The sequence below is a fragment of the Camarhynchus parvulus genome, chromosome 13 (genome assembly GCF_901933205.1).
Source record: "Camarhynchus parvulus chromosome 13, STF_HiC, whole genome shotgun sequence".
Classification (NCBI taxonomy): domain Eukaryota; kingdom Metazoa; phylum Chordata; class Aves; order Passeriformes; family Thraupidae; genus Camarhynchus; species Camarhynchus parvulus.
In genome coordinates, this window is record NC_044583.1 from 12,885,706 (window position 1) to 13,027,273 (window position 141,568).

Sequence of the window (141,568 nt, forward strand, 5' to 3'; positions counted from 1 at the left end):
AAGGATAGAAATCTAATTAATGCCAGTGCACATGGTTTATGGAAAACAATGTCTTGTCAAACAAAGCTGGTTCATTCTGTGGTGGGGTGGTGTTGGGTGAACAGAGGTGACTGCACCAACCCACAGTTCCTGGGGAATTCAGTTCCTCTGAAATGGAGGGGGCCTGGTCCCCCAAAACTGAGGCTGGCAGACTGTCAGCAAAGGGTGAGCATTGGGGTGAAATGTGGGGCTCACAGCTCACAGCATTGCAGGGACACTACACAGGCACAAGGACCCTGCTGCCACCCCCTCAGCTCCTATGGCTGGAGTGTCCTGTGTTAACTGAGGCAGAAGAAGACCTTTGGTGGCTGCCTCTCCTGCAGGAGGGACTCTGCCTGTCCCCCTTGACAATGTGAAACTACCTCACCTGCACTCCTGCTCTTTGCACAGTCATCCCACCAGCTGGTTTCCCCGTTTTTCCTTTTTTATTTTTTCATGATTCTCTTGTTGCTTTTATGCTGATTTCTTTCTTCCCCTTTGTTTTAATCAGGGATAAGATTTTGGAGGCAAAATAGACCCACAAACAAGGCACAAGGAAGGGGACAGGCACCTGTGTCACATCCAACAGTGCCCTGCACATCTGTCACCCCCAGCACAATGCCAAGGCACACGGGGCTCGGATGGGCACTGGGCAGGCATCCCCCACATGCCAGGACAGAGGGTTATCATTCATATTTCTCCCATGCTGCACATCACCCTGCTCTCACTCCTGAGGAGGAATTATCCATGGAAGAAATGCAAAGATGTCCTACCAAGGCAGGTCCCCAAGTCCCTGTCACCTCACCTCGAGGTGCAGCACCAGAGGGGGACTGCGAGAGCTGCTCGCAGGGAGGGCTTGAAAATTCCCTTTATCAATGGGAAGGAAATGGAGACAACAGCTTCTGTTCCAGGCAGGTGAGCAGAGGGAAGAGGGGAACATCGTGGATATCCCAGCCACAGGGAAACATCGTGAGCATCCCAGCCATGAGTATTGGAATATTACCAATATAGCCGGATTGGACATGCCTGGGCTTGTCTGGCCCTTGCGGCTTGTCCAAAGGTGGCAACTGTGTGATTTCACCTCAGAGACACCTTTGTGTGGCTGGATGCTGCAGCTGGATGCTAGAGACAAGTCCAGGCATGCAGGAGCTCAGGTTTACCCCTGGCAGAGAAGCTTTAAGGCGAGGATGAAGGAGTCGGTTCTGATGGAGGGTTTGGATGCAGAGCTTTATTCTGTCCCACAGGCCTGTGAATGCAACAACAGCTCCAACAGAACCTCTCAAACTGCGTGGTTGCTGTTCCTTTTAACCCCGGGGAGAGGGGCAGGGAAGGGGCACAGAGGGCTACCAACCAGGTAGGAGGGGAAGTCTTAAGGCACAAAGGACACCTGGATGGCCCAATGTCCTCCAGGGGTGGAGGGCATCTTTTGAATTTTGCCAATCACTCAATGCCCTTCTGGAATGCCAGGACTGACAGACAGCGCTCAGCAGGGGTCACGGAGGGGGAAAGGAGAGGTGGTTGACACGCCTGGGGAAGGAATCTAGAGGGAGGTATCTGAGACAAACCAGGACATCACACCATAGGAGCCTGGCTGGCCATGCCCCGCAGCGAGGCCAGGTCCCCGTGCAGGTGTCCCCTCCCCGGGCACTGTCCCCAGCTGCTGGGGCAGCTCGGGGCTGCCTCTGCACCGTTTGATCAGCGCTCCGAGGCTCAGCCTCATTGCGATTCCGTGTCCTCGCGGCGTCTCCTGACACTGGATCATTTACAATGCCCAGGAGGCAAATACAATGACTCATTATTATTAGTTAATGAAGCATCCAAGCACTAAACCCACAGTCTGCCGAACGGATAAAGAGCTCCGGCTGAATCCGATTTAGCACGGCCGCATCTCGGCAGCTCCTGCGGCAGTGCTGCAGCCCCCGGCCCCTTCCCAGCCCGGATGGGGCAGGAGCAGGAGCAGGGAACAGGGAGCAGGGAGAAGAGGAGCATCCATCCCCCTGCCAGAGCCCTCCGCTCAGCAGAGACTGTTGCATTGTGATTTCAGGGTTTACCTCAGTAACCCGAGTCACTCCCCTGATAATTCCCTCCCAGGTGTGTCAGTCACCTCTCCTTTCTCCTCCCAGCACTGTCTGTCAGTCCTGGAATTCCAGAAGGGCGTCGAGTGATTGGCAGATTCAAAGGATGCCCTCTACCCCCGGGGGGCATTGGGCCATCCAGGTGTCCTTTGTCCCTTTGTCCCTCCCCTCCTGTACCTGGCTCCCTGCCCCTTCCCTCCCCTCTCTCTGGGGTTCAAAGGAACAGCAACCACGGGCTCAGGGAGTTCTGTTGGAGGAGTTGCTGCATTCAGAGGCCTGAGGGCCAGAATAAAGCTCCGGATCCAAACCCTCCATCAGAACCGACTCCTTTCCTTCACCATCACTTAAAGCTTCTCTGCCAGAGGGAAACCTGAGGAGCAGCCCCTGTTATGGGGGAAGCTCCATCCCAGCACCACCAGAGCTCCTGCAGGCCTGGACCTGTCCCCATGGGCCCAGCTGCAGCACCCAGCCAGCCCAAAGTGTCTGTGGGGTGAAACACCACACAGCCAGCCAGCCCAAAGTGTCTGTGGGGTGAAACACCGCACACCCAGCCAGCCAAAAGTGTCTGTGGGGTGAAACACCACACACCCAGCCAGCCAAAAGTGTCTGTGGGGTGAAACACCACAGTGCTGCTATTTGGTTCAGCAGCAAGGCCAGACAAGCTCAGGCACATCCCATCCTGCTATACTGGTAATATTCCAATATAAGAGACACCAGTGAGGCACTGGTACCCCCTCCTGCAGGGGCAAGCCCCCAACACAGAGCTGGCTTCAAAGCCACCAGCCTCAGGGGACAGGGGACACCAGGGGACAAGGGATGGTGCTCTGCATTTCAAGCCTGCTCTGAGGGGTCAGGGTGGGTGAGGGCAGGGGAGGCATGAAGGACGTGCCACGTCCTTGGCTGGCAGCACAGATAATGCAGAATTTCTCAGGCTGCATCTCCCTTCCCAGAAGAATAAATATTTGATAACAAATTACTTTGAAGATAATCCACTTAATCCTTTGCCATGTCTCCAGGTTTCAATATAATTAAAGTGTGATTAATGTTCTAAAGAAAAGCTAAAACCCCATGCTTCTTCTTGCCCTCTCTGCCCAGGCTGCAGGGGATGGGCTCAGCCCATGACAGGGATGATGGGGTCCTACCAAAATCACCACTGGTGGCCAAGTAAACTCCAAAACTGGACCTACACACACCCTGCATGGCTTAAACCACCAGGCTTGGAGCAAGGACAGGCAGACCAGATGTGCTTCTGGCTCTGGGAAGGGCTGACACAGGCATGCACTTCCCAGGAGCTGCTCACACAGATGTATTCCTGGACTGGCAAGGGGGTTTCGACCCCATATCAGCTTCCTTCCAATTCTCCACCAGCCCCTCACTTTCATTAGCCCTTGTCCCACACTCAGGGCTGCTGATGTCCCTCTAGTATCCCAATTTCAGGCTGTGGTCTGCAGAGCTGGCAGGATGCTCTTCTGCATCTCCCAAGGGCTGATGCAGCTCCAAACCAGGAATTGCAGATCCTCAGCCCCTTAACCCCACCTCCACGGAGGCAAAAATATATGATAGTGGTGTCTTGGCAGGGATACCCACGTGACAGAGCAGAACTGTGTGGGCTGGGGAGCAGCACAGAGGGGAGATGTGTGGGCTGTGCCCTGCTGATGGAGTGGGATCACCTTTCCAGTCCTCAAGCACTGAAATCAGGGTTGAGTCAGTTGATTAAAAATAGAGAGTGAGGGGAGGTGTGAAAGCCATGGAAAAAAAAAAAAAAAGAAAACAGGAGAAAAATAAAAAGAAGCCAACCAGCCTAAGACAATCTGCATTTGCCTCCCTGAAGGTCCTGGAGCTGGGAGGTGGGGGCCTGGCACTTGGGTATTTCAGAGCTGAGAGACCTCCAGGGAGCCATGGTGACGCCTCCCTGGTGCTCCCAGATGTGGCAGCACTGTCCCATGGGGATGGTGGCAGCTCTGACTGGTCACCCCTCACTGCACACAGCAAAGGATCCCAGGGATGGGTGGGGGGTGCTGGCAGCAGGTGACACCACTGGAGCTGGAGGACAGGACCCTCCCTCTGCTTTTCTCTTCCCAGCAGAGCTATCAGGGACTCAGACATGCAGGAACACCACGAGGTGCATCCTTCATTCCCAGCAGTGTCCCTTGTCCTGGACCTGTTTGCAGCAAACCCAGGCTGGATTTTCTGGATTGTGCTGATCAGTGTTGAATGAAGCTCCCTACAAACCATCACCACAATGTGTCTGGGGCAGCACAGCAGAGCTTGTCCCAGCCACGTGTGTGTCCCCTACCATCAGGGAGGGGCAGTGTCACAGACATCTTTTATGAAAAATCCTTTCTTTAGGATTTTTTCTTCTAGAGAAGCTGAGAGGCTTTAAGAACAAAATGCAAACAATGATTATCTGCTGCTGTGGAATGCAACAGGTGCATCTGTGATTGGTCTCATGTGGTTGTTTCTAATTAATGGCCAATCACAGTCAGCTGGCTCGGACAGAGAGTCCAAGCCACAAGCCTTTGTTATCATTCTTTTTTATTCTATTCTTAGCTAGCCTTCTGATGAAATCCTTTCTTCTATTCTTTTAGTTTAGTTTTAATATAATATATATAATAAAATAACAAATCAAGCCTTCTGAAACATGGAGTGAGATCCTCCTCTCTTCCCTCATCCTCAGACCCCTGTGAACACTGCCACAGGGCAGGGGAAAGAGGCAGCCCTGGCTGCTGACACTCACATTCCACTTCCCTTGTAGCAAAGCAGCTCTCCCAGCCAGCCGTGTGAGGATGGATGTTGCTGCATGCAGCTCTGCTCCTGGTCCTGCATCACTGGTGCCACCACCTTGTCATCCCCAGGGGAGTCCCCAGCTCTGAGCCAGCTCCTTTCAAGGCTGGGAGCCCTGAGGGGTTCCCAGCTCCAGCTCAGGCTGAGGGCAGCCAGATGAGCAGCCACAGTGCTAGAGCTGAACTGGGCTTCTTGTAGAGGTGATCCTGCCTGGGGACATTGCTGCATGTCATGGGCATGGAGCCTTGGTGCCAGGCACACCCAGCTGCCCGTGCCAGCCCAGGGAATGTCACACTTTGCCTGCACCTAACGAGGATATGGATCCTGGCTGAAATTAACACTGTGCTTTCATTGCTCTGGTGCTGGCAGGGCTTTCCTCGTTGTGTGCCCTGGGATAGTTGTGTCTTCAGGTCAATCCTGTTAAGAGAAGCTTTGGAGCTCAGGACCATTCATCATGAAGTTAAAAACCCCCTTAGCTGAGGGAGCGTGGGAGAGCAGCACGGAGCTGCACTTATCAGACAGTTCAGCCCAATCAATGCTGGCTCTAAGGACACTGGTAAAGCTGCAGTATTCAGAATATGAGCTCTAGCTATTGAATGTCAATAGCTGGCCAGTGCTTTTAAGCATCAAACACAGCAGGCATCTCGCTGCAAGTCAGGATGCTGCCCTGGAGCTGCTTCTGCAGCCGGCACGAGGGCAGGGACGTGGAAATCTGCTGAAGAGAAGGAGCCAGCTGTCAAAGCCTGCCAAACTGTCAATGGGAAAAGAGTTACACTGCTGAAGGATCAGTTATTCAGCAGAGATGGCAGTTTCATTGCTGGGATGAATCACAGAGCCGTGGCAGCCGTGGTGGGGGAACTCTGCCCAGCAGAGGCTGTGCAGCCATCAGGGTCTGTGCTGCTGGAAGCTCTCAGTGTGATGCTGGGCACCAGGAGCAGGGTGGGTTTCCAACAAAATACCAGCAGGTTTTGCATCACAAGCTGCAGGGCTTACATTAAATGATAATGATAATGATAAGGAATAAAACTCGGCATGTTCCTGAGTGCTCGCAGGTGCTCAGCAGAGTGCAGCCTGCAAGGCAAGAGGGCTCTGCTCTGTGTACTTTGCTTTTGCTGTACCCCAGGGTAGCCCTGAGGAAGGGAAGAAACAATTTCTTTCACAAGCCTTTCTCCCTGCCTCTTTCCTCTTTCTATTTTCCCCATTGAATTCAGACTCCCAAACAAAACTAGGCAGAGAAACTCTCCTGGTGGTGTCTGACCTGCAGCAAGAGGTATCTTAGGAGCATCCTGATGGCCTTGCTCTCTCCCCTTACAGGACCTGGACAGCCATAGTGCTAGAGACTGGTGGTAAAGGGCTTGAAATCAACCTCAACCAGCACCTCCAAAACCCACTTGACAGTGCAGGAACCCCAAAGTCCCTTCCCTGGCTGTCCCTCCCCACTGTCCCCTGAGCCCTGGGATGCTCCTGAGGGCTGTGCCCACACTGAGGCACCTAAGGGTTCACCTGGGGCAATGCCAGCAGGCAAGTTTTGTATTTATCTCCCTTGAAAATATGTCCTTAACAGGCAGTTAACATTATGCTTAAGTGACAACGAATTACACATTTCATTTAAGAGCAGGCACAAGGAACAGTGTAATTCCCTATAGACTAATGGTGCATTTCTCCTCACAGACAGTCAATTAAATATTTAATCAGCACAATAGCCAGTTAAGTATTGTATATGGCCATAAATACAACCCAATACATTTCCATGCCACATTAAGCTGAAGCTTGTAGACACTTGTCTCCCCAGCATCAGGCACGACAGCTCGGTCAATGCATCCTTCGAAAGCAGATTCTATTTATTTTCTGTCATATTAAGCAGGCATCATTTCTGTCCTGTCCCAGCCAAGTGTATTAACTCCTCAGCAGCACCATGTGAATAATCTGCATCAAATTGTGGACTAGGGGAAGATTCCTGCCTTCCTGCTCAGCAGCTGTTTGTGAGGTGACTGCAAATTTATTTGAATAATTTCTCTTCGGGTCACATCCTGGAGCTGCAGCAGTGGCTGGAGGGCCCCTGCTCCCTGTGCTCCTCAGATGCTTCAGAAGAGATGAAAGATTCAGCAATTAAAAACACAAGCTAGAAAAAGAAAGGGAACGAATTCTGCTTCTCCTCATTTAATAGAGAGGGCTGAAGTCAGAAAAGCAGCAAAATTTAGGTTTGGAGACAGGGAATTGCCAAAAGGAGGGAGGGAGCAAGGGAGGGAGGGATGGGGCTGATGGAACCCTCCAAGGACACAGCAGAGCACTGGGTGTGGGTTTTTGGTGGCAGCACAGCACAGGCTGTGGGCCCAGTGGAGCTGGCCCCAAAGGAGAGCAGTGCTGGGTCTGGGCATGCAGGGCCATTCCAGGGCAGTGTCCAGAGAGACAAACATTAATTCCTCTTTCCCACCATCTGGGAGATGTGTTCTTTCACCTTCTTTCAGGCTTGATTTCCGCTCTGCTTGCTTTCAGTCCCCACTTCCCAAGCTCTCATCGGCTCGATTATAACCGTAAGAATAAATCTATTTATGGGGCCTTGTTGCAAAATGAATCAATAAACCTGAAGCAAGCACAAGGCCAAATCTTCAACATCCTGAATGGTTTTGTGTCAGTTGCCTCCCACATCCCCCCTGAGTATCTCAGGGGTGCTGTTTGCCAGCACAGGGGTCATTCCTGGGACAGAAAGTTGAGCATATGGATTATTGACAGATGATTTTCTTTTCTGGCTTTTGAGCAACTTCAGATACAACTCAAAATCCTCTTTTTAGTTTTGGCAGCCACTGTGATCAGTGCTGGTAAAGCAATGAGAGGAATATGAACCCTCTCTTGTGCTTGAAAAAGGGAGAGAGAGATTCAAGATTTTGAGCACATATCAAGGGCACGGCACCTGAATATGGCAGAGCTCCCAAAAATTTGGGACCATGTAACTGGAGGGCTGTACCAGAGTCAATCCTACAAAATGCCACTGTAAAAGGCTTTTCAAGGGTTATGAGCCACCCTTTGGAGAGCTGGAGACTGTGAAAAGGTGGCGTGTAAGGAAAGGTCAAACTATGGGAGGGACACCAGATTTTGGTTCATTTTGCCTGTTTTAGAATAGTTTCTGGAGAAATCTGTTACATTACATTAAAGTTTGGGGAAGTAAAGACTGTGTAACTCACTGGAGCCCAATGCTCAGACGAGGCACCCCAGGCTGAGGGGTCACACTTGCCCAGTGAGCTGTGGTGGCAGCCAGGACTGTGACAAGTGGCTTCATGACCTCCCAGAGCTCCATTCTGACCCACAATTCCATCCTCAGCCTGGCACCCAGCGTGCTTTTGCTGACTGCATCCTCTTGGCTGAAGCACAGTCAGGCTTTAAGCCACGTGAATGCCCCCAGTTCTGTGGCCCTTGCCTTGATTACAGCCTGAATTTCATCAGAAGTCAGTTTGGTCCTGGGCACAGGGGGAAATGGAGCTGGGAGCCTGCCCATAGGTGCCCCCAGCCACCCCCATGGGCTCCCTACTGATAAATCCCCTTCCATTAGGAAACAACAGGCAAGCACCAGGGGTGGTTTACACTTTTCTGTCTCTGTTGCTTTTTGTTCAACCTCTGCAACAGCTGCCAGGAGCCATAAATCACCAAGAACAGTCCTGGAGCTGGGGATCACTGTCTTGTAAAACAAACATCTTCCAGATTTTGTAGCACCTGATGCTGGTTACAAACTGTTGGTTGTCAAATTCTTCCTCTACCATTTATTTCCCAGCCCCTCATCTCTGCTGCTCCTTGTCTGCTATATATCTCCTGTTTATTGTTATTTCTTTTCCCCCTTTGTTTTAATAACTCTTTTACTGTGGATTCTTGTAAAAACAGCTGCTCCAGCCAGTAAAAGAAAAAAAAAAAAAAGAATATCTGGAAACAGATGCCCTGGCATTGCTTCAGCTGTAATCTGTTAGATTTATAATTCCTCTTCAGTTCAATATTGATTCAGAATAAAGCAACTCAAAACACACTGGCAGCTCACATCCTTTTGTAGTCTTCTCCAGTCTTTCTTCTTCTCTGCCACAACATTTCTTTTCATCCACACAACTAAAATATGCAGAGGAACAATCCAGTCCAAGCTGATGAGATATACCCAGGTGCCTGTAGAGCAGAGGGTTTATGTCTGTGGAAGCTCAGAGGAGTGATGTCAGCTCATTCTTTATTGTTTTAATTTCTTTCCTCTTGTCCAGCATCATCTCCCAGCACCCCCCTTAAGTCACTGCCCTGCATTTCAGGGACTCTGGGAGGCAGTGGCAGCCTGGCAGCCCTGGGCAGAGCACAGCACAGCTGGGGCCATTCCCCTGGGCTGAGGGTGCAGGAGCCCAGGGAATGGGCACTGAGGTTCCTCTTCTGCCTCTGAGCAGCTCCACTGGGCTTACTGAGTCCCCTGGCACCACACTGGGAAGGAAACACCAGAATTTCCCCTCCATAAAGTGCCCTGAGAGCCCCCACGGGACAGGAGAAAGCTGTTAGCACACATCTCAGGTCTGTGGAGGAAAAAGCCCATTTAGGATGCATGTGTTAGACATAAGGCAGCAGATGTCCCTGAGGCTGACTGTGAGTGCTTGAGGGCCACAGCACCCTCCCACCAGCACACAGATTCCCTTTGACTGACCCCACACCAATGAGACTCTACCCAAGTGCTGAATGGAAGGGTTGTCTGAAGCCTAAAAGAGGAATCTGCTCTTTTGAACGTTTTTTCCCACACTTTATTCAATGCCACCTGCCTCTTACATCTCAGTTTCTCTCAGGAATATTTGCTTTGAATGTTGGGACTATTTGTAACTGGCCAAGTGCAAGGTTCCTTCCTCATTCCTGAGAAAGCTCTGCCAGTCCCACAAGCTGTGTCTTCCCAGTGGAGCTCTCCTTTGGGTCCTGTAAATGTATTAATTTCTTCTTTAGGAGAGGTGGTCTGAGCTCTCATTGGATTGTAAAACCTCAGATGGTCTCCAGTGTCACATCTCACCCAGATATGGCACCACCCACATTCTCCCCTTGGGTTTCCCCTCAGATTCTCCCCTGTGTTCTCTTCTCCTCTGGCTTTTTTTTTTTTGTTTCCTTTTCCCTCTGAGGAATTGGGCCCAGCTCAAGGGCAGCACACGAAGCTCAGCAGCCACGTGTGCCTGCACTTACCTAAAGCCAGGCTCTGAGAGGCACAGATCTAGGCAGTATCAGTCCTATGATAAGGTGGAAAATGCCACTTCTAGCAAAGCCAAACTGCTGCAGGGAGTTCAGTTTGGGGAAACAACTCCCAGTGATCCCAGCCCACAGCCAGGCTGTCTCAGCTGGGACAGAAGTTCCCTGATTCCCCTGGCTGTGTCACACATCAGCCCAGAGCTGAGAAACCCTCCAGCAATCATTTGCATCCCTGTGCCTGGAATGGCAGAAATGCTTCTAGAAATGTTCCCAGAGGCTCTACATCAGCAGGAGAGCTGCTCTCCACCCTGGAGTGTCCTGTTCTCCCAGCACAGAGCCTCTCTCAGGGTGGGTGGCGGTGTTTGCAGGGGTCCCAGGATCAGGGAAGAGATGAGGATCTGACTCCATGTTTCAGAAGGCTTGATTTATTATTTTATGATATATATTGTATTTAAAGTATACAAAAAGAATAGAAGAAAGGATTTCATCAGAATGCTAGCTAAGAATAGAAAAAGAATGATAACAAAGGCTTCTGACTGACTGAGACAGTCGGACATCTGGACTGCGATTGGCCATTAATTACAAACAACCACATGAGACCAATCACAAATCCACCTGTTGCATTCCACAGCAGCAGATAATCATTGTTTACGTTTTGTTCCTGAGGCCTCTCAGCTTCTCAGGAGAAAAAATCCTAAGGAAAGGATTTTTCAGAAAACATGTCTGTGACAAGGATGGGTGATTCTCCAGCAGTGATGGGCAGGCCCTTGTTTTTAGCCAGCTTAAAATCCATCTTCACAATGTTGGCCCAACCTGAAGCATGTGTGGCCAGGGAAAATGCCAGACAGGAGCAGCTTTCTGTGCTGAGAGTCCCTTTGGTGCCCAGCTGGATGTCAGGCACAGCATGCTGGACCAGACAATGTCCCCTGCCCTCTGCCCAGCCTGCATCCCAGCAGAGCACACACGGCAGCTCTGGAAAGCCACCAGGGAATGGCAGCAGTGAAGAAGCTGTGTGCTTCCAGCACAGCAGCTTGGAATAATTGTGGCTGGTTGTGGGTCTGGGGGTGCACCAGAGTGCCAGCACATCTTGAGCAGGCCAGCAGGGTGACAGACACCAGGAATGCCTCCCTGCCTCTGTGTTCAGCTCTCAGCAGCAGTGGGGGTTTGCAGCTTCAGTGTGTCACATTTTCTGTGCTGTCCCCTCCTTCCCAAGGGAACAGCAGCAGGACTGAGCCCTTATGTGAGCTCTCAGGCCTGTCAGCTGGAGAGCTGGGGCCTGTGACCTGTCTGAGGTTTGTCTCAGCGTCCTTGAAGTCTGCTGGTGCAAAACAACTGGGATTTAACAAGTTGGCAGTCTCTGAGGGGGGAAAAAACCCTGTTCTGTGGAAGCATTTCCCACCAGCTCTGTGGTCACTGTATTTTTCTTTCAGGAACTGATGCATTGGCAGAGAGGCACAACCCACACACAGTCCCCAGGGTGGGCTGTCCCTGCCTTGCACCTCCTGCCTCTCCAGCTCACTTCCAGCACATTCCACTGCTGTCCACCACCACTCAGCACTTCCAGGGTGTGCAAGTGCACAGCCTTTCCCAGGGGTACCCAGGCAGGGCCAGGTCCTGCCCAAGCCCACGAGGGGCAGCAGGATGGTGTGGGGAGAGCTTGCTTGCCCTGTGCCAGGGGCTGGCAGAGCCATCACCAGCCAGTCTGGGATTGTCCTAATTTGATTATTTGTTGGCTGCCTTCAGGGTGCTAGAGGACAATGCACACAGCCAGGACACGCCTGTGGGCTGGAGATGGAGATTCATTAGGCTCATTGCATACCCTATTACACAGTTATGAGACTCTCTGTGGCTCTGATGCAGCTCTCTAGAAAGATTTGCAGTCACATTGCTCTTCCCTGGTCTGTCTGTGTTTATTTCAGGGAAGAAAGGGGGAGCTAGGCATGATGGTGGCTGGAGAAACAGGCCATGTGGAACTATTCCCATAGGAGAGTCCACCCTTTTGCAATCTCTGTGCAAGGAACAGGGAAATGTGATTTTCCAGATGAGAGCATCTCTTCTCCAGTGCTGGACACATTTGCTGTGTTTTCCTTCCCTTCTCCCTTCTCAGACAGCCCAGCAGCAAACAAGATGCTGCTCTCTCAACTCTGCTTCACCCAGTTCCTCCCTTGCTCGCTTTCCTGGGCAAATCTATGTGCCAGCTTCAGGCTGAAATCCAAGAGTTCCAGAACTGACTTTCTTGCTCAGTTCCCAACAAATTAAGCAAGCAAACACCAGAAGTGTACAGGAGAGTTCTGGGGCACAGAAGAACATGAACCCTTTTCTCTTGCCCTGGTAATAGGGGGACCCCCAATACCACTCCTCTGACCCCACAGCTCAGGCCAAGGGATTTTCTGCCTGCTGTTTCCCCTCTGTGGTATGGACAGGGTTCACCCTGAGGTCTTCCTTGGGTGGATGAGTTTTCCTGCCTCCTCTGAAACTTTTTGATGTGTTTCCCAGGAGGGAAGGTCTGGGGGGATCCCGTGGGAAGTGCTTTGTCTTACAGTGCTGTGTACTGCAAGATGATGGCTATTAGCCCGCTCAAAGCAGCTGTCAGTCATCTTTCATCCTGCTCTGTCCCCTGGGGATGAGGCAGAAAGCTCCGCACAGGGCTTTGCTCACCAGGCTCAAGTCTTTAACGTGGGGCTGCTGAATTAACAATCCTCAGCAACAGCCACAGCAATGGGATGTGACAGCCCCAGCGTGGGATGTCTCTGGTGCCTCGTGTGGGATCTGCAAACTCACCTGCCAAGCAACAGGGATGTGGGACATGCAGGACTTTGCTTCCCAGGCTTCCTCCAAAGGCAGCAGCATCCCTGCTCTGCTCCTGCTCCCACCCCAGCCCAGCACTGCTCCTCCCATGGGGTTCTCCCTGCAGAAGGGAGCACTGAGAGGCTGTCACAGTGAGTGCTCCTGATGCTCCCAGGTTAATCACTGCCTCTCACTCACACAGACACTTCAGGCTGATGTTTGCTGCCCCAGGAGACTCATTAGTGGCTGCCTCACAGGGCAGGAGGAGAGGGATGGGAGGGATGAACTGCAGACTATAGGGGGAGGAGAAGAAAGGACATTTGGGATCTTCAGGATGAAGGCAGCACTGAACTTCAACTCTCCAAGTGCAAACATCTGGTCCAAGTAAGTCACTGTAGCATCTTCCCAGCCAAAGAAGGGGAAAATTCCTTCAAAGGAGAGGCTGCCTGTCAGAAATGACTGCTGGGACAGAGCCTTCCAGGGAGAAAACTGCCTCTTCATTGACCTCCAGATAATCTCTGTGTACTTCTGAATATCAGAGTTAAAATGTAACAGAATTTCGGTTGAATTACAAGATTCAGCTGATGGGAGCTGTACAATTCCTTCCACAATGTCTCTGTGTGTCTCAGAAGCCAGAAGCTTTATCAGGCTCTGAAGAAATAGAAAGAACAAGAGCAACCCTGGGGATGTGAATAAGAAAACATGAGGTATCCAAACCTCTGATGTTAAGATAGGAATTCATCTCTAAAAGATAAAAAACTGGCAAAATGCACTGAGCAGCTGAGCAGCCCCATCCCTGGCTGATGCCTACCTGCAGCCACAGGGCAGCCTGGAGGAGTGAGGCTCCCTGAAGCTGCAGAGGTCAGAGACTTTGAGGCACAGCTGAACCAGCAGGGCCTGAGCAGCGAGCTCCTGGTGCCACAGAGCTGCTGCTGTCCCTGTTCATCACCAGGGACCAGCACCACCGCTCCAGGGAGCACCTGCCCTCCCAGCCTCATCCTCTCATCCCATCCCACACCACCTCTGTAGCCACATTTCTCCTCACAGAGAAAAGCAAGGCACAATTCTTCCCATGAATGTTTCTGGGTTTCACATTCTCTGAACATCAGAGAAAGGAAAAACAATTCTTATCTCATTTGCTGTGCCTGTTTTGTGCCAAAGCAGAATGCAATGTGGAGATTGTTTACCCAAAGTGATGGTGTTTTGGTTCCTTGGCCTATCAGGGCCAATGTCAGTGTGTGTGTGTCAGGACAGTCACCAGATTCTGTGCAGTTGAGTGCTTGGCAGATTCAGTTTAGATTTAATGTAATATAGTGGAATATAATATAGAATAATATAGTATAATAAAGTAATTAATTAGCCTTCTGATATCAGTGGAGTCCCCCTCATCATTCCTCCCTGCCACAGGGGTCAGCCCGTTTTGATACACATCTGCCTTCCTTCTCTGCTTCTCAAACACAGCTTTTTCTGCCTTTCTTTGTAGAGACAGAATATAAAGGACAGAGGTCCTGGTTTCCTCCTAGCTCTTGAACACAAGAGCCCTTGGAGAGGATCTATTTTAAGAGAGGAGAGCCTTCCCACTGCTGGCAAAGCAGCCCAGCAAGGGCAGTCGGGCACTTGAGACCCCTGCTAACAGCCTCTCCAGCTGCCAAATGCTCCTCCAGCAGTGGCACAAATCACTGCCTCCACCACAAACCCTGGCAGGATCCATGGGGAAGAGGGAGGAAGGCAAAGCCCCCCCTGCACACCTTCTGCACTGGCTCATGGCATGGGTGGCAGCAATGCCACCTTTCCCCTGGAGTGGGCAAAAGCACCTGCTGGGGGGCTCAGGACCCCTCCAAGGCTGAACATGTTGTGCTTTCAATCCAGAGGGCTGGAAGAGCTGCCCAGGCTCCCCTTGCTGAGGGCAATCATTTTTTTCCTCAGTATGAAAAATCCTGAAGCTGATTTTATGTCAGATGCAGAAGATCCCACAGAAGCCACTTGGCACATTTTGTTCTGTGCTTAGAATCGTAGAATCATTTAGGTTGGAGGAGACCTTTAAGATGATGGAGTCCAACTGTTAACCCAGCACTGCCAAGTCCACCACTAAAGCAGCCCCAGGCTTGTGCTCCAGGGTCACATCTCATTTTGGAAAGTCACAGTGTGCCCACTCCAGCCTTGCCTGGTAGGTAATTCCCTGCTTTTTTGATTCTTCACTTGGGAAGGTTCTTCTTGACATCTGTTCCGAATTTGATTCTCCTCTATTTAGGTTTTATAGCCCTTTTTCCTCTCCCCTTGGTAATTCAGATGATATTATCCGTATCACTTAAGTTTTTAATCACTTCACCTAAATTTTCTTATAATCAGCTTTATTTTTCCCTTTCCATATTTTTTTAGCAGTGGGTTAAGCACCTTTATCCTGATTTCCCCTTTCTACATGGTTATTTTTTAGGGGTGTAAACAGAGTTTATCACACTTAGCAAATAATCTGTTAAAAGAGAGCTTGAGCATATAGGCATTCTGATCCACTGCAGATCCACCCTAAAGAAGACTTTGGAGTGATGTTCCTCTCACCCCAGAATGCATCCAGCAAGCTGGAAGAAGAGCAGACCTATCCTCCAGGTTCAGCTCAGTGATGTAGAAATGAACCCTGCTCACAGGAAAGCTGAAAATCTCCATTGAAACCAGCTCTTTGTTGCTCTCACATATTGGAGAGAGCCTTTAAATTCCTCCTTGTCAGAACCATGCAAGCCCTTGGCATGCCCATTCTAAGAGCTGGTACCTGTTCCAAGCACTAATGCTGCTTCAGGGAACAGAAAAGCAAGGCTGAAGGCTACGAGGTTTAATTATTAGAGCGTGAGCTTCCAAAGCCCTTGAGAAGCACAGGGAGTGTTGGCCTCAAAATTCACAGTGTGCTCAGAGAAGCCAGGGATCCAGGGAGGTTTGGGGACATCTTGACTGCAGTCTGTCTGCCTGGCTCCACCAGCCTTGGATTGAGTCCTGTTCATTGCAGCAGCTCTGAATTCAGAGCAGAGGGAGCAGACAAGGCTCATTGCCTATTCCAGCCAGAGAGACTGCAACAACATTTGTGGTTTTCCTTTTTTTTTTTCTTTAAAATAAGGTTACTTGAGTAGACAGCCAGGAATAGACACTCTGTCTCCTCGTTCCTATACTGAGCCCCACTGATAATTATGCACAAACTGTCAGGGCTGCTTTGGGAAAGCAGTTCTAGAACTGAAGCAGCCTGACATGCAAAGCTTTGCCTGGAGAAGTGGTGTCCTCAATGACCACCAAAGTCCAGCAGGGAGAGCTGGGACCATTCAGACCCTGCCCAGTGCAGCAAGAACTTTTTCTCTTGGCCACCAATATGCCTGAAATTGGGCAGCCTGGCCAAGAGGGGCATGGATTCATGTTACTCCTGAGGAAAAATATATTCCTGTGCAAAGGAAATCAGTGGATATGTAGGATATGTATCTGTTTGCAATGTGGAATGTGTGAGGCTCCCTCCTTGCTTCATACTCTGCTCTGGTATTTATCCTCCCAGCAAGCCATCACTGCCTCATCTTCCAGGACTGTGCTTCAACTTAGACATCAGCAATTTCCCCTGCCACAGGCAATCAGTGAAATTACCTGATTTAAGGCCAGAGGAGTCAAAGATGTTACACTTTGGAAAACTCTTTCCACAGCTTCATTGCTTTTGCACATCTCCAGGCTGCAGATGGACCCAGTCACTTGTTCCATTTTGCACCAGGCTGGAGGAGTGACCACTGGTGATGGCACCACTTTCCAAGCAGGACTCTGAGCATCTTCCACCAGCATCCAGCTTCAGCCACCCTCTCCTGCCCTGCACTGCTGGGCTCTGTTTGTCCAAAGTAAATTCAGGCAGATTTCCCTGTTGACCGTGAGGATTTTGCTTGCTCAGGTGGATCACCATTTTTATTTTATTTATTTTTCTGCTAAAAGTCTGTTCTATGTGGATAAAACCCCAGGTCAGTCACGCCACAGGTAACTCCCAACCAGGGCACAAGGATTCATGGATGTTGGTGCTGTCTCTTCATTTCTTGGGAGGGATGGGGAGAGGGGTGGATGCTCTCCCGCAGTGACAAGGTTTGCAATTTCTTTTTAAAAGCCTGTAATCATCTCACTTCTGTGAGCTATTCAGGCATTTACATTGTTTTTCAGCATCTTGAGTGCTGGCTGGAAGCAGCTCCAGGGTTTGGGGGAGTGCAGCGAGGTGGCTGTGGGGGGCTGTGCTGACAGACACCCCCATACTGAGCAGAGGAGGGCTGTGCTCCTGCCCACAGGTGAGCAGGTTCCTCTGCATTGTCTTTTATCAGGAAAGAAAAAAGGGGGGAAAAAACCCCAACAAATCAATTCTGTTCACATGAAATATGAGCTGAACTTCCAACTAATAAACACTGAAGGATAAAGAAATGCCACGAAAACAAAAGTCCTGTTGTGACACAGCCATGGCTGAGCTTCATTCATTTTTTAGAGATTGTTTTTATTTTTCTCCTCCTGGCTAAAAATGAGTTTTTCAGAAAAGAGAAAGCATCACCAGCATACAAACACATATCAAAAAAGGAGCTGACTTTCCCTGTGGGTGCAGCCATCTGACACAAGACACAGTGTGGGCACAGAGACCTGGATGGAGCTCCCTGACTCCATCCCCCACAGTGGCAATGTGTATCTGCAGCATCTGGGAACCCAAGGGGAAAACCTAGCAGGCTCCTGGGTGGTATTCTTCCCCATTTATCCCCGTGAAGATATGCCATCCCTCTGGCAGTGTTTTCTCCCCTAACCCATGCTGTGAGGCTGGCACAGCAGTGGGAGCATGGAAAGCCAGCTCTTGTCTCACATATGACCTCTTGGCAGGAGAGGGGGGATCCCAGAACCATTCACCTCACTTGCAGGGATCCAAAGGACTCCCTGTTTTCCTTTCAGAAGAAGCTCCAAGGTCGAAATGCAGCCCTTCACAGGAGTCAGTCCCTGCCCTGAGGAGCTGCAGGCAGAGACCAGAAGGCAGGAGAGCACTGATTCCCTCAGTCTGTGCCATCTCATCTCCATGCTGTCATGCCATCTGTGGGCTTTATCCCAGCAACTCCTGTCACATCCACTCCCATTAGCATTTCTCAGTGCTCTCCTGCCCTTTCCCAGCATCTGCTGACCAAGTCCCTCTGGTCAACCCTGCTCCTCGTCCTTCATCAAGGCTTTTAATTTCCATGATGCTGTTACCCACTTTTGCTGCACTCTGCCCTGCAGCAGCTCAGCACACGAGCTCCAAACCAGGCAACCCAGCTTGCTAGCAAAGAGAGCTTCCAGACAGGGATTGAGCTGCTATTAATTTATCCTATATTTGTTTTGAAAATATGCCTGGGGAAGGTACACAATTTCCCTTTCCAGTTAGAGGCTTAACAGCCACAGGCTTTCTCCTTTCTCAGAAATGGAAATCCATGTTTATTTTGCATGTACTCCATCAATCCCCAAGGCATTGCATCCAACAGGCCAAAATCAGAGCTCTGTCTCCACCAAAACACTTCAGGAGAAAGAGCAGAGGGAGACATGCTCTACCTTTACTAGAAGAAACATCTATTTATTTGGGACCAAGGCAGTTGCATGGAGTATAAATTATTTTAATTGGTAAGCCCAACAGGACTCACTCCCTCTTGAAGCAGAAAGGGGAGGCCTGGAACATCCATTTCCAGAGTGATCACTGAGGAGCAGCCAGACTGCAATTCCTAAGAGGCTCTTCAGAGGGTTGGATCATTCAAGATGCTCTCACATATACAAAATACTGATCTACCTGCAGCACCAGCCATAATCTGCTCCCTGTTAAAACTCATGCAACTCTGCTGAAGCCAATTTATGAAGCAAACATTTAATTTAGCGAGCAGGCTCACAATCCCAAATTTAAACATATGTCAAGCCAGCTAGTGGCTTTGTTTTAATTAACTCTCAAACTTTGTGGCTGTCATTTCTTTATATAAATGAGGATGTTCTGCCAAGGGCAGCCTGTGAGCCTGTGTGCATCCCTAGGAAACCTCCTGCTATTTCACAGCCACTTTTCAAAGAGCTCTCGCAGAGGTAAGGGGATGTGGATGTTATTATAAGGGTCCATATGGCAGTACACTGGCACTGCAGCATTAAATCAGAGGTATTGTAGCTTTCCAGCCCGGATTCTCACAGTACCAGGTAATGTATATGTAGCTTTATTGTTGTACAATTTTAGTGGCTATGCATTATTCAGGAGCAGCCCGAGTCTCTACACTGCCGGAGGTGATTCAGCGATGATAAAGGGAATACGCTTTGCTCTAAAGCAGGAGCGAAGGGATTTCACGGGTCGCTATCTTCTCCACCCACGGAGAAACAATGGAAGCGTTAACGCTTCTGCTAAAGGAATCAGCTGGCGACAAATTCTCATCGATAATTAAAATGAAAGCGCAAGCTGCCTTAACGTGTAGTTAGACTTAGGAACCCTAACCTGCTCTCTAAATTAAATGCTTTCCTTGATAATTTGCCTCTCGCAGCAGGCACTGAAATCTGCTAGAAGATGCCATCTAGTGGGTTATGGAAGTTTATTTAAGTTTAAATCCACTTGCTGGTGTGGGGCGAGGGTGGCAAGAGCTGCAAATGCTGGGGTGCGTAATGGTTTCTTTTTGCTGTCGCTCCAGGAAATTCGGTATTTCCCCGCGGGGGTTTGCATTGGAAGAGAACTAATATTTATTTTCCCAGTGCCCAGCAGGGCAGAGGATTGTCAGAGCCTTGCTGTTGACACAGCCTAGCCTCACGGCTGTTTTGCTGGCAGAGCATCTTCCCGAGCGAGCGCCGGGGCTGCTGCTCCTCGTTGAGGAGACGGATCCGCTCCCCGTTCCTGGGAAAGCTGTGCCGCCATTGCTTTTTTCCCTAAAAACACCCTTCAAACACTATCCCGTGCCTCTAAATTGTGTCGTTTTCATCATAGTTAAAGCCACTTAATTGCTATCCGGCTAAACAGCACTGTTTTTTAAAGCGAATCAGGGATGGGGATGGATTTGGAGGGATGCTTCGATGGCATCTCCATCCCGGCTGGAGACTGCCTTGGTGCCCCCCGCTTATTGCGTGCCCATGGGGCGAACCCCAGCCCTTTGGGGGCCACCCGGACCCTTCGGGGAGCATTTGCAGCCCTTACCCTTCAGCCTGCCCCGCTTCTCCCAGTCCCCGCTCCCCTCTAAGGGGTCCCTCCCTCATTAAGGCGTTTTAAGCCAATTAACCACCGTGACACCACCCCCCCTCTCCACCGACGGCCGCTTCGAATCCCACTCCGCCCAGACACCCCGCCGTGCCGCGGCACCCTGGGAGCGCGGTTCTTAGAGAGTCATTAGCGGGGAGTCATTAGCGGGGATCATTAGCGGAGGGTCATTAGCGCAGGGTAATGAGCGGGGAGCGGGGCGGGGCCTCCCCGGGCGGTGGGCGGGGTCTCCGAGGCCCCGCCCCCCGCGCGAGCGGAGCGGAAGTGCCGGAGTTGCCGCCCGGCGCCGCCGCCGAGCGCGGGCGAAAGTTGCGCTCCGGGAGCGCGGCGGGGGCGGCCGGACCGCGCTCCCTGCTCACCCCGCGGCTCCTCGGCCCCTTCCCGCCGCTCGGCCCGCTCCCGGCAGCCGCTCCGATGCGGCGCAAGCAGAAGCGGCTGCTGCAGGCGGTGGGGCTGGCGCTGGCCGCCCTCGTCTTCTTGCCCAACGTGGGGCTCTGGTCCCTGTACCGCGAGCGGCAGCTGGAGGGCGGCGGCGCGGCCGGCGGGGACGGGGCGGCCGCCGCGGGGGCAGCGGCCGGTGAGGCGCCGGTGAGTGGCGGGGCTGGAGAGGCTCCGGTGGGAGCCGCCGGGCGAGGGTCGGGGGGCTCTTACGGGAGCTGCTGGGTGAGGGTCGGGGGGCTCCCGTGGGAGCCGCTGTCGCACGGGGCGTGTGCGGGGCTGGGCGCGACCCCTCCCATCACAGGGGGCAGCGAGAAGCGGCAGCCGCCCCCATCAGAGGATGGGGCAGGGAAGCCGGGTGGGCTCGGTGGTCCCCGGGAAGGAGCTGCTTTGTGCATCCTGTGCCTGCGGTGGAGGAGCAGCGCGAGTACTTTCTTGTCAATTCACGGGAGGGTCTCCTCGCCTTTTTTCGACTGAGCGTGGTAAGGGAATAAAGCAAGGTCTTTGCTTCTTGCGCCAAGGAGCGAGGCAGGGCAGCTGGTCCCAGCCGTGCACAGAAAAGAACGGCGATTCCGTTTCCCAAGGGTGTGCCTCCGTGCCTTTTCTACTTCACCTGCCTTGGAAGGGTGTGGGAAGCAAACATCACCTGTTACTCGGCGTCCCCGTACAGCTCAGGGCTCGCAGGGAGGACCAGGTGGAGCTTTCGGGTTGTGTCAGAGGAGCGATGCTCCTTTGGGAAAAGCGGATAACTCTTCCTGAGAGGCAGAGGATGCCCGCCGGATATGTGGCCTGAGGTTGTTGCAACACATGGCTGCGTTCCTTTCTTGTCCTACTGGTGTAGTAGTAAATTTCACAGCCCAACCTGTCTGCGCGGCGTGTGAGTCAGGAAGGCTGGATCACCCAAATTAGACGTTTTGGAAGCACAGTTTAGCTGTGCTTACTTTTGGCTGTGTAATAGCTTTGTCCCCTTCTGGGTTTAGCTTTGTGCCATTAAGAATGATTGGGACTTGAAAGCTTGAAATGTCATTGTGTAACTATCAGTTCAGCTGCCACTCTAAAAGGCTCTGCTTGTTCAAAACCACTTAAAACTCTTATTCGTCTAAATCTTTCCCTCCTTGGAGACTTCCTGCTGTAACTGCACTGTAAAGGTGGAGAAACCTGCTGTGACAATTTCTGCTCTGAAGGAGAGAAGGCTCTCAAAGAGCTGTACGCAAACTGGGACTGAGCTCTTCTTTCCCCCAAGAAACGCTTTTTCAAATTCAAGCTTTTTAGTGTAAATCTGAATAAAACCATGCTCACATCCTGTGCTGTTGGGGAAAGGGATCAGCTGTTGCCTGTCATAAAACATAAATTTGCAGCAGGTCCTCAAATCTGCGCAGAAGTCCTTTTGACTTGATCACACAGTGATCATTACACGCCCGGAGTTCCTGATGTTACTGCCTTATGCTTGTATTTCTGTGGGATGCAGGGAATCTATTTTGCATGACTGGTATAAACCAAGCCCTGCTCCATAGCTTCATATGTTAGGGCAAAATAAAGACCTTTGTAAAATCACATGTCCTCCAGAGGTAACAAGGAGAAACTGGATAATTATTTTTAAGAGGCTTCAAAGTGGCAAGTTGGCTTTTATGGTTCTGGTCTTCCAAAATTGTCCTTGCACTGTAGGCTTTGGGTATGTGTAAGGCTGGCAGCATCTCTGCTGATTTCTGTGTCCTTGCAGTGTTCTCGGTGTTCAGCTATCCTGAGCTGCTCGTTGTACACAATGCCTGCTCCATTTTTCTTTATGTCTCTGTAAAGTATGGCAGCTGTCAGTGATTTGAGATCCGCTTTTGTTTTGATGGTGCGTGGAGCTGGGCAGGAAACGCCTGTGCAGCTCATAGGAAAATTCGCAGTAAAACCTCTCTGCACTTGTGTAAATCAGAGCTGCTGGGTTTTAGGCTGAAGGCTTCATCTTCCAGTCTAATTAACGTGGAGTTATGGGCTGCAGGGGGTCTGTGAGTGAAGATATATTTGTGTTATGGGCTTATTTTTTGAATGATTTGGCCCTGCAATGATAGCTCCAGTTACATTGAGCAAGGGAAAACATAGCCTTAAGGACAACAGGCTGTCTTGGTAAAAATAATTTCAGATGAAGCAGGATAAAAACAACTCAAATGTGATTTTGTTTTTCTGTTTAGTTGTGTGGGTTTGTTTTACTGTTGTCATAGAGGTATCTGCCAGCTGACTGCAGAGAGTTTTTTGGGCATCCTCACAATCAATGGTTCCAGCCTCCCTTCCTTGGTCCCAACAAGCATTCATGGGTTTTGTACTTAATAATCAACTTCCAGCTTGTAAATGAATATGCTGTCTGTCTACTTGTTCCTGAAGCCTTTCGAAAGAGCTGACTTCTTAATACAAAAACTCCAGATGATAGGAGAGAATATAATGAAAAAATATATTCAGAGCAGTCAGAAAAGATTTTCTTCTGTTTCTGGCTTTAATTTGCCTTTTTGTGCAGGCTAATCTTTGAATTGAGGACATTTCCTATGTACTTCAGAATTGAGCTTTTCAATGAAATCTCTGTCCAGGCTCATTCTTTCTCTTTAAATGGTGTCTGCTGTTTGAGTCAGTAGTTCTATCCCTCAGAGTAAAAGCAGAAGAGGGGGAAATGTTTTAAGAAACAGCTGAATTAAAACTAACAACAATTCCTAGAACCTTGTCTTATTGCTAAAATTTTGAAGTTTGAAACCACCCAGGAGTTTTTGTTGTCTGTCTGTGCTGCGTGTTACCTTCAATAACATGGCAATATGCATCACTATAGGTGATTTGGCTTTATTTAATCTTCCTAGTGCCCGAAACAAATGTGTCAGAAAATTAAGCAATCAGAAATGATGTAAATATATTCTAGGGAAGATTATTCTAAACGGTTTCTGCGGAAGTGCCTAGGCAGCTAATTGCTTCTGTATTTACATGTTCAGGGGAAACATTATGGTGGCTGAAAATAGTGTCTTGCTTTAATAAGCAGGGTGAGGTATCTGCTCTTTCCTCTGCCTTTGGGTTTGTTCTTTTGCAGCTCTGTGGGTGTTTTTCCCTCCACAGAGGAGAGATGGAGAGAAGTCATCAAGGTCCTGGCCTCAAGGTCGTGCTGCAGATCTCCTTAAAAAAGCTGGAGCTCTGAGTTAGTCCTTGCTTAACTGCTGTGTGCTCAGAAGTGGCCTCTGTCACTCTGTGCAGTGCTCAGCAGAGGGGATGATCTGGGAAGTCCTTTTTTCCTGGGGTGTGTAACAGGTCTGGCATTAAATGGGGCTGGTGGCATCGTGGCACTGAAGTGTTTCTGCTGACAGCTTAGAAGCTGCTTTGACTTCGTGACTGTGCTGTTTGCTCATCACTACATGTGTCTCAGCGTGCTCACGGAATGCAGATTGACTTTTCTGTAGATTCATCTTTTTCTTTTTTTAACAACTATTCAATAAGTAAAAACATACGATCTGTGGGTGTGGGGGTAGGAAGAAGCAGAAGGAATGCAGCTATTCCTTTTGTCTCTTGGATCTCTGCTGTCTGCCTCAGAGGCTGCTGAGCATCCTCAGCCCAAATGTTTAATTGATGTGGATGTAGCTGTGCAGTGTGTAAACCCTGGCTGAGTTAGGCTGTGGGCTGGTGGCTTGTGTTTGGGCTAATGCAAGTGTTTATGTGGCTTTCAGTGCTCTGCAGAGCTGCTGCTCTGCTCTTCTGTGGTCGGGCTGGAGATCCTCACTGTGTGAAACCTGCTGTTCTGGGAATGTGGCTTTTGAGCTCGCAGAGATACGAAGCTGGAAGGTTTTTCTTTGAATTGCTGGCTGAAAGCACTGTAGCAAATGAGCTGCCTTTGGTGGCAGTGCGTTTTTATCTGATATGATGAATGCTTTATGGAGTCGCCCTGTAGCTTGTTGTAGCAGTAATTTGTGCTCTATAAATTAACTCTGGAGCATGATGGAAGTGTATAAATCACATCGGTGATTGTGTGGTGCCCTCTGCTGCCGGCTGGCTGGAGTGATGTGGGGTACATCCTGCTGCTTCCTTGGCAATCAGAAACCAACTGCAAACTCGGGATTGAAAAATGTCTTGGGAGGGTGCTGCTGTTGGAAAGTTTGGGGCTTTAGTGCCATTGAGCCTGAAGTTTCCAGCTAGCATGGGTGAAAATGCAGCCCTGGTGATGACTGAGTGGGGAGTGATGCTGCTCATGTCCTCCTCAGCTGAGGAAGAGATGGGCTTTGCTGTTCTGACCTGGGGGCAGCTGGGAGCTTGTCAAGGTTTGTCAGCATTGTGGTGTGGTTGGCAAAAACTAATAAGGAAGACCTAAAGCACAGTCCAGATGCCAGGAGCCAAAAAGTTTTGCAGTAGAAATCTTCTTACCACAAAGAAAGATCACCATTGCAGCAATTAAATGTATATGAAGCATGTTTGAACAGTGAAACAGAACCACTTTTCCAATAACAGAAGGGGAGGATAAGAGCTTGGGAAAAATTAGAGGAACACCTGAATAAACCTGGGGAGGGAGGAGAAGGGCTTGGGAAAAATTAGAGGAGCACCTGTTCTGCTCTCTGCCAGCCAGAAGGGAATTGGACAGCCAGCTTGCTGTGCTTCACAGGTTCCTCTGGTCCTGTCCATGACCCTGCTGCTGCTCCACAGAGCTCTTGGGCACTGCTGTGTTTGCCAGGCACCCATCAGCTGATGTAAAGGGAAACTTTGAAAAGCTTGTTTTTGTAAGTATAGTGTAAAACAAGTAGCATCTAAGGACTGGAGTGCAAGTGCTGCAGCTGAACAAACCTGGTTTAATTTAAGAGTGACTGATTGAATGTGGGCTGCTCTGAAGTTTATCACTTCAGTGAGTGCACTTGTGAAATGAGCAGGGTTTCCTGAGCTGGGTAAGCGTGTCCTGCAGTTGTGGTTGGCAAATGGAGCTGAAATGAAGTGTCTGAACATCTCACAGCTGTAAAGTGCAAAGTAAAATTTGAAAATATGTTTATAAAGAAACTTGAGCTTCCAGTGGCCTTCACTCAAGGTCTGATTGTGGTGATCTTTGTTGTAATGGCAACACAGAGCTGAATAAACAAATGGACTGTATTGTAGGTCTCCTATGCTGTGTGAAAATAAATGGTTTATTATACTTTGTTCTTCATCATTGAGCAGGTCCTTCTGTTATTGGAAAAGTGGTTCTGTTTCACTGTTCAAACATGCTTCATATGCACTTAATTGCTGCAATGGTGACCTTTCTTTGTAGTAGGAAGATTTCTACTGCAAAACTTTTTGGCTCCTGGCATCTGAACTGCTTTAAGTCACTGGTGAAAACCATAATCATGTGGTGATCTCCAGAGCTGTGTGCTTTTGATGAAAGAATATTAATCAAATTGTAAGAGGCAACTGATTTAAGAGCAACCACAGTTACTGATTTCCTGGCAGATAACTACCAGGTATTTGAGTTAAGAGGATTGGAAAAACTAACAGGAATTTACTTATTACCAGTGAGGAGGGTTGGTGAAATTAGGCAGAAAAGTGTTACCAACCAGACTTTGTTATATAGTGCCACCTTCCACTCCCTGTTTGAATACAAGGTACAGGTGTCACTAGAAAAAGATGAAGAGCTGCAGTTTCCCTTCCTGTCACTCTGTATTTGCTTCCTTGTGTATAGAAAACTGGAAAGGCTGAATGGATTAAAAACTGTCTGCTATGATGGGAAGCAGACATTAATGATTGTTTTAACAGTCATTCATTTAAATATTATTTAAATGTTGCTTCAGTCAGACTGAGCTAGATTGGGAGTAGTTACTTTCTGTTAATTTAATTTGCTCTCTGTTCCTATTCTGAAATCAAGTCAGGAATAGCCTTTCTGCCTGACATTTGCACTTTTCTTAGCCTGATCTCCTGTCCCTGGACAGAAGGATTTTGGTCAGTGCTAGTGCAGTTTGGCCACTTGGATATTCCTTCTGGATACAGCTTGGCATGGGATTCCTCTGCTTCTAGGGAGTTGTATAAATGACATTCTATGTTGCCTTCAGGCCCCAGATTGTTTGCAGAACCAAAAGCTGTCAGTGGGGATTTTTAGCAGTTCAGGGATAGTGTGAATCTGTTTATCATGTTTCACAGACTCCTGAACAAATTCTGGTGCCTGAGTCACTTCCAAGAGTGTAACAGTGTGATGCTTAATTTCCAAATCCAGGGATAATAGCCCCCACTTTCTAATTTTAAAAATTCATGTTCCGCTTTCAGACTGCCTTTTGTCTTGGTGGTGGTGAAAAAACTTCTTTATTCTCTGTTATCTCTTGAAGAGTGTGCTTGTGGTTTTCCCTTCAGGTCATGACTTCTCACAGCTCAGGGAGCCAGAAAGTGCTGCTGGTCCTGCTTTATTCCACGTGAAGCCTGGCCCCTCAGTGGCAATGGTATCTTTTTTATCAGTGTAATCAACACCCGTGGTGGTATTTCCTGCATTTGTGTTATCCTGCATGGGTGATGGATAGGCAACAAGGAATGGAGTGTTTATCTACACAGCTTTGTTAAGAATATAAGTAGTAGTGGATATCAAATTATGGCTGACTTGTCAGACTCTGCCTCTTTTGTTAGATTTACAGGGTCTGGCAAACGATTGGAGAAAGCTACAGATCAGTAAATCAATACCAGCACAAAGAGTTGCCAGGCAGTCCTCCTTTTCAAATGCCTGGGTAGAAGAGTAACTTCTACTGTGTCTGAGATCTGCTGGCAGCTCTGCACCCCCTAAAATACAAGAAATGAGTTGTTTGACATGTCTCCTTATTGTTCCTTGTATAAACTTGATAAAGCTTTAACTTGCAGCTTCAAAGAAGGGAGGTCTACCAGTTTTTGGTCCTTAAGTTTGCTTTTCTTTCTAAATAATTACCTCTCTTCCTTTTTACAGTTCCTCCATTTTCTCTAATCTTAGCTCTAGGTTATAAGAGAGCTCCCTAGAGCATATATCTATAATTAAGGCTTTTAAACCACAATTACAGTGGAGCATCAGCGGTGCTCTGCTGCGACCAATATCCAAGGGAGAAACTTGCTTCAGTAGAAAAGTTGCTGATTTTATTACAAACAAAATCTCTCCTTTCCCGCTCACAGAGTTTCCTCTGTTACTGCTTCATGCCTTCCCACTTTGCTGAGTTATCTTCCTAAAGCTGATGGCCATTAATGGCATGTCTTCTGTAGCTCACAAGAATAAAAAGGTTTTATTTAGTCCCCCTGTCATTTTCTGGATACACAGGCTGCCAGCTCTACTGCAAATCATGTCCCTCATGAGTACATTCAGAGAACTGGAGGGTTTAAAATGGAAACCCTGATTTAAGCAAACTCATGTAACTCATGTGGATATTTTGATTCTTTCTTTGGCCAGAAATAGAAAGCAAAGGAAGGAAAGGAGGATGGAGTCTAGGAAGGCTTGACTGTGTTGTGCTCCCCAGCTTGGTGGAGAAGCTCACTCTTAATGTCACCAAATAAGATGACTGTGTCTTCCAGTCTCAACGTCTTATTAATTTCTCAGCTTTAATACCTTTTTCCTTTGCAATTAGCACAAGTAGCAGAAAGCAACTTCTAAAAACTGTCTTTGAAAACAGTGAATGCTGACATCCTCCCCTGTTAGGCTGCAAATTGCTTCTGCCCAGAGGTAACTAATTCCTGATCAAAGCATCTCCCCTCACCACTAATGTGTATTTCTCATGTGTGTGCCATGTGTAGCTGATCTAACAGTGACCTGACACCTTTCCCTGATGAAGCTTTCAAAGAGAGAACTTGGCCTGTTCTTTGTGGTTGCAGACCACAAGGCAACTGCTGAAGTGGAACTTCCAAAAGTAATATCAGAGTTATTTTTTGTAACACACAAAAAAATCAGCTATTGACTAAAATAATGACCAGCAAAGGGGTTAAATTTCAAACAAAAAGAACTCGTGTCTTAAACTCGGATGCCTGTAAATGAAGCCTGTCTTCCTGCTGCAGAACTATTTGGTCATAAATATAAAAGGTTCACAGAATAGCAGTAAATCAGTCTGTCTCCTCCAAGAATTTTAATTTTCTGGATGCGTGGAATTTCTTACTTGAATACTCTCCCTTTCAAAAAATCTGGTTAGATTGGCATTTTGTCTTTGTTAGTCAAGGTCTTGTGATGTTTTGGGACTTCACCAGATCTTATCTGCAAACACTGTCAGCTGTCCCTCCTCCACACGGAGCTGCCTTGCCTCAGCCCTCCTGAACAACTGGGGCTTTTTTACAAGCTTAAGTTGCTATGAAAAGTTCTGCTCTGCTTGATCCCTAAAGCCTGAAATCCTTTGCTTGCAGCTATGTGTGCAAGCTAAGGTGACTTTTCAAAGGAAAGTCATGTCATTCTCTGTCTGCTTATGATTATTCAGAAGACCTAATATTTAAATCCCCCTAGTAGCCAGTCTTGTTTTTTTTCTCAGTGGAAGATCACATAGGCTTGTTTTTCTGTAAGTTGCCTTTATTTGTGTTCAGATTCGTTTGGGAGGTTGCTTTTACCAAGTTGATCACACTAGCAAGGAAATGATTCTTCTCCATGATGGCAAAGAACTAGGTTTGGGTTTTTTTTTTTCTTTCTTGAGCTTCCCTAATGTTTCCCAGCCTCCAGATGGAGTCCAAAGAAGAAATGTTCACAGGGATTATTAAGCATGAGCTGTTTCTTAATAAATAAAACAGGTGAAACAGAGTTTGAGTGTTCTTAACACTTAGACCAAAGTTTTCAAAGATATCTTAGAATATGATGTTCCTTTGAAAAATAAGAGTCTTAGTGACTTTGATCTAGAGTATGGTATAAAAATAACCACAGCCAGGACTGGCATCCCATAAGATTTCTTTTTGTTTGTTTTTGGGGTGTTTCTATAATATTTTTAAAAGAGTAAGCAGCTCCTTCCCTTCTGTTTAGACTGACTTTAATCTTCACTCTGCTTCCTTGGAAGTGGCTCTCTTTAGAGACTGTAATTTCAGCTCAGATAAATACAAGCAAAATATATTCCGTCACTGAAGAAAATCAGAACCCCAAAAACTAGATAAATAAGACATAATGGTGTTGTAAAAGGCTTTAATTGGGCAAGGAAGTAATTTTCTGTAACATTACAGAAGTTCATTTCAATTTAGCCTGTCCATCCACTTTAGCTACTGTATAACAGGCTTGTTCAGGATCTCAAAAATAAGTGAACCCTGTGATTATCTTCTGTTTTCTCATTTATCTCCCTGGTGGCCTGTTGCCAGTGTTTTATGTGTGATAGCCAAGTAAGAAGGAATAACTCCTTTTTTCCACTCCTGCACATGTTGGTTTTGCTGATCAACCAGATACACTCTGGGCTGTCACTTCCCTTTGATTCTCAGGCTGTGTCAGAAATATTTAAAACTCCTATGGATATCTTGCTGCTGCATGCTGCCTGTTTTTTATGTGTGTGGCTGTTTTGGAAACTGTTTCAAGGTACTAATTTAGCCTAGAAAAAAAAAAATCTCCCTTCAGAAAACCAGCGTCTGCTCACAGGTCTTATTTGCAGCAGTGAAGAAGTTATATTGGTAGTGTTAAAGTGTTTGGAGTGAGATTTCTCAAGATTATTTTGCTTGCTTGGTACTGAGGGCATGGAAGTAAACTGCAAAAATATCTGCAAAGTATTGGAAGACCTGGGATATTTATGTAGAAACTGGCAGAATGGTGTCTGGTTATGTGTATGGAGACCAGAGAACCATCCAGGTTATCACTGTTGCTGTTGCAGTTGATTTTTGGAAATGTGATTCTTGACCCATTGTGCCCCAGATTGTGTCTGATTTTCAGATGTGAATTGTGTGCTCTGCTAATGGGAGATGGGAAAAGTCTTATCTGCAATGTGTGAAGGTCCTGCTTGTTGTCCTTGATTTTGACTGCTGCAGAGAATCTGTGTAAAATCTGTATAAAACATAACAAGTCTTCATTCATTGTGCTGTCATATTTTCTGCAAATAGGAACTTGGGCCTGCTGATTACAGAAAAAGAGTCCTTGGCAAAGCAATTACACACTAACAAGAAAGTGTCTTGAATTTCAATCTGTGCCAGCATCCTTTTCTGTGCATCTTGGCCAAAGCTGTTATCAGCATAAATTTACACTGATCACCCTGGGTGAAAGGCCTAAGCTGTGGAAACAACTGATGGTTGGTGGCTTTTCAAGTGGTAATATTTTTATAATAAGTGGCTGCTCCTGGTAGAAATGCATCTGAGAAGTTATGAATTGTCATGAATACATGAGCAGAGAGCACTGGCATTGCTGATAAATTAGCTGGGAATTGTCAGTTGTGTAGTAGAACTCAAATACTGGCTTAACCTGAAAATGTGAAATTAAATAGAAAAGAACAGATTTTCTCTCTGGATACTCGAAAACAATAACAAGTCATGTGAAAACTTGTTTTAGAAATTATTTCTAGAGGGTATGAGTTTTCAAGCCTAATGCAGTGAAGTCTATTTTTATAGTCCTTGAAAACAAAACCTGACAGACCATATTTGCCAGCACTTATATTGCTCTGGTGACAGTGCTTCTTTTTAGAGCATGCCAGAGGAAATACTCTGTGCTGGAGCATATGTCAGTGATTAGTGGGACCAGTGCTGCAGGATGAAGTGGAAGAAATATGGCTGTGTGAAGAAAAAGCTGAATGGACAGAACGTGAGAAATGTAGTGGTTTATCGGTCAGGTTTAGGGTAGGAATGGAAAATAGTTATTTTTAGGGATGTCTGTATGTAGCTGACATGCTGTCTTCCAAGTCACTGAGGTTTAACTGGGAGGATGACTGCTGTCTTTGTGTGTTCCCCTTAATTTCTTCTTCGTGTAGAAAACTGTTTTTCCTTTGAATCGATCCCTGTTTGCATTCTGCAGGTGTTACATAAGGCAGGTATTTGTATGCTCAGGGTGAACTGGAAACCTCAGGAAGTGAGAGACTTTGGCACCCACCCCTTGCTGTGAAATTGTGGATTTAAGGGCTGAGGCAGAGAATGATGCTCAGAAACCAGCTGAGTCTCTCCAGACCTGACACCCTGGCTCTAGTCAAGCCCATGAGGGTGTGCTCATGTTTGGGTTTGGGGTGGCATTTGTCAGCTCCTCCTCCCCCCAGAGCCACCTTGTGAAGGATGCTGAGGTCAGAGCACAGCTCTCAGCCCCAAGTTCTGGGACTCTGGGTGCTTGTGTTCAGCTCCTGGGCTGGAGGAAGAGGAGGAGGATGGAGCCCTGCTGCCCTTCTCCAGCATCACTGACAGCTTTCACTCAGCTACAGCCCTCACTTGACTCTGTCTCCCTGCTTGGACCATCCAAAATAACACATATCTGTGTTCCTTGCAGGCACCAAAGTGTGCAAACAGCCACAAGTGATTTGTGTGCAATATAGAGGCACCACTGTAGGTAAATGTACACCAGGTAAAAAGCCTCTCCTTCCCAGTTGTTTAATGGGATCCTGAAAGTGCCCACAGACCCCACTGTGGGAAACACAAAGCTGGAAGTTGAGCTGCAACATGCACAGCCTTGTGATTTTCAAGATTCTTGTATATTTAGCCCTTGACATCATAGGTTAGTCATCAGTCAAGTGCTGTAAAAATGTTCTGCTGCCTCACCCTGTTTTTCATATCTTGTCACTCTACGTTGGAGTGCTCCAAGATTTTTGCTATTCAACATAAATGGGAAGAAAATGAAAATGCTCTGTTCCCTTTATCACAGTTGATGCCTGTACTTGAACTTTGCCAGTATTTGTTTATGAAAATGGCCTGTTTTTCCCTCTGAAATGTTTTTGTCAGAGCAGTTCAATAGAACTTTTGTTAGGGGAAGTCAGAAGAGGTTAGAGAATCCTTGAAAACTGGAAAAAGAATAGATTAGATTGCTACATAGAATTACCTAACTGGTATCAAAATTAGACTGCTGCTACAAAGTAGACATTTGGCTATTAAAATTTAAAGAAATAATGCAAGAAGCCAGGCAATATTCAATTAAATGCAAGTTATTTTATAACTGTCTTCAGCTCACTACACTTGTGATTTACCTGATTTAGACTTTTTTTGGCAAACTTGTCCCTCATATTTAAGTGTTTTTAAAGCTATTTTAAGTCTGGTTTTTGCTAAAAAACCTGTAGTAAGTTCTTGCTTTTGAATACCTCTTGAGATAACTGGAAAAACAGAATTAAATTATTTGGGCCCTTTAGGGAAAAGTGAAGGCTTCATGAGATTTGATTAGTATTTCTGTAGCACACAGGAGGCCTAGTCAGAAATCTGCAAGGAGAAAATAAAGCACCAAAAGGCATATATTTATTTTCCTTCCCTAAATTTGCTCTGTAGAAAATATCTTAAAAATTGGATTGTTTGCTGGTACTTGTACCAAAAAAAGAGGAGCTTCTCAGCAGTGCAATAATTAGATTTGGTACTGTGTCACCAGTACTGCATGGATTTCTGAAAGGGACATCTGGATTTTCACTGGAGACTGAATCCAGTGTTTAAAGATCTTGGTGTTTTCAGTCTGGTATGTGGTGTCTCTAAGTTCTGTAGTGGTTTCATACTTGAATCTGCTGGCTCAGGCATGAGATTCATGGATCCAGTTTCCTCTTCCTTAGTTTGTCAGAGCTGTGGAAGGAACTGACTTTGAAACCTTGATTATAGTTAATCTTTTTGCTTCCTTACAATTGTTAAAGATCTAAACATTTAAGAGGAGCAGCAGCTTACCTCATTTGGGAGTCACAGCTTGGTGTCTTCAGCAAAATGTTTTCAAGCTCATGGAAGCTGGATCCATTTGAAATGGATTCACATTGTGTCTGCAGATACAGTCTGGGTTTTTTTTTCTCTTCTGCTGGAGGGTGGTGGAAGCTGTGGCTCTTGGTGATGTGATGTTACTGTGGACTTGTTCATCATCTGTGCTGATCTCTGCTCAGGAGGTGGAAGAGAATTCCAAAGGAAATTTCCTTCCACCCTGCTTAGGAACTTGGCCAGCTTAACATGAATGAGTTTGGGCTTGTGCTCAGTGCTGCTGGATGATGCAGTTGGGATTCTCTTCTGCCTCCCTAAACAAGAGCAGCCTGTAACACATCACCATTCAGTGTGTGTGCAACCTGCTTGGGCTCTGTGCAGTCAGCAAGAAGGGGCAGGATTTAAATAATGAGATCAGATCATGCACCTGGATCTTGTTTGAAATCACAGGGTAAAAAGCTTCTAAAGCCTCTAAAACCTCTCAGCAGCTCCTCAGAAGAGGAGACTGGTTGGCAGAAAAGACCCTGAAATCTGATGGGTTATAGTGGGATATATATACTCTTAAAATTTAATGAAATGTAATCCAAGGTTTTAATTGCATGTCTGGGTTTGTGCATTTCATGTTGACTTCAGCAATTCTGCTCAGCACCTAATGAGGCTGAGCTCTTTGTGTAACAGTGAACCTCCTCCAAAACATCTTAAGATTAAGAAATACTTGAAAAAGCAGGGAGGGAGAGGCAGCTGTTGCAAAGATATCACCTGGTTTCTTGAAGCTCCTTGTTTTAAGCGTCCTTTGTGGTTCAAAGTAATCTTGGCTTCTTTTGTTTGTTATGAAAACTTCCTCCTTGCTGGTCTGCAGGATGGCTTGGGTGACCCATGGCAAGTGTGTCAGAGATTTCTGTGATCTGCAGCCAGAACAGTGGAAGCATCAAACAGGCTCTGTAGCAAACACACTGCAGAACAGCTTTCCAGAGGGATTGAGAAACATCCATTTCTTCATCTGCTCCTCAGGCAGCATCCTAATCCCAAACCCAGCAGCCAGAGTGGGCTGGGATGGGCAAACACTTGGCACTGACTCCAGGAAAGCTGATGGGCTGTGTGCTAGAAGTGGCATCCTGTGGATCTGACACAGTGCTTGACCAAACTCCTGATCTGTGCTAATGGAATTGCCTGAGTGGCCTCAGTTTTTTCACTGTGGAGTCATCAAGGGGGGTGTTTCAAGTCTGTGGGGTTGAATATTTGCTCCCAAGGCTCCCAGCCAGCTCCAGGGTGGGAACTGTTCTCAGCAGGTCAGTGTGCAGCTGATGCAGACAGTGGCTGCACTAAAGCAGCACTCTGAGGTTAAAATGCATCATGAAAATAAAGTTGTCTGGCCTTAGCACCAGATGATCATCTGAGGTGATCACTGTGTGTCCTCTCTCTTGCTTTCCTGTGTCAGAATAGCTCTGGTTTCTCTCCTGGTCTGCAGCTTGAAAGGAAACATTTCATGTCATGTAAACATTTTTGTGTATGTAGAACAAACTGTAAACACTGAGGTGTTTTGGTATCTGACAGTGTAAGGCACATTCCAGAAACAGTGGCATGGGTTGGAGGGGCAGCTTTCAGAAAGAGAAAGGCGTAGCTTTTGCTGCTCCATCTATTTCTATCATCATTTCTATTGCTGGAAGGGGACTGGCTGTACTTTGGAAAGGTTACAGTTGAAAGAAGTTACAAAACAGCACCCAGCAGGGTATAATCTCCTCTAAATAAGTACTTGATAAGGCATTTCAAGACATAAGCCTTCTTTAAAGAGTAAATGAAAGTTCATTGGTGTCCAGACAAAGACCCTTTGGCCATCTGGACTTGACTTACTGTTGTCTGCTCCTGCTCCTGGGTGAGGAAGGGGCTGTCTGAGCTGTGGATGTAAGGTGCTATGCAACACTTAAGCTCCCCTGACCTAATTCACTTGCTTTTTTGCTGGAGCATGGATTAGCAGTGGCTTGCTGGTGCAAAAGTAAGCAGCAGTTAATTCTTGTAAGTCAAGTCCTGTATGGCTGTGACTTGGGTAATGCCATCTTTGTGGAAAAAGCAGGGCAAATCCTGAAATGAAGTGATAAAAGAGTGGCAGAGGTGATCCTGGAGGCAGATACCAGCACAGCAGATGAGTTGTGTGTTCAGGTTTGGATGATGCTGGCTGCTTCTGATTGCTGCTTTCCCTTTCTAAGTCATGACTGAGCTCAGGCAGAACAGCCTTCCTTGGAGGCCTTAACACATTCCACAGGATTCCAGATTGTTCTGAAAATGCTTTCTAAACGCTCTGTTAATTAAAGATTTCTCTAAGTCAGAATTAAGTTATTAAAATGTTCCAGGCATTTTGTAGAAGTCTTTTTAAAGCTGACTGTACATTCCTTTCAAAGTCGATCTACTGCCTGTTATGAGTTACAAAGTAATATTGTGCTGCTTGTGGGTTACAGATAAGTTCAAATAAACAAATGGTTAGGGGTTTTTTGCAGTAGTTTGCCTTTTTGTGAACTGACACTGCTATTGAGTCACTCTTTAGGATTTTGCAATGGTGTAGCTGTGGTTCTTCAGCAGTAATGGGAGCAAAAGTTTCATGTGCCAGGGAGGGCGCTTCTAAAATCCCTGGGTGTGTGAGAGCAGGTAGTGCTGCACAGGACAATGGACTAACAGCCATCTAAAATGCTTTTGGTTTGTTTTGCAGAACCTGTGTCTGCTTCTAACAGACTGGGTGCTCATAGGTGATAGATTTTGTATCATACAGAAAAATTGCACTGTGTGGCAAGTTTGCTCACTCAGCTGTGGTTCTGCAAGTATTCAGTGTGCTGCTGAGGTGATCTGAAGGTGACAAGTGCCAGAGAAAGAGAAGCTGTGCTATCCTGGGTCTGTCCCTGCCAAGCTCTGTGAGAAGAGAGGGTTCTGTGCCACCAAAATAGCAGTGAGAGCCTCAAAGCCAAACCCTGTCCTGACTTTGGATGTGTGCTGACATGGATTGAGTGCTGTTGTCTGGGTTTGAATCAGGCTTGTAGTGTTTTAAAGGCACGCTGCAACCAGAAATATTCTGTGTATCAAACTGAAAAGGCTGTGTATTCGAGGGAAGTGGATTTCTGTAGCAGTAAAGGGAAGTTCTCAGCTTAAAATACATGTTTGTAAGAGAGCTCTGGTTCTGCTTCCTTTGCAAATCCAAGTTCTGCATAGATTATTTTGCAGGTATTTTGGAGGAGCTTCAGTGGAGTTGTCACCTTTTCCTGGCTGGTGTAGTTACTTCTGCAGGAAGATGATAATCAGTGTCCCCTTGACTCAGTGTTAGGAAACCTTGGCTGCTGGTTCCAAGGTAAAGTCAGGGCACTGGTGCCTTCCTGAGCTTGCAGTTTGCTTTGGCATTTTGCTGCTCAGCTCTATGAAGTTACAAAAGGTTTAAAAAAAAAAATTGAATGAGAACCTTGTCAGTTTATATTGCTTTTGCCGAGACCCATGAGCAGCTGTGAAAGAGCTGATAAAGCTGATGTTCCAATTCTGGCTGGAATTTGGAAGAGCATTTCAGGTTAGAAATTGGCCTGAAAACAAATGTGTGGTTGTAGAGAGCACCTTTGTCATGTACATCATCCCAAAATCTTTTGCAGTAACTGAAATGTTAATTGTTTTCTGTTTGCTCTGCAACCTTCTGCTGTATCAAAAGCTGTGTAATTATCTTTCCTTTTTAAAAGTTCAGCAGTGGGAATGGATGACTGTGTCCATGTTTGCTGTGCAATTACTGTTAAGGAATGGGAAAGCCTGCTGAGGGGTCAGTCAGCAAAAGCATTACTGGGAAACTGCATCTATGGAGCACATGGGAGCAGAAGACAAATCTTTAAATGTCTTTTGTGTTCTGAAAGAAGGATGGGAGGCAGCTCTTACAAACTTTGCACTGAGATCAAGTCTAAGCAGTGAAGGCAGTGAGTGCATTAATCCATGGCACTGAGAAAATGTTTCTTTTCCTAAGATAACAAAGTTTGACAGGGCTGTTTATCTCCCTTAAGTTTCACAGGAGGTATGAACTCAAAATACATTGTGCTCAGCCTCTTCTATCACTGTGCTAGATAATTCCTTTGTAAAACATCTTGCCCAGAGAGGTCAGGTTTTTAGCGCAAGCCTGGCTCCTCTGTTTCTGCTCTGGTTTTCAGAGTGTTTTACAGATGTGCTTCGTTTGTGAGAGGTGCTTTCTCCAGGGCAGCAGAGGTAAAATGAAGTTTAGAGCTGCTTGCACTTAAAAGACAAGGCAGCATCATGGCTGTGTGAACAGTTACTGCTTTCTGACCCACAAAATAACAATTATTGGGAAGATGGGGTTTTTGGGGAAGGTTTACATAGTTTTTAAACCACTTCACTGCAATCTGGAGCACAAGTTGTGTGTTTGTTTAGAGGATTTCCATTTGCAGTACATCACTCTCCCAGTGGTCTGGATCTGGCTGGTGGAGTGTCCTTAGTGATGCTGAGCTGTGCTCACAGGCCACAAAATTGTGCTGAACATTTGCTATTTAAATTGAACATTTTTTACTGCCTGTAGCACAAGTTATTTAAGCTGACTTTAGCCTTTACATTCAGGAGTGCCTGTTTAGGGCCATAGGAGCAGCAGCTCAAGAACCTTTGCAGCAGGAAAATCCCATCACCTTGTTTGAATGGCTTTCATTCAGAGGGAATGGAAACCTGGGTCAACACTGAGTTCCTGACTGATTTAAAATCCCTGCTCTCATGTACTTCTTTTGAAGCAGTAAGCCACTATTTATTTGAGATGAAGGTTAAATTTAAAACCCACAATGTAAATTACTTGGGAAGGGATGTCATTTTGTGCACCCATAATGGTGATAAGCTGAATAAAACAATTGCAGGAAACTTATTTCTGGGGTAGAAGCCAAGGGAGGTATTTCAGCCCTGGCACTTTTATGATAACTTCTGGAGCTTGCTCCTCTTACCAGAAAGATTAGGGATGTTTGACTGGTACAATCAAAACCAGCTGAATTTGGGGAATTTTAAGGGGTTGTTTTTTAAAGCATTTTTATAAAAACCCAAGAAGTCCAATTAGTAGAATTCAATTCATAGGAGTTTAAAAATTAATGGTAACTTACCTTATGAAATATGGATCACTTGAGACTAAACTAAGAGCAGACATATGGTTTTGATTTTTTTTTCCTTTAAACATGGGCACGGTGCTAAGGCCAGACAACTTTATTTTCCTGATGCATTATAACCAGCTGCAGGTGTTTTAGAAGTTATCGCTTCTAAATGGGCTCTGACAAATGTCTCCTGGAAGCCAGCAGCTCTAAATATTACATACACTGTATTCCAAGGAAATGTTGAAAATAAAGTTTTAGGAATTAAATGTTCAGTGTCTGAATCAAGAAAATTTACTTTCTGCCTCTCTCAGGGGGATTTGCTAGCTGAAAACATTATTTGGTGAGACAGGCACAGATGTTATAGAGCACACATGGAGAGTGGAACAAATATTGCCACAGATGGTTTTGCATGGTGTTATTTACTGGCCCTTTACTACTACTACTGGAAGGTGGGCACTTAAAAAGGTACCTTGGCATATAACTAAATGCTGACCTGGAATTTGTAACAGGTGTACAGTTACTCAGCATTAAGGCAAAAAAACTGAAGTATTTATTAAACCATATGGAACCGTGTTTTGTGCATCAATGAGTCGGGGCATGGCCCTCTGCGACAAAAACTTGTGATATTTCACTTACTCTGTTCAAGATTGAAGCACATAGTTTTAACTGAAGATTTTTTTTTGTGCTTCTTCTCTTTTCTGCATAGCTTTGAATCACCTAGAAGGACGTTTTCCCATATACATGGGATACAAAACGTTGCTTCTGTAACAGCTGTGTGGCTTTGGGGGGAGAGAGGGATCATATGAATATTGACATGGGAATTGCATCTGATGTCCTTGACTTGCAAAATTCAGACAGCTTGATTCATCACTGCATAAACCATTCACATTCATTTTTCCATACCCTGAGAGAGAGTGGGAAAATATCTGTGCTTTGCTGGAGACACCTCATTACCATGTGATTCCATATGCAGCTCTCAGAGCTCTCAGGTCAACACAGGAGAAGGAGGTGTCCTGAGGGGACAGGCTGAGTACTAAAGGCTGAAAACTGGGTAGCAGAAATACCTCTTCAGGCAGGGATGTGCCAAACAGGCACTACATCCGACGGGGCTTGTTCATAGGTTAGCGGCTCGCCAAGTAATGGTGGTCCTTGAAATTTTGTTGGGAGTCTTGCCAAAAATCTTTATGGAGTTTTAAAGGAAAATGGGAATTGCTGAAGTGTTACCAGTAACTTTTACTTTTTTGTGTGTGTGAGAGCTGTTTTGGTAAAAAGATATTTCAGAGCATGGTATGTACTTATTATATTTATAGAAGGTTAATGATGCATCTAGTTCGTACCGCACAGGGTGACCAAAGGGAATCTCCTTGCCTGTCTGTGTTACCCCTAAAGAGCCTTGCTCCAGCTTTGGTCTGGTTTAAATATAAGCCAGCTTGTGCTCACTGGAATCCCTGGAGTCTGCCTGGCACTGGGGAGCCATTCCAAGAGCAGATTAGGGCTGGAAGCATCAATGGGGGAGTGCTGGAGCAGGGACTGCATGCTCTGCTGGGAGGGACATGGCACAGTGCCCTGGGTGGGAGCAGAGCCCAGCAAATGCAGGTCTAATGATTTGGATTTTGCTATTTTCACATTAGTGTTTAAAACTGCTTAGATATAATCCCCCCAGCAAATCTCTCCGTGCTCTGGGATGGTGAACATTGGCTGCTGCACGCTGATTTTTAAGTATGAGCTGGTTACACTGAATTCTTGTGCAGCTGAACAAAGGCTCTCTCTGGTGCCTGGCAAAGAGGAGAAGTTTTCATGTCTGATTCTGTTTGTACAGGAGCATAAAATGGGTCTTTGTATCAACATGCTATAACAAATGAAACATTCAGGCTGAGGTTTGGTTTGATGCTTGCCAGTTGAGTGGTGGCTCTGGAAAATCACAGAATGTATGTATAAAATCCTTGGCAAGGAGGAGAACTTGTGCTGAGTTCAGAGTCCACAGCTACTGGTTGCATGTGTTGAGTTGGGCATTTTTCCTTGGCTTACAAATCATTACTAAGAAAGTTTATCCGTTGAAGGTTGATGTTTGTAATATGAATCTTTTCTTAGTGGTTGCTCACCTGAGCCACAAAGAAGTTTCTTCCTTCAGTCACCCTGGATATTTTCACCATCTCTTGGGCTTGCTCTGGTGTCATGCCACAACTCCATCAGAAAAAAAATCTCAAAGATGATACGTGCCCCTCAGCTGCCGCTGTCTCAACTTAATTATGCTCAGAGGTCCTTTTTCTCTACTGTGTATGGAGCCTGAATCCCTCACATTCCAGATTAAAAGATAAGCCACAGTTCATTTTCTGAAACATCAGTCAAAAGCATACACTATTTTTGTAGAGCTCTTAGAAGATTGATCTGAATACTCTGAAATCCATAGAAGCTATGAACTTCGGCTTGCATCTTCTTAAGGAAAAGAAAATGATCCTACCTTTGATGGAATCTAGCAGAAGGTTGGCTTCCATTTAACTTGAAGGAATTTGGGGTGGTTTCTCATCTCTGTGGTCTAAGTGGAGTATCTTGGCTTGTTCGAAACAACTGCTGCTTTTTTAAAAAATGCATTTAAAGGAATTTTGGAGGTTAAAGTATTTGATTTTCCCATGTCGCTCATCATGTACTGTAGTTTCTTCAGACTTTCCCCCTCTTGGAGGAAGTGTTCAACTTCTGCAGTGAGAGCTGCTGCAGAAAGGGTTCCAGGAGAGTTCGTACAGAGGATAGCAGATTAAGTGATGAAAGCTTTTATAACTACATGAGCATTGGGTTAGTTTTGGTTTTTTTGGTGTTTGTTTTTTGTTTTTATTTTTTTATGCAAAGGTCTTTCTGAAGCTTGCAAAGAAGATTAAATAGAACAGTGTTACTGTGGAGTTGTTGTTTAATCGGGCTCTTCTTTGACTGTCACTGAGATTAAAAATGTTAACACAGGCTTGGTGCAGTTCTAGAAACTAAAGCAAGTGCCTGTTTAAAGTTTCATCTAGGGAAGGTGCCTTAAATTGCAGCAACTAATTAGATTCAACTGTTTGGAGATGTTAAAATAGGTGTACTAAGCAGACAAAAATGTGTGGAATTTCTCACCTACTAATAATTATTTATTGATTCCTTTAAGGCTGGCACCGAGGTTTCCCTTCTCTTTTGACAGAAGCAACTTTCTGCTTCAAAGGGTTTTTAACCCCTTTGATTTGATAAGCCTAAAAGTTAGGGGGAGGTTGAGATTGACACGTGTTCCTATATGAGGAAGTCTGAAAGAGTTTGATTTTTGGAGTGGTAGAAATGGCAGGAAGAATAGTAAATTAATTGCCTGAATGTGCTCTGCTGCCTGAAAAATAAGGATGCAGTAACCAGGGCCTGTTAAGGAGGACTGTGACAGGGGTTGTCTCAGTAACAGAGGCAATTTGATGATCTTGCCCCCATCTGCCAGTTTACTTTTCCCTCCACTGTGCTGGTACAGCCCTGGATAGGGACTTACTGCAACCAGATCGATGAGAGAAACTGGATTTGAGACGAGAAAAAAGCCTCTAAACAGAGCTCTGCTTCCGAAGATGATGAGTGTAGTACAGCAGTGTAATTCAGCCAACTGGTTTTGCTCAGCTGTGTAGAGTAAAAAGATTGTTGGTCTCACCCCTTCAAGGAATTTGCAAGGATTTACTTCAGACCATGGACAAAAGTGTCAGGATTTATCAATCTAAGATTAGCTTTACTTGAAAGTACAGAGCAGCCTTGATTTTTGTTTTGTTATGCAAATTGGACACTAATTCCACTGAATTGCATGTACTGAGAATCTTTCTTTTTACTTTTTGGCAAGACTGACATCTCATCATTACAGTAAGTGTTATGGTCCTCCCTCCTTTTAATGTAATTTGTGAAAATCCAGTCCTATATAGGCTCTTCTGAGCAGCTGTCCTAAATGGGATTACTGAAACACAGACATTTATCTGAGCTTTTTGCTTTTATAATTCATAATAGTCAACTGCTCCAGCTTAGGCTTTTTGGGATGGTGAACTTGTCTTGCCTCTTTGCACAGTGGTAAATTTATGGAAATGCATAAATATTTCCTAATCTGGGAGCATCATGTGGATGCTTAAATCTTGAAGTCTCTTTGCTTACTTCAAGTTTCAGAAGCTGTTCTTAGAAATAAAAAAAGACTAGTTCACTTTATGTGTGGCCTCTGGAGTGTTTTGTGACATGAGGCATTGGAAAGTAGGTCTGGTTGAAGTCAACTGTGAAGAAGTACTGAGAGAGAAGTGGCACTTCTCTCTGAGGTGGATACTGAGGGGGGATAAAAGGGTTTCCTTGCTCTGTCTGCGTGCTGAAGTGAATTTAGATGCATCTGAAAGACCACTCTGCTTGGCATCTTCCTGTGAAATGCCAAGGCTGACTTTTAGTATGTGTTAGATATGAATTATGAAGTGATCTGGGTCCATATTCAATATGCATCTCTTAATAGCATAAAATTATTCAAAGTTGACTTGTTTCCATGCATTAAATGTCTGGCATATTTATGATTCTCTTGCCTTTCTAGGAAAAGTGGCAACTTCCACATCTAACATTTAACATTTAGCTTGTGTTTTGGGAAGGCAGTTGCTTTTCTTTTTTTTTTAATATTATCTTAAAATATGTAGCTTGTCTCCCAGCAGTTTTGCATGTGCTGACACCCAAAACTAGCACTGTAAATAATGGATTTGGGATTCAGACTTATGTTCTTGGGCAAAACACACTTGCCATATAGCATCAGATTTCATGATCTCATGGGGGAGAGACTGCTCACAGGATTAGGTGTGGCTGCCTGTGGTTTGGGCTAGATAATCTGTCTGCTGATTACTGCTAGTTTTGGTAACCAGTGTGGTGCTTTTTTTCCCCCCGAAGCTTGACGAGCACCCATCCTGTTGCAGTTCCACCTTTATTTAAAAAGCCATCTTTCTTACCACAGCCTGTGTCATCCATGCATCCTTACCCTGAGAGCAGCACTGCAGAGGGGATGTTTTCCACAAGAGGTTAGTTGATTAAATGCTATGACAAATTATTACAGCTACTTGAAAGCAGTTGCTTCTGTCTTTAATTTTAGAGTGTCAAGTTACTCTGTCTCACTTAGGTGCCAACACTCTCCAGCTGCCTTTTGTAAAGGTCATTGTACATGGCTCACCTGTAAACATGTTCTCTTCTCTGGGAGGGGAGAACAGATGTTTCTGCCTCCAAAAGATGCTCCAGGCACTTGCTGCAGGAGATGGTCAGCAGGCTGTCAGAAGCAATCTTTATGGGCAGGCTGGTCTTTCACAAGGAGATGTGTTTACAGAGCATGAAATGAACTTTTTTGCACAGAAGCAAATAATTGCTTACAACAGAGTCTTTAGTAGGAGATTTGAAGCTTGAATGATCATTAGTAAGGTCAGCTGGAGCACACACAGTGTCCATCTCCTGAGCAAAGTCATCCAGGACTTTTTAGCTGGTTTCTTTGTGCTGAAAGATTTTAAGACGTTATAATGTTCGTGCCATGAGCTTGTCACTCTTGATAAAAACTTGTGATAGGCTGTGTTGCTACATGTGTATATGTAGTGTAGGTTCTTCCAAATCATTCTTGAATGGAAAACTGTTTTTTGACTTGCAGGAAGAGAGGAAGGAAGCCCATGCCCATTATCTCAGTCTCAAATTAATATTTAATAGTATTCCAGCATTGGCAGGGTTTTTAAGATTCTCTGCATGAAGTGTGTGTGAAACAGGCTGTTGTCACAAGCAAAAGGGATCTCTGTGAAAGCTTTCTGTGGTCAGGAGATGGGTCTGAAGGGCAGCAGCTCTCAGGCAGTGTTGGCTGCCCCAAAATGCTCTGGTTAATGCTCTCACTCCTCAGGTCAGAGCTCTTTCTTGGGCAGTAATGAAAAATGGTTTCCGAAGAATGGCTATTGGCAAAATTAACCAGATTGATTCTTCACTTATGACACAGATCAAGACTTGAACTTCAGTCTTCTATGGTAATAAGACCAGTTCATCATCAGTAATTGCATCTCTTTGTTCCCAGCAGCTTCTTCAGCCTCCTTACTCTCCTCCAAGGTCACTTCCTCACTCAACAGATGTGCAAGTCTGGCAGAGCATTTAAAAAGCACAGAGCTTGAAGGAGATAAGTTTTTGTTAAAGCAGTTCTGTTTGATTGCAGTTCACCACGTCACAGGATTGAGGAAGTCTGGCTGATGTGAACTGTGAGTGCAGACAAACGTCAGAGCAGGGGGAGCCTCTCCTCCCTGCCCACCACAGTTGGAAATGCTTAAGGCTCGGAGTGCTCCATTTTCAAAACATCTGCGCTGCTTCAGGGAGGGAAAAAATTGTCAGTGTCACAAAGGCTGTTCTGAAAACCTCTTTAAAATGCTGTGTGTTACACCCATGATCTTCCCATTGCTTTTCTGTAGGACATCATTCTCCAGAGGGCAGTGGCCCTTCTTCCTTTATTCACATTGTGCAGAACAGCATTAACCATAACCCCTTTCACAGAGTTATCCTGTGCTGAAAGCCAATGAATGTGGCTCTTAAAAGGAACATCTGAGCATTGCCTGAATACTCCCAGAACAACTGTCCTTGAGTCCAGGGAACACACAAAATCCAGGATACAAGTTGTGTTCTCACTCCCTGTCCCCATTAAAAGGAGGCTTTAAAATAGTTTATGCTGCTCTGTACAACGCTGAACAGAGATTCACCTTCAGAATTCCTCCAAAGAGCTGAAGTGGAGCTCCCTGTGTGAGCTGAGCAGCCAGCACTGTTTTGCCAGGGCTGTTTTTGCCATGAGGTGTTACACCATAAATTTTCAGAGGACTCCAGAGAGATGAACACACAATGAATTAGTCAGGCACTCTGTAACACGACCTGCTAATAGCCTGCCCTCTCTGAAACAGTCCCAGCAGTGGGAACTTAATTCTTTTTTCCTGTTTAATGAGACTTGGTAGAACAAACACCTAAGCAAATCTGAGGGGTTTGTAGCTGTCATTCTCTGCTGCATCTCATGTATAACCATGCGTTTTATTTCCTTATTGATTTTTTTCCCCTTTTTGTCGATGTTTAAGCAGTATTCTTTCAATACCAGATATAACAAATTCTAGTCAAATTGGGTGCTTCTTTATTCTGGTATGAGAAGCTACAAAAACTGTATTTCAGAGAATGTCCTGCTGTACAGCAATTTTTCTCAGTCCCATGGAGCTTCATTATAGCGAGGTCAGACTATGCCGTAGAGAAGAGAATTTATATTTTATCATAGGGCTAACTTCTATGCTCTTGTAATGACCCTGAAGGACAGTAAATGCTCTAAATAATTCAGCTTCTTTGGAATTTAGTTCTGCTGTGCTATAGGAGCTAGAATAGATCTAGGAAAATAGAAAATATTGTGGTATATTTTAATGTGATGCCTAAAGGATGCTCATGAGGATGTTTGGCTGCTATAACTCTATCCAGGAAGTGGACATGTAAAATTTCAGGAATTCAGTGTATTCTCAAGGGAAAGACCTCCCTTAAGATCCTTGTGGTGAAATGAAACTCCTCAAAGTCTAATTACCTCTTGGCCCAGGATGGAATATATTAATTTCTCATGTAGTTGAAAAGCCTCTTCCATAATTCCATGCGTGGTACTTCTGATTTCATGGCTTGGCCTTTTCTTCTTTGCAGCAGTGTGGAAAAGTGTGAGGGCTGTTTGTAATGCATGCCTTTCCTTTTCTGCCCAGTCATCTCTGCCCTCATCAGCATCCGTTATTTTGCATTTTCCTGCGTGTGATGTTTTTGTAAATATCTCAAGATGAAATTAGCTTTTTTCAAACAGCAGGACAGAGTTCCATACAGTCATGATGATAGAACAGCTGCTGAACAGCTGCATAAAAAATCATTGAAGTCTCACATTTGTGCAGCTAATGTCTTCTTTACCCTTTGAATTGTATCCTAAATTTTTGATGCTTTTTTCTGTGGCCAGGGCTGCTTTTGAATTTTAATTCCATTCTCCACTTAGCGACATCAGCAGATTTAACAAGCCTGTTCTCCATTCCAGGATTGAAATCGATAGATAATTTCACAGGGTCTGGAAAGATTCTGGCAAAGATTATTTTGACACATGACCTGAATGTTTGCATCAGAATGTGTAAGTTTTGATTAGATTTGAGTGAATTCCAATCTGGATATTAACAATAACAAGACTCAGCATGCTCAGTTTTACATCACTGAGTGACATCTCTCTTTTCTCTCCTGCCTGCCTGGTCTGCTTGTTTCTTCCCTTTTAATCCTGACACTTAGCAGCAGTTTGTCACTTTTAAGATGACATCCAAAAGTGATTTGTCACCTTTTAGACACATACAATGTTTTGGTGTCTGCATCCCCAGCCCTGCTCTTCCTCAATTCCCCAGGAGTGTTCAGCGTCTTTCAGTTACTGCAAATACTATCTGCCTTCCACAGGCAGCCTAACACTGCCAACCAGCTTCTTCCCACACCCAATTAATTTGTTTTTCCAGCCACTTATTTCCCCTATTACAGGCTCAGTGGTCACTACTGAGGGCATCTCTAGAAGGGACATGAACCTTTCCTGGCCTTGGTTCAGCCTCACCTGACCCCAGCGTGCAGGCATGGACAGTTTAGCCCTGGGGTGGCATGAAGATGTGTGATATTCCCAATTCCATGCAGTGTTTGAAAAAAGGGCTGGAGTGAAGCCTCGTGAGCAGCTTGCTTGGGAAAGGAAGCTGAGACTTGGGAAGTGTGAGGAGATGATGCACACAGGGTGCCCAGGAGTGCTGCAGGGAGCTCTGCCAGCTCTCCCTGGGGAAGGGGTGCCAGACGCTCTCCCTCGCTGGGTGCTGTGCTTGGCACTCAGCTTTTAACTGCTGACAGCCCTCTGAACATCATTGGAAATGCAATTTATTTTTAAGGTGCTCAGCACTTGTCCATGGGATAACCTTCCCCGAGTGGTTCCTGGTGGGTTTTTTAGTCCATAGTTGTGTGATATGTGTGTTCTCTGTCATTTTTGCCACCCATCGGTAGTGGCCTGGTCTCCTAGAAGAGGTTGATGACTGAATTTGGGATTTTTGTGCACTCTGATCTTTGAGAATTTGGGAATTTGTGCATTTGCTAGGTGAGCAACAGTTAAATAACTCCTTGGGAAGAAGAGCCCTGTTAAATGTTTCTTTTCAGTGCTGATGTTTTCAGTTTAACATTTAACATAGCACTGTCAAGAAGCATCAAGTTTGCCAGGAAGGTGGTAAGGAATTCATTCAAAATCTTTAAACAGCTAAAAGGGAAATAGGAGTATTCTGTTTGATGAAAGCCAGAAAATCGTGGTTTTTCTGCATTGCTGCTAAGAAAAAGCTGTGCTGAGGGTGATGCTGTTGGTGGGAATCAGGCAGCAAACCTGTTTTGGAGCACCACCTGAAGTAATAGTAAAAGTTTATTGAAAACAATGAGGTTTTTTTCCCTAAACTAAAGCTGTCAAAGTGGTTGTTGATTTCCCCATGTCTGCAAGGCAAGTGAGCAGTGTCAGCACTGAAGGTACTGCCTGAAGAGTGTGGAAAATCAAACAGAAAAATGCTTGTGGTTCTTTTTGCTTTATTGGAGTTAGTGGAACTGTTTGGTTCAAGATGTGTGTAAGTGTTATGTAGGAAGATTAATTGTTCCTGGTAGCAGGAGATACATGGGGGAAGAGTGCACTCCTAAAATATCTGTAGGCCTCTTGATGGCTCAAGTTCTCCCTAAAATCCTTTTGGCTGAGTATTTATTGTGCACCTGTCTGCATTTCCAGGGACAGTTTAGGGTTAAGCTGCAGTCATGCTCTGCTGAGCAAGGTGAGCTGGCTGAGCAGGTCTGGGGATCATTCCTGTGTTGGTGGATGATGTTCATAGGTGTTCTGACATCCTCTGGTTTTGGGTCTTCCACAGATGACAGTCAGATTGTGTCTCCTCTCAAATATCTGGCTATAGATACTTCATTAATTTTTTGTGTAACTCCTAATGATGGATCAAGGCTCAAGGAAAAACCCCTAAAATACAGATTTTTTTTTTTCCCTGAATAGCTTTCAAAATTCAGAGGAGAAACAGTTTCTAAGCATGATATGCAACTTGCTGTGGGAAGCACTGTACTGACATAAAACACATTCTCGGTACCTGGCACACAACAAAGTGGCAGCTACAGTTCTTATTCCAGTTTTGAGTCATATCTGTCACGTAGGTTTTGTATGGATTGAATATATTTTTCCATAGCACTGAACATTGGGTCTTTTTTTACCTTTTTGGAGATTTCAGAAGAGCATTAACCTTTCTGAAGCCAGTGTACTGTGCTTGCTGACAAATCTTTGCCCCTCACTAGGCATCAAACCTTCCATAACGTGCCCTTGAATTTTGTTTGTGTAAGTTTGGCAGCAGCCCAGTTTCCATGAGGAAAGGTAAATATCTGATCTACACTGTCAGCTGTTGCAGACTGCAGCAGCTCTCTCAGGCTTATGGATGCCTTATGGTGCTCTGCCTGCTTTTTTGGGCAAAATCCTGAGCATTTCTGTTTACTATTATGAACTATAACTGTTGGCAAGCTTTCAAACTGCCTCGCTCATCTTACCTCAGAAAACATGTTCTAGTGCAGTCTCACTTGTTGCCTTTATCACAAAGTGCAGAGTGTCCTGGTAGTATACTTTGCACATTGGTAAGTCCCCAAAATTAAGTGTCTTTCTCTTGAAATGTCTGTCTCTGTGGAAAGCACTTAGCATTCTTCTTTTGCATGTCTAGCAGCTAGATTTTTTTCCTGTCCTTGCTTCAGTGATTATTGGAGCATTAGCAGCCTTTTTTTTTTTATAATTTGATTTCTTTTTTCATACTCATTATGCCAGTTTATACCAGGACTTATACCAGGGTTTCTCAAGGACCCAATCGGGTGGATTCCATTGAATGAAAGGCACAAATTACCATGTTTTATCATTCAAATAGTAATAAATGCTGTACATTTTTCCCTGTAAGCTGAACAGGTCAAATTTGCAGCCACAGGTTTGCCAGGTCCACCTATGTGCAGCACCACCTGAGTTTTCATCTTGTGTTGGTTGAGTACTGGGAATTTCACCCCTGTGTAGTATTTCTGTCTTGAGGATATTCAGGATGCTCATTCTGATGTATTTTTAATGAGATTTCTGCTAATATTATACAAGGTTTGCTTCTATGCTTGTGTATAACATATTTGGAAGTTTTCATCTGAGCAGTCCTTGATTGGCTTAACATTCCTATAATCTGATCTGGAGTTTATAGCTCGAGTACAGGGAATTCACCAGAATGATGGAATTAATAGGTTTTGTGTCCTGCATTTTTATTAAATCTTAATACAGATTATTCACCTATTTTTTGCATATGCAGCATAATCTGTAAGTCTTACTGGAAAGTCAGATTTCAGAAACAGTGCTCCAAATTTTGCCTTTGTAGGAAGGCACTGCACCTTGTGGGCTGTTCAGCTGAGTTAAATGGAGTGTGGGTATCTGCAGACACATGCCAGGTTCTGCTTCAGATGGTCAAAACCAGCTTGCTCCCTCCTTCTATGCGCAAGGCTGTATTTTAGACAGCTTCAGCTAGCACTAGGTTCTGTGCAAAACAAAGGGCATCTCTCTGGATTTCATGCCCGTGGCTTCTGCCAGGAGTTCAGTCCAAAACCAGCTCCTGGATGTGTGATAAAACAATAAATGTGCCCTGGTTCCTTGGGAGAGCTCATCTAGTTTTATGTTTCCAGCAGAAAGGGAAGGTGGGAGGGGTGGGCAGTCTAATCTTACTTGGAATGGTAGTTGAGAGATTACTTCTGTCTGCATCCTCATTTTGTGTGTTTATTGTCAGAGCTCCTCCTGCTGTTGCACCTCAGGCAAGGTGAGGAGGGGATTGTCTCCATCAGCCAGAGGGTAGCCAGGATATGAGACATTCTTTGGGAATTTTATAGGGTGTTGCTGTATCTTAGAGCAAGGTCAAAGCAATGTTCCTATTGCTTGAGGGGAAGACAAGGTGGTTTACCCCAGCTAAATGCCTGCAGGAGCTTTTTCCAGGGTGTTCAGCAGATTCCTGAGGCTCAGTGTGGGAGGTGGAGCAGTTCTGGAGATGGAGAGGGCTGTAAACGTTTTAGTGAGCAGAAAAGATGAGAAAGCTCTTGTGGGCAAATGAATTCTAAAACTAGGCCAGCTGGGGTTTTAACAGCTGAAAGGAAAGCCTGAGACTGAAACTGCTGTGCTATCACAAGATGTGCTTAAATTCAGGGAGGAGAATGCTGCTTGGTGCTCTGTGCTGACCTTGGAAGGGGCTGTGCCTCTGCAGGCCTGGGCTGAATTAGTCAAACAGTAAGTTCAGAACAGCAGACATCACAAAACTATAATATTATATCTAAAGGTAAGCGAAGAACAAAGTGTGAGGTGTTTGGCAGAGATGGATGACTAAGCTGGATGTCATATCACTGTCCTCAGCTGATGTCTGCAGACTTTAATCCACTGATGATCCAGGACTTTTTACAAGATGAATTTTTTTTTGTGCTAAGGGATTTTCAGCAGTTGATGTTGAATAAAACTTGTTAACCAAAGGAATTTAAAGGGAGGGGGGAGTTTCATTTCAAACAAGTACTCTTCTAGCACTTGATCCACAAACCTTGCTGCATTAAAAAGCAGAGTCAGCTGAAAGCAGCAGGCTGTCCCATCCACTGAGTAGCTGGTGTTCTGCAAGGAGCATATTCTTTATTAACTCTACAACTCCCAAATGTCCCTGGGTGTTCTGCACAAAAGGCAGAACTTGTGCCCCCTCAGCTGGTTCTGGTCCAGCTGTGGTTTCATTCTCTGACACAGGATAAGGACTGATCCAGGAGTGCCCACAATTATCTGGGGCTCTACTGCTGAAGGAATCAGGATATTTCTGTGCTCCAACGCTTGGCCTCCTCAAAAACAAAGCAAAAATCTGAATTTCAGTTTTTAACTGGTGTTACAGCTGGGAAAGAAAATAATGGCCAAGGTATAGCATTCTGGAGGAAAAATTCAGGTCTGGTTCAAACCTATTGCTTGGATGTGAGTCCCAACAAGCTGTGAAGATGAACTTGGCTTTTTTGTCTTTGAAAGCATTTAAAAATTCTGCATGATGGGATACCATTTAGTCCTGCGTTGCCTTATAATAGTTCCTGAAATGTTGGAGGTATGAATTATGTTAATGTACCTTTTAAATTTTTTATGGACTGAAATAGCTTCAAAAATTAACCTTTTGAAAACACTTGGGTAGATCACACAACAGGCTTTTAGCAGCCTTTTTTTCCAGTAGTGTGCTGCCTCCTGTTCCAGTAAATGAGGAGCTTTGATTGACTGAGGTTATGCTCAGCTTCCTGACCCAGGAGCAGCCTCCAGCTGATGTTGGTGATATTTTTATTTTTCATTAGCTCATCTGAAAGTCTCAGCTGTTTTCCTGCCAGTGAAAAGGATGGAGTCTGTTTGTGCTGCGTGAGTGCTGTACCAGTTTGTTGTTCACCACTTGCTGATAGAGCTCTGACAAACCAAAAAGAGAATTTAATTTCTTCATGGTGCAATAACACTTGCTATCTATTTATTTATGAAAGGGTTACTTACATTTGGCATGGATGGCCCCATGATCATTAAAACCTGAGTTTGCTGCAGTGAGAGGGAGGATTCCTCCTGTTTTCTCCTAGATCTGGCTTCCCTCACATTTTGCTTCCTGAAACACCTCAGGTCCTGCAGGTTTTGGAAGACTGGAAAGAATCTGCCTATGGATGTTTTCTCTTTCTGCTTTGCCATGTCACAGAATGTGACAACTGGGTTGTTCCCAGGTGTGTGCTCTTGAGTGTTCCACAGAGTTCACTTCAGGTTGCAAATTCCTTTAATAAATAGAGGAATGGTTCTTATTTGCTGCTTTCCCTTTCCCTGTTGTTTTTCTTGAATTATTTTGGCATCTTCAACATCTTCTTGTAGGATACAAGTGCAAGACAGACTTGCTGAGGTGCTGGGATAAGTGAAGAGATCTGGAGTGAAGCAGATGCCCTGTTTGACACTGTCTCCAAAAATCATGGGTCTGATTACAGCTCCTTGGTTTGAAAGAAAATAATAAATCAGCAAAACAAATGTTTGGAGTGGTTTGAGATCAGTACAGCATTATGGTTAACATAAATGCTTTAGCAAATCTTTTTTCCTCATGTGCAGAAAACTCTTGGCTTATATCTCGATCTGTGCTTCCCTTTTTTTTTTATTTTGGCTGCAGCCAGGCGCACTAAATAGTGATTAAACAAAAAATTAAAATTCTGTTTTTGTGCATTTGGCGTTTGAACGCTGATCAATTGCTTTGGCGGCGTGTTAAGTAACAGTGTGGTAGACAACAGAAGGGGCTTATTTACAGCAATCTGTCTAAATCCATTTGCAATGTATTGCTTAATATGCCTTTCTACTTTAGTTCATTTTCAGTTTTTAAAAAATGAAGGCTGGAAACAGGCAGGAGAGCGGTTTAGATATTGCTGGAGAAGTAATCACTCCTTAGTGGTAAACAACTTTCAGTTCTTAAGGGAAAGAAAATGTGCTTGAGCTGAAATAGAACTTATGGGCTTGTTGGAGGAGTTACTGGATGGAATTCAGTGGTACACTTATATAGCCTGAGTAGATGATCATAATGAAACCTTCACACTTTAAAATCTGATTTTTACGTGTTGTTTACAATTGACCATTTAAAAAAATACAGCAATATTTTTGCAAAATGGGAAGCTAACACAGAGCAGAAGTGAAAATTGCTGACCTCTTTTATAGGGATAGAAATCCACATCCATAATGTGCATTTACCCTAACCATGCAGAACTGACAGCTCCAATGTTCAAACAATGGTCACTGCATTCCATAGATAAAATGCACAGAAGGGGGGATATGGTGGAGGGTTTGGACAAAAATGTTCTACCTCCTGCTATGCAGTTAGAGCTAATGAGAAATTAGGATGAGAATGGAAATTGAGATGAAATACAGCATTACACATATGACATAACTCCCCACAAATGAGATGCTTGTTTAAGAGTTAAAGAAAAAATCAGTCATAGGAAACTTGCTATGTTTTGCAGATTGCTCTGAGATCACAGTCTAGAGCATTTGTTGAAGGAGTATCATCAAGTTATGTAATTTGCATAATTGAGTCAAATCCCATGCAGCATCCCTGAAGGAAACCATTAAAAAAAGCAACATTCTGGTCTCTGTATGCTGTGTCTGGATTTCTAGAGCCTCAGACGTCTTTTACAAAGCGAGGGGTGGGGGGAGAAAGCAAGAAAGAAGGAAAAGAGCTTCCAGAATCGCATCGATGTCAGCAACCTGCCCATTTTCCCAGGGAGAGGGACTTTGAGGACATATGTGCACACCCTCTGCCCGTGGTGGCAGCGTGCCTGCAGCCTTACACACAGCTCTGCTGACAGTGATGGCATCAGATAACTGCAGTCAGGGAGGGGGAAGGCAAATGTTTTATAGTTCACACTGACTGGTTTTGGTGGTCTGCTGAAATTAAGTTGGTGTTGAAAGTGGGGTTTTTGATCAGAAATACGACACTGATCTGGCTCCTGCAGCTGCACCTTCCCTCCAGGGCTGTGTGGATGGTGAGGGCTGGCAAGGTCACCAAGCCAAAGACACTGATGTTCCTTTTCTAGCACTGAAAGTCACTTCAAAATTAATGTTTAGACACTGTTGACAGAACTTGTCAGTGACTCCCAGCAGACTTTTCAGTTATGGTGTTTTAACAGCGACCTGCAAAACCAGTGTAAGCACTGTGTGTTTGCTTGCAAGGGATACAGTAAGAAATATTCTAACCTCTTAACATTTACCCAGGCTGAATTAAATGTAATGGAGGACTCCAATGCTGGATGAACTACTGTAACTTCTCTGCCAAAGACCAAAAAAAGCTGCAGAATGCAGCATGTCTGCCGTGACCTGGAACTGGGGTGTCTGCCCTTCAGGATTCTAAAAGCCACTTGGAGGTTTGTGTACATCCAGCAGAGGTTCAGGTTGTGCTTGTCCTGTGTGAATAGGACAGTTTGGTGTGAGCTGTACGGGGCAGAGGAGCTGGTAATGGCTCACCCTGCACAGTCCTCATTTCATTCTGTCAGTGCCAGCATGAAGAAGTGTTGATCCTTGTAAGTCTCCAGACTGAGAGCAGTACAGAGCCTGTTCCCAGCACTCCAGGATCAATAACTCTCACTCTGTGCCCCTCTGAAGTCCCACACTGCAGTTCAGAGAGGTCTGAATAACTGATGCTTGTGCTTCATGGTTTTCCCTCTTGCTTAATTTAAAGTTTACAAATTACTGACATGTGTGGCCCTGACAGGGTTAGCTTAACCCAGCTCACAGATGCTTTTGTGTGTAAATTTATCTGGGACTGAGAGAAATACATCTATGTGCTTGACTTTCTACTGTCTATGTGTCTGGTTGGTGCAGTGGGTAATGCAGTGGCAGTCTCTGATTTTATTTTTTTCCCTGTTTTTGTTTTGCTTTATTTTCACAGCCCTGGAGGATGGTGTGCTGCTGCCTGCTTTCCTTCTATCTCAGGGTTTAAATTGCTTGCATTAGGTTGTTGCTTGCTCTGAGGATGTTTACATGCACATTGCTGACCCCTCTGAAGAATGGCTTGAAGCTGTGCAGAAAATTTACTTCCCTGTACACATTATCCTACACTGAGCACACAAACACAAGGACCAGTCCAGCCCAGAGCCTGGGGCTGCACACACTGAGCAGGGATGGCTGTGAGTGCTTTTTAATGGCTTTTAGGCTGCTGCTGTGCTGGGACAGCTGTGTGAGGGCGAGAGATGCCCCTCCTGACCCAGCCCAGTGCTGTGGCCTCCCTCAGAGGGCTCTGGAGATGTTGGTGTCAATCCTTTGGGGTGTATTTCCAGCTTCTCTCCCGGGAGCTGTTGTGGAGGACAGCTCCAGACCCATCCCATGTGCATTTCAGTGTGTTTCAGAAGGAATATGTCCTGGTTGTGTCCCAGCTGGCAGCTCACCCCCGCCGTGGGGTGCGGGTGAGAACTGGCAGAGTTAGAAGTGAGAAAACTCCTGGGTTGAGAGAAAGAGTTTAAAAAGTAAAGCAAAAACCCCACAAAGCAAAACAAACCAGAGATTCCATTCCTTACCAAGGGCAGGCAGGTGTTCAGACTTCCCCAGGAAAGCAGGGAAGGTAAATGTCATCACTCCAAAAACCCTGCTTCCTCCTCCTTCCCCCAGCTTTATGTACTGAGTGTGACGCCACATGGTTGGGATGTCCCTGGGCACAGCTGTCCTGCCTGTGTCCCCTCCCAGGCACTGCCACCTTCCTCTCTGAGGACAAAGCAAAAAAGCCTTGACTCTGGCTAGACCCTGCTCAGCAGCTACAAAAACATCCCTGTTTTATCAACACTTTCCAGCACAAAGCCAAGTCACAGCCCCATAGCGGCTCCTGTGGAGAAAATTAACTCTACCCTTGCCAAAACCAGCACAGAGAGCAGTCCCCATGGGTGCCTGCAGCAGCGGACAGGGGATGTTTTCAGAGGGAAGGGAGGTGCCTCTGCAATTCTAATTTTAAGTTACCCAAGTCTCAGAAAGAGATGAGATTTAAGCCCCCTTAGCAATGCTCTGTCAGGTTGGATTTTGCTGTTTGCTGGTGGGTCTGAGTTTTCTGTTTTTCTCCACGTTGCCTCCATTCCCTGCTCACTTTGTCTGGGTTTGATTTGGGATGCAGTGGGTGTTGTGAAGTTCAGGGTTGCACTGTGTGTTCTTCCTTCTGCATCCAGTCCCTGGACACTCTGGCCATGCTCTCCTCTGCAGGGCTGGGTGGGGTTTCCACAGCAACTGCTTTTAAGGGATTTTCACATGTTTAATCCCAGCAAATGGCAGGAGGGACAGTGGCATTGTCAGTGATTCTCCTGGTGTGTGCTTTCAGTCCAGAACACGATAAACAAGAGACAAAAGAGACCTAAAATATAAAAATTTCAGACCTGCCAGTTGTTCCTGTGCCCATTATGATCCTTGTGCAGGAGGCTAGTGCTCAGAAAGTTGGCAAAACTCTCCTGGCAAGGAGGTGCTCTGGTCTGGGAGAGCTTTCCAGGACTTTTCCTGGCAGAGGAGGATTCTGGTCAGTGAGCTGGCCTGGCAAAGAATTGCTCTTGTAAAACAGAGGCAAAAATTTCACAGCATGGCAATGTGCTCTGGTGTGGGTTATTTAGTGGGAATGATTAGAAGGGGTGGCATTATCACCAGGCAGGAATTTGCAGGAGAACAGTGGTGTTTAATGGAACAGCTGGAGAACCACAAGGCAGGTTAAGCAAATTAGTTTGATATTTATGTTTGGTGAGTTCAGGTGAGCCCTTCCATGACAGGAGTGTGTGGTTTTTCAGCTCAGCTGCTCTGGGGCTGCACTTGCCTTCCCCTGCATGATGTGAATCAATATCAGGCTTTTGCAGTGCCTCTCATGACTCCTCTTCAGCAAATGTGAGTCTCCATCCTGAGCAGTCAGAGGTGAGCTGGAGACATTGGATTTCTGGGGATCTTCATTTGCTGCCTTGTTTTCAAAGCACCCATGGCTTGAATTTCAGTAACAACATAATGAAATAGAATCTCTAATTGGGTTCAGCAGCAAGAGTCTTAATAAATGACCTTTTAAATCTTATTTTGATTTTATTCAGGTGTGGAAGTGTCTCATTAATAATGATCCTGCAGTAGGTCTCCCAATACATCCTATTTAATTAACAAAAAGGCTGTAAGATGTATTGGAGGTTTTCAAAATGAAAATGGGAGTTTTTAATAGATTCTCTGATTAAGAAACAATGTTCTGCATATGTGATGGTGCCTGGAAAAATATCACTTAACAGACAGATAAAGTTCTGAGACAAGCAAAACTCACTTCTTCCCTTCACCGCTTTCAGGCTAAAAGCCACTTGCCTGTGATGATCTTACCTTAAGGGAGATGTTTAATTTCCTCTTACAGGAAGGGGAGGCTGCTGTGGAAAGGTTTCATTTGTTGTGTATTTATTATATATCCAATTTTTTGTTTAAAAGGCGCCATATGTGAGGCAAAAGAAAGACCCTTACTTTGCTGATGGACAAAGGAAAAAGGACTGGCACAACAAAGAAGCCATAAGGAGGGACTCAGAGCGTGTAGGTATGTAAGATTGCTATAAAAATGTTTTAATACAGACTGTAACTTTGATTTTATTTGGTAGACTGAGTGTAGAACAACATGTTCAACTTTAGGGTCAAGGTGATGTTCTTGACATGATGCAGCATTAAAGCCAATTCATCTGTTAATCTTTTAACTGTGTTAATCCCAGTTAAATTCCTTTTTCCTCGACTCCACAATAACTGTTTTGAGGTGCAAATGTATCACTTAAATCTTGGTGGTTTTACGACAGGTGGAGAATTGATTTTTAAAAAACTTATTCCCCTCCCTCAAAAAAGTGTGCATGTACCTCTCCCAAAAAAAGGGGAAATCCAGAAAGGAAGAATAAGGAAAATGTTCTGGACTATAACAGTCATGCAAGTCCATTCCATAATTCTGGGGTTTGTCTTGCATTGCAAATAAGGCCCATTTTCAATGTCACAGCTTTACACTGATGTGTTTGCAAGGGCTCTGCCCCTCCGTGCAAGAGCATAAATCCATCTGTGCTGAGAATTCCAACAGTGCTGAGATATTCAAACCACATGGATTCTTCCCACTGTGAAACAAAAGGCATTCTGGGGATCTTCCACAGCGTTGCCAAAACCCCTTCATCTGTTTCTGGTGTTAGGAGGAAGATTTTTACCTTGGATTTGCACAGCTGAGTGGTTTCTAGCAAAACTGCTTATCAGATAAAATTGTTAAATTGACATGGTTGACCTGGTGCTAAATGACACAGAGCACAAAACTCATAAAGTAATGTTCAAAGAACTCTTAAGATGCTCTTTTTTCTGCTGTATGGATTGGTTTCTGGCCCGTTAAGCACTAATTAGCAGCAATGATCTGTATTTACTTTCTGTCTATCCACAGGAAATGGAGAACAGGGAAAACCTTACCCAATGACTGATGCAGAGCGAGTGGACCAGGCATACAGGGAAAATGGCTTTAATATCTTTGTGAGTGATAAAATTTCTCTGAATCGTTCCCTTCCAGACATCAGGCATCCAAAGTGAGTATACAGTTTGCATTTCTAGGAGTGAAGCTTTGCAAGCCCTAAATTACCACCTCTACAGGAATGTGTTCTTTTTTATGATGGACTCTTGTACCTTTGTTCATAAAATCCAGTCTTTGCACAGCTGGGTCCTGGTATTTCCTTAATAAAGGACAGTGTACAGTAATTTCAGTGGGAAATAGAAGAGATCAAATCTGGGCGAAAAAATCATTTTTTGATTTCAAAAGACTTAAAATTACCACAAACTTGCAACCCTGCTCATAAGAAATCTTTAATGTAACCCTGAGGTTCCACTTATGTTGGCCACTAGCTGGAAATGACTGTGGAATGCTCAGGAGCAGAAAAAGATGTGAGCAGCTTCACTCAACTATGTATGAAGAGTTTTACCAGGTTTATGGATTATTTTTGTGGACATCTTCCTCATAAAAGCAGCCTCATCAGGGTTTACAAGTAGAAACAAGTTCCAGTTGAATACTGACTTTAGAGTTCATCTGGTTTTGGACATTATGCTGTATAGGATGGTGTTGAACTGGATTTTGGTCAAGCCAGAAGTTTTTTTCTCTTGCAAAAGTGCATCAGTTATGGTTTAGCCCTTGTTTATACAAAGCTGAGAGGTTTTTAAATACTGTTTGTGAGATTTGTAATCTGAAAGCATTGTTAGACATCTGAATCTAAGATTGTTTTGTGTAAAGCTGTGTTTATCACAACTTAGTAAATCTGCATTCAACATGTACTTTATTCACAAGATACAAGTTCCAGAAGTCAGGTTTTATAATTTGTTAACTGCACAATTGAAATAATACCTCTTCAGCTGTCACAGCAAACTAATCAAATACACTGGCTTGACGCTTTTTCTCAATATAAACGCATAAAAAAGGTAGTGAGTGTAGCTCCATAAATATTTTAGGCATTCAGCTGAAATGTTTAAACATAGAGATAAATCAGGTAACTGAAGATGTTTGTGGATCAGCCCATGCTCAAGTTCTAGGAAACACATTTTAAGTTTACTAATCTAAATTCTACCTGACCTCCATTTACAGGGTCTGCCTTGGGCTCTGGGAACTTAAACATCAGATAATGCCAGTATTTTGTTATCTGAGGGTTTAATGTGTTGCCTCACATGCTCCAATGTTTCCTGAAATTGCCAACTCAGTGTTGCTAATTCTGCTATTTAAACTTTTGTAAAATGTGAAACTTCTAACTCCAGCCCCAGATAAAATTAATAAGTGAAGTGAAGGGACACCAACGACTTAATCTGTGATTAATGGTGCTGCTGCAGTGATTTGCTTGACAAATCCTTTCCCCCAGCACAGCAAACTGTAATTGTGGGGGCCTTGAGGAGTGGATGAACAGCATGTGCCTAATGGTGCTGGGATTAGCTGAGCTGGGTTACCCATGGTGGGGATGTGCAGAGAAGGAATTCAGGACTGGAAGGATCTGCTGTGCATTCTCTGTGCCCATTAAAAAAGAAGTACATGAAATGGTATGGTTTGTGTTACTGGAGAGGTTGAGGAGGGCAGTTTATAGCAAAGTTAGGCTGAGACCTAGCCATAAAGGTACAAGTCCATAAAGAGTATTGCAGAAAGAAGGGGGCTGTGGTTTAGAGCCCCTTACATGCAGTGAGGAGTGTGAGCAGAAGGTGTGCTGGGGAAAATGCATCATCTGCCTTGCCCTGAGCTTTGGGGCCATAGCTGGGCTTCTCCCCAACAGCTGTCCTGGGTGGGGAAGGGCAGAGAAGCAGCTGATGTGTGAGATGGTTTGTGTGGACTTTAATATACCAAACAGTGTGTCTGCTTTCTGCTAATTGTGGGACTCAGGGAGCTGGGGCACAGCATGTGCTGGATCTGCCTGGTGCACACATACAATTGTTTGTTTCAACAGTCATGTCCTCCCCTGATAACAGTTCCTTTAGGCTCCTCTAGGGTTTTTAATATTAAATACTAATTTTGCAGGTCTTGTAAAGCAATTGTAGATACAGTAGCTGGAGGGAAGCAATTTCTCTCCATGCTTAATGGTTACACTTAATAGCTAAAGTTTTCCACTTGTTTAAGTTAGCCAGAAAATGAGGATTCCAGTGTAAGAAGAGTTAGAAACAATTCAAGGGCTCTTGGTTCGTATTGGAACAGAACTGTTGCTAGTAGCTGTTGGAAGAAGGTTAAGGTGGCAATGCCAAGGGCTGGATGAAAGCAGTCCCTGCAGCTTCAGTTTGCATCTTGCATCTGTGCATTGCAGCCACAGCCTGCAGGCTCTTGGCAGCACCCCAGGACAATTCATTACACCCAGAATAAGTTACTGTCCTCTCACACAGGCACCAGAGTAACTTCCTGTAGGCACAGATGTATTGAGCTTGTATAACATAGGTACATCCTTCTCAGTGCCCTGGGAAAGGTACCGGGATAAAGCTGCTGCTGCCAGAGCTGCTCTCATCCCTGTCTGTCCTTCCGGGGGCCAGGGCAGGGAATTGCTGCCTGTGTGCATGGAAATGTGCACAGTGACAGCCTCCAGGGCAGGGCACAGCAGCCTGGGGGCTGTGCAAGGGACAGGGAGCAGAGTGGGACCTGCCTGTCCTGCTCCTGGGCACAGGGCAGCTTGTTCATGGTATCCCCACACGCCTCCATTCCCACAGCACACACTGGTGTGTTCTGGGCACAGGGGGCTCCAGGGATGGAATAGATTTTTGGCCCCTACTGAAGAGCTACTGAGTGGTTTTTAACTACAGTGGGTCACTGTGTGGCCTTAGAGGTTACCTGTTTAACCAGGTGTAAAGTGCACTTATGGCCACGCCTGCAGGAAAGTAAACACTGCACTTCATACTGCGGAATTTTATTTATGAAACTGCCTTGAAACCAACCAACCCTACAAGGCAAGAGTTTGTTACCCCTATTTCAAAATCAGGAAAATTAATGCACTCTGCGTTATTTTGAGGAGTAAAGAAGTTTACTAAGTTTATTTTACTTTACTAAGTTCCTTGCTGGTAATTAATATGGAAGTGCTGGTGTGTTTTGGTGTGCCTGGTGGGTTCTGGCAGCACCTTTTGAATTGCTCTGTGTGTCTCCAGCTGTAAGAACAAGCTGTACCTGGAGAAGCTGCCAAACACCAGTGTGATAATCCCATTCCACAAGAGTTTATTACCCCTTTTTCAAAATCAAGAGAATTAATGCACTCTGCATCATTTTGAGGAGTAAAGAAGTTCACTAAATCTATTTTATTAAGTTGCTTGCTGGTAATTAATACGGAAGCGCTGGTGTGTTTTGGGTGTGTTTTGGTGTGCCTGGTGGGTTCTGGCAGCACCTTTTGACTTGCTCTGTGTGTGTCCAGCTGCAAGAACAAGCTGTACCTGGAGAAGCTGCCCAACACCAGTGTGATAATCCCATTCCACAACGAGGGCTGGTCCTCCCTGCTGCGGACGGTGCACAGCGTCCTGAACCGCTCCCCGCCCGAGCTGGTGGCAGAGATCGTGCTGGTGGATGACTTCAGTGACAGAGGTAGGAGGGTTTTATGTGGCATCCCCATCCCTACCTAAGGGATCGCTGCGCTTGTAAATCTGTGTGTCGTGACCTGAGGGTTTTTACTTGCCAGCAGCAGAGCTCAGGGCAATCTTGCTACATTTGAAAGCAGAAAATTCATGTTCCATATTCAGGGTGTGCTGGTGTAGCTGCTGCTGGCATGGGCTGTCCTGTGTTCTGGGCAGTATCAAAAGCCAGAGAAGCTGGTTTTAATATTCAGCTAAGGGCCTGTGTAGCCCTTAATGTAAAATGTTAAATGTTGACTCTTGAAATAACAAAAAAAAAAAAGCCAAGAGGTGGGAAGGTGGGAATAGCTCACTCCTTACATTCTACTTTTTTCTTTCTTGATGCAGAACATGTAAAAGAATCCTTGATAAAAGGTTTCCATCTGGGACTGCCTATGATTTGGCTTGCCTTTCTCATGAATTTTGTACTCCTGAAAAGTAAACGTGCAGCATCCAAACCTTTTCTCTCCCTTGCTGGGAACGTCCCTCAATATTCTGTACTGCACTGCCTGGAGTAGTCACTTTGGCTTGGGTTGAAGTGCTGTCTGCAGAGGTGTGGAGTCACTGGCACACATCACCACAAATGGAACAGCCACTTGGCATTGCAGCAGCAATGAGTGCATGTGGTTGCTGAGATCTTTTTCTCTGAGCCATTTAAATGGTGCCTGATGCAAATTAAGCTGCGCTTTGCCTTGTGTTTTGTTAATTAAGCTGCATTTTGCCTTGTGTTTTGCACTCTTGCTGTGGTGGAAAAGGCAAGTGAAGGAGGAATCAATGCCCCTGTCATGTAGACATTGCATAGGGGGAGAAATCCCATGGGAAGTTCTCTGACTGGTGTTGAAGAGGGCACAGTGCCTTTGAGGGGTTATGGTCAGATCTAGTAACTCGGTTTTCTCCTTTAAAGTTACTATTTAGCCTTATGAGCTGCAGAGAGTTCAAGCCACTGATCAAGTGAGGCAAAAGAGCTTTCTGTACAGATCCTAAAGGATACATCTCCAGAAGCCTGACATCTAGGAAGCTCCTAAATGAGCTTGGAAACAAGCTTGTGAATATCTAGTGTTCTGACCTATTTTGGCTTCCAAATAGGCACTACCCAACAGCTGTAGTACTTGGCCTGAAGTTCTTCTCTCATTAGTTTGCAAGCAAGGCATGCTGCATTGAACAAATCAATGTTACATGAAATAAGTATTTCTTTGGAGAATTTTTAGGCTAAGGTGAGGAGAAGGAAAACCCACCTTCCTGACAAGGTCTTTTTATTGCTACTCAGTCTAGAAGCAAATTAGGCAAGCTCATGCTGTAACCACAAGTGAATTGTACAAACGGGTTTCTTTTCAGAGAAGTGGAAGTAATGAAATCTAGTTTCCTGTGGGTCTGTTTTCCTTGTTCTTTAGATGTGCCCTGACCAGGTGAAAGAGAGCTCTCCTGGCTCCACCCTGCTCCTCAATCTGTACCTGTGCTGTTTGTCCAGCTCACTCTTCTCTGTTCCACCTGCCTCTGATAAGACAAAAACTCTTGTCCCTTGGTCATCCATCTTTCATGCAAAGATTGCAAGGAGTAGCTTGGGAATTATTTATGTGCAGTACCTATTTATAAATGGATATAAAAGACTCCAGGTGCTGGACAGTAGGCTAAATTGTCAAGGGAAGAGAATAACGCTCATGCAAAGAGTGTGTTAATACAAACTGGTGTGGGGTTTCTCTTTGGGGTGGATTTTTCTTGTTTGTTTTTTTTTTAAACCAGTATTTTCCTGCTAGCACAGTTGATTTCTGCACACTGGGACAATTGCTGGTTAGGATGAAACATCTTTCCTTCAGTGCTGTCAGTTCTGTATCCGCACTTTTCTTCCTTACCCACCCTGGGGTTGGCTTGCACATCCCTCAATGGGCTTAAATAGAGCCTTAGTCTTAGGGGGCTCTTAAATCCTAATCACATGATCTTGACTTGAAAGGCTGATGGTTACAAATTTCTGGTTGTAATTTATCCATTGTTAAAAAAACCAAAAAAAAACCAAACAAACAAACAAAAAAAAACACAAAAAAAACCAAACAAACAAACAAAAAAAACCAAAAAAAAAAAAACCAAAAACCTAAACAACAAATACTTTAACCCAGTAACCAAAAATTGATAGTTTAATGCATCAAATTGAAATGCATGAAGGAGCAGAAGTTCCAGGAAAACTTCTACTTGTATGTTATATGTTTGAAAAGAGCACATTCTTGGATTTGGACTGTTAGGCAACTGCTCTGGTTATCTGTTTCTTATGATTAGATTGGGCAGATAATAAGAACTCCATGTCCAAGCTGATGATCATCACAGCTGTGCCACGGAACTGGAGAGCAGTAAAAAGAATGAGAAGAAATTTCTTGATTTTTCTTTGCACATCATAAATGATTGGTCCTCTGCATTGTCTGCAAAGTATTCTGTATTGTCCTCAAGAATTCTGTGCTTCTGTTTGAAATAACAGTCCCCCAAATTTGTAGCAGCATCCTTTAAAGTTACAGAATCACTGTTGGGTGTAGTGACAGTAGAGGCCAGGTCTGAGATCAGAGGGGCATAGGAGGAACAGTAAATGTCATCTCCTTCCCTGAAGAGATCAGTAAATAGTCACCATAAACTCCAGTGAAAAGCCAAGGATGGAAAGGATAATCACTCAATAAAAATCTATTATTAATTTTTTTATGGAGATGTTACTCTGACAGGATAAAACATTGGATATCTCTGCTGTATCTCATGCTGGCCTTTCACTCAAGGGTTGTCTAAACAGACCTCCAGAACTTTAATAACTCTTTAAAGAATATTCTTCCAATAGCTTGACCTTCCCTGGCAAGGAGACTCTATCTCTCTCCTGCCAGCATTTCTTGTGTGCTGACCTGTGCTGGGGTTAAATGTGCTGGGGTTTGCCAGCTGCCCTTGAGGTGTTGAAATATTTCTCTCTTATTCTGCTGTTTCACTGCTTTCTGGGAATGGTGATTTTGGTGCTGATCCCTGTGTCTCATACATGGAGAATCTTTGCTGCACATGAAGGAAAGAGGATTTGGTAATAATAGAAATAGTAAGTGTGGAAACCTGGCTACTGCAAACAGTGTTTTTCCTGACAGATGTTATTTTCATGTGTTTTTCATCTGGTTTTAAGCTTGAGTGTAAGGAATTTTTGCTGTGTCTACGAAGAGGGCTGAGAAGTTGGCTAACAGAGTGGCAGGAGAGTGAAGACAGATTTCTGGGTTAGTTGGTGGCTGCTGTGGTCTGCAGCAAACCTGAGGGGCAGCTGTGGCTGTGCATTATTGGAGCTCCTGGACAGATGAATCATCATCTGGAAGTGTCAGCAGCCATTTATTTCTTAATTTGTTTGAAAGAGACAACTCTGTGACCTTTAGCAATAAACATTTTTCATCCAAAAAATGCTGTCCTGATGACAGCAAATCTTAACAGGGAGCAGCAAAAGCTTTACAAGTCATGTTTTTTAAATGTTTCCTTTGCTTTGTACTTGGAAAGTCAAAATGTGCTGGAACAACTTGCTGTCTGGAATGGTTTGGGGTTTTTTGTATGCCTGCAGTATAATGCAAATGGTCCAAATCTAAAAAAAGGCTAGAGCTTTACCTCACCCAAATTTTGTGCAGGATTCTGTGTCAGGCAGAGTGCTGTGGGAAAGGCTGCCTGTCCATGGGTGTGCTGGCTCCATTCCCTTTGCCTTGAGCTGCAGACCATGTTGTCACCTCCAGCAGCTCCTCCTGACACTCAAATCTTCCTCTGTGGGGATTCCCTTGGTAGGTTGGGTCGATTTTAGAGGAGCTGCTTTCCATCATGTGCCATTGGTCACAGCAGAGTGAATATTGCAGGGCTGGTTTTTGCTTTCCCTACTGCTAGTCTCTGTTGTCAGTGTAGCATTGCATTAGGACTGCTATAATGCTTTTTTTCCCCCACAAACTTGATTGAGAGTGATGTAAGAACTTTCTTCCCAGTTCAGAACACTTGTTGGGATTGTCTGTGCAGAAGAAAATAGTTGAATATATAGTATAACAGTATAATAAGTTGAATATATAGTACAATAGTTCAATGTATTGAAGAGGGAGGCACCAATTCATCAAACTGTTTTTGGAGAATAAGAATTAACCTGCCCAGCACTGGCTGCTTCTGCATGGTACAGAGAACTGCCAGAGAGCCACAGGCTGATCTCCAGGGTTTGATGAATCTCAGCTCTTGCAGGGTGGTCCAAAATAATGCCTCCCCTTCTGGATAAGCAGAATTCTGAATGCAGCACTTGTGAATTACCACCCTAGAATTCCTGATCATAAAAACTCCTAGCTGTGGCAGTCCTGTGTGGATTTGTGGCTTCACTTTTAATTTCTATAGCTATTCTTTCAGTCTGATAGTTTAAATTAAACCTTTTCATATGCTGGCTTGCAGGATGCTAATTGCATCCCTCCAAGCCTGTTGTTACCAGAATGGCCCTAAGTAAACTAAAATGTTTTTTCCATGTATATCAGTTTGGGGACTATAACCCTCCTGGGGACTGTCATGTGAAATTTGTTTGCTTTTGGAATATCTAATTACCATGCTGCTGAGTGGGAATTTGGTTCTATTCTATCATAGAAATGGGAGGAGGAGAACTGAAGTGGAATTGCAAGTCAGTTTGTAACACTGCAGGTTTTTCTATCAGCTCTGATGGCATTTTGTTATTGATAGCTGGGAACAAGTCACAGGCAGGCAGTTCATGGTTCTTCAGGGTCTGCTTCAGTCCCTGGGCCTGCAGCAGAATTGCTGTGGTGAGAAATGGAGCTGTTCAGCTCTAGTGTCTGTCTTGTACTAAATGAATTGTTGGTCTCCACCTAATTCTTGTAGCTTGTGGACACCCTTGCTGTAAAAGCTGTCTCTGTGTCTGCATGAACAGATGTAAAGCTGTCCTCTGCCTCAGTAATAAATGATCAGCCCTGAGCTGGGGGAGCAGGGGATGGCACATCCCTTTGCAGGGTGTTTGTCAGAATGCTCTTTGCTTTTCACCTGTTTGGTAGCCCAGCACAGCAGTGGAACATCAAACACTCCTGCTGAAAGGCAGAAGGCAAACTCCTCTGTTTTGGAGGTGAGGTCTCTTACAGGTGCAGGTGGGACTGGAACAGGTGCAGAATCACAAATAGCTGAGTTTGGAAAGGAAATCTGGAGAGCGTCTAACCCAGCCCCTCTGCCCAGATACAGCAGGTTTCTCCAGATCTTATAATTCACTCAAATTTTGAAAATCTCCAAGGATGGAGATAATGTCTCTGGGGAACCTGTTCTGCTGTTCAGTCACTCTGTCAGTGACCTAGTTAAAAAAAAAGTAATTTAAAAATACCTTATGCTTAACCAGCATCTCCTGTGCTTCAGTTTGTGCCCAAGGACTCCCAGGTCCTTTTCTGCAGAGCTCCTATAACTTATCTAGGAAACACATGCAAAAGAATACCTCTAAAACAAACTAATTGTTTGCATTTTTGTGCTTCTGGAGCAAGCTGATATCATGAATTTTTCAGCCTTTCCCCTAATGTCAGGCATGGTAGGATTTTTACCTTTTCACCCTTTGCAGCAATGGAAATTTAAAAATTATTCAAGACATTTGAAGCTTACTGTGTGCAGGAGGCTGTGACTTAATTGCTGAATGTCATTAAAAAAGGCATCTGGTGGTGTACTTGGGGCTGGCTGTGTGCTCAGAGGAAAGGGTACACACCACACAGGGTTTATCTTATTTTATGGCTGAGCTTGACAGAAATCAGTGATTGTGGCAAAGTGCTTGAATTTCCCATAAAACTCACGTTTCAGCATTCAATTATTTGCATATTGAGTGACAGCCTGTTCTTACTTGTTTTTAAGATTACTTTGGTAGAAATGACAGTGTTTTAGAACAAATGTTGTCCCTTGTTGAAGAAGAGAACTGCAGCATCAGTCAATCTCCAAAGCATGAGTTACATGCAAAGCACTCTGTTGGTACAATAATCAAGCTGGATGTGGCAGCACTGAAAATACTGCAGTCTCCAAACATCAGGATTGTTCTGGAAGTGTTAACCCAGCTGGGCCCTGTGCCCAGGGTGTTGCATGTCTGTACAGTGGTGAGATGTGAAATCTGAGCATCCTTCTCAGAGCGGCCAGGCAGAATCTGCACCTGGCACTGGGAGGCCACAGAGCTTTGGGCCCAAATGTTTGAGTGTGTTTGACCCAAGATGAAAATGACATTTGCAAAGTGAACCCTCTGGTCTTTACATTAAACACAGCCTGGTTTAGGGAATGGCTCTGTAAATGCATCCTTGGCTGCAGTGGATTTCAAGGAGACAGTTTTGTTCTTAGGAATGTATATGGGAACTCATTTTCCCTTGGGTGGTCATTATGGAGATTTTGGATTTCAGCTTCATCTTCCAAGACTGCTCTGTTACCTTGAACCTCATCTTAATTTGTGCTAACTTTTTTTAGCAGTCTATTCTATTTATATGTTCAACCATTTTAATTTTTTTTTTAATTCCTTCCCTATCAGAAGGGAGACACAACCAAATCCTTCTTTTTCCGTTGACAGATAAATCCCTGTGACATTTTAAACCTCTCTTTATATTGCAGTACAGGTAATTCTGGAGGTATGGGATAATCTGAATGGAAAACCAAATGTGAGTGAGGGAACTTGGCTGAACCATGAGCAGCATAATTTGGTCTGGAGGGCAGAAGTCACTGAGGAGTGTAGTGAGGGACAGGGCCAGGGGTGATTAATGTGTCATTTGGTGCAGCAGCAGGTATATAACAAATACAGCTCTGTTCCATTAACCACATCTGCCAGGCCTTAATTGAAAGAAATCATGTTCTGAGAATCTGAAATAGATAAAGGTTTAATACTTGAATTCTTTTTGATCTTTAAATGGAACAGTAACAGATTTATGCAGCTAAAGAGATTATCTTTTCATCTTCAGGCACATGCACTGTAAAAGTAATTTTTTTTTTCTCTTAAATGCACTGAAGTGCATCTGGTTAGTACATCTCAGTATGGAGTGACTGTGCTTAGGACAAAAGTGATGACAGCCTTTCTTGCTGAATTATCAATACTTTCATCTTAAAGCTTCTTACCAGAAAGTATGGAGAAAAGAAGAAAAAGCCAAGCTCTTTTGGGCCAACTGTGCTTTTCCACAACCTTTAAGTGTTGCTTTCAAGGTCTCATAAAAGTTGTGGTAAATATTGTCCCAAACAACTGAAAGAAAGATTATTTTTGTAAATTAAGTCGCAGAATAAAGAGGATTTTTTTTTTCTTGTTAGAATTCATTGCAGACCATTTCAGATCTGTTTATACTCATGAAAAATGTCTTTGAAGTAACAGACAGTGAGACAGATCTCCCTTTGGGTGAGTGGGAGAAGGTTGGTTCTTCTTGGGTGGAGAGATGTGAAATTTCTGCCCCAAGCTGCAGCATCCCAGGGAGCAGAGCAGAGCAGGGACGTGAGTGTAGGAGTGAATTTGTGAACTCACCAGGAGTGGATTTGTGAACTCACCAGCATTCTTCTCCATAGTGAGCACCAAGGGAGCAATAAAATAAAAGCTGGTGCAAATGTCCCATTTTCGTTTATGGGAAGAGAGTAATTTGTTATTCTCCATTTCTGGCAGTGTCTTGTGAGTGTGGGATACTTCAGATAACAGTGACAAAGTCTGCTTTGGATCAGAGTGAGATGTGGATGAAATTCAATTTTATGTTTTCCCTCCTTTGAGTATCCATTTTTAATGTGTGTTTAATGTCTGTACTCATGTATTCCCTTCATAAAGGGATGTCTAAAACCTGCACTGTTCATTAAGCAATGCCTGGGGAACATTAAAAGTTTATTCTCTGGTGTTTTAAGAAGTGTGAGGGCCTATTGTAGTTGTTTACTACAGCTTTGTTTGTGACAGCCTAAATTAACCAGTTTACTTTTCATCATCTTGTGTTTATTTCTCTAAGATCAGTTGCTGTGGCTGAAAGATTCTTCTAGAAAGGAAATGAGGTGGCTTTATAAGGTCGAGTGTACTGTGACCTCTTTCTCAGCTAATTATTGTGTAGTGAAGGATGTCTGGCAGTCTAAAGTTTAAAAAAATAAATAATTGAGGAGCAGAGTTTCCATTACAGCTCATTAAGTAAATCTCAGCGCATTGCTTGCTACTAAGAAACCCTACACATGTAGCTTCTCTTAGAGGAGCTTTGCAGGAAAACAGCTTTAATTTCATTCTCCTCACCTTGAAGTACATGTCCTCATCTGCTAGGAGTCAAAAATCTAGATATCAGCCAGCTGCAGTGCAAATCAGCATTTTAATGCTTCTCTATAGAAGTTAATTAGGAATGTGATTCAAACACCCCCTGCCCATATATGATATCTATTACTGGTAATCATAGTTTCTGCTATTTAAACCTGCATTTGGAGTGGTATTAACAAAGCAGCTGTTCCACACAGGGACTTTGATAAAGGTGGAAACTTCTTCACTCTTCAAAAAGCATTTAGCTTCTTCAAAATTGGAAGCTAAATGCTGCTTCAACTGAAAAATAAAAGTGGATAAACCAAACCACGTTCCTTTTCTGGTTTTAATTGCAGTTATATTTTCCTAGTAAAGAAATGGCACACAGTTCTCTCAGTGTAGCATCAGTTCCTGAGGAGCACTGCTGCCTGTTCCCCACATCAGGGATGCCCTGATGGAGCACAGTAGTTTAACTCTGCTGGGCAGGGGGAAGCCAAAGCTCCAGATTTAAAAGCAGGGACCTTCAGCTATCAGCCCTGCCCTGTCCTCTGTCATCCAGATAAAATTAATGTGTTACTTGAGAATGGTGTTTCCCACAAGATGCCTTAGTTTTGGTATCAGTACAGCTGGAACAGGCCTGGATTTGTGCTTCAGGATTTAATAGATTTATTGACCTTTCTAGCAGATGTCACTGACTTACTGTGATAGCTGCATTTCTTTTGAGTAAAGTAAACCAGAGTGCTGGGAACTGATGGTGAAGAGGTCTAGAAGAAGAGTAAAGTGTGAGTTTGTAAATTATACTTCTGGCATGGCAGAGTTTGTTACTGCAAGTCACTTGTGGGTGTTCTCCCTGCAGCTGTATTGCTAATTTTTTTTTCATTTGCCAAATACATTGTTTTCTGTTCTCTGACACACAGACTACAGGACAGACCTCCGTCTGCCTTGTCGTTCATGGTCATTAATGTTCAAGCATCATTGTAGGACTGAAGGATTATCAGTGAGTTTTCCAATATTCCAAGTTGGCTGCAACCCCAGAGCATAAACTCTGTAGTTCTCTGCTATTAATTTGAGGCTTCATAGTTGTTCTTCCTCACTTAGACACTGGAGATCAGAGCCTGTGGGACCCAAAGGGTGCATTCCTACCAAATCAAAGCCACTTTCAAGTGAGTTACATCTTTAATGGACTGTTCTCTAACAAGACAAAAGTCTGGAGCAGATTTCTCTGTCAATCCTTGTGCTCTTTCTGGAATATTTCCTTTTCTGATGATTTGCACAGAGCAAATACTTTCAGGCCAAGAAGTTCTTTGCCTCTCTCAGCACTATTCATGTACAAAGCCAACCCTTGGAGGACTGGTTTGTTTTAGCATCTTCTTTTCTTTTCTTTTTTTCCCCAGCAAAACTCAGTGACTTTTAAGGCTTTAATCTTGCAACTTTGATATGTTCCAAAATGTTTCAGTAAGAACTGTCTTAACACTTCATCTGCCTGCATCTCCTCAAATGATGGCAAGTTTTGCCTTGCTGTTGGTTATGGGCTTTAAGTTCCTGTCATGATACCCCGTGCAGAACATCACTGCCAGCAGTGGCTGTGTCCTGGAACATTCCCTGGGCACAGAGAAGGCTTTGGAACAAAATTCTGAGATGCTTTTGCACCCTTCCTTGTCTCTCCAGAAAGCAGCTGATGTAGTTCAAAACAATTAAAGATTTTGAGAGTGCAGGCATTCCTTTGGTGAAACAACTGGGCAGACAAAGCTACTGATGTGGCCTTAAGATGAGGGCAGAGATTGCTTGGGTTGAAGGCAGGAATTTGGGACAGTAATGCCCTTCCTTGCCAGTCACCATGGCTACATCAAACTTGAGCTGAATATTAAGCGTACTGCAAGGAATTCTCCCGTTTTGCAGCTACAAAGGCTGTGTAGGCCAAAACCTGCATCTTTCCAGTGTGTGTGTGCCAGCCCAGCAGCTCTGAGGTTAAAAGCAATCAACAGGAAATCACTGAGAGTCACAAAATACCCTCTTTAGATGGAATGTAGTCAACAGAAGAGGAAAAAACCTAAGTGGGTGCTTTAATCTTGATACATATTTAATGAAATGGGAAGGGAGAAGAGTAAACTAATGAGAATGACTTGACTGTTTCCCCTGGGAGAGATGGGTTCTGGCAGAGGGGGAAAAACTGATCTTGTAGGTTAGCCAGGAGGTCAGTGTGCAGGAATTGAGAGGTGCTGCATACACCACAGGTTGGCTGCCCTGCTCCCAAGGAACAGGAGGTTTAAACCTTTACAGCATGAAGGAAAGATAAGTAAATGGATTTTTCTGGATTCCTTCAGAAAGCAGCAGTTGGAACAGACTCCTTTACAAATTAAACTTTCCTGAGAGATTGAGAGGTTGTGCTGTCACTGAGATGATTGCTCCCTGTGTATTTCCCTACTTGGGATTACAGCCCACTAAACTTTCCTTGGGGTCTGGGTGTGTTTATATACTGATGCCAGTAAGTGTGAATTTTCCCATTTTAAAATTACACCTTTGTCTCTGCATTCGGTGCTAATATCTCCTGAAGGATTCCTGAGCAGGGTTGGGATGTCTGCTGTAGGGTGGAGGAAGCACTGAGAAAGTTCCCTTTGCAAACTGAAGGGTGAATTGATGGCACGGGCAGGACAGCAGAAGTTTGTGAGCCTGACTTTATCACAGCCCAGGCTCACACCTGGTGGTCTTTTCCTCACTAACTCTCAACCTGGCTTATTTCTTGGGCACCCTTCTTCCACTTCTGTGCACTTTATTGTACCTGAAACAGAAGCTTGGTTTGAAACCATTTAGAAAGAGAACAAAACCAGTAAGTTTTTCAGCAAACCCTTTTAATCTTTGTTAAAGTCCAAACCATGCTATATTATCATGTGGAGTGATATTCAGCTATTGTCCCATGCACACAAAGCCTTTCCCCCCTCGGTTTCTGTTTTTAAAGTTGTGCTGAGACCCAGCACTGATGCAGAATGGGCCCTGGAAACTGGACCCCCTCCCCTATTGGAGTTCACCCCAGAACTGTAATCAGTATCAGTGAAGCCACAAATATTAATTCTCTCCCTTCTCAAGCCTTTTCCTCTTTGTAAGAAGATTCAGCTTGGAAAGCTGTGATCAGCCTAATCAGTTTTCTATTACTGAGACTGGTGCTCATAGTACAATTTGTTAAATCAATTTATTATCCTCCCAACCAACTTCAGTGATCAGAGCGTGAAAACATTGAAAGAAAATTAAAACTAGTGGAAGTGCTGCCTGTTTGGATAACAGCACATTTTGCTGTTTCAAAGGATTACTCATCTGCACCAAAACAGGGAGAGAAGTTAATTCCAATGATTTAGAATCTTCTATTTCAGGGAGGCCTGGCTTGCACATTATGATGGATTCAGGAAGAAGTATAATTCGTTCTTAAATTGTTAAACAGCACGTTGGGGCCAAGTAGCCAAGTAAAAATGAATGGATTCATTTGTAATCTTCAACAAGCATGTCTGTGTGTGTGGGAGGGTGGGGATGGCAGGCTGGGGTAACCTGTAAACAAATGCCAGATGCATGCTGGCACTTCAGGCTTTGCTGTTGGAAAGCTGCCAGAATAACCTGCAGAGAAGGGAAATGGTCCTTTTCTGCCTAAGATGGAATTCTGCAGATCCTCCTGCCCTGTCCTCCTGTGCCCTTCAGTGGGAGGGGGAGGTTCCCTGGATTTTCAGAGGGCAGTGGCTCTCCCATCTCCACAGCTTCAAAGTTCTGAGTGTAAACTAAAGCAGAGCACCTCAGCAGGTCCTGTAGGGCAGGGGGACCTTTGGTGCTATCAGTGGCATCTGAGTGACGTGGGGAGGTGTCTGGGGATGTTTCCTTTTTCCGCAGTGCTGTTGTTCTGGACTGGGTTCATTATACACGTCTGGAAAACGCACTGGAGCTGCAGATGTGCTGCACAGTGTAAAATTCAGAAACCAAAGCTGATGGTGTCATATGAACCATGAAATGTTGCACTGGCAGGACAGAAGTGTTTCACTCATAGTTCTTTCACAGGACATAAATCACTTTAATAGTTTCAAGTCATGACTGGTATTTTTTTTCCTGTGGCAAATACTGGTACTCCCTTCCCTGCCAAATACTGCAGAGCTGTTACAGGGACTATAAGCTATTTAAAAAAACCCAAAAACAAAACCTCCTTGGACTCTTCTGTCTTCCCCCAGATTCTGCACATGCTTGTTTTTGAATTTCTTAGGTGCCTCTTCAGGTGGCAGAGTACAATGTTGGAATGACAAGTCAACTGGATATGAGGAATTCCAGTCTTGGAAAGTCCTTGCCATGACTAGAGGGATCTGAGGGCAGCTCTGCTTGGATGAGGCCAGTAGGAAGAAGTACAGTAAGGCCACCACAGAAATTTGACCTAGGAGAAAAAAATGCCTTCTTTTGGAAAGTTTAGGGCTGCTTCTGTAAAGCAGGCTGCCTCTAAAGTTTCTCTGCTGTCTTCACACAGCTTTATTTACAGCTCAAAGTAAAGAAAGCAGCAGTTCTTGACTGGTATACACTGTACATCAACTTTATTGCAAAGTGTGTTAACAAACTACCAGAATAGTTTTTAATCTGCAGATAATTTTACTCTCATTTATATTTTTGGGCTGTGTTACTTTGCCCAGCATAGGCACAGCCATTGGAATCTGTCCAGTTCACCTAACAACTTTCATTAAGGAAAATTGCCCTTGTAATAAAAACTACTCAGTGTGACAAGATTCCATAATATTTTTTTTTAAAGCTTCATTAAATTTTGTAGCAGTTAACGGCACTTGTTTGGGTTTTTTAAATTTTCTTTTAAAAGCAAAATTTGGCTTAATTGGGACAATATTTGAAATAGAATGAAATAACTATTTTCTATCTGGGTGCATAGAAGCAACGCCATGTGGCAGAAATAGCACAAGGGTAAGGAAATAAAAAAATCTCTTTGAAAACCACATTTTACTGAGTTTTGTGTATTGTGAGGTTGCTCAGATGTCTATGACTCTTCAGTTAGGCAAAGCAGATGCAATAAACTCTGCCCACTTGCAGTTCATAATAGAGAAATCTTAATCTTATAAAATGCAGTGACCAAAGCTGGATTTTTGTGCAGCACTTGGGAGGAGCAGCTTACCTGAGCATCACCCTGCAGGACAGCCCTCAGCAGGTGTGTGCCCTGCAGCAGTGTGAGCTCACAGGTGCTGCTGCAGCACCTGCAGCTTTTCCTTGTTCTCCCAACCATCAGGGATATAATTCCTGATGTGTGAGGCACTTCAGCAGTGCAGCAAACAGCAGGCTTCTCTCTGCAAGCATGGAATGCTTTGGTATTTTCTTGCTATGGAAATGCAGTAAAGTGCTGAAGAAGCAAACCCAGCTTTTGGGAATGCAGTCAGAAATCAGGGGATTAGACTTTCTGCTGTCTCTTTGCAGAATGTTTGCCTGAGAAAACTCCACGGCTCCAAAGCCTTCCTTTCCTCATTACACTATGAAAATGGGGAAATCTCCATTTTTAGCTGCTTGTTCATCAATAGATACAAATCACCCTGTCCTCAGTCAGTGTAGCAGAGCAGCCATCATCATCCTCACAGCTGATGTGGCCAAGTCCAGTGACTCTGTGTTCAGCTTCTGGGTGTGCCAGACCAGGTCCCAGGGCATTCTCAGGTTTGGTAGCAGGCTGAGCATGTCATGCTTGTGTCCCTGGAGGAGTCACTTCAGCTGCCCCAGGTGTCACCTCAGATGAAACCACAAACCAGAGCAGTTCAGAAAGGCAGGTGATGCTAAAATGGAAATGATGAACACACATGTGGTAGACAAACCTCTGGGATCTTTCATAGTCTCATTTTAATCAAAATAAAGAGCTGAAGAAAAGCTCTTTATATTTTCCATTGGTTTGGAGCTGCGGATTTTTTAAGACTTTCCAGTGCTTTATAGATTTGGCTTGAATAATGTAAGTATTGTGTAGTCTGATCTTCCAAGTGTCTTCTGCTATTATCAATCTCTGGCTGTTGTTAGGGAAATCAGACTGAGAGTGTCTGTGTGACAGTTCCCTCCTTTATTATAACGAGCACCAGCAGCCACTCTGGTGTTTAGCTTGTCTTGGGTACATTAAGTAAAGTCTGCATCCTGGTTTGGGCTTAGCTGATTTATGCTTGAAGTGAGGATTGTTTGTTCTCTGTGATGAAACAATCTTTTGTGACAAACTAACAATGGCAAGGGATGAGCTCTGATGTTAAACACTGGTAGCTTTTCTTTCTTTTTTATTTTTTTCTCTTCTTGTTTTAAGTCTACCCACTGCCTCAGGAGGAAGGCAGCTGCACTAATAATATGTCTAGTCTCTGTGGAAGGCCCTTATTTGAAAAATCTGTAATTGAGTGGACAAAATTTCTGGTTGCTTGAGAGGATCTATTCAGAAGAGACCTGAAAAGGATGAGGGAAAAGCGCGCTAGACATCAAGAAGTCCTAAGGGCTCTATTGAGAGGGAAACCTATGTAGATATTGTGAGACAATTATACTCGTCAGGCAAAACACTAAAGTGGATCTGTGAAATAAAATCCTGGGGAATGTTAAACAAAGCTTGGAACAGGGCAGAGAGCTTGCTGGGAATACCTCAAAAGCAAGGAGGTGTATTTGGGTGGTGTTTGAAGGAAGGCACATGATGGCTGCTTCAAAGAGCAGGCACAGAGTGTGTGTTAGCACAGGGCTCCTGACCATTCTCAGCTGCCAGGTCAGCACCAGGGGGAGAGCTCATAACTAGGTTAAATTTGTGCTCCTTTGCTCTTTTCAGTGAGCTGTTGCAATGCCCAGCCTCCCTGGTGTCCTGATCAGGGACACTTTCCTGCTGCTGGCCTTTCCAACCCCTGCCTTTCATGTCTCCTTTGGAAGCTGAGGAAGATGTGCTGTGCAGAGTGGAGAGGATGTGTTCCTACAGAAGGCAAATACCCTCACAGGGTTATTTGTATTTCAGTGATTGCCTCTAGTCAAGTTTTGTTGTGTGAGATTGTAAGAGTTACTTGCTTAGATGTAAGATAAGTTTTGTCTAGTGAGGCTTCTTTCCTGCATCAGTTGCTGGCTGCAGTGGGTGGTGTGGGGCATTAATGAACAATTTCTGGCACCCTCTGAATGGGCTTTGCTGTCAAAACTTCAGATGCCTGAAAGATCAACCCATTAGTGATGAGGCCAGCGTCAGCTCAGCCTATTTTTAGGTTTTTCTTTGCTTCTTCACTCTTTGATGTAAAGACAGCTGTGTTCCCCTCGCTCGTTATGCAGACCAAACTTTTTATCTCCACTTTGGAACAAGCTGTCCATTGTTTTGATCACTCAGTGATCTTTCTCTGCAGCTCTCCTGTTTGAATTCTTGTTAATCATGGTGACTGCCACTGTGTTAATTCAGATGTGGCTCCAGTCCATGTTCAGTTGTGTAAATATTTCCATATTTTAATGCAAATCTCTAATAAGCATTTAAGGAAGCCATCCCCATACACACTGTGGCTGTGCCTTGCAGCTTGGAGGGGTGAATGACTAGGCTTTTCCCTGGTTTTTATTTATGCATGAGTACATTGTTATGTTGTGTGTTTTGAAGAAACCACACAGAACTTAAATGCTCTGAGTGTGGTTTACTTCTGAAAACCAACTCCCCTGTGTCTTTTCTAAATTACAGTGGTTTTCCGCAAGTGTCCAAGAATCCTGGCTCAGCTGTCTTTTTATTCCTTTTTCTTTTCCTCTGCTTCTTTCTTTCTCTCTCATCCTATACTCATTGTTCCTTTTTTTTCCCCTCCTCTGTTTAATTGCTTCTTAAGTTTTGGAACATCTTCAAAAGATGCTTAGGCAGAAGTCTTGCTTAGGCAGTTACTTTTCAGCCTTTAAAAGCAGCAAGCTTTATTTCCTTTTTCCTGTTACTGCATTTGTTACCTGTCACAGACATACCTTATGAAAAATCCTTTTGCTAGGATTTTTCTCCTGAGAAGCTGAGAGGCCTCAGAAACGAAATGTAAGCAATAATTATCTGCTTCTGTGGAATGCAACAGGTGCATCTTTGATTGGTCTCATCTGGTTGTTTTTAATTAATGGCCAATCACAGTCCAGCTGTCTCTGACTCTCTGGTCAGTCAAAAGATTTTATTATCATTCCTTTCCTTTTTATTCCTTGCTAGCCTTCTGATGAAATCCTTGCTTCTATTCTTTTAGTATAGTTTTGTGACAGTGTTCACAGGGGTCCAAGGATGAGGGAAGAGACGAGGATCTGACTCCATGTTTCAGGAGGCTTGATTTATTATTATATGATAAATATTATATTAAAACTAAACTAAAAGAACAGAAGAAAGGATTTCATCAGAAGGCTAGCTAAGAATAGCAAAAGAAAGAATGAATAACAAAGGCTTGTGGCTTGGACAGAGAGTCTGAGCCAGCAGACTGTGATTGGCCATTAATTACAAACAACCACATGAGACCAATCCCAGATCCACCTGTTGCATTCCACAGCAGCAGATAACCATTGTTTACATTTTGTTCCTGAGGCCTCTCAGCTTCTCAGGAGAAAAAATCCTAAGGAAAGGATTTTTCAGAAAATATCATGGCTACATAGTTTTAATAAAATATATATCATAAAATAATAAATCAGCCCTCTGAAACATGGAGTCAAGATTCTCATCTCTTCCCCGTCCTGAGACCCCTGCGAACACCACCACAGTTACCTGTTGAGGCCACACTTCCAAAAGCCATCTCCCTCTGGTAAAGCCAGAGCAGCATGTTTAAGGAATTGTTTGTTGCAGTGTGCCAATGTCTGCTTTGCCCCCAGAGCTGTGGAATGCAACAGGTGCATCTTTGATTGGTCTCGTGGTTGTTTTTAATTAATGGCCAGTCACAGTCCAGCTGTCCGGACCATCTCGGTCAGTCACAAGATTTTGTTATCATTCTTTTTCTGTTCTTAGCTGGCCTTCTGATGAAATCCTTGCTTCTATTCTTTTAGTATAGTTTTAATATATATCATAAAATAATAAATCAGCCTTTTGAAAACATGGAGTCAAGATTCTCATCTCTTCCCTCTTCCTGAGACCCCTGCGAACAGCACCACAATTACCTGTTGAGGCTACACACTTCCAAAAGCCATCTCCCTGTGGTAAAGACAGGGCAGGATTTTAAGGAGCTGTTTGTTGCAGTGTGCCAATGTCTGCTTTTCCCCAGAGCACCTGAAGAAGCGGCTGGAGGATTACATGGCGCAGTTCCCGCGCGTGCGCATCCTGCGCACCAAGAGGAGGGAGGGGCTGATCCGCACCCGCATGCTGGGGGCCTCGGTGGCCATCGGGGATGTCATCACCTTCCTGGACTCCCACTGCGAGGCCAATGTCAACTGGCTGCCACCTCTGCTAGGTGAGTCAGGGTGTGCTGAAATTATTCCCACCTGCTGCTTTCCCCTCCTGCTGTAAGTGGGTAAAAGAGAGAGCAAACCGACCACAAGGCTCAAATGAATTGTTGGCAATTTGTAGTGCTTAGTTAGAGATTTTTTTCTGTTCTGGGGTCCTGCACTGTGCAGTAACCTTGTCATATGGTTTTGTTAATTAAAGAGCAGAAATCATATTCTTCTGTTTCCTCGTTAAATGAAATAATTTGCATCTTGCTAGAAGAGTAAACTATCGCGTCAGCTTGCTGAGAGGAATGGCTTTATGATACAGAAAAGATACACTTTTTTAACATACAGTTTTTGAGTAGCTTTTAAGGGTTTTATCTCCTGTATAACTATATTTAACTTCATAGTCTGCAAGGCTGTGAAAAATACTTCTTGTGAATGAGAGCTGCTGGTGTGTATTTGCGGAACATGGGCACCCCTTTCCAAGGCAGCACTCCATCTTTGAGGAGGTGTCAGTTCCTTTCGAGGATGACTAATTGAAGGGACAGTGCCTTCTGTTTCTGGTACCTGCCTGCCTCCAGCCAGTACCAAACGCCTTCACAGCCCTGCTGCCAGTGACCTGTCAGAGCTCTCTGAGGTGTGACTTTCTCAAATAGGCTGTGGCAACAATAGTCAAGCAGAGGTTTAAGAAAGAGTCGGATTTTCCTGCAGGATTGATGGACGGTTATCCTGTTGCGTTCACTACAGTTTATATTTGGCAATAGTTTGAAACATTTGCAGCTTTATGAACCCCAGGGAGGGAGGACAGAATTAGCTCCAATGCCATTTAAATGAGAACACAGAGAGGATGGTTTGATTTTTAAAGCACAGAAAGGATTTCTGTGAGATGTGTTTTGGAAGCTGAAACATCATTTTATCGCCTCTGCTCTGAGAACTAACTTTCCACAAGAGACCATCTCAGTAACAAAGTATTTAAGGAATTCCAGATGTTTATGCAGGAATTTACCCTGTGTTGTATTATTTGGTTGGAAGAAAAGGTTGGAGGGGAGGAGGTAACACTTGCATTTCTTGAGCCTGCTGAGAGTACTTGTGCCATTAGTCTGAAATGCTTCCTGCCAGATTCTGGTGTGGCAGTTAGGGCTGGGTGGTGCAGTGGGTTATTCCCTGGATCTGGATCTGCACAGAAGGGGTTCACATCCTGGTCATTTGTGGAAATGAGGATTGCTCACGGAGAACAAGAAGTCTGGTTTTAGCCTGGCAGTCAGTTCTCTGTGGTAGTGTGGCTGTGTCTTCCCATTCTGCTTCTGGGTGATGGGTGCCTGGTGTTTTTCGCTCAGTGATTGCAGAAGTAGCAGATAAATTGATATAAATTGGAGCATCTGCTCACAAGAGAAGGAACAGGAAGAAAGCTGTGTCATTCTTGGACAACTTCATATTTTAATGCTCTTTTTATGTAATTTCATGGAGAAAGGAACCAGCTGGTGCAGGTTTTTCTAACATGTTTCTCCACTCTTCAGATCGCATTGCCCGAAACCGCAAGACCATCGTTTGCCCAATGATTGATGTCATTGACCACGACCACTTTGGATATGAGACCCAGGCTGGAGATGCAATGCGAGGGGCATTTGACTGGGAGATGTATTACAAGAGGATCCCTATTCCTCCTGAGTTACAGAAACCTGATCCCAGTGATCCCTTTGAGTAAGTTACTGAAGCTGCTAAGGGCCAGCTAATGAAATAACACCCTGCTGCAGGCTTGGTTTACACCTCAGCACAGCAAAAGCCAGAAGCTGGTGTTAAGCTACTTGCTTTTTTGGCAGCTGTTTGCTTTGCTGGTTTAAAAGAATTGCATTGTATAGTAGCCGTGAACACTCTCCTTTTCATTGCTGTTTTTGCCAAGTTAATTCCTGCAGAAGTTAACATTTCATTGAAAACTCTAATGTGTAACAATTAATGTGGTCATTTATTACTGAGATCTTTCAAACATAACTTAGTATCCCTAATGCTCTGCCAAAACCAACAAATCAATGGTGGGTTATGTGTCATTCCCAGGTGGGGGAAGAAGAAAACTTAGCAGAATAATTACAGCAATTTTGATTATTACAGTGCACTGCAGAAGAAAATCTGTGATCAAGTTGTGCTCTGCTGTTGCTGTGCTTGCCACCATTGAGACAGTTCTGCTGTCCTTTCTACTCTGCAGTGTTTAAAAAAAAACTAAACCAACAAAACACTTTTTGAGGTCAAACTCAAAGACTCAGTCCTACAATAGAAGCAGAGCTGTGTGGAGCATACAGGTCCCTTGGGCTGAGGAGGTGTCCTGTCACTTAATGGTCAGCTCCCTGCCTGCTTGGAGGAGAGGCTTTGGCAGGTTCTGAAGGGAGCCTGGTCTGGTTCTCCTCATTTGCAAGTGGGAAATCAGTAGATAACCCCAAAACAACTGTTTGATGCACTGACAGGGCTGTAAAACTGGGTGGTGAAAAGAATATTTGTCAAATCTTGCTTTGTTTTTTAAATGCTTAGCTGGAGATCTGTGTCTTTGTAATGTGTTTGTAATATGGAGTCTGGTTTTTCCTTAAGGTCTCCTGTAATGGCTGGAGGACTGTTTGCAGTCGATAGAAAGTGGTTCTGGGAGCTGGGAGGGTATGATGCAGGTCTGGAGATATGGGGAGGAGAGCAGTATGAAATATCCTTTAAGGTGAGCCATGTTCTCTGGAAATTACTTTTGTTTTGAAAAGTAAGAATTTGTTCTGAGGCGCAGAATGTGAATGATCTGTCTTGTCCTTACTTTTGTGTGTGACTAGAGGTGGAAAAGCTGGGAATAGTAAGATAATGCACAGAAGAATGAGCACTGATGTGAGCAGTGACTGTGAGGGTGAGTTTTGGAGCAGGATTAGCTGGGGTGTGCCTGTTCTGTGGTCACAGCTCCAATGCAAGCACTCTTGCCAGCAAGGGTAAGTCAGCTGGTGTGGAGCTCTCTGCCTCTGGGGCTGCTTAATGCTCACCCTGGCAAGATGTGAAATACTCTCCTCCTTGAGGGAAGGAGGATTCCAGTTCCAGGAGGACCTCAGTCCACAGCTTGAGTTCTCAGAGAGGAAAATAGCTTTGTCTGTAGTCAATCCAGCTGACCCCTGGCTGTGAGGAACTCAAGCTATTACTTAGCCAGGAAGAAATCTTCAACAACTGGAGTCATTACTGTGACTGGCAAGGACTTTGGGTCATTATCTGCCTGGCCTGGGGACAGCTGTGCCACTGATTTGACTGAGCTGGTCAGTGGGAGCTTGAAGAGTTAGCCAGCTGATGAAAAATGCATACAAAGAGTAACAAGTCATTGTAACCCACCAAGGCTGCTGGTACCTGTGCTGGGTTGGAATATGGAGCTCTGAAATCCAATTTGGGAAACCCACCAGAATGTCCCAAACCCCTGAAGGCAGGTGCCCAGTCTTCTCTTCAGTGGGGGGAATCCTTCCCATAGCCTGGACCAAACTGAGGAAAGATATCCACATTAAACTCTGTTTGAGGTTTCTTTCAGAGGTTGAATATTTGATTTTACAGGTGTCTGCATGCCACTGATCTAAGCTAGCTGACCTTAGCACGAGGCTGGAGGATAGCAGGGCTGTGGTGCACAGTTTGGCTTCAGCAGCTAAAATTCTGCCTGTCTCCCCTGACAAGTCATGGCTGACATGACAGCCTTACAAAATATTAAAAACAGATTCCAGAATCTCCATGCCCCTGTGCAGTTCAGAGAATATCAAGCCTCAGCAAGGCACACTTCCATACACACACCCCATGTGCTACTGGGCAGCAGACTGTGGGAGAAAAGACACTGATTTTGAGACAGCCTTTTGTTCCATCATTTCCTCACCAGAACCCATAAGTCACCTTGGATGTCCCTTGTCCTCTGTAACAGTGGCAGGAAGGGAGGGCTTGGGGCACCCTCTCTGGGGGTGTCACTGTGGTTAGAGCCATTTCACCTTTGTGTGGCGTGTAATGAAATTGTGTAAGGCACTCATTCTCTGCAGGAGGGGCAGCATTCAGCCTCTTCCTCTCTGAAAATGCTGGTTTCCAAGAGTGATGACAGTGGCTGGGCAAGCCCTTTGTCTCCAGTGCCACAGCAGACAGTCACACTGCTTGATCTGCAGGAAATAAGACTGCTTCATTCATCTGTTTGCTTATCCCCTCTGAAACATGCTGTGTTTTATTTCAGTCCAGAGATGGTAATTTATGGAGGGATAAATTTGCTTTAATTAATCTCTGCAAAGACCCCCTTTTTTCTTTCATTGTGCAACAGAAAAATGAAGTTTTCACTGAAAGAGGCTCAGTGTATTTTCAGAAATTAAGATAAATTGATACATTCATCTGTGGCTGATAGATTTAATAATTCTGCTGGAATTGCAAGAATAGAAGGTTTGTTCATAGAATTTATGAAGCTATGACATTTCCTGGTGAGCTTAGAGCTACGTTTTTACCTTCAGAAACAGACTGAGATTTTGTAGTTAAAGGTGCATTGTCAAATAATTTAAAGCTCTGGCTTTAGGTGTGGGGTACCTGCTTTCACATTATTTATTGTCTCATGGGAATTCAGATTATAAGCATGCCAGATTTACAGGCCACCTTTAATAAAGAATCTGTTCCTGTCCCTGGGTGTTGTGGGTGCAGGTACTCTTCTGTACTGCTGGCCTGTGATCCATTGCATTGGATCTGGCCTTCTCGAGCCTCACCAGGAGTACAGGACTTCTGGGGAAGGTTTTTTGTGGTTTGGATTTGGTTTTGCCTTGAGCATATTCTTTTTTTGGCCATTCATGGACTGTGCTTTGCTGGTTTTGCCTTTATTTTAAAATACAGGGCTCTGTTGCTGAGAGACTGGAAATAAACAAGTTTATTTAAGAACCTCTTGCCTTTCTTTTTAGAAATCATATGTATTTCTGTTATCAGCTGGCTCTGCTTCCTTCTGAGCAGAAATTTTCAAGCAAGCCAGCAGAGAAAGCATCAGTGTTTAACACCTCAGAAAATATTTAGCTAGAGGGCAGATCAAACTCTAGAAGCCTTGCACGTTGTACAAAACATGTGCATCAAACATCATTAGAAAACATTGCATGTAGGAGGGACAAAAACTTGAGGTGAACTTTCTAACCTTCACTGCTGGTTTGTTGTTTTCTGGATCTTAGCAATCCCTTAAAACAGAAATTTCTAGTTCAGAAAGGAAGGAGTTGATCTATCCATTCCATATTCAAGCAGAAAACGGGCACTGCTTCCTTCTCTTGCCCTGTGTGCATCCAGAGCAGCTCAGGGTCTGTCAGGGGGTTCCTGCTCAGGTCACCCCAGGCAGATCACAGTCTGCACTGGTGGTTACAGGTGAATTCCCAGGTGCTGACCTTGAAGTGTGTTCTTGTATTTTGGAAAGAGGGTAAGCAAGCATTCCCAGCTGTGTCTGTGGGGTGTTTGTCACCTTTCCTTTCTGCTGCCCCCTCTGTGCAGCAGGCTTCATTCAGGGGGGGTTCTTTGCTTTTCTGGAGTCACTTCCTCACCTCTCCTCTCTTGCAGTTTTTCGTGGTCTTTTTTTTTTTATCTTCCTGATTGTGGAAACAAAACTCAATTCTTTACCCAAAGTTATAATGGAGCTTTCCTCTTCTAAACACAATTTAACAGCTGCCTACGTAACCACTTCGTTTTTTTTTACATAAGTGCATTTAATTTGGAGCAGTATGTGTGAAGCATTTAAACTGTTCCCTTCTGCAAGTGCTACTTTGTACAGCACTTATCTATGCTCAGTTTTATTTGAGATGATGTTGCCTATTTTCCAGTATTTTTGTGGCTTCTATTCTGTTTGGCTTATATAAATCTTCACTAAACTGCTTCACGCCTCTCTTCCATAAATACATAGTCTCTGATTTTTGTGGTTGTGGGGAAACAGAAGAGTAAAAAGGGATATGTCTGACTTGTGTAGGCATAAATGTAGATGTGCTTTGTATCTCAGATCTGAGTGGTGTGGTTCTCAGTTCTTTAATTGCACACTGTACTTGGAAGAGTAAAGAATGAGAATCCAGAATCTCCCTCTCTAGGTGATAAATCATTTCAGTTTTAGAAACGTTTGCCTTGTAATTTGGAGATTGTAAAGCCTTCATAAAAAGCAAAGGGCTCGGTGCAAACAAGCCAAATTGACAGTTTCCCTGAAAAGAACAATTAAAAGGGAGACAAAAGAGCTGGTTAGTACTTGTAGTCTTCAATTCTTGCTGCAGCAATAGGAAAAGAGCCATTGCACTTATTCTGGTCATTGTAGACCATTGCATTTTTCCAGATCCTTTTCCCAAACCATCAATGTGGATTGCTTCTGATTTCCACAGCATAAAAAATGTTACATGTTTTCCAACAAATCCAAGTGCTGCACAGCTTCTGTTCACATGTCTAATGCCTGCCTCTCCTTTGCCCCATGCCAGCAGCACATTTCTGATTCCCATTTTGCCCCTGGGCTCTGGCAGGTGTGTGGTTTGGGTGCAGCTGCCAAGGGATCCATTCTGACAGCGTTTCTACTTGTGTTGCTGAAGTTAGTGCTGATTGTGAGCCTGCACTGCTTATTCCAGGCACATCCTCACTCCACTTTCCAGCAGCTCACGTTTGCCCACACTGGAACAGGCCAGGCATTCTGCTGCTTTTTTTTTGTGGGTGTGTTTTTTTTTTTTAGCCAGCACATGCTGCTTAATTCTAAGGCTCTCAGCTGCAGAACAGGGTGGCTTCTTTCTCCCTTCCTATCTGGTGATGCTCAGTTCAGTTTCAGACCATTGCCTTGAATTTTTTGCCTCTGTGCACCCTCTTCTTGGTTCAGGTTCCTGAGCAGCCTCCCACCAAGCAGCAGCAGGGAAGTGCTCCCCTCCACTCCCTGAAATGTGATTATTAGAAAGTGCTGTCATTACCCTCAAATGCTGCAGAGGGTGAGGAGGGGCTCTACTGGTGTGTGGTGTGTGAGAAGGTGCTGTGCAAACACACAGATCCCAGTGCCTCATGGGCTGCCTTAATCTCTCAGAGAGCACCGAGTCCCAGCAGCAGGAGCAGCTGATGCTTCCACTGTAGAGGATTACAATTTCCCTGAGTTATTGCCCTTGCTTTCATCCTCTCACCTGCTTTGTTATAAAGAGAACCCCCTTGACTTATCCTCTGTGCCTTTTTCTTCCCACCTTTCAGTGTGTGCTCACACACCAGCCAGCTGCTCTCTGTTGGTCCATCCCATGGTCTTCATTTCTGTTGTCTCTTGCAGAAGCAGCTTTATTTTCAAGGCTTAACTGTCTTTTGTGTTTTTCCCCTCTCTTGGGAAGCATTGGCTCATCATGGTGCAGTCTTTGGAAACCATAAACCTTGTATACCCAGATAATTTGTGTTCACACACCAACTGCAGTATTGTATTGTGTGTTTGAGAGGAGAGGTTCAGCTGTCTTACCTGACAATTGTTTTCTGAAATTGCAGAAAGGGAATTGGATCAGCATAACATTCCCATGTAGAGAATAGGTGGCATATTATCTGCTGCTTTCACAGCATACTGACTGAATCAAAGGCTCTGGAGTCACTTTATGAATATGGAGTTACAGCTCTCCAGGCTGCTGGGAAGATGGAAGCAATATCACTAGTGCTAGTTTATTTCCCTTGTGTAGTTTTTATTATTAGGGTGAGACTGTGGCCTTAGCTAAATCTGCTCAGTGTGCCTGTTGACCTCAGTGTAGCCAGGTTTTCTCTTCATTCTGGCAGATCTGTCAGCTGCTGGATTCCAAGCCCAAAATGAAGATTGGCAAAATTGTGCCTGAGGAGGAAGAGAAATTTCCTGTCCTCTCTTGATGAGATCTGATTAGATTATTGTAAGAAGCACTGTCTGCCTGACCAGCTTTAATTCTTGTTCTTACAGCATAAATGGCTGTTTGAAATCAGGTGCAAGTTCAGGCTCTGAGGATTTCTGTCATGTCAGCTGAGGAGTGAGGCAAGGTGTGTAAAACACCTAGAAGAAACAGGCCTAGAGAAGGCAGCAAGTGACAGTCAGTGTTGTGGGGAAGGCATGAGGTGCTGCCCCACAGCCCAGCACCATTTCAGCTCTCTGACAGCACGGTATTTTTAGCAGTGTACGTTCTGGTGTGTCATGCCTGGGAACTGTACTCTTGTTTAAAAACAACCAAATACCAGTAACTGAGTGGAAGCATTCCCTCAGCTAGCACACAGCTATTTTGGGTTTGCTTCTCTTGCATTTACTCTTTGACAGACCCCTGGATGCGATTCTCTGACCTTTAGCTCTGGCTTTCTAATGCTTTTGTTAGCTGTGTTTTACCAATGCATATCACGCTCTTTGCCTCTCCCCTTTCTTCCAGTTGTATAGATAAGGACTGGTAATTGTCTTTATGGAGGTTGTAATGAGTTCTGTCACCACACAAAGCAGCTCACTAATAAAATAAATCAAAGCAGCAACGAATGAATGGAAAGCATGCCTTTAAAATTAGATTTGTACTGCGGGTGCCATACTGTCACTTGCAGTGTGAGGAAACGTTAAAAAGGCACAGAGGTGGCAAAATACCTTGAAAGGGTCACTGAGCTCTGCTGGTAGGGATTAGGAAGCCTTCCATTTCCTCCATTGCAGTATTTTAAAAGCATGAGCAAGAAAAGAGCAAGTCAAACTGATGTTAGGTTCTACTTATTAAGCAACTCAGTTAAGTAGCTTTTCTGATCCCATTGCATGTGTTCCTCTGACGTTGTCGTCTCTGCCTGGAGTCTTGTACCAGCTTGGAGCTCCTGGCCCATCAGTTCTGTCCAGCTTCCCTCTCCAGCTCTGCAGCACAAGGACAGCTCTCTCCTCTCCAGCTGTACCAACTGCAGGGCTCTGCTGCTCAGCTTACACAGGGACATCATGTTCCAGAGAACTGGATTTGTGGTGGCCTGGCTGAAAGCCTTTCCTTAGAAACAGGGCAGGTGAGGCATCCTGTGGGCAGGCAGTAAGGAGAGCAGGCTGGTGTTTGCAGCCAGGCTTGTGTTACACTAATATGCAGCTGCTGTGACCCCCTCAGGCTTCTTGCTGCAGGGTGCAGTGCAGGGTAGTGCAGGGTGTTGAGGAGTGTGTGTTTGTCTGTGCAACTGAGCTCTGGGCTTCTGCTGCTGCTCCTGAAGGTTTTTATGGTTCCCAGGTCTGTTGCAGCCCTTATAGCCTTGCACAAACCATTTCTGTCCTAGAAACACAAACCATGTCCAAATTCTTGTTTTCTCAGCCTGTTAATTTCCCAGCAGTGAAATCACACTCTGGCCCTTTGCAGCCAAAAGCACAGTCACTGCAGAATAAAAAGCATTTCTAATTCCATAAGAAACTTCATAGAAGCTGAGTGCTAGTTTCTTTTTCATCTCTTCTGCATTAGCCTCTCAGGACACAGCAGGGACAAAAGGAATGAAATTCTGTAGGAGTGTTTGTCAGCTTTCTTCTTGTCTCTCTCACCATAACGACATGTAATTAAGTACCTTGAACTTTAGAAGTTGCCCATGAAAAATATTTCTCTAACTGAGAGCAACCAACCTCCATTAGGTTATATGCAGTCAGCAAATGACTGTAATTATTAGGGCCAGCAGACAGAGCTGAAACTCCAGAGGACTTTAGTGTCAGAGCTAATAATTATGCAGCAGCCTTGGCCAAATATTTCTCTTCCGAGCTAAGTATTTAATATTGTCACTGTAGAATATTAATGGAATTGCCTGCTCTGTGTGAAGCTGTTGACTAAGCTCATTGTACAGTGAACTCTGGTGGCTCAAATTAGCCCCAGTGAACAGGGAAACCAAGAGCACTGCACCAAAATCCACAGCCTTTGGGGCACTCCCATGGGATCTGGGGACAAACAGAAGGGCAAAGGCAGTGCCTCCCTTCAGGAATTCAGAAAGTCATTTCTTTGGCATTCTAAAGGGTACTTTAAGTATTGATTGGATATTTCTAAGAAACACAGAAATATTTCTTAAACCTAATGAGGTAGATTGGCTGGTTTAGAAAACGTCTCCTTTTAGTTCACTTGGACAAAATTACTACATCCACACTATAAAGAATGAAAGAAAGTTGTTGCATAGTGCTGGCACAAAGTGAAATCTCCCCAGATGGGGAAGGAAGTTTTTGGGCCCGCTCTAGACATTAACCAAGCATCAAAGTAGTCATCTCCAACTTAGCAGTGTGTTCTAGTGACTTCCTGAGGGCATTTTTAAAGCTATTTATGTGTTCACCAGGCAGAGATTTCCACTTAATTGTAAGGCTGCAAAAGCAATGAATGAATGTCAGCAATGAAACCATAAAAGAGCAGTGATAACCACGGGAAAAAGTAGCAGTTTCTTCTGATTTCTGGCACTTGAACAGGCTCATGAATTCCCTGGAGCTTTTTGCATAACACATGACTACCTGTACTAGGGAGATGGCCTCCCTTTTACAGCCTTGTTACACAACCCACACCCAGGGTTTTTATGGCAGCCCAGTTTAACTGTTGTGGTTACTATTGCTGTAATAACATATATCAGTTAAAGCGAGGTGCGTGCTGTTTTCTCATTGCTTGGATTTTTTTCCCCTGTTCTTTTCTGTATAGAAGGCTTGAGAGCACTTTTGCTAAATCAAAGCTTGCTGAATGGCTCTAAGCAGGTTGTTATAGGATTTGGGACTAAGGCAGGGAGGGGAGGGGATTTGGGAAGAGTGTTAATGTAAAAATCTGGGTTAAGTTTTTTTATTACTTGGAAATCTTTTCTTTTTCATTTTCCTCCATAAAGCCAGACTGAATGTGTTTCTCTGCTGTTCTACAGGTATGGATGTGTGGAGGTCGCATGGAGGACATCCCTTGCTCTAGAGTTGGTCATATCTACAGGAAATATGTTCCATACAAGGTTCCCACAGGAGTCAGCCTGGCAAGAGTAAGTGGCAGGGGCATTCCCCACAGCAGGAGTCTGACTGCAGTGTCTACTCTCACCCCTCAATGGGAGGCAAATGTAGGGGTTTTGTCTGTAATTTGCACTTATACAGTGCAAGCTGAGCAGTTTTGCATTGGTGGCTGTGTAGCACAAAGGGAAGAGAGCCCAGGGAGCTGCAGATGTGTGTGTGAACAGCTGCCATGCTGCAGACATCAGCCACTGCTGGGTGCTGGGCAGGGACTTCGTGCTCAGGCGCTGGCTATGAAAACAAAATATGGCTTTATTTGTATAATAACTTCAGTCATTTTATAGCTGTGCTCTCTAAAAGCAGCAGCTTCAGTGTGGTGATTGGTTTTGGTGATTGAAAGACCTCTCAACTTCAAGCATCACAGACCACTGAATGGGCAAGCTGTAATTTTCCACAGTGGAATGTTCCGTGCCATCTTATTTCTTAATCAAGTGTAGCCCAAAGAAGAAAGAGATTTCTTCTATCCTGCACTGGGTTTCTCTAGCTAATTTTCAAATTGAGGAGGGATTGCATTGCCCTCTGGTGGGAGAAAAACATCCTAGGAGCAGGAAGGCTGCAAAACTAAAAACTTCAGAGAGGTGCCCTGCTGTTCTGAAATCTTAAGGCTTGCACAGTGTTACAATGCTTTAATGGCATCACCCCAGTTATAGATCTGGATTTATTCCTCAGCCCAGCAATGACCTGTCAGAGCTACAGAGCACTCTCCTGTCTGTGCCATCTCTTCAGGAGGGAGCTCTACTTCTTTTGATTGATAGTAGTTTGATTTCAAGTATTTGGCTCTTGTGAACTCCCACAGTGCTGGAAGGAGACAGCAGAGAGGTAGGAAAGGCTGTTTCTTGGCATCTTAACAGACACCTTGAGGTGAACACCTGCTCCTGTTGTGTGCAGGTTGCACTGGGGGCAGGATCAGCACACTGCTCACTCTTGGCTTCCTAACTTTTTTGGCAGTGAATGATCACTGCTGGACTGAGCAGCTTCAGGTGAGGAGTCACAACTGCACATGGCACATTACCAAGGGGCACCAAGAATTGCCTGATGTTGCCAGAGAGCAGCCCAAGCTCCAGCACTCTCAAGGGCACTGTGACAAGCAGGTTGTCTTGAGTGGGTGGTGTTTGTTGCTGTCTTGGAGGTGCACAGGGGATTAAGCTTTACAGTAATACATGAAATGTGCTGCTGGCACAAAGTAATACCCTTTGCTTCTGTTCTGAAGGGTCATCACCTGAAAGCTCTGTATTCCTGAGGTATCTCAAGAGTTTTACCCAAGAAATGGAAAAATAGTGCTAAGAAAGAGTATTGTGAACTAGAGCTTTTCAGAAGGGAGTACTTCAAATCCCATTCCTAGATGGATATAAAAGATGCAATAAGAAGGATTTAAGAAAGCAGCTTTTTGTCAGAGACCTTTGAATGTCCTGTGGTATTTACCAGCATCATGCTCTGACTAGATTCCTTACAGAAAAAAGCAAAAAAAAACAACTTTTGATTAATGTTGTTTTTCTTAGCCACAAGGAACTAGATATAATGGCCAAGTGCCAGGATTCTGTTTTGACCTCAACTGAACATATCTTTCTAAAAGTCCCTTGGAACTACAGAGTAATAAAAATAATCTTTGTCCTGAAGCTGGAGAGAAAGAGTGGATGTGAATGAAAATCCTTTCCGAGCAAAAACATGCGAGCTGCTCTGAATGCTAATGGTGGTTTGTGCAGCACTCTCAGGTGGTTTCCTCTCTCACTCTCCCTCCCAGAACCTGAAGAGGGTGGCTGAGGTGTGGATGGATGAGTATGCAGAGTACATTTACCAGCGCAGACCCGAGTACCGGCACCTCTCGGCGGGCGACGTCGCCGCGCAGAAGGAGCTTCGCAACAACCTCAACTGCAAAAGCTTCAAGTGGTTCATGAACGAGGTTGCCTGGGACTTGCCAAAGTTCTACCCACCAGTGGAGCCTCCAGCAGCTGCCTGGGGAGAGGCAAGTTTGTGCTCTGACATCTGCAGTTTGGTTTTTTAAGGCTGCCCATGTGCCTCGGTTGCTGTGAGTAAGGTGCGAGCGAGTGTTTAAAGATCTGCTTGATGTTTCAAAACCCAGAACTCCTCTACCATTGCACTGGCCTGATCAAAGCAGGCAGTTGGGCAGGCAGCTGCTTCTGTTAGTGCACAGCTCCAACGAGAATAGAGGCTTGGCTTGTTCTGCATGTTGTGTATTTAGTAGAAAGCAGAATATGCCAGAGGGAGGATTAGGGAGAGGCGGCAGCTGAGCAATAGTGAAATCTTGTATTTCCAAAGGGCTTCACAACTATGTTGAGCTACTCTTGTCCTTAGCTTTCCCATGTGAAAGGCAGGAAAACCAATTGTATTTTTGAAAGTCAGCTGTGTTCTGGGAGTAGAACCACCCCAGGAGTGAGGCTGTGAATTGTCACACACAACTCTTGTGGCTGAGTGTTTTGGGTCGCTCCAAGAATCACTGGCAAAGGTGTTGGCAAAAGCAGGTATAATATAAAAGTGAAAGCATGACAAAATTTATTGGCAAGGTTCACTCTACTACTTTCTAGAGGGTTAAAGCACCCAGAGAAAAAGCGAACTAAAATCTAAAATCAATTAATCTGAAATTGAAATCAACAAAAATTACCGGTGTGAAGACTGGGGATGGAAAAGTGTAAGGATAAAAAAGAATAAGGGAGATCCTCCCGTGGAGTCACAAGGTTCAGAGTGGACCCCCTTACTAAACTTAGCTCTGAACTCAACCAACAGTTTAAGCCTAACAGTTTAACAGCACTTAAATTTAACAGCATTTAATCTGTAGCTTAAGTTAAACAATTCAACAAAAGCTTCATGTAGAATTTACTATAGCACAAGAGTAACTCACAGATCTAAAGTACTTAAGAATCTAGAAGAGCAGCATTCATTGTACATTTGCTATAGAATATTCACACTGGTACAGACTTAAGAGAGGAGGTACAAGGTACAGACCTGTGAAAAATGGCACCACCAGACAACCCAGCCCGCAGTGGGCTCTGCAGTCCTGTCACTGCTAGGTTTTGCTGTGTGCTGGGGGTACAGCTGGGTCCCATTTTGAGTTCTGTGCTTTCTTCCAGCTGTTACTGTCCAGCTCACACTCAGAGTTAAGAGAGGAATCTTAAAAACTACCTTCATACAAATACTTGTGCAATTTGAGACTATTTGAGCTTTCTTTCCTGGTAGGAGATTGAGTGATTAATTCACTATTTCAGATCCGCAATGTGGGAACTGGACTGTGTGTGGATACTAAGCATGGAGCCCTGGGATCCCCACTGAGGCTGGAAAACTGTGTGAAGGACAGAGGAGAGGCAGCATGGAACAACGTGCAGGTAACAGCCTGAGAAATCATCAGCCCCTAAATCTGGGCAGGGAGAGGTTCCAAGGAGCAGTGCTGAAGGAAGGAAGGCCATTCACAGCTGTCAGTGCACCCAAGGCTCACATGCTGACTGTGCTTTGGGACAGGATGTGGCTTGTGCTTGTGGCACAGGGGGGTCTGGAGCCTGGCAGACTGTGCAGAGCTTTTACCCCTGCTTTGAAGTTCTCAGAGTGAACAAAAGAAATTACAAGAAAACAGTGTGCCAAAACAATAAACCAGTAACAAGGCAGCTGTAATATGTAACAAAGTGAATATTAACTTCAAAGGTTGTGCTGAAAGAAGTGATAGAGGAGCATCATGCATATTAATGAACCTGCAGGAGCATTCAATAACTGTTCACTATCATCCTCCTGACAGCAGGCAAATGCATTATAAACACCCAACCATTGCTGGAGAGATGAAACCAGCCAGGTTATAGATTCACCCTCTCAACATATGAGGTGCCAGAAACGACAGCTTTATTGTAACAGAAGGGAGGAAAATATTAGTTTGTCTAAACTGTAGCAGCTGAGCTGAGAAAGAATCAAGAAAACAATGCCTCTATTACAGAGCCATGCATAACTCTTCAGGGAATGGCTTCAGTAGTAGGAGACAGAGGGTTGTTGCATATCAATTTGATGCGTGAAAAATAGAAACAAAACCAATTTACTCAGGCACAGTCCAAAACTAAGCCTCTGTTGTGTCAGGAGGATCTTGAAAATTAGTTTTGGCTTATGTTTAGGAAGAGAATGTGGCTTGAACTTCTGAGTAGCATTGAGCCTAAATGATTGTGGTAATTTCTCTCTCAAGAGGGATTTAAAAGACAGCCAAGAACAAAGTAGTTTCTTTGTACTAAAGTTTTTGGCCGCACTGCTTCAAATAGCAGCACCCTGATCATTACTTGCCTTTCTGAGTGTCCCATGAGAGATCTCTGAGGAGAACTATTCCTCCAGCTGCCTCCAGAGGAGCCTCCAGAACAGCCTTTTCCTTAGGGACTGGAAGGGAGGCGTGCTGGCTGGCAGCCCTGCAGAAGCACATGGGCCAGTGCTGCCCTTTCTTCAGGGCACTGCGTTGCCAGGCATAGGCATAGATGTGCTCAGTTACTGGAGTTAAAGCTCTGCTCTCTAGAGTCCCTCCCTCACTTCACCTGAGAGTGCTGAGAGTTCATTGCAGGGTCAGTAGAAGGGAGCATCAGGAAACCACGCCCAAGTGTTTGCCCTTCCTGCACTCCTGTGGGTGGGGTGGGAAGCTGTGGCTCCTGCTCTCTTGTCCCAGGAGTGTGGGACAATTTCTCAAGGTGACTGCAGGCTGCCTGTGCAGCCTCTGGTGTTCACTGCCAGCGCTAACTCTGAGCTGCTGGAGCTCTCCGACTTTTTTTGCTGCCTGGGAAGGGCTGTAATTGGTCAGCTGCTCACTTAATCCTTGATGTATGTCTGCATTGCAGAGACATCCAGGGCTGCTCTAGTACCTGGGCTGACCAGCATGGCTGGCTGCAGCAGCACAGTCTCGTTACACATGCTGAGTGATAGCTGGTCCAGAGTCCCCTGGTCAGCAGTCCCTGTCCCCAGAGGCAGGAGGAGTTTTTCCTCTAGGAGATACTGTCCTTCCTTTGAAGCCATCCCCACCCTGTGGGCACAGGGAACAGCATTCTGCCAGTGAAAGTATTATACCCAGTACCAGCCATTGTGAGGGTCCTGTTTGTCCTGACAGGTTTTCACCTTCAGCTGGAGAGAGGACATCCGTCCAGGGGATCCTCAGCACACCAAGAAGTTTTGTTTTGATGCCATTTCCCACAGCAGCCCTGTGACCCTCTATGACTGTCATGGAATGAAGGGGAACCAGCTCTGGAGATACAGAAAAGTGAGTCTGTGTGTGTGGGCGTATTCTCATCTAAGGTGTCAAATTGCCTGAGGCGCTTACATTTCCTGAAAATGTCACCACAACATTTTATTCCTTCTCTTCGTGTAGCTGTAATAAGAGAATGTGCAGACAACCTGTTATTGTACCATTGGTTAAAAAGAGGTGACTCCCGTTTGACTGGTTAGAAAGGTGAGGGCCCCAGGGTTCCTGAGCAGGGGACAATCTCTGTGCAGTGTCCCCACAGCTGACAGTGAGGTGGTGCAATGCCCTTGAGTTTGCAAAGAGGTGTTCTGAGAGTTGGTTTGTTCTGAGCACTGCAATGTCCTGCCAAAAGTAGATAAGGATTTATTCATCCTCCTACTAAGCAATGCTGTTGTAGGCCACAGGTAAGTAAATTCTTGTCTAAGTGCCCTGTCCTAGTCCTTGCAATCTGCTGGCATGGTGCCCCAGAGGGATGCAGCAGGATTCCAGAAGAGCCCCTGGGAAGCTTTAGAGGGTCCCAGTGCAGGTGAGGGATTGGGCTGCATTCTCTTGGAAGGGGTGGGAATGAACCCAGACACTTGTCGACCATTTAAGTGTGGAACAACTTCAGATACACCCAAGTGACAAAATTGGTTTTTAAGACTTCTTTCTGTTGGTTGTAAAACAACTTTTCTTTTCCACTTAAGCAAGCTCACATCAAATTTTTCTCCTCCAGGACAAGACTCTCTACCACCCAGTCAGCAGCAGCTGTATGGACTGCAGTGAGAGTGATCGAAAGATCTTTATGAATAGCTGCAATCCTTCATCTCCAACACAGCAGTGGATATTTGAACACACAAACTCAACCATCTTGGAAAAATTTAACAGAAACCTTGATCTTTAAAAGACTGAGAGAAAATATATATATATATTTTTACAATTATAGTTTTTACTGGGGAGGGTTACAAAAAAAATTTTTAATACTTTTTTTTAAACACTTCATGAAGGTAAAAGGGAGAATCTCAGGAGAAGGTTAATTAGCAGGCCAGTCTTTATTGTGAAGATGCTGCATCCTTCTCTTCTGGGGATGGTGGAATTTTAAAGGCTTTGCCAGAGCCATTTCTGTGCTGAGACTGAACAGAAACTCTGTTTTTAGAGGAGTCTGAATGTGTTTCAAATGGCGCTTTTTATTTTTTACCTTTTTTGTTTTGTTTTATTTCCCACTGGGGTCTGGTGTTAAATGATTTTTGTTATCCAGGACCCTGCAGGACTTTTTGTAGCTGCTATACTACCCACTGAAGCATTGCCACATAGGTGCTTTATCTTCCAAACTCCATATAAATAAAATATTGAAGACAAGATTTAAGCCTCCAATCAAAAAAAAAAAAAAAAAAGCCCATTATTGTAAAATGAAATGTGTCTTTTTTTGCCCAGAACCAAATATATTTCAAACAGGTTGAGTATTATTACTTTCCAAATCATAGCTCTGATGAAGGAATGAGCTCTAGTGGAAGTGCAGCCAAGTGTTGGGAATATGGCTGTTGTTATTAGCCATGAGGAATCTGGGTTTCTGGTCCATTCACTTTGCAGTCAGTTTGTCACTCACTGTTGAATCTTCAAGGTGAAAGATTAGCAGAGGGTTTTTAAATAATAAGTTCTTACAGGTAAAGACTTTATGCTAAGAGCCTTTGGAGATCAGGTTCCAAATTTGCCTCTTATAACCTTTTTAGCACAGACATCTCTAGGATTTCTCAGTGAAATCTACTGCGTGAAGACAATTTCCATTCTTCCTTTAGAGCTTTGAAGGCTAAGTTAATTTACAGTTGGTGTGAGCAGATTAATTCAGGATAATAAAGTCAGGGCTGAGATTAGCCATTGGTCTTTATCCATTTGTTCATCAGTTTGTAGTTTCTTGAGTTCTGTGGTCAGTGGTGTTCTAGCCTTGTGGAAATGTGCTATTCATCTCTCATTTCCTAGCACCCACAGCAGTGTACAGCTTACTGTGACTGCAAATCTGTTTGCTTTAGCAGAGATGTGGGGCTGATGGACCCATTTTCCTGGTACCCTCTCCTTTGTGCGTGAGGGAGCAGTGCAAAGTGTTATCCCTTCTGGTTTGACTGTGGGATCTGCCAGACAGTAAACCAGGATTGTCTCATCCCAAGAGCTGGAATGTACTGACACTGAATGAATGGAGGACCATTGGTTCAAGTCTATCTGAAGCAAGTATTTTTTAAAAACCTGGTTTAAAATGAAGTTGTTGCAAAAACACATTTACTAGTTCCCCTGACTTAGTCCTGTACTGAAGGGAGCAGTGGCATTTTCTGGTAAAAGCTGGGAATGATGATGCAGTGAACAGATGCTGTGTAAATTAGTGAACAGGATTCCTTTGCCAGGAATTGCCCAGCTCCTTGGTTGTCTAGCTGCCCATGCAGGGATGTTGCAAGAGTAGGTAGCAGGCACCCAGTTCTGGAGTGATAAGTAGGAGACCTCTGTGAGATGCTTGATGAGCATGGTGAAGGCAAGGAGATGCTTCCCTGGTGTCCCAAAACAAGCAGGGTAGCTCCCTCTGCAGAGCTCCAGAAGCAAAAGCCCTTTTGTTGCCAATTGTAGGGTTGTGTCCCGTGTTTCAGATGTGCTGGATGCCATGTGATGCTGTGCCTGGCAGCTGGGAGCAAACAGGGACACAGCTGTCTGTCCCCAAACTCTCCAGTCTGGTGCATTGTGTAGGAGGCTCAGAATCATTTCCACCTCTCTCATCCACACAGCTCAGGCCATGTCTGACCTTTCCTGCCAATTTAGCTGGTCCATGGAGAACAGGAAACATGGGCACTGCATTGCAGCTGGGACCAGGCTTTGCAAATTTTGTTGTCTAAGATTTTGGGAGTGAAGAAAGAAAAAACAGCCCTAGACTTCCCTTGTGACAGTTCTGCAGCAGTATTGGATGGAAGTGAGAGCAGCTTCAAGCAGAGTTGACATCTTATGTTCTCAGTTACTACAGTATGTCTGTCATTACATCCCTTTGCATTTCTGTGGGAGCCTGAGTCACCTTCCAGCACTTTGTGTCTGACTGCTGCTTTCCCTAAGTTATTAATGCTCTCATTAGCAGAGTAGTGCTGACTGTGGAGCCACTAGATGGCCTGACTAGATGTCTTTATGAATGTTTTAATGCCTGTGGAACAAGAAGCTGTTTGTCCATGAACAGTGCTAGTTTTTTATAACTGGGACACAATCAGCATATTCTATAAATGGACTGTAGGTTGTTCTGCTTGCAGGTTGCAGCTTTGTGTGTCTTAGTTTTCTAATGAGAGGATTAGCTTCTGTTTCTAAACTGCATGGCTTGCTTTGTACTTGGGCTCACCTTGTGAAGGAAGCCCTTGCTTGGCTCACTGGATTCTTGCTTCAGAGAGAGCTGCAGCAATGAACAGGTCTTTTACCACTTGGTAATCTTAATTTGGAGAGAAAGGTCAGCTCTTAGCAGCTTGCACCAACAGATTAGGCAACAGTTGAGGCAATTCCTATTTGACAACCACCACCAGTACACAGAAATCAGAGATTTAGTGTCAGTGCTTGCACCAGGTCCATCTCAGTGTGGTTGATCTTTTTTCTGAAGGTTTGGGATCTGCGTGTGGCAAGAGCCTCACAAATTCTGTATGCTTCAGACTAGCTCACTGGGCTTTGAGCTATTAATTATTTGCATCAGTTACACTTTTCAGTACCCTAGAGGCTTTGTTGACTAATGCAAAGACTTAATATTAGCCAACCATCCACTGATTGAGAAATATAAGCTGTATTTTATCATCTGCATCTTTAACTGAGCCTTTGCAGGGCAATCTCGTTAATTATTCTAATTACTTTTGGTTATTTGTAAGCAGAATCACTAAAGCATGAGTACATAATCAAATCTTCACATCTGCATGCAAGTCAAGACTGGAGATTAAATACTAGTGATTATCTAATGCCAAATACATGTTTTCAGATTTTCCCCCCAAAGGTATTGAAATACCCCTCTCTTTGTGGTTGCATAAGTTTTGCTGCTTTTAAGTATCAGAATCCCAGACTACAGGGTGTGTGTTATGTTGCATAAAAATACTTTGATTTGCTCTTGAAGCTGTTGTTGATCTATACTGGTGCTAATCTCTAAGGCCTACAGACAGTAAATAGGTTTGGGGCTCTCATGTGTGCAAGGTGTCTTTTCTCATACCTAGGAAATTAATTCTCTTTTTCAAACCACAACAGAAGAAAGTGTGAGCCTTCCTGAAAGGGGAATACAGCATCATTAAAATAAAGATGTGCCTTTTAAAATGTAAATGTACAGCAAATGCTTAAACTTGAACCATTTCCTAGTGCCTTGCTGGACAAGAGAGGAGAGGGGAAGGGGTTGGGGGATAAGGATGTAAGAGAAAGCTTGACTCCTGCAGGGTTTGTGTGTGGAATTTTTTTTTTTAATGTCTGATTTTCAGTGCAAAATTTGTGTGAACGACAGTAATTCAGAAGCTCCTGGACTCCCTCTGTTAAATCGATATGGTTAATGACTCTGGGGAGGTTTGTCACTCCTAATAGGAAGACTTGGAAACGTTGGCAGCTTCCTCTGGGTGTGCTCTAACAGCTGAAGCTGTACTGGAAGATGTCTTGGTGAGCTGCTGGATGTTTCACCTCCTGGTGAAGGCTCGTGATTTCACTGGCATGCAGGATCCTACATTTTATTTTCTAAGTATGCAAATCACAAATAGTCCCAAAAGCATATAAAATCTGTAGCAGAAGTGTCTTTCAGAAGAAGCTGATGCCTTCCATCATTGGGAAACTTTTTCAAGAGTGTATTAAAATCTCTAATACAGAAGTAGCAAGAAAGCAATTTCTCAGGCTAACTTTCCTCATGGTTGGTTTTACAGCAGTCTGTGCACAGGGCTTTGCTTTCCTTTACTACTGGAGTGTTCCAGTCAGCAAACTTTCCTTCTCCCTGAGAGTCAAACAGGCACCAGCAGCATTGCAGGAGCACAGTGCTCTGGGGCTGCTGCAGGGCTGTGACAGCAGCTCTGCTGGCTCACATCACCCAGGGGAGACATCTCCTAACAGTCAGGCTGGGCAGTCATGGAACTGCCAGGTGAAAAGGGAGAAGATTTTATTCTAAATTATCTTTCAGGATACAGACAGGGACTTGGAATTGATTGGAGAGAACAGCCAGCCTCTGGCAGTCAGCCTGTCATGCTTGCAGTCAGAAGAGCCCTGGTAAAGCCATGTGTGAAACAGCCCAAGTGATGCAGGTGTACCTTCATCCCACAGCCTCTTCCAGCTGCTGGGGTTCGTGGATCCTGGGTGGTTTCACAGGTTACACAGCAAAAGGGAGCTGCCTTGTGAGTCAGGAGCACTGGGTCCTGCTCCCAGCTGCCATGGCCTGTTACTTACCTTAAGCAAGGAAAGTCTGTGTGCTGCAATTTCCCAGCTTGTGTAGGATTCACCTTTAAGCGCTTTGTTTTCTGACCTAATGAGTGTTGAGTCCAGATTTTTAAAACAAGCTGCAAATCTTCACCTGGTTCGAGTGGAGAGATATGTGGTGGGTGGAGAATGGGAAATGAGATCTGAAATTGCCATCAGCATTCAACACAGACTCATCAATTCATTTCATATTCCTCATTAACCAGTCAGATTGATTTATTCACATTATAAATTTGAAGTGTGACCAAAATAAGCTCACCTCCTGCTCTGATTTCTACTTTGTAGTGTCATGCTTTAGCTTGGAGAATCTGTATGGAACTAGGCAATGATAGATCATGGAAACCCTAATAAAAAACCTGTGTCTATTTTTCACTCTGCCTCTGTTAGCTGTTTCACTCCTTAATTGACTGCATTTGAGCTTTCTTGATGCTTCTGTATGACCCAAAAGGCTTCAATGATTCCAGCAGTTGTGAGTGATTTGGGAGTTTATATAAAGCCATTGGATCAATGTGGTTTTAAATATACTAGTTCGACTCATGGAGAAAAGTCTTAATCCCTGGTAGTGAGCAAACAAATGTGAACTTCAGCCACAAAACAAGATAAAAACTGATCAAGCTAACAGCCTGGAACCTTAGCCCTTACGATAACAACAACAAATAGCTTTAGCCTCTAGGGTGGAGAAGGGAATTGGTTTCAAAATGCATTCTCTAGGATCTCGGTGATTAGGTCTAAGTTTGTCTGTACCTTGTACTGCATGCATTTTCTCTGTAAAACTGGATGGTGCCTCTTGAATCAGTGTGTATTTATTTTGTGCGTATTAGGACCAACAGCCTAATATCTGGGGGTGGTAAAGGACTTGTAGCACTTTAATGTAGTAGCTTTCATAAATTGGGAATCATTGATAGAATGCCTAGTGTTTTTAAAGTTGAATGGACTTCCTTTTATAATATATTTAAAATAAATTTTTAATGTGTTTTCTGAAAAGTGTGTATGCAGACATGACTGTCCCCACCTGCTTTGCTCCAGTGATTGATTTCTCTTCTACTTGTGAGAATAAACTCAGCTGCCCTGGTGGGGTGTTTCCCCAGGACAGGTTTCCTGTGGTGCAATCCTGAAGGAACCATGGCTGTAATGGACAACTTGTACCCAGGTAGGACCCCCCTGGGGTGGACTGGCCTTGGTAGGACACACTGGGGAGTACAGAAGAACAGAGAAAACCCAGCTGTGACTCTTCTTTCTCTGTCTCTTGGCCTTGGGAGTGACTGCTGGGAGATCCATCTCCACCCTTTGGTTTGCAGGAGAGGGCTTTAATAGCTCATGGCCTTGTTTGTGTTCTGATCTCCACAAGAGAAGTGTATCAGCATTGCTCATGTTCCCACTGGGACCCTCAGTGCTTCCTACTGTCACCACTTCATTTCTCAATACTCCTTTTTACTCAGCTCCATTGGGGGAAAACTGGATGGGAGACAAACAATGAAATGTGTGAAAATGTGTGTGTGGGAAAAGGAGCCTTTCTGGGGGGACCAGCAAGGCATGATCCCCAGGGGAGACTGTGCTGTGATTCTTGGCCACGGGAACATTGCCCAGGGTAAGTATGTGCCAAAAGCTGTGACAGTTTAAGCATTTTAGCAGGTTCAATATGTGCAACCCTAGAAAAGTGCTGAGGAGAGTGGGAGTCTGGGGGAAGGTGCCAGAGCAGTGTTTTCATTGGCCTCCCCAAGGTACTGTGGAAGGAAATGGTCTGATTTCTGATGATGAAAAGTTTAAAAAACCTTCTTCCCAGGACATGTCAAGCAGCACAGACCACTGGGAGAGAAGTATTTCTGTCCTGAGCCCCCCGAATGGCTCCATTAAAATATTAAGTTCCAGATGACAGCTACAGCACTGACTTCTCTTTAGAGGGTAGTGCTGCTCCAGGTGAGATTTACAGGCCTGCACAGGCTCCTCTAATTTGATTAGAGGCTGACTGGGATGGCCAGGCTATTACTGCTTCCGAGGTACTAAAGCTGCCTGGGTACTGATGGGTTTATGAAACATTGTTTCTCACTTCATTGCAGCTCCCACAAAGAATTATTGGATCAGGTTAGTGATAGATTCCTAATAAAGAATGTCTCAATGAGGCAGTTTATTTTGCAGAAAGCTTGTTCCAGACTAGCAGGCTGTGAAATCTGGAGGTTCCCACGAGGATAAATATGCTGAAATAAACTGCAATTATAAAAACACCTCCATGCTTTTTTTTTCATTTGAAAGACTGAAAAAAGTGTCATCGTGTTAGCCTGAGCAGGAGGTAATTAGCATCGAATTAGCAAACAGACAATGACAAAAGCTGGGTTTTTCCCTCTAGTGAGCATTGCAAAAGGACTTAAAACCTTTTTATCTGCAGGGATGAGAGGTTGCAGCCCAAGATGAAATAGAATCTGATGGTCAGCTCCAGCCTGTTCTGACACTTATGGTGCCTGTTTCTTCACAAAATACAGTCAGGGAGCACCTGCACAATCTCCTCCTCTAGGGGACAGGAAGAAGTTCTGCTTGTTCCCCTTTATCTCCTTGCTTGCTGTTATTATCATCTGTCCCTACAGTCTGTGGGTTTGGCTTCCTGAGTGTCAAGATAATCCTTCTGCACGATTTCCTCAGCCAGCCGTTTGATTTTTATTGGTAATGTTAAGATAAAGCCAGAAAGCTTGTTATCAGCAGCTCTGAGGTCTCTGTCAGCCTCTTGGTGTTTTCCCTTTCTCCCAAACAAGGGAGTATCTGTATGGCTTTGCCAGGAGGATATTACTTCAGGCAGGCAGATTCCAATCAGTTTGGTCTGGGGCTTTTATAAGCCCTAGTGTTTTACTGTTTTAGATCTCTTTGCTAACTGCTTGTTTGCTCTGTGGGTAAAGCCATTTGTTTCCAGCAGCTTCCCGTGAGAACGGCCGGCTCCGAGGGAGCGTGTCCCCAGGAGGGTGCACTGTGGTTCTCCGCTGGTCACATGCACAAACAGAAATTACTAATTGCCCGAGGGCACCGCAGTAAAAGCCAAGACAAGAGGCGGGACTGTTGAGGAGTTCGAAGTCTCTGCCCTCCAGATCTATCCTGAGGCTTGTTTGGTATTCTAAGGAGTGCTTGGAAAGTACAATACACATTTTGGCTTTTCTCCGTTGTCTTGTGCAGAGCATGCAGAACTGGTTGCCAGTTGCTGTGTGGAGCTGCCTGAGCTGGTGACCAAGGGCTTTAAAGAGTCTCTTTCCTGCGAAGGTGTTTTGTGTGATTCAGCACAGCTCACCCAGTGCTCGCTCACATTGTTCCATGTGCAGGATTTCAGGCTTTGAAGTCATTTTAGTCGATACAACCTTTCTTCTGTCAGAGCAGAAAGTCCTTTCTTCAGGAAGATTAAATCCTTTTCCTTTTAGAGCTGCTGAGGAGCTCTGACAACAGCATTTGCTGGCTGGTATTACAGAAGTCACAGCATTTCCAGAAGTTACATCTTCTCTTCACAAATCAGCAGAAATTTCATTCTTTCCCTGCCACCCCCGACTCTGCCTCCTCCTTTTTTCTCCCCTTCTTTATTTTTGGGGAGATTTGGGGGTTGGGGTGGGGGTTTTTGTTGTTTTTTCAGAGTTCTTTTTGGTGTTTGGTTTTTTTCCCCTTAAGATGAAAAATGCGAAGTTTAAAGTCACATTGCTTTGAGAAACACTTCTCCAGGTCCCATCTTTTCACTATCCCTGCCTTGTGACCAGGAAAAAAAAAAAGAAAAATAAATACTATATTTCTTATAACATAAAAAATTACATTTCAGCCAGGAACTCCAGCCTAGGTGATGACCCAAGAACAGGCATTTGTGACTGTGCCGACCCGAGTTTTGTACGAGGGCAGGGTGGGAGCCGCAGCTCCAGGCCTGTTACGGCTCCGGCTCTGTCACAGGAGCGGCGCCGGTGCCGCCGCGGGCGGCTGCAGGACCCCGCGGTCCCGCGGCTGCATGCGGGCGTCCCGTGCGCGTCTCGGCAGCAGGGGAAGCTCCAGGCCGGCGGGTCGGAACTCCTCCCGCCTCCTCCGGGCGGTAGCAGCCCGGCACCCGCCCAGCAGCGCGGGGAGCGGCCGGCTCCCCTCAGCGCCGGGCGGCCGGGCCGGCCGAGCCGCCGCTCCCTCCGCGCGCCCCCTCACGGCGACCTTCCGGCTGCGGGGGCCGGCCGGTGGCGGCGGACGGACAGCTCCTATGGCCAATCGGCGCTCGGACCGGCACGGGGCGCCCCGCCCCTCCAGTCGTGAAGACCAATCAGCGCCGTTCCTGCGGGCCGGGGGCGGGACTTCCGCGACCGGGGAGGCGGTTTTGTGTGTGCGAGCGCTGCGCGGTCCCGGCTCCCCGCGGGCGGCGGCGCTTGGGGGGCCCGGCCCGGCCCGACCCCGCGGGCAGCGCTGAGCGGCGGCGGCGGAGGGGGGGTCCCCTCCCCTGCCGTAGTGGGGGGCCCCCGCGGAGGCGGCGGGGTCCCCCCGAGGGCGCGGTAGTGACGGCGGCTCGTCCCCCGGTTCGTCCCCCGGTTGTCGGCTCCCCGCGCGGGGTGAGGGGCGGGCAGGTGGGCGATGAATGGGTTCAGCACCGAGGAGGACAGCCGGGATGGGCCGCCCGCCGCCCCCTTTTACGGCCAGAGCTGCTGCCTCATCGACGACGGGGACCGCTGCGTGCGCCCCGCCGGCAACGCGTCCTTCAGCAAGAGGATCCAGAAGAGCATCTCGCAGAAGAAGCTGAAGCTGGACATCGACAAAAGTGTGAGTGCGGCCTCGGCCAGGGCTGCCGGGCGCCGCCGAGCCCTCCGGAGAGGCGGGCGGGCCGGCCCCAGCCGCCACCGCACTGCGGTGCCTCCGGGGAGATGCGGATCCGCCCGGCGAGTTGAGCTCCCGGGCGGCCGGGGGGGTTCGCGCCGGGGCTGGGGCTGTGCGGCACACCCGGTGCCTCCGGACCGCGTCTGCCCGTCCGCAGCCTTACAGCGCTCGGGAAAGGGAAGGACGTGCCTGGGTGGACCCGGCTGTTCCCCGGGTGCAGAGCCGGCTTTTCCCTGTGGCTCTGCCCGCCTGCTGAAGCACAATGTAGCTAAAGCACTAAACGCCGCGTTTGGGAGGCGGGTGGTGTGCGGGGAAGCCAAGGAGAGAGCTGTCAGTGTTCGGAGGCAGGAGTGCTGTTCCCATTGCGGGCTCGGCTTGGAAAGGCTGCTGCTGTCAGGTGAAAACAGCGCTGTGGTTGCTGCTTCAGTCAGGCGGCACTGACGTTACTTCTTTAATTGGTAAGAATTGGTGTTGTGGTGAAGCAGGTTAAAGACCGAGCTGGCGGTTAGATGTGCTGCCTTCTTCAGCAGGGTTTATTCGCACACAGAACAGCCCGGTTTGCTGCCTAATGACATTGACAGCTGTCAGCTCGAGATACAAACGGGTTATTTGCCCAGCAGAGAAATACGCAGAGCAGAGCAGATCACAGAAGGAATTTCTCAGAAGTGACTTCGTTAACGGAATTCAGCTCTGCATGCTTTTTTTTCGCCTGATCTGTAAAGATCAAAACCACTGAAAACAAAGCAAAAGCAAAAAAAAAAAAAAAAAGGTGAAGTTTTGAGTCAGTCTGTTTGGCAGCTCCCCCAGTTGGTTGGGTCCCTTCTGCACAGCCGAAATGCATCGTGTCACGGGAAAAGTGACTCAGTTTGAAACATATTCTTAAAAAATAGAGCATTTTTCCCAGTTGTAATTTTCAGCAGATTTGTCTAGTGGCGTAGTAGTTTCTTGCATTTTAGAAATGAGTCTTTGTTGACAGATGCCAGGCTTTAGAAACAAAAAGGGGAAATGAGACTAATGCAGTCAGAACAAAGGGAAAGTGTAAAGCAGGCTGCGTGGAGTGATTTTGGATGTAGGGTGCCTGTGTTATCTGAAGACATTTTGCTGATATTATAGGTACCAAATAATTTTGATCATTTGAAGTCCTTTGTTTTGCTAACTCTAGTGAGATTATATTTGTTAAAAGGGAGATTCCATTGCTGAACAAGCAATTGAAAGGAGGCTATTCTGCATTTGATCTGTTTGTTTTAATTGAGGTGATCAGCCCAAGTTTTATTTGTCTAGGTTTTGAAACATTTGCCTTAATAATCTTTTGTACTATTCAAGCCAGAAAGTTCACAAGAATGAAATAGAATAATGCATTTTTGGTAGCTACCTGCTAGTAAGACCTGAAATAAACACACTTCCTCCAGACAAGCACCCATTTTTTTTTCCTGACATATGATTGCAGCCATAAAAAAGAAATTTATTATCTCCAGAGGTTCAATTCAGCTGGAGCTTGAGTTCTTTGTTTTCTTTGCCTTTAATCTTTGTAAGGTGAGTTATCTCTGAATAAAGAGCGTGATATCAGGGCTGGGATTTAAGATTAGAAATTCCTTGATGTCAGTCGGTCACGCCAGTCTTGAGGGATGCACCTGACACTGCTGTCGAAGTGGCTGCTGTTGGATGCTGTTTCACAGTATCTTTTTTGATTGCTTTTCACCACTTCTGGTTCTCAGGTGAGACATCTGTACATTTGTGATTTTCACAAGAACTTCATTCAGAGTGTTCGGAACAAGAGGAAGAGGAAGACAAGCGATGATGGAGGCGACTCTCCTGAGCACGACACGGATGTTCCGGAGGTTCGTGGGCTGCTTTACCCCTTCTTGGCATCTTGAAGTTTCACTTGGATGTTCTCATCTATCAGAAAATATTTATATTTTAAATTGCAAGGCCATTGAAGCTGCTGTGGAGTTACTTTCCAGGAGGAGTTTTTTCTAACATGTGGTGTCCTAATTTTCTTCATTCCCCTATGAGTTCTTTGCCCATGTAAAGTTTTCTATAAAAAGAGGTGTGATAAGGTAACTTCACAGCTTCATGTATGTACAGTTAAAATTGTATTTTATACTATTTCTTAAGGCTAAAATATAAGTTATTTTTGGTGATGTCTGATGCCCCAACATAATTCCTTGTTACTGAGTATGCATCATTTTGCAAATACGCTACAGAATTCAATAGGTTACTCCCTTTGTTTGGATATTTGATATCCAGAGATATTGAGCTGCTCCAGATATTTGCATAGATGGTATTTTTTAGCACTATTTAAAACTACCTTTAAATAGTTTGTGACACATTTTTATTTTCAGGAGATGGGCCTGGGGGAAGTTTTCTGTGATAAAGAACTCCAGAATAATCCTTTCTCTGTGCCACTGCGTGCTGCACTTGCTTCAGTGATGTTTCTGGCACTGTTGACATGGCAAAAGTTGTGCAGAGGTGATGTTCAGAGAAGCAGAGCGTGGCCACAGTCAGCAGAGCCCTCTGCTGGAAATGCCAACCCTTTTGGCAAAAAGCTGTTTATTTCTAAAAAAAAAAAAAAAAAAAAAAAAGCCACCCAGAGTCATTTTGCCAGCAAAGCTGTGTCTTGGTGCAAAGCTGGTGCACACACCTCCTGTGTGGAGGTGTTGAGAGAGTAGCAAGTTTTTGGTATGGAGTTTTTTTAAGATAACCTGACCTTTTTTTATCACTGTTCATGTTTCCATTCTATAAGCTTCTCCATCAAAACTTTCCTGTTCAAGCTTTGCAGTAGTTGCCAGGGTGATTGCTGAAGACCCAGTTGGCATCTAAAAATGTTGGTGCTGTAGAGCACACAGAGTATTTGGTGACTGAAACCTGACGGATGCACGTCACCCAGCTGAACTGGGAACTCTGCACCATGTCAGTTTTAATGTCATTTCCCTCTCAGTTTTCAGCAGAGATTCCTTTTGTCTTTGAAACTTGGCATTTCCCACATGATCTTCATCTTCCTTGCTGTAACCTCGCCACCACCCCCTTTGCTTCTAAACTCTGCACTTCCTATTTAAGTATTTGAATTTCATTTCATCTCTGTACTCTGTTTTATGTCACAAGTCGTTTGTTCAGTGCCTGCTAAATTGTTATTTCATGTGTGAGCTTTTTAAACCTTGTGGGAACAAAAGGTTGCCCTTTGCTTGGAGGTTGCAGAGGTGTAATTGAGAGCAGAAATTGGCCAGCAATTCTGTTGACAGCATGTGAACCAGAACAAAAATTTCTATTTCCCTGAGGCTATTTTGGTCCTTTAGCATTAACAAATACAAAATATACTTAGGTTTGTCAGTAAGACAAGCCAGTGTGGTTGTGAATGCAAGCAAGGAGAAGTCCTGTTGAGGAAGAAGTAGTTATTTTTAGGTATTTTTAGATAAAATAACTACTCACAGAAGCTAAAGGTAGTGCTCATGCCCTCTTCTCTTCATCACTTCCAGGTTGACTTGTTCCAGCTCCAAGTGAACACCCTGCGACGTTACAAGAGACATTATAAGTTGCAGACTAGGCCTGGACTCAACAAGGCTCAGCTTGCAGAAGTAAGTGAGGACAGCAGTGTTATCTCTGTTACAAGGAAACTTTTTATCTCCTCTGTTCAAGGGCAGATTTTGTGGGCATTCACACCTGTGAGACTCGCTGGTACAGACCAAGTGCCCACTGGAAGGTTTCAGGGAGTGATGCCAGCAGAAAGCTGCCTGCTTGCTTCCATCTGGGACAGGCTTGGAAGCCCCAGACAGTGGCTGTTGAAAGTCTGTTTTAGTAACTTGCTTGTCTCTGCTTCCTTTCCCACCTTTTTCATAGTCCCAGTTGGTGCCCTTTAGGGAACAGAAACAGGACCCAGTTTTTGGGTGTTACCTGGGGATGGCTGCTCAGCTGAAACTCAGACTTAATCCACTCATTGTCTCCCTAAGTGCTCCTGTTAGTTTTTCTTTCCTCACAGGCACTTGAACTTGTTGGAATTGCTTATTATTAAAGGCAGCATCACTGTCCATGGATTCAGATTCTTCACTTCCCTCCCTTGTCCTGACAGTTCTGTTTTATAAAAGGCCTTTTTCTTAAGGGCCTCTGCTGCTTTCTCAACATATGGGCAATTTGTTGAGAAAGAACTCTCTGTATCTCTGTGGTATTTGGGCAAGTTGTGCTTGCTGTGCTTCTGCTCTGCTCTCTTTCCTGACTTGATCTGAAGCCATGCTCTGGAAAAAATCTTATCTGAACTTGAAAAAAACTGCAGTAGTTACTGATTAGTACTGAGGTTGATTTTGTAAGTTGTAGCTTTCACAACTGTCTGCCTAAAACTGTCTGGTTTGCTTTTACTTTTGATTTAAAGAACAAAAAACCTGACAGACCAAAAAAGTCAGCAAGACACTGTCTTCCTCTCTTTCAAAGTCATCCAGGGAGTGAATATATAGAATATAGAGAATGTGCAGTGTAGGGCATGTAGGAGTAAGTTGAACAAAGTAGGGTGGGGTTGTTCCTCATTAGCAGTCCTGATTTGTCATATTTTAACTAACCATTTCATGTCTGTCAGCTGCCTCCTGCCATGAAGGACTGCCTGCTTAAGGAATTTACCATGAATGTACCCAAGAGGAAAGAAAAGATCAATTACTGTGCAGGCAGAAAATAAAGGAGCCTAACTTAAAGCTGTCACACAGTTCCCAGATTTCCTGTGAAGCCTGAGCAGCTTTGACTCTATGCTGGATCCTCATCCAGCTCCCATGCTTGAATCACTGCTGCCTGAGGCTCTTTCACTCCTCATGCTATCCCACTGTAAGGGAAACTCAAGCTTCCATAAATCTCCTTGGAGTGACTTATTGCACAAACTGCATCAGAATGCTGTTCTAGAGCTGTGTTGGGTACCAAAAAAAGAGTTTCTTCTATGTGAGGAGCAGATCTTGTCCAGCTCCAACATGTTTTCTACATTCACTTTCTGAGGAAAAAGCAGCTGATGTTTCAGGGCTTATGCTGCTGTCAGAGAGGGGTAGCCCTAAGCAAACCCTAACCCTCCCATTGCAAATGTTCATTTCAATGAAAGCTTAAGAGTGCAGAGGAAATCTTTTTGGATAAAACTTTACTCCACCTGGTTCACACAGCAAGATGCTTCAGTGTTTCTGACACTCTCCTTCAAAACACAGAGGTGCAGGGAAAACTCGCTCGCCAAATAATCTCAGCACAAAATGTTGCTGAGGAGAAGCTGTGCTGCTTTGGCAGGAGGACATTCTGGCTTCCAAATTCCTCTTGTAGGTTGGCTGCAAATCCTGCTGACATAGCAAGGCTATGCTGTGTTCATACACACATTCCAGCTGTAGAGAGAGAGGGAGGTAAATGAGGACTGACAGTTGGAATTGGTGCATGTTTCACTCAAAGGATAATGCGCTCAGTGGCCATAAAATCGTTTTTGGAAAGTGAAGAGAAACCCTGTTCTGATTAATTCTAGTTTTTAATTCCAGCATTTCTGTCTCTTTACCTGTTGTTCTTCCAGACTGTCAGTCGTCATTTCAGGAATATTCCAGTGAATGAGAAGGAGACACTTGCATATTTCATCTACATGGTGAAGAACAACAAGAGCAGGCTGGACCAGAAATCAGAAGGCAGCAAACAACTTGATTGAAGATTAACAAGGCTTGGAATAAGAGAGACCTTGAAGGAACATGTGGTATTGTGCATTTTAGATTTATAAAAACTGTTAAAAGTATATTGTAAATTTTTTTAAATGCAGTGTCTGGATGACAGAAAAAAATACAGACATTCTTATGAGGAGTATTTGAAAACATGTGCCCAGCATGTTTCCGAAGACTTCTTCCCCTCATTTCAAAGTCATATTGGAATAAAGAAATGAGGATAATGGGGAAACCAAATAAATCTGTAGAACTGTGGAGTTTGTCAACTTGGTGTTTTAAACCATTTCTGGAAATCTACATCTCAGTGCAATTCAAATGCCAGATGGAATTTTTTTCACTGAATTCAGGCTGCATCACAAACCACCATGCAGTTTGTCTTGGTACAGGACTGGAAGAGCAGCAGAGATAAAATTCATGATCAAGGTGCAAGGGTCAGAAGTTTGTCTGAAGCTTGCTGCTCACCTACACATGCTCTGTCTTGCCTTGAGTCAGTGCTTCAAGTCCCAAACTTCTACAAATGCTCCAGCTCAGCAGATCTACTCCAGTGAACACTACTTGACCAGTCTGAAATTGATGGGGGTTTTTTTGCCATTTTTTTCCTTCTGACCCCATCCGACACAGATGCCAACCAACTCTCTGCAGTCTCTTTTCTAATTTCTTTTAAGAACTCACTAATTAAATTTTCTGTAAGCATTTAAAAATTTCCGCATTTCTCTGAATGTGGTATTAAGGCAAACATAACCTATTTGCTGTGTCTGATCATGTTGGTGTAGAAGTGCTTATTTAATTGATTTATACATATTTCAGTGGTGGTAGGTGAAACAATGGCTTGAGACATCAGTCTCTTAATTTCTGTGTCAGGTCAGTATCGGTCACAAGTGATGTGCATTCTATACTGAAGCTTTAGCAGGTGTCACAAAACTGCTGTGTGCATTCAGGGGCTCTGTTTAGTATAAAGCAGATTTATGGGTGAGGCACCATAACCAGGGCAGTGATCTGACTGGAGCATTTCATGATACATTTCATGATACATTTCATTTCCCTTTGCAATGGGCAAGAAGCATCAAAGCATTTGCCTTTCATGAACATTTCATGTGCTTTCATGAGAGCTGTGTGAATGAGGGTGGCACACTGGTGCTCCCTGGCAGGGCACTGCAGGAGGAGATCACCCTGATTTTATTCAAAGCCGAGGTGTCCTTACAGATAATACAATGATTATTTTGGCAAAAGGAGTTTTTAAAAGTCATGACTGACTGTTCTCCAGTGACCTCAAATTCTCTTCAGGGGATCTCATGATTTAAAGCACTGCTCTGTTTCTTTGCTATCCTGACCAGTGTCTCCATTCTGGTACAAGATGCCAAGACTCCACATAGAGAGGATATTCTTAACAAGCCTTAAGCAACGAAATGAACAGTAGAAAACTTCAGCTAGCATTTTGTAAATGGCAGGTTTTATTATTTCAAAACTGGATGAAGCTTTGTTTAAGAACTGAACACACTGGTCATGGTCCCAGCTTAGCACTGCATTGTGTTTTGTAAGGCATGAAGGGTTCACTTAGTGAAGCTCTTGTTAAAGCTCTCCCAGGGTCTCTTTAAAATTGAAGTCGCAGTTTAAAGCAAGTTATTCACATCACTCTGAATTGTTTGCTGATACTCCAAAAACATGTTCAACAAACTTCAGCATGTCTTAAGTCCTGTGTCATAGGCAGAAATACTCTGTTATGGTACATGTCCCATTTGTGACATCTGGGGAGTGTGATTATTTCAGCATTTCCTCGTTCGATTCTGTATGGATTTTTAGAACATCATACAAGAGAGAGGTTCAAGGAATAAGGAGAGAATGTCTTGTGTCAGTATTTCATGAATGTTTAAAAATTTCCTATTTGTGCTGGTCCTTTCCTTATTGAAAGGGTGGAGTAGTTCCCACATCAGTCAACACAATCTGGCTTCTCTCATTCAGGACAGATGGTTAGAAGGGTACGTTCTCTGACTGCGTGTTAACCCTCAAAGTGCTCATGTAATCAGAGCATGCTACCAAGGGAAAAGGAGTTTCTGAGTTGAGAGGGTTATGCCTCATAGTGATTCTTCCCTCCACTGGGCACTGGTGAGGCCACACCTCGAGTGCTGTGTTCAGTTCTGGTCCCCTCAATTCAGGAAGGACTTTGAGGTGCTGGAGCAGGTCCAGAGAAGGGAAACAAAGCTGGTGAAGGATCTGAAGCACAGGTCCTGTGAGGAATAGCTGAGGGAGCTGGGGTTGCTCAGCCTGGAGGAGAGGAGGTTCAGGGGGCACCTTCTCATTCTCTGCAACTCCCTGACAGGAGGGGGGAGCCAGGTGGGGCTTGGCCTCTTCTCCCAGGCAACCAGGGGCAGGACAAGGGGAAATTGCCTCAAGCTGCACCAGGAAAGCTGAGGTTGGACATTTGGAGGAATTTCTTCCCAGAAAGGGTGATTAAATATGGGAATGGGCTGCCCAGGGAGGTGTTTAAGGAAAGACTGGCACGTGGTGCCATGGTCTAATGGACATGGTGGTGTTTGGTCATAGGTTGGACTCGATGATCTCAGAGGTCTTTTCCAACCTAATTGATTTTGTGATTCTGTGATTCTAGACCAAAACTGTAAAAATGTAGTTTGTTTGGGATTTACTTTTTTTTTGTGGTTGTATTTTATTTTGTTTTATTTTTAAGAGTAAATAAATCTGTTGGGGTGTTTTAGTAGCCAGCAGCAAAATGATTCTTTTCAAGGAAATATGGTGGCAGGTTCCATCTGTTCAGGTGTATTCACTGGAATGCGTTTTGTGCCGAGGTGGTGTCCAGGAAACTTTTCTTTTCTTTTTTTTCCTGAAATAGTCAATTGATGTTAAACGTGATCCTTGTTGGTTTCACTTCTAAAGCAATTCTACTTTTTGAAAAAAAAATTCTTAGTGAAGTGTGATGATGAAGAGATGTTTACCAGCCATTAGCAGTTGTTTATAAGGTGGAAAGCTTGGAGGCAAGACACCAAAGAAACAGAAGAATCTTTGGCTGTCAGACCCCATGGCCTTATAAACCCCTTGCAAATGCCTTATTACCTTGTTCTCAACTTAGCTAGAACAAAACACCTTGAGCAACAGAAAGCTGATGGTCTTGTTGGAAGGGTCAGCCACTTGCTGGCTCCCGTGCTATGAACTGAAACCACATGTCAATTCAGTAGCAATATCCATGTTCAGGGTGCCTGTGATTCTTGAAAAGCATTTAGTGTCTAATAACCAGAAAACGCAACAATGCAATTGTCGTGTACGATACCGTGCTGTGTGTTCGACTCCTTATGCTGCATGCCAAGTAAAAACAAAAAAAAAAAAAAGACTTTCCAACTTTTTATTTTAAATGTCAAGTTAAATGTGTTTGAACCTCACACTTGTGAAGCCATGAGGTGGGACATTTTCTCAGCACTTTTAGATGGGACTTGTTGGAAAGGTGTAAGACCCAAATCGCTTTGGCTGGTATGATATTTTTTTTGCATTTTGCTTTTCACAGATGGGCCTTAAATTCTGTCTAGCTTTGAACCATGGAGCACAAGCCTTGGGGGCATGGAGGATGACCAGATGTCATCTTGTATTTATAATAGTGGAAGCTTATTTCTTACAAGCCTGCATAGGTGACATTCACCCTGGGGCAGAGGAATTGTCTCTGAAGGTCTCCAGCCATTATATAGCCTAATGCAATTCCATAGCCTAGCTCAATTCTGATTGCAGAGTTCCATTAACTTAGAGTTCTGAATAGATCCAAAGCCATTAGTATGCAATCCAAATAATGCAGAAACATCTCTTCTGGGGTTAATTTCATCCTGTATGCTGACCCTCTGCTCACTTCAAGGGAAGAAGAAGAAATCATTGCTGGTAGTTATTGGCTTGAGCTCAACTCAGGGGAGTTGGAAGCATGCAAAGACTCGAGTCAGTAGCAGCCTGATGGCTGAAAAGTGCAAACACATCCAAGGAGGGTCTGTTAGAATGCAGTTTTCAAAATTTCAGAATCTGAAAGATTATTGTATATCAACCTGAAGTAAACAGTTGCAGTAAAAAGTAATGTTTCTTTTGCCAGGCACTTTAGATGCTCAGCCTGAGAAAAGCAGAGCTTTGTACCACTTCTCTCCAGTATTCTGGTGTCCCAGTTTTCCTTAGAAATGTGGCTGTAAACCACTAGATACCCCAGGGTGCAAGAATTGACCAGAGCATGTCAAGCCTAGCATTTCAAGTGAGTCTAAAGTGCAAGCTGGGTTCAGAGAGGCTTTGAACACAAGAGCTGAATTAACCTACAGTAAATGGGAGTTTTCATGTGGGTCATGATGGCACAGGGAGGATGGAGCAGGACATGGCCCACAGGGAGACTGAACAAAACACACTTCCACAGCAGCAGCAGCGTGGAGGCAGATTTGTTCTGTGTCAGCTCTTGTGATGGATGTTTTATGAGAGGGGGAGGAGGGTGAGCTGTGCACTTTACATCTTTTGGTTGAGCCAAATGTAAATACCAATGGGAGATCTTCAGCAGGAACTGCAGTTGGAGGGGAGAGGAGGGGTCTGCTGAGGGACTCTTTGTTTTAAGTTTGCAGATCCTTGGACTGCCTGGAGCATTAGAGTCACTTTGTCTCTACAGTTTAGAAACATGGGTAATACAAGGTGGCCTCCCTTCTTTGTGCTGCCCAGAGTAAGGACAGAAGAGTCCCAAAGGTGAAGGAATGTTATTGATGCCTCACTCCTTGTGTCACTGATGCCCTTTAATCATGTCTAGCTTATCAAGTTAGGGATTCTCATTTTCCACTTTGGAAGTGCGAATGAACTGTTAGGATGTAAGATACTCCTTGCACTTTTCACAGCTATCCCTGGTCTCCTGTTTTTGACTTGCTTGTGAACACAGCTGGTTGGGATGAACTAAATGCTTGAACAGAGTGTGGGGAGAGGGGGAGGCTCCTGCTTTAAACCTGAACTTCCCTTGCAAGCAGCTCTGCAGGCCATCCTGTGCATCAGCAGGCTCCAGGAGCCTCTGGCTCACCTGAGCCTCACCAGGGCTGGGTTTACTCCTGTCCTGCCCACGCCTCTGCTCCACAGCTGCTGCAGGGGAGGTGGGTAGCAGGTAACTTGCAGAATGGTTTGGAGTCTTTTGGCAGGCTTACTGGGAGAGAAAACTGTGTTCCCTCTTCTGTTTCCGGCCTCCATGTGTTGTGCTGATCTTATGCCAAATGTTTTGGACACCTTGTATTTTTAACTGTGTAATATAGCTGTGTAATGTTAAAGCAACTTAGTAACTTATAGCAAAAACTGTAGAACTCATTTCTCTGAGGTGTAGGAAATGTCCTGCTTCCACTGTGTATGAGACTTTAATTCTGTACTGTCTGACAAAGATAAAATTCTGAATTTCACTTTAATAAATGATCTATCTAGCAACCAGGCCCACATTCCCTTCTTTGCCTTTCTGCCCTCAGCACTGATGGTTCCAGAGCCAAGGGAGTTCTGCTTTGTGTGGGATGTTTTGTGCCAGGCTTCTCAGATTCACTGCCTTTTCCCACCCACCTCTCAGGGCTGAAAACACTGCAGACAAGGAGCAGAGAGTGGCACTGCTCAGTGGGAATGCCAAGCCTGCAGTAGAAATCTCAGGTGATGGGATATTTTCTGACAAACCCAGGTGGGTTGCAGAGGTGCAGTTCATGGAGTCTTTTGAATGCAACAAAAATACAACAAAAATACAATTGCAAGGAATACAAATACAAAAATACAATTTGCAAGAAAGATAGAGGCTGTTGAAGAGCCACGTGCCCTTGCATTTCGGGGAGTGTTTCTGTGATGGGAATTCCTCCCCTCCTGTATCATGAAGAGCCTGTCAAGTACAGCTTCTCATTTGATTCATGTTTCCTATTGAATCTTCTTTATGTCTAGTTCAACTCTGTGCTTCTGCTCCTTTCTCAGGCACATCCTTGGCTTCGTTTCATGCATGATTTATGGCTCTTGTTGTCCAAAGTCAAAGCTGCATGCCCAGCTGACAAGGTGGGCACTGCTCCAGAGCAGTAATGACATGGACCATCCCAGCATTCAAGATCCTTTGCCATGAAATGCTTGGTTTCATCTTTTTCTGATATTCCTCCTGACCATCAGCCTTACAAGCAAAGGTGCCTCACTTTCTTGCTGCACTGAGGAAGCAAATGAAAAAAACTGGAATTTGAGTATTTGTTTGCCTGAACTCTGTCATGGTGTTTTTAAAGGCTCTGCTGGCACTGTTTGAGTTGTGCTTTTAGCCTTGATTTTTAGCCAGAAAAGAGCTTGTAGTGTAGCTTTTCACACACTTGGGTTCTCACAGAGGAGGATGATCAGATGTCGAAAGCTTTACACCAAAACAGATCCTGGTGTCCCCAGTGCCTGCCTGTGTGGATGTGTCTGGAGGCCCTAATGAAGCAGGATCATTTTGGAACATGCTGCTGTGCCACAGGAGGCTGTCCCTGCCTCGGGGAGCTCTCCGTTGAGGAAGGCAAGACCAGAGATGACACAGGTGGGCACCAGGGGTGGATCACATCACACAACCTGTGTCTGTCAAGGGTTTTTAGGAGGTTTCAGGGGAGGATAAGGGCAGCATACCCCAGTGAAGGGGAAAACTCTCATTTGCATTCCCAAATTGATGACTGGGGGCTCTTCTGCCAGCACAGTGAGAAGGAGAGGCAGCAGGGCTAAAGGAGGACAGCTGTCAGCAGCAACCTGTTGTGCAGGTGCTGACTTTAGTACAAGAGTGTATAAGGGAAACTTGTGACAGAAATAAACTGCCAGTTAATCTGTTATTTGTATAGACTAATGAATACTGCTCCTTAATCTCATGTTTGCCAAGAATCCCACAGAAGATTTCAACCTCAAAACCAAGGCGGAATCTGCTCAGTCTTTTTAACATATTCACAGTGACAGACAAAGGAGCCAGCAGATCGATCCGATGGCCGGGAGCAGCACATCCCTCTCTGCACTCCCGGCTGCCGTGCGAGGGCAGTGTTCGCTCAGGAAGGCGGAGGGGGAATCGCTGCCCCTCGGAGCCAGGGCGGCCGCGGGGGCACCGGGGCCGGGTCCCCCTCCCCAGAAGGCTTCCTTGGCAGGAGCTGGCCGTGCCTGTCAGAGACCGGAAGCGGGATGATGCTGTGCTGGGATGTGGAGATCATAAAAACGGTTTGTTTGGGTTTTGAGGGTTTTTTTCCCCCTGGTTGGACATTGAAATTGAACACGTCCGATCCTCTGCGTGAGCCGTCCCGCGGCCTCCTCGCAGCCTTGATGGAAACCAGGCATTGCTTCCCTGCTCCCCGGCAGAAAGGGCAGCACAGAGGACCAGGGAAAAATGTGAATGTGGATTTAATGGTTTTGTGTCTTAGAGATGTGGCTGTGCAGGAGTGTGGGGGGAAGAGACTCAGGGCTTGCTTTTTTTTCCTGCTTTTTAAAAAAAATTTCTCCTCTATCCAATAATGAATAACTACTCAGCTCCACCAGCACTCAGTCTCACTTTGCCAGGAGCTGGAGTCCATTTTACATCTCTTATCCTTGCAGGCACTGCTGGCTTCTTCCCTAAGTACCTGAAAACCCCCCAGTGTGCTTTTACTTAATTGGCTTTTGCACTTTCTCCAAGATCTGTTCCCTTTACCTGTTGCAAGAAGTACTCCACAATCACCCCAGCACCTTCAGGAAGAACACCTTGGTGGTGTTGGGAAGAGGGAGCTGTCAGGTAGCTGAGGTGGCTCTGATGATTCTCCTACACTGCCATGGACTGCCAGAGAGCAGTCATGGGCACCCCATGCCCTGGGTCTCTTCCTGGCCTTGACACCTGTGTGGGCAGAGCCTGTTGGATCCAGCTCCTTTGCACCTCACTTTGCTCTCTGGGTTCTCAGCAGCTCCTGCGCCCAGCCCAGCAGCCGTGGCCTGGCAGGAACCCAGGTGAGCAGAGGAGGGAGTTTCAGGGTTCCTAACTCAAACTCAGAATTCCTTCCCATCTCAGTTTGGGAAGGAGCTCGGGCCATGGCAGGTAAACCAGCCTGCTCTGGCCCCTGCTTTCCCCTCAGCTGCTCCTGCGGGTCAGTCACAGGCCATGACAATTTTGTCAAGGTAGCTGCAGTTTGAGGGGGAAAAAAAATGCTTTTCCTCTCAATCCCTCAGCCCTCAGCTGCCAGTGATGCCATAAATTCCCTTACTTCTCTGGTTACTGTAAAGTCTTTCAGGGTGGTCAGAACCTGAATTCCTCACACAAAAGAAGAATCAGGGGGAAAGGAATCAGCAGGAAGGGCCTTCCCTGCCTTGGGGATCTGTCACAAGGGCTCAGTGAGGCTCCAAGCATGTGCAATCCCTCTTCTCTTAGGTGACTGCCTCTCACTCCCCTCTCATCAGTGCACATCCTCCTCCCAGCCTGTGCTCCCCACTCGTGTTCCAGCAGCTCCATCTGGCTCCTTGGCCACTCTGATCAGCTCCAGGGCTCCTGGAGCTGCAGCACCTCCAGGTTTGTTATTGCACTTCAGCTTTGGAGTAACCAGGAGAGACAGAGCTCATCCAGCATCACAGGGCTGTGGCACTGAGTGCTGCTGAGCAAAGTTCCTGCATGGTTCCACCCCCTGAGCTGTACAACTCTGATCCTCTGCCAGTCCTTCCATCCTGGGCCTTAAATCCAGCTGCTGCGTGAGACACAGCTGGGCTGCTGTGCCACCCCACAGCACCCACCCTCACCTGAGGCTGTGCTGAGATGTCGTGGCAGATCACTGGGAAATTGGCAGCAGTGTCAGCACTGCCAGAGAAGGTGTTTGCTGTGGGGATTGCTCCACACTGAGCAGGACAGGAACAGGTAATTCTTCAGAAAGCTGTAGGTCTCCCAGTCCTCTGCACTGGAGAAAGAGCCTTCATGGAGTAAAGGAGCAATGCAGGCTGGCTTTGGAGAGGCAGGGACATGGGATGGATGATGAGTTTGTCCACTGTTTAAAGGTTGGCCCAAGGTGCAGGGTTCTTGGTCTTTTCCCAACAAAGGCAGCTGCATGGAATAATTTACCCTGGGCAGAGCTCAGTGCAAGCAGAGCCAAGCAGGAACTGCCACAGGGGTGAAAACCCAGAGAGTTTGGATTTGGTTTAGAAAATAAAATAAAAGCAAGAAAGTAAAAATAAGTTAGTGTTCATCTACCTTTGGCTGCAGAGTCTTCCCGTGCTTGGACATCATTCCTACAGGTAAGGATTAGAAATGCATCATCCCTTTAGATGGGTCTGGGCATCGTGTGACTCCAGGAGCGTGGAGATTTGAGGAAGAACTATTGAATGTCATGAACTTTGCAGCTGGGCGGGGCCTCGGCTGGCAGAAAACCTTCCCACCTGAGCAGGGCTCCCAGGAGACAGCCTGACTCAGGAGCCAGCAACTGGCCTGAGAGGCTCCAAGTGTTGGGAGAGGATCAAAAAGCTCCCCTGGCAGTAAATCTTTCACCTGCCATGTGACTCACTGGGGCTTGTGGCCATTCCTCCGAGGTCGGCCCCGGGTCAGGATTTCTCCCGTCTCTTTAGCCCCCAAACCTGGAGATTTTTGTCTTATCTTTGACGCCATCTTGACACCGAAAACAAATTATGGCCCAATTACCCTTACTCAGAGGGGCTGGGCTACCTTAAACGGCCACAACTCCCCGGCGCTTCCTTAAGAGCGGTAATTAGGGGGGCGTGGGGTGGGGAGGGGGCAAGGACTGGGGGGTACCCTTGGCATGAGGCTGCCCTGTTTGCCGAGGCAGGAGGGGACATCCCGCCCAGCCCCATCCCATCCTGTCCCGCCCTGTCCCTGCTGCACTTCGGGCTCCGCAGGGGCCGAGCAGAGCTGGGGCTCGCTGGTGTCCGGGGTGGGAGCTGCCCTGTCCCCCGCCTCCCCCAGCCCTGTGTCACCGGCTGGGCCAGCCCAGAGGGGCCCCGTGACGGGAGGCAGCAGCCCTGGCCCTGGCCGTGACCTTCGGGACGACCTCGAGTGAGTCCCTGCCAGGGCTGGGCACCGGCTGTGCCTCTCCTTCCAGGCTGGGACATTTCCCTGCTCGCCCCGATAAACGCGGGACAGCAGCATCACGGCTGAACCGCCATAACGACCGACCTGAAACTTCTAAAATTTATTTTTCTTCCCATCTTTCAGTGTCATTACACTGTCTTCTCCTCTGCTCTGTCCCTGGGCAAAAAAATGCTGTGTGCTGTCTGCCCGAACCCAGCAGCTGTTTTGGGAGCCGGCAAATCCATGAGCCTGGACAGTGCTCATGGGTGATCGGGTGGCTGGGTCTGGGTGTTTCTTCCACCGCCCCCCCCCCCTTTTTTTTTTCTTTTTTTGTCAGATTGGTATTTTATTTGGCTCCATCCTGTCTACCGAGCTGTCCAGTGTAACCCTTCCCTTGCTGCTTCTGAGATAAGAATAGGCTCCCCCGAGATCAGATAAACAGGCCCATAAATACCTACAACAACAAGAAGCGGGGTCTGGGCTTGGCAGGCAAGGAGGGAAAAAGGAAAAAAAAGTCAGGAAAGGAGCCGTTCCTTTGCATGCCAAACCAGGGGTGCAGAGCGAGGGGTGGGAGGCATCCAACAGCCTCCTTGCCCACAGCATCGCCCCCTTGGCCAGACAGGGAGCCAGGGGCCAAGCAGGGCTGGCAGCAGGGTCCCCTGCCGTGTCCCCTGCAGTGTCCCTGGTGGCTGGATTCCAGGGCAGCAACCTGGCACGTAAGCGCTGCCCCGGGGCCAAGCGGTCCCTGCGTGCGTGTTCCTCTGCCCGGGCCCCGAGCCGGCTGCTTCCCAACGGCATCAAGTTCACGGCAGGGTCGAGCCGAAGGTATGTGCAGGGCCATGTCCCCTGGCCGATGAGCTGGGCACTCCGATAGCCAAAATCTCAAAGCTGGTGGCCAAACCGCTCTTCCAGTGGGTTCTGGTGCCGCCGCAGCTCTGCCGGGCGCCTCCGGGACGCCACTCCCAGCCGTGGCTCGCTGCCGGAGGAAGGGAGGCTGTCCCTGGGCAGGGCTCCCATCCCCTGCAGCTCCTCTCCCTTTGGGGATGAAGGGATGACCCCATCCTAGGCTGGAACAGGCGCTGAGCTGGAATTTCGACTCCCTTTCCCGACCCCGGAGTGGCTGAGCTCCGGTGCGGAGCTGGGGACGGAGCTCGCTGCTGGCAAACGCAGCCCTTCCAAAGCGTTCGGGGGAGCGGGGAAGCCCGAGGCTGCAGGAAATCTTTAGTGAGGTTTTTTCCCTCTCTCTCCCCCCAAACGCTGAGCCACTACCTCACAGGAAAACGCTTTTGCTGGGCAGGGAAATCCTCTGCAGCCGTGGAAACGGAGAGCGCTTTCATCCGCAAAATCCCGAGTAGCAGGGGAGGCTGGCACTGGGGACGCCTTCCCCAGTAGTTTGCAGCCAGCAGGTACCACCACCAGAGACCTGTGGTAAGAAAAGAAAAACTCCTGCGGATGCAGGCAGAACCTCGCCCTGGCTGTGCAAGGGTGCCCCTTCCCAGAAGCAAAATTGGAAACACAGGAGGTAAAAACCAGCGGGGGTTTCTGGCGGGGTGAAAGGTGCGCAGGCTGAGTGATGTACCGTGGTGTGCCGGCACCGGGGACGCGATTCCCGGGCACAGTCACCTTTGCCTCACAGCAGAGCAAGTCCCGAGTCCCCTTTTAACCCTTTCCCTCATCGCTGCCGAAGGGCAGCCCCGATTGGCGCTGGATGGATACACGGATAGCGGCTGGCACATATGAACAGGACTGCGGACACATTTATGGGGCGCTGGATTGTAGTGTTAGCGACAGCTTGGGAGCTTTCCCGTAAGAACCCAGCCTTTAGGAGACTGTGAAACTTAGACATAAAATAGGATCTTTGAGGCTGACTTTCTGTACGTTTTCTTTTATTTTTTTTCCCCTTGAATGCATTCGGGTTTAGGAGTGCCCTGCTCTACTTCACTCATGGAAGTGTTATCATGTTAAACCTCTTATAGCTCAAACAAAAAAGTACCACTGCGGGCGGGCACTGCTCTTCTCTGGCAGTCAATTTTCATCTCAGCCTCGCTCAAAGGGATCGGAAAATAGATCAGGGGCAGGGAAGGCAGCCGTGCAGCGGCTCCGGAGCAAGAGAAGGCTGATTTACGCAGCCAGATCCTTCTTCGTCGAGAGTTAATTACTCTGACTGTATCCCCCAATGTTTGTGTGTCCCTCCGTCTGTATTTGTACACGTGCACAAAGTGGCTATTAAACCCAAGCCCCTTCCCGATGGGTGAACTGGAATATTCTTGGTGTGTGCAGATTAATCGATGTGTCAGTATTTTACAGACGTTGCATCATTATTTCTATACCTTTAGTCACAATCAAAAGCTTGGTTTCAAACAGAAAATGTAAACGTCTCTGCTGTGAGCCCTCAGATTAGAATAATGCACACATTTTCCCGTGCTGATTTTCTTTGCCCCAAGCAGCCTCCCGAGTGTCAGGGTTTATCCCGGTGTCTCTGGGAACGGCGGTGTGGCCAGGCTGGGAAGGCTGGATCAGGCTCTGAGCCCATGCACGCACCTCTTGGAACTCTTTGTGTGCACAGTGGTGAGGATTTGTCTTTAATTATTAAGGATTATTAAGGATTTATGCCTGAGTGGTGACAGAATTCGGGCTGCGTGAGCGTTGCTGCGTCTAAGGCTGGTGGCATCCATTCGGATGGTGAGGAGGGGACGCTGCTCCTTCGAAATGTGGCCGGGGCAGCGCCGAACAAGGGATCCCTGTGACAAAGAGTTGCCGGTGCCAGAGCCGGGTGCGCTGCCCCGGCAGGACGGGGGAGCCGAGCCCCGGCTCTCTGCATGGCAGCAGCGAAACCTGGGGCTCCACAGCTCCGTGGTGCCATCCCGACGCGGGAAAGGCCTGATCCTGCCATCCTTCCCCAAGCCAAATACGAGTCCAGAACCACTGGCTGGGCTCCTGGGGAGGGGAGGGAAGGGGTGGTAGGGCAGGGGCAGGGTCCGTGCCCTGGAGGACGTGGCGGGTACACGTTTGCAGAGCTCCATCAGCTCCCGCGGTGAGAAGGACGGCATAAACAAGTCACAAGCTCCCCAAGGAGGAATTCCCTGGCATGGATCGGCCCCACAGCAGACTACTGACTTCAGGGATGTCTCTAATCCCGCAGCATCCCTGTGGGCAGCGCAGGGGACCCGGCCAGAGCAGCGCGATTGCCGGAGCAGGGGAAAGCAGAGGGCTCGGACCCGAGGCCGTTTGCATAAAGTTTAAATTTTATTTTATTTTATTAAATTTTTTTTTAGCTATTCAGTTTTAAATACGTGGTGTGGCGCGCTCGGTCCCTCGGGAAGTGGTCATGCAGATCTGAGGTAGAAAACCCGGCACAGGAGTGTTCCCAAATGCACCTCTAGGTAGTTTCACCGCAGCCACACGTCGGTCAGGCAGCGGACGGGGACGGGGGATCGGGGGCTCGTATTTACAACAGCAAACGAATCGAACCGTCCAGTCCGGCCCGGCAGGGCAGGAACCGCCGATCGCTGCTGGCAGCGGGAGGGAGCAACGATTACTGCAAATGCGGGAAGGGGACGGGGGAAAAGGGCCCGGCTGGTCCCCGCTGCCTTCGAGGCGGGCAGGAGCGAGCCCGCAAAGCTCGGAGAGCATCCGTCCGGGCGGGGGGCAGCCGGGCCGGCTCCCCGTGTCCTGCGCCGGGATGGGCTCCGGGGCCGGGCTGGGCTCTCTCCGACATTGCACATGGAGGGGCGGGCGGGGCAGCTCTCAGGGGTTCAGTTCCAGAGCCCAGACCTGCTGGGGCCAACCCGTCCGGCCCTTCAGCTTCTTCTCGCCGTGCCCCAGAGGTTGCGAATAGACCTCGGGCTGCTGAGGGAGAGGAGATGGGGAGAGGAGAGGAGGGAGAAAGGAGCGGTCAGGAGCGGAGCGGGGTCCCGGCCCGCCCGCCCGCCGCAGGGCTGCAGCCGGGCCCGCAGCTCCGAGCGGCTTTGCCAGCCGGAGGACAAAGAGGGGCTTTAGAGGTCCCCATCCCGCCACCCGCCCGTTGCAGCACGGGGAGAAGCGGCCGCCCTCGCTCCGAATCGCTCCTGGGAGAGCTCCCGGCAGAGGTGAAGGACAGAGCGGGGGAGGCTCCAGCCCCGGACCCGCGGGCTGACCCCTCACGCAAAGAGCTCGGAAGCCCACCCGGCCCTTAGGGCAAGCTATTTTTCGACGAGTTTTCCTTCACAGATTTATTATTACTATTATTATTGTTGAGAAAAAAGGCTTCAGCGAGGCCGGGAGAGTTTAGAGGATTTTCTTCCCCCCAGCCCCGGGGTTTTTCCCGCCCGCTCCTGGCCCACGGAGAGCAGGGACGCGAGTCCCGATCCGCCTCTTACCGTCTCCCTTTTCCTCTTGTTCTCCCTGCCGTCCGCCTTCTTGAGCTCTGCTTTGAAGCCCTCGGTGTCCCCGGGCTGGCTGTCCTTTGCCAGCACCTCCATCAGGTAGGCGATGTAGCTGGTGGCCAGGCGCAGGGTCTTGATCTTGGAGAGCTTGGTGTCGGCGGGCACGTTGGGGATGCACTCGCGGAGCTCGGCGAAGGCGCTGTTGATGCTCTCCGTCCTCCGCCGCTCCTTCTTGGGTCCCCCGACGCCTTTTCGCCGTCCCAGGCGGCCGCTGAGAGCCTCCAGCCGCCCCGGGCCGGCCGGGCCGTACTCGGCGGGGCCGTAGTTGGGGCTCTGCCCGGCGAGCTCGGGGGTCGCCTCGGCCGGGTTGAGCACCCAGCCGGGGAAGTAGGCGCGCTCCTGGTGGCACCGCGCCGCCGGCCCGAAGAGGAAAGGGTCGTGCAGCATGGGGTGGTGATGGTGGTGGTGGTGGTGATGCTGGTAGCCCCCTACCAGGTTCATGATCCGCTCCGCTGGCCCCGGGGGCCGCTCAGCAGCGCTCCATGGCCGGGCGGGAGGCGCTCCCCGCCGGGCGGGCACGGCGGGCTGCGGGGAGCGCGGCTCCGGTGGCGGAGGCGGCTGTGGGGTTTGGGGTGGGGGCGGTCGGGGTTTGGGGTTTCGGGTTTGTTGTTTGGGGTTTTTTTAACCCCTTCTGGAGCCTCCCGACCCTGCCTTTATATAGGGCCGCGGCCCCCCCGCCGTGGAGCCAATGGGCAGGGGAGGATGCGCGGAGGCCCCGGGGGGAGCGGGGCGGCGGAGGGGGCGTGCGCGGGGCTTGGGGCTCACACCTCCGCCGCTTGCCCTGCGTCCCGCCCGCTCCTCGCTTGCCGGGAGAAGGGGCTGAGGAAGAGCCGAGGGGCACTCCACCCCCGTCCCGGAGCGCTCCGACCCCCGCTGCCTCCCCGCTGCCGGGGCGGGGGCGTCCGAGCCCCCCCAGAGCCGCCGCGCCCGGCCGGGGAGGAGAGCGGCAGCGGGGCGGGGAAGCCGCGGCTGTCCGGAGCCCCGACGGCCGGGCCGAGGGAACGGAGAGCAGCGGGGCCGGGGGATGGGGAGAAAAGGGGGTGAAGGTAGCCGGGTGAGGCGGGCTGGGGGGCAGGGATGGGGTGAGGGCTCCCTCCCTGCACAAGGGGCTCCTGACCCACGGCTGCGTTGCACAGCTGCGCAGGGATGTGCACTGCACGCGTGTACAGCACACGCCCACCCTGTGCAATGCACGCTGCACAAGTCCACGCTGCACTGGTGTTGGTTACACCGTGCACTGCTGTTCACACCTATGTTCTGCACGAGTTGCCCACACGCACCACAAAGATGCTGCATGCACCACACAACTCTGTGCTGTGCACACACTCCACAAACATGTCACACACCCATGTATGTTACATACACCAGCAGCACGGATGTGCCACATGCACAAACTCACTACAAGTACATGACTCACACACGTGTGGCACATGCACACCTATCACACACATGGCTTATAAACACACGTGTGTGTGCTGCTCACAGACACTGCATAGATACATAAATATATAAAAATTATACTGTCCATGCACATAAATGTATTTACAATGGGGAGAGGGGGACCTGCCCTGCGTTCCCTGTCCCAGCCTGGCCACGAGAGGGCGGGGGGGACCCGCTGGGTTTGGGGTCTTGTACTTCACCACAGCCCCAAACCCCAGCCCAGGGAGGGTCCCTGAAGTGGACAGCGCACCCTGCTCGCCTCTGCACCCATGGGTGACAGATCCCCGGGACGATGTGTCCCAGAGCCCTCACCCGCAGCCCAAGGGCGGCACTGGGGCTGACCCTGCTCTGCTCAGTGACTCCAGAGAGGACAGGCCGGGCGCGGCAGCGGCGATCACAGCTCGGCGGGGCAGGAAGGGGCTTTGGGCCCAAGGTATGTTAGCGATTAGCGGCGCTTTCCAGCGATTCATCTTGCAGCGGAGGGTGGAAACGTTGGAGGGTTGTTTGCAGGCGCTTGTATTAATCATCCGGGCTAACACACCATTAACGTCCTCCTGCATTTTAAAGATGACAAATTTTATTTGACTTCTCTCAATCACGGTTCCCGGGCGGATTCGGGAGCCACTTAAATGCCTCGGATTTTCCATCGTTAGTTGTTACAAGGCGAGCTGCAGAGGCAGGAGGCTGGGGGGGCCGGGGCAGGGTGCGAGCGGGTCTCCGCTTCTGCGGCTGGGGGGGAGCGGCCGTGCCGGATCTGCCCAGCTTTGTTCCCCCCCCGCTTTGTTCTCAGCTGCTGCAAAGACCCCGCTCCCCCACCCCCTTTAAACAAGCGCCCCGCGAACATTTGCTAGTGATTATTCTCTCCTGTTAGAGCCAGGCTTGGGGAGGGTAGGGCGTCCTGTCCCGGTTTCCTTCAGGACAGCCGTGGTTGGGTTCTGATGGGAGCCCAATGCCCACCTGGGAGAAGCTCAGGGGTCCCACTCCATGCCTCACCTCTCCATGCTGGCAGAGCATCACCCGTGGAGCCCTGCTCCTCTTACAAACCACCCAGGCTCCTCACTGAGCTTCTCCCCAGCCCCACAAACTGCCAGGTGAGAGTCTGTGCCACCCAACCCCAGCTCTGGAAATACCTCCCAAAAATACCCCTTTGATCCCCACAGCCCTGCATTGCACAGGCCACTTACAGCCACATCCAGCTGGGAGCTGTCACCTTGAGCCGTGCACCAGAGTCACCTCCAGCCTCCAGCTGCCAAGCCAGGTAAGTCCAGCCCAAGCCCGGGCATTATCTTGCTTAATCCACCCCCTGATGGAGGTCCCTGGACCCTGCAGAGTTTGGAAGTGCTCAGCTGAGCAAATAGTGGGACCAGAGGGTTGATTTTTCCTTTGGAAAATCATTCTAATCTTTCGTGTTTTAATAAAATAATAAAACCAGAGCCCTTTTTATGCCGACACCTTCTAAATCAAACCAGACTGCCTTTGTCATGGCGTCCAAATTTAGCACTTCTCAAACTTTTGGTGAATATCTTTAATTTCACATCTCCCCACTCGCATGGGGGAGAAAACGCCGAGCAGTTTGGATTAGGAGATTTATGGCTGGCATGGCAGGAGGAACCATGTTTCTCTCCACCTGTTTTCCTTCAAACCAGAGAAAGATTTCCTGCCCTCGTGGCCAGGTGATGGTGAGGGGGCCAGTGCTGCATGTTGGCAGTGAGGTTATCCCAGGTCTCTGTGAACCCCAGCCCCCCAAACCCAGCAGGGGCACCAAGCCCTGCGTCCATCCCCATGTCTGGGACAGGAGCTGAGGTTTTGGCCCTGGCCCCTCAGCCACCTCCTTATCAGCGCCCAGCCAGCGGCAGCCCCGGGTGTCCTGTGACTTTGACGCCAGCTCTGCTCCCCCCCTCTGGCTCCCTTATCTAAATAGGAGCGTAAATCAGGGCCTTGGCAGATGCCCTGGCAGGACAGGGACTCCATAAAAAGGGGCTCTGCTCCAGCTCTGTTTACATTGCAGCCCCGTAAAATATTCCCCTTGTCTTCCTTGTTAGCGTCTCCCTGCAGCATCCCAGCACCCTGCTGCACCCACATCCCCCCACCCCAAGCTCCTCTGAGCCCCAGGGCGCAGCCAGGAGGGTCCCAGCCCTGTCACCCCCCAGCCCCACACCGTGTCCCCCATCAGGTTATGCCCAGGGTACCTCCTCACTCCTCCAGTGCCTTCGATCCCCTCCTCAGGCACGGCAGGCACAGAGCAGGGCTCAGCCAGCTCCCCTGGGCAGCTGGGTTGTGTCTAAAGGTGCCCCTGGGTATTTATAGCACTTGCCTGAAATAATGCAATAATAATCACTCAGCACCTTCCTAACAGTTCTGCTCTCAGAGGCCTCGGGGGACGGTGGCAAAAACCCTTGGGAAACTGAGGCATGAGCAGAGTCTGCTCCAAGGAGAGCTGCAGAGAGCTTCTCTGTCTGGGGGATTCTTTTCCTCCTGGCAGTGTGAGGAGTGAGAGACCCTGCAGCAGTGGATGGAATCAAGTCAGGTTGATCAGCAATGAACTCAGGTCTGGGGTCACAGCCCAGGCTGGGCTGGAAAAGCCCACTCAGGGCATCTCTCCTCCCCAGCAGGGTTTGCCACACATGTCCTGCTGTGCCAGGATGGGTTTCACAGGGGTGAGGAGTGCTGGGGTGCACAGAGTTCATGCTTGCTGGTGCCCTCCTGTGCCCACACACTGCCTGAGTCCCCCAGACAGCATCACCGGGCTGCTTAATTCTGCATCAGCCCCACAGGAGCAACTCCCAGTGAGATGCAGTCTGTCAGAGCCCCAGGGATGGAGCAGGAGGAACTGGGGGTGAACACAGGGCTGTGCCTGGATGTTCCTGTTCCCAGCACAACCCACAGCACCTTCTCTGTCCACACCCCTCCTGTGCCGCCCCTATGGCGACACACTGGATCACTGCAACCATTGCCCCTCAAGAAATGCCATCTATTTATGGCTAAACAGCCACTGTCTTGCCTGGATAAATCAAAAGGAAAACAAAGCTTTACGGAAAAAAGTATTAAATTTTCCATGTGCTCCTGAAGGGATGGGCCAGGCGCTCTCTGTTTATTTTTTGGGCTCTCTCTTTGCTAGTACTGTAAGTGACATTGTGTTTACAAAAGTTTTTATGTCATCAGAGCAAAGTCACAGCTCAGCTTCCTCTCCTGTGTATTTTATGTAGATGGATGTGTCTGTGAGGAACATTCAAACTAAACAGAGAGCTGGTTTATAGGAAAATGTATTTATTTGAAAAATCGTAACTCACAATTTCGGCAAAACCGGGCTCCACATTTATTGCTGCTAATGGGGTGTGGCGGCCGTAAATTAACCTGGAAAATTGCTGCAGCCATTTCAACAATGGCTCATTGTGCTGATGGAGCAGCAGCTCCTCAAAGAGGGCTCATGTCAATTGGCAATTAGGTTTGGGTGCAAACAACAGGTAAAGGGAAGGTAACAGGCAGCCTCACTGCTGGAACCAGCCCCAAAATCATTGCTCTGGCATGGGTGGCATGGGTGCCCTGAGGCTCTCTTAAAACAGAGCTGTTCCCTCATCTGATTGCCATGAAAATCAGTGGAAGGAGGCTCCACCTGCCATAAAGGGAATTTCTATTTATATTAAATTACCTGTCATAGACACGTAATTGGAGATGACAGAAAAACCCAGTCCACGAGCTCTGACTGGCAGCCCAGGCGAGCCACGTGCATGGAGAGCAGGCCCAGTTGCTCCCTGGTTGATCTCTCTTCTTGAAAGAAGTTTTGCACTGAATCAGGAGTGATGCTCCTACCCTAAAGCCTCTTCTTTCCCAGTCAGATTCCTTGCTGAGACAAGCGCTGATCCCCAAAACCTTGAGGCTGGCTGCTGGCCCTGGGGTACAAGCTGCCACTGTCATTGTCCCATCCTTGATCCCCTGGCTCAGGGCAGGGTTTGGCTGCTGGCTCCTGGTGACAACTCTCCACTCGTGGGGAGCAGTGGAGAAGAGCTCCCGGATGATTCAGGTCCCTGACAAAAACCAGTGCCTTTCCCTCCTCAAACCACTTTCCACTCCTGAAGCAAATTTACAAGGGCTCTAAAATGTCCTGCTCCAGGGCATCAGCCAACTGCTAATGGCTGGGGATTGGGAAAGACATTTCCTCTGCTGAGAAGGATTGCATAAGCGCTTATTAAGGCAGCTCCTGGCGTCTTCAGCAAAAGCATCTGGTTTGGGGCATAGCTGGAGACAAACTGCTGGGTCTGGGTGGGCAGAGCTGGACTTGCTGCTTCCAGCCTTTCCCTTAGTGCAGGTTTGGGTCATCTCTGTGCTGGTGAGGAAAGGGAGGTGGGTCATGACATGAGGTCTGTCCTTCTCCCTCTCCCCTGCTCTCCATTAATCCTGGTGGTGCCACTGTAAAGACTTCTCTTCCCATTCCTTCCAACTCCAGGAGCTCAGAAACCTTCCAACCCCAGGAACCACAACACCACGTGTGCATGAGGGGTTTCCCTGCTCCCTGTTACTCCCCCATCCCACATTCCTTGAAAGAGGAATTCCCTCCTGTCCCATTGCTGCTGTGCCTGGCACATGGACTGGCCTGGCTCGGTGGCTGAGCTCCTGCTCTGCACCCTGTCTGTGTGACACTGCAGGTAAATGGCTTTGTGGTGAGAAAAGGCTGCTGACAGTGGTCCTGACCACCAAAAAAGGTTGGGGTGCTTTTAACAGGGCTCTGCTGTGTCACAGGCTCGGTGTGACCTGCTGGCACTGCAGAGCAGCCAGAGGCAGGAATAGCATCCTGTCCATGTTTCCCTGTGGTGGGACCATGTCCTGGCATCCCTACTTCCCTCCTTCCTCTCTGTGTGGACGGGCATTTAAATTCATTTTGTCTCTAAGATTTTCAGGGCAGTTCCTGTTCTCATCACTCAGTGTCTCATGCCAGGTCTGGCTATGCCTTCCCAGCTGTGCCAGGGTAGGAGGATGAGGACTATTAGTGGTGCCTTATTATCCTGGTTATACTCAGCTCTCTCAGAACTCCAGGTTTTCTCTCTGCTCAGGTGCAGGAGTTACTGCTTACTTCCATGGGAGCAGAGGGACTGATTTTCCCTTGGTTCCCCCCACTGCATCCTGAGATGTCTGTGCAGCTGCTGGGCCATTACAGCAAGACTCTCAGGATGGGTTTTCCAAGGTTGGATTGAGATGGTTTTAAGAATTAACAAGCATCTGTTAATACTTTTTTTGCAACAGAAAATTATTTGGGAGTTGGGGGTCTTAAATAGTTTTAGTACTTCTTCCCACCCTTTTCCCCCCTGTTTTATAAATGGGAGGCAGCTCATTATTCCCCATCCCAAACTGGGATCCAGCACCCAGCATGGCTGTGCTGCTGCCTTCATAGGAATGGGGGGAAGTGGGGGGATTTTGGGGCAAAAAGGCACAGAGACACTGAGTGTCCTTTTGTCAGTGTGATCCATGGTGTCACCATGGATATTTTACCTCCTTGCATCCAGGCAGTCACAGGATGAGGACATGCTGTAAAAAGTGAATCCAGACCTCCAAAGAACAACACTTTTATTGTATATCAATATACACAGTAAATATGTGACTCCTCCTAACATGCTCTGGAGGAAAAAAAACTGTCTGAAATGGAGCTTATTGGAAGGAAATAAATCGCTCCCATAAAAATGCTGATCCCTCCTTACTTCTCAAAACTGAAACAAAATCATTTGCTGAGAGCTGGAGACCTTTCTTCTCTTGGCTCCTGGTTTTCCAAGAAGAGCAGGGAACATGAAGGAAAAACAAGCCTTCCCTATTAAAACCTGCTTAAGTGAAACTCCAGTTTTCTCTTAAACTTTGCTTGGAAACATTTGGGAAAGCTTCGTGCAAGCCAGTTCTGCTCTTTGAAAGGCCATTAAAATAAAAAAACACCCAACCCAAAATAGCCACCTCTGCAAGAAGCATCTTGTTTGGACAAAAGTGGTTTGTTTTACACCCTAAATCCAAACACTCCTGGGGAAGTGTTGTGAAATCCACCAGGCTGGCGGTGCAGCGGCTCCAGGGATGTTTTGTGGGACATGGACAAAGCTGCTGGGTGCTGGCACAGTGATGGCCACCACCAGCACTTCACTGCTGGTTATCCCAGCTGCTGGAGTGTCCCTGACTTCAGCACAGTGCATTTTCCAGCAGGGTCAAGGCTTGCAGGCTGAGTTCTGGCAGGGAGGGATTTTGTGCCAGCGTTCAGCCCCACTCTGATCTTGCCCCAGAGCTCCTGTGGTCTCTCTGAAGGGCCCATCATGTGCAGGAGCTGAGAACACTCCCCCTGGGACAAACAAAACCATTTCCCAATGCGGTGTTAAAGCCCTTATTTTTTTTTTAACATACTCCATGTTATACCCAGAGCATAAAAAAACCCCACAGCAATTGCTAAGCCAGCAATACACACACCAGCAGTCCTGATACAGTATTTATACATATACATATAAGAATAAAATTGCATGTATAAAATAAAGATTTTACTATGTAAAAATAAAATAAATGTAAGTACAAATATAATTACAATTGTATTTGTAAATACAAAGAAATATATGTAGGGTGTGTGTGTGTATATGTGTATATATATATATATATGGTGCTGCTTTTTCTGCTAGCAGCATCAGTCTGTGATTTAGAAAATCACAAATATTTTTATGCCAGGGTCTTTGGCAGTGAAGTTTTGCCGTGCAGCTGCCCCTCCTGTGCAGGAAGCCCAGCCTGGTGAAGCCCTGCCAGGAGCCCAACTCCCATGGAGTCAGGGAGAAGTTGTTCCTCACGGATTCGCCTGAACCTGCCAGTTTATGGAGGAGCTGGGATCCTCTGAGTGGGCACTCCACCTCGCTGTGGCTCTCCAGGAGGAAGCTGCCCAGCCTCATCTGCTCGGTGTGATGCTGAAATCGTGGGGTGGAGGGTGGTGAGCCCCCAGTGCTGTGCCCTCCCACCCCAAGAGCTGCTGCACCCACCTTTCCTCTGGAGGGGATGGGGGGAGAAAGGGCTACTCCACTGTGAAACTGCAGTTTTAGAGGGTGCTGATTGTTTTCTTGGGCCAAAAGGACAAGAAACATCATGTCTAAAGATGACAGGCTCGATTTGCTGTGTCATTAACCAGAGCCGAAACTCTAGATGGGCTGGGTCTCCTGTGAGCTGCACGCTGCTTCCCCTGCTGCTGCTGCTGAGCTCTGGTGCTGCCAGATAAAGGTCTTTGTGGGTGCATTTCTCTTGCTCAGACCTTGTTTTAATTCCATGGATGCTATTATGCTGTCTGTGAGATGAGGAAGTTGTTTCTCCCCCGCTCCCACATGTATCTGAATGTGCTCCATAAAATGCACTGGCTCCTCAGCACACATGTGCTGCCCCAGGTGCTTGCAGGGGCTTCAAATAAGCACAAAGCATAACCCTTCTTCTCACCAGGAAAAACACTCTCATTCCCTACCTTCCACAGCCTTGAGATCTCATGGAAATAAGCCCCAGGAGTGGTGGGGTGACAATGGTGTGAGGAGCAAACAGGCAGCAGAATTGGGAAGCCCCACAAAAGCCCCATAACCACCAATCTCTTGGTCCTGGCTGTGGTGACAAACCCCAATCCGGGTTAAAAGCAGCTGCTGAGACCCAAATGTGGTGGATGAGGAGAGCAGCCACCAGCCAGGTGGGCTGGGCTGCAGCATTCAGCCACACCAGGGGCTCTGCTGGGCTTATGGACACCAGCACCTAAACACAGAGCACTTTTTAAAGGAGTACGGGTGCTCTGGGCTCTGAGCAGCCCCTGCCTTTGCCAGCAGAAAGCTGGAGGTGACAGGGCTCACAGGGAGGTGGCTGGAAAGGGAGCAGTGGAGCTGAGTGTGCATGATCAGGCTCAGAGCACAGTAGGAAAAAATACCGCAATAGGCAAAGCATCTCCCGTTTGCCCCTAAGCTCTGGCTCTTCCTGTGCTGATAACAAGCCCAGTAAATCTCCTTACAGCAATGAGAGATTTTTTTCCCCTCTCCTTCCCTCCTCACAGCCTTGTCAGACCGTGCTGGCTGCAGGAGCTGGGGTGGGACCGCCCTCCTCACCCCTCTGTGGGGAAGTGTCCCAAAGCATGCAGCCCCCCGAGCATCCCAGCCGGTTCCAGAGGTTTCAAGCCCTGCCCTGAGGTGTGGGAAGGAGCTGGGTGCAGGCAGGAGCTGTCTCCTCTCTAATTGCCCCCGGAGCCCTATGGCTGAGCCACTTGCTGCTATCTCAGGCCATCTCAGCTGGTGCTGGGCTGAGTCAGGAGAGATGGAGACCGATACTGACCCTCTGTCCGACTGACAGGGGTGCAGGGCAAGAGTGGGGGAAGAAAACCTGGGATGTACATGTCCAAAATCTCCCTGGCCTTAGTGCTTTGGCTGAAATAGGGAGCTCAGGCAGTGAGCAGGCTCCCATCAGCAGTTTGGTGCTCAGCCCTGGGCTGGATGAGCCCCAGTGACCTGTCAGATGTAGCTCCTGACCTGGGAGAGTTTGAGCCTGCCCAAAACCTGGCAGAAGGAGCATTGCTGTTCTGAAAAAGCAGCTCTGGATATGCTGGGCAGCAGGATGGGGTTTACTCAATTTAGGAGTTGTGGTGGGACACAGGGCCATCATTTCCCATGCAGGAGATGGCCACAGAGCTTCCTCCCAACTGCCTTTTTTATGGCTGAGGGCTGGGACCCCTTTCTGGTCCCACCACGCTGCTGTTCCCTCCCCATGGCCAGGACCCTGCCACTGAGGTGCCCCAGTAAATGCCACCCTGCCATGGCTCAGCTGCTGCCCAGTTGGGATTTTCCTCCCTCGTGCACCAGCAAACACTGCTCATTCTCCTCTTCCTCTCGTGAACTCCTCATAAATTTCCCGCTGCCGGCTCCACCAGCGCTGTGTTCCCATTAAACCTTGCAGGCTGATTGCATCTGTCAGTGTCACTGTCTGGGGCTGGAATGTGTCACCCTGCTCCAGAGGAGTCATGTATTCAGCCGTGGCAGAGCATTTCAGGACAAGGCACTGGGTTAGATCACGGTGGGACAGTTTTGCTGCAGTGGCAAGCGCTGATCCATCTCGTGGAGCGGGAGGAAAACACTGCCTCTGGATTCTTTCCTATTTATTTTTCCTAAACAGAGGGCTGAGAAGTGCGAGAGTCACCTACCAACAGGATCCTGAGCTTTGCTGGAGCGTCCTAAATAAAGGGAGTTTGCTTTAAAAAGCCTCCAAACCCCGTGAATTTAGAGCAGACATTTTTTTCCACTGTCCCTGTCATGTCTCACCGCTTTTGTCCAGATTCTTGGGGTGGCTCCAGGGCTGCATGTACTTCGGGGTCCCTGCTGTGTGGTAGCAAGGGCTGGGGCTTGTGGGGTCTGGGATGTCCACAGTAGTGGAGGAAGAAGGTACAGCCATGGCCCAGCACCTCACCATGTCCCTGCAGGCAGTGGGACAGGGAAACTCTGGTGGTGACAGCGCAGTGACCATGAGCTGCCAGCTATGACACTCCCATCCCAGGTCCCTAATGCTGAAGAGGATGGTCTCTTAAGATATTAGATATGAGTATCAGACATTCAGAGTTAAAACATAAAATGAAATTATGCTTCTGCTCTCATTATCAATGTAGGTGTGCAGCTGCATGAAGGAACCCCACATTCTGGGAAATACTTCATCCTGACCATCAGGAGCTTCATCCCCTGTCCCAGCCTGGGAAAATCTCATCCCTGTGTGTTTGGGTGGGGCATGGGGTGGATGAGGAGATGAAGGGACACTGTAACCTCAAGGACGGGCACCCTTGCACAGCAGCTGTGCAGCACGAGCAAGTCATTCCTGGCACAGTGATGGACTTCACTGCCTTCCTTTGGGATACATATTCTTGGATGGTCCCATGCCACTGGTAGCAGGTTTCCCATTGCTTTCCCTCAGCTACCTGTGCTGGTGTCCTCCAAGGGGGGCTCAGATGCGCTGGGAAGCTCCTCTCCCCAGGGTGCTGCCTGGTGACCTGCCTATGGTAAGGGTGGAAGAGACAGTCAGTCTGTGTTGCTTTGTTTATAAGAACATATTTGCAGTGATTGATGTCCGAGCTGGGGAAGTATGCTTGCAAGTGAGACTTTAAAACATGAATCAAACAATGTTTGGAATATGTATGCTGCTCTGTCAAACATTTCTCGGCGTTTGGAGTCTGCAGAGCTTGCACATCCAGAGGTACGCAGAGGTGTCTGCAGGGAAAGCATCCACCACGCCGTGAGGGTGAGTGTGGGCATCCTTCAGCCTCACCATCACCTCTCCACACCAGGAGGCTGCAGGGAACAGTTCAGGATCCGCAGCATGGCCGGGGTGCAGGTGGAGGCGTCCCGTTAAGCGCCGTCCATCACGGGGCATTCCTTCAGGCGACGCTCCTTTCTGCCAAATCCTCCCCTGGGCCTGCTGAGCAATGAGAGCAGCCCTGCAGGACAGAGTCGGCTTCCAGGCTTCCTTCCCCTCCAGATAACCCCACTGCCCGTGGAGAGAAGAAAGGTCTGGAAGGGGAGGGCCACGTCCAGATGTTCACTAAGTGCATTAAGACCCTCAGTCAGAGGAGCACATGCTTCAGGTTAAGCCCCTGAGCAGTCCCAGCTGCAGCAGAATTAATAAAGTCTTCACTTAATCACTTACTGAATGTTCTCCCTGATAAGGGCTGGGGTAGTTTATAGTGGACAGGGAATCTTCTCAGGGTTTCTCTTTGCATGTCCTGCTGGGGCAGTCCTGTGTGGGCATCCCTGCACACTGGCATCCCTGCTGCCATGCCAACTCCTTTGCCCATGGAGCAATGTGGGTTTCCCAGTTAAGAGAGCTGCCTGCACTGTAATGCAGGGATTGTGGATCTCATCCCATGTTTTCTGGAGCTCTGCTTTCTCTTTTGTTCATTGGGATGTTCCACTCCCCATTGCCCATGAAGTGGGGCTGGACACAGCACATCTCAACAGAACCAGCTGTGGAAATCACTGCCAGCTGTTGGAACAGCTCTGTCCCAGCCTCTTCATCCCCCTTCCTCCAGGTCCCAGGGAATACCTTGCTCTCCCAACCCCAAAATTGCCCTGAGCCACAACCTCACTCCACACAGAGGATCCAGTGATGTCCTCAGACTCAGGAACTTGCAGACATGACCTGATGGCACCAGGTGCTGTGTCATGCTCAGAGAAGCATCATCACCCCAATAAACTGTCCTGGTGGGCAGGATATCTGGGGTGATGCCAAGCCCACCTTTCCTGGGAAAGGGATTGGTTGGAACAGCCTGAGAGGGGCCAGCTGGCTGCCATTCGCTGCCCATAAATGAGGTATCCAGCCCCACACTGGGTGATATTTGGAGCAGAGAGGGACAGCAGAAACTGGGCATCCCTCCAAGATGGGCAAACCTTCCTCCTCTAGGCTCTCTGCCCACTGCTGCCCATGGGGACAGCAGGTCTGCCTGTCTTACTCCTCCTCCCAGCCATTATTTATTTTGTTTTCCCCAGGAATCCCAGGAAAACCATTAGAAATTCTCCTGCTCCTCCACCCAGGCACACCACCCTTGTGTGAAGTCTCTCTTAAGTGCGTGCATGGAAAACACATCCCACGAGCAGATCCCCTTCTCACGGGTCCGCTGTCGTTGCCTTTTAGCACAAGGGAGATTTATTCACTTCATGGGTATTTTTAAAAGGCTTTTTTTTTTTATAGCTGGGCTTCTCCTACTTAGGGGAGATTAGGAGATCGTATTTCATGACTTCTTGTGGATCCCCTTTGGCAGGCTCTAATGAACTATGGATGAGTGACCATGGTAATCCAGTCTGTGCAGGACCTCGTTAAAGTCACCAAGGCCCTTATAATAACTGGCTACATCTGATCACGTTACTCCTTTAAATCGCTGATTCCACTGGTACATGAGAGCCTGCTCTTAGCCCAGCACAGGCAGCAGGAGCTTTGCTCTGGGCTCTCACCTCCTGTGCTGCTAACGAGGCACAATTTGATTAACTCACATTGCAGAAAGGCCACAGGATTTCCCTTCAGTGTTTTGCTCAGCCCAGGTCAGAGCAGGCAGTGTCCCATCCTGCTGGAAGCAGGTGGATGGTGCAAAGAAAGGATCCCAACATTTCCCAGTTATAAACTGAACTTTGGGAGAGGGCTGACAAGTGGCTCTCTGGGGCCACATCCAGCCTGTGCCTGTGTGATGGCACCAGGGGAAGCAGCACTTCCAGCTCCATAGCTTGTGAAAAGCAGCCTGGAGCAGTCCTGGCAGTCCTGACTGGCAGCTCCCTGCTCCTGTGCTTGCCACCCCAAGCCCACAGCATCCCCACAGCGGCAGGCTCACAGCCTCAGAGCCATGGATGGATCCCACCCCAGAGCCCCAGTAAGATGGAGCCCAGCACTCCAGTAAAACAGGCTGCAGCCCCTCTGGCACTGAGGTTTGCCCTCCTGCCCCACACTGGGGTGGTGGTCCTGACCCCTGCCCGTATCCCTTCCTTACTGAAAGCAGACACAGCCAGCCCAGCAAATATCCCCAGGAGCAGGGTGGGGGAAAAGGAAAAAAAAAAAGCCAGATCCATCTGCAAAAACCCAGGCAGAAATGTTTCTTTGTCTTGGAAAGTGTCAGCGAAAGAAATTCCCTTTGAGGGTAGGTTTGTGTTTGCAAGACTTCAAACCCCTCATCTGGACAATAACAGCTCCTGTCTCAGGGAATTGCAGCCCGAGGTACCGGCCGAGCCCGAGGAATGAGAGGTTCGGGCAGTAATGAGGGCTCTGGCTGATAAGGGTGCAGAGCTCAGGCACCTTGGGCTCAGCTCATGCCAGAGCAGTGAGTGTGCACCAGGGCTGTGTGAGGCACCAGGAGATGTGAACAGCCCCAGCCAGGGCTCTCCATCCATCGTGCCCTCTCACACCGGCTCCCTGCGCCCAGCAGCAGCGGGATGTGCTCAGCAACCATGGCAAACACGTCCCACTGGCAGAGAACACCAAACCTTTAGTACAGGGGAGAAAAAAGTGATTTTTTTTCTCATCTTGGCCACCCGTGCTGTGCCAAACCCCCGCAGCTCCCGCTCAGCTGCGGGTTTGCCACAGGGTAAACTCATCCCTGCCAGCTCCTCCCTGATGCACAGGCACACCCAAACACGTTCAGGACCAAAAAACCTGGGTTTTACAGCTGCTGGAAACCAAGGATCTGCCTTTTCTGCCTTCTCAGCCCGCTGGCAGGGAGCCCCAGGCTGGCAGGGGCTGGTGCCAGAGCTGTGCAGCCCCAGGCTGCAGAGGAGGAGGTGGATGCACAGCCCTGCAGGCAGAGGAAGGCTGCCTGGGGACTTCTGATCATCTCATTAACCACGAGAACGGCAGAAAATAATTGCTCGTGGTTCAATGCAGTCCATCTGTGTGGGATTTTCTCTATAATAAGTGCATACGGCCTGGTTTTAATGTTTTTCAACGTTTTTTAAACTGAAACATTTCCTAGTGCCGAAACCTGGGCAAAAATCGGTTCCAGCCCTGGGGGCAGTGAGGGGATTTAGAGGCACAAGTCTCAGGTTGAGTTTTTAACAGGGTTCGTACAAACTATCCTGCCCATAATGCTCGTGTAATTGATGCTTTTGAGTACTCCAAGGAGGCCAAGGTCCTCAGAGGCTTTGAAAGTATGTTTTACAGTACTTTCTGATGTGATATATAAAAAAAACCCTGATCATGAGTCAGGCAAGCAAAGCTCTTGAGACTGACTTAAAATTATTTACATGCGCACACACCCCTTTTTAAGTGATCACAAATATTTTCAATTTTTTTCTTTTTTTTTTTTTTTTAAGAAAAGCTGATTTTTCATGCAGAAAACAGAACTTCAGGACTCTGGCAGTTTTGTTGTAAAAGCTGCAGGGATGCAGGGAGGGCAGGACACACAGGCTGGACAAGACTGGGCTGTGCCTTCCTGCAGGAGGGTTCATACCCAGAGCTGATTTGTCTTATTTCCCTGCAAGATGCAGTTTGAGGCTTAACTTTGGCCAAGCAGCAAGTGACTGTGAGGAATTTTGCTCACTGGGATGGATGAAGCAATGGGCTTGGTCCTTTCCAGTTTTTCCCAGTCCATGGAAGCCAAGCAGGTACCTGGAGCATTTTGCCTGGGATAAGGGAACTTCATGGACATTTTGCAAACACACACATGCTTGTTAAAGTCATGGCTGTAAAAGTGGCACTCTGACCCTGCCAAAATTCTGCCCTAATAATTTCTAATAATGTGGTGAAACGCTGGGCATTTATTGTGGCTTTGCTCTGCCACCTTCTCCCCAGTGAGAGAGCACAGGGGGCTGCAC

The 141,568-nt window shown here is 46.5% G+C and overlaps 3 protein-coding genes across 4 annotated transcripts; 2 read left to right on the forward strand and 1 right to left on the reverse strand.

Moving 5' to 3' along the window:
• Positions 1–20,333: 20,333 nt before the first annotated feature.
• GALNT10 (polypeptide N-acetylgalactosaminyltransferase 10) lies at positions 20,334–101,917 on the forward strand. 2 transcript variants are annotated; one of them, XM_030957317.1, is made up of 12 exons: positions 20,334–20,640; positions 57,289–57,391; positions 58,256–58,394; positions 61,716–61,882; positions 79,288–79,473; positions 80,968–81,151; positions 82,028–82,145; positions 90,233–90,340; positions 92,107–92,328; positions 93,587–93,703; positions 95,440–95,589; positions 96,287–101,917. In XM_030957317.1, the coding sequence occupies exons 1-12, from the start codon at positions 20,467–20,469 to the stop codon at positions 96,452–96,454; spliced, it is 1,836 nt and encodes a 611-aa protein (XP_030813177.1). In that variant the 5' UTR covers positions 20,334–20,466; the 3' UTR covers positions 96,455–101,917. The 2 variants fall into 2 exon arrangements, with proteins under 2 accessions (XP_030813177.1, XP_030813178.1); XM_030957318.1 differs by lacking the exon at positions 20,334–20,640 and adding an exon at positions 56,721–56,748.
• A 3,442-nt stretch (positions 101,918–105,359) lies between these two features.
• SAP30L (SAP30 like) lies at positions 105,360–116,852 on the forward strand. Its single transcript, XM_030957546.1, has 4 exons — positions 105,360–105,732; positions 107,502–107,624; positions 109,260–109,358; positions 111,299–116,852. The coding sequence occupies exons 1-4, from the start codon at positions 105,547–105,549 to the stop codon at positions 111,425–111,427; spliced, it is 537 nt and encodes a 178-aa protein (XP_030813406.1). The 5' UTR covers positions 105,360–105,546; the 3' UTR covers positions 111,428–116,852.
• A 7,871-nt stretch (positions 116,853–124,723) lies between these two features.
• Positions 124,724–126,331, reverse strand: HAND1 (heart and neural crest derivatives expressed 1). The gene is made up of 2 exons (XM_030957545.1): positions 125,775–126,331; positions 124,724–125,262 (listed from the first exon to the last, which is right to left on the reverse strand). The coding sequence occupies exons 1-2, from the start codon at positions 126,279–126,281 to the stop codon at positions 125,164–125,166; spliced, it is 606 nt and encodes a 201-aa protein (XP_030813405.1). The 5' UTR covers positions 126,282–126,331; the 3' UTR covers positions 124,724–125,163.
• Between the last annotated feature and the right edge of the window lie 15,237 nt (positions 126,332–141,568).

Coding starts and splice junctions, on each gene's coding strand:
- GALNT10 (XM_030957317.1), top strand. CDS start 20,467: ATGCGGCGCAAGCAGAAGCGGCTGCTGCAGGCGGTGGGGCTGGCGCTG. Junction 61,883..79,287: donor GGATGACTTCAGTGACAGAG/GTAGGAGGGTTT, acceptor GCTTTTCCCCAG/AGCACCTGAAGAAGCGGCTG. Junction 79,474..80,967: donor CTGGCTGCCACCTCTGCTAG/GTGAGTCAGGGT, acceptor TCCACTCTTCAG/ATCGCATTGCCCGAAACCGC.
- HAND1 (XM_030957545.1), bottom strand. CDS start 126,281: ATGAACCTGGTAGGGGGCTACCAGCATCACCACCACCACCACCATCAC. Junction 125,263..125,774: donor ACAAGAGGAAAAGGGAGACG/GTAAGAGGCGGA, acceptor CTCCCTCAGCAG/CCCGAGGTCTATTCGCAACC.
- SAP30L (XM_030957546.1), top strand. CDS start 105,547: ATGAATGGGTTCAGCACCGAGGAGGACAGCCGGGATGGGCCGCCCGCC. Junction 105,733..107,501: donor AGCTGGACATCGACAAAAGT/GTGAGTGCGGCC, acceptor TCTGGTTCTCAG/GTGAGACATCTGTACATTTG. Junction 109,359..111,298: donor ACAAGGCTCAGCTTGCAGAA/GTAAGTGAGGAC, acceptor TTGTTCTTCCAG/ACTGTCAGTCGTCATTTCAG.